This window comes from Tetrao urogallus (genome assembly GCF_951394365.1).
Source record: "Tetrao urogallus genome assembly, chromosome: 3".
Taxonomy (NCBI): Eukaryota; Metazoa; Chordata; class Aves; order Galliformes; family Phasianidae; genus Tetrao; species Tetrao urogallus.
This window is the reverse complement of record NC_136815.1, coordinates 40,284,387-40,409,832: the sequence shown is the minus strand read 5'-3', so window position 1 is coordinate 40,409,832 and position 125,446 is coordinate 40,284,387. Positions and strand designations below refer to the sequence as shown.

The 125,446-nt window shown below is 39.6% G+C and overlaps 2 protein-coding genes across 2 annotated transcripts; both read left to right on the top strand.

The window, feature by feature from the left end:
- Positions 1-4,134: 4,134 nt before the first annotated feature.
- UBE2V2 (ubiquitin conjugating enzyme E2 V2) lies at positions 4,135-31,580 on the top strand (the record flags this gene model as incomplete). The annotated part of the gene is made up of 4 exons (XM_079533587.1): positions 4,135-4,192; positions 21,365-21,510; positions 24,553-24,678; positions 31,434-31,580. 4 exons carry the CDS (start codon positions 4,135-4,137, stop codon positions 31,578-31,580), a joined length of 477 nt encoding a protein of 158 aa, XP_079389713.1.
- Positions 31,581-38,814: 7,234 nt separating this feature from the next.
- Positions 38,815-111,434, top strand: LOC306945165 (chloride channel protein D-like; the record flags this gene model as incomplete). The annotated part of the gene is made up of 16 exons (XM_079533870.1): positions 38,815-39,056; positions 39,912-40,041; positions 41,893-41,973; positions 43,082-43,257; positions 44,879-44,971; positions 47,916-48,159; positions 51,935-52,129; positions 56,223-56,320; positions 60,085-60,188; positions 60,713-60,884; positions 62,467-62,638; positions 79,158-79,324; positions 94,856-95,035; positions 108,038-108,134; positions 109,132-109,227; positions 111,204-111,434. The coding sequence occupies 16 exons, from the start codon at positions 38,815-38,817 to the stop codon at positions 111,432-111,434; spliced, it is 2,478 nt and encodes an 825-aa protein (XP_079389996.1).
- Positions 111,435-125,446: the final 14,012 nt, after the last annotated feature.

The window sequence follows — 125,446 nt, the reverse complement described above, 5'->3', positions numbered from 1 at the left end:
ATATAGGAAAACAGCTGAATAACAAAGGCTTGTGTTACAAAAGAGATGAATTATTCTGGCAGTATACATGCTGAATGACGTATCACATGATTCCAGCTGTGTGTTGCAGTTGGTTGTTCATAAGTAGAAGGAATGACTCAGCAAGAAACAATGAATTTATAATCAAAAGTGGTTATATTGCAGTTATCAGTAACTTTACAGTATGTAAGTCTAGTTCAGACTTTTTTTTTCAGGTGGGGAATTAGCTCAAATGGTAGAGCGCTCGCTTAGCATGCGAGAGGTAGCGGGATCGATGCCCGCATTCTCCAGTGTTTGTTTTCACTCTTTATTCATTGTGAAATAAAAAGCAGTGAAAATGTTTCCCATTTGTGCCATTATACGAAAAAGAATAAATGTGAAAAACTTGGGTGAACTGCAAACTGTTCATATTTTGCTTTCAGTATTTTGTTTTTTGCTATTCCTAATGGTGTGGCTTTCTTTTGTATATGAGGGGAAATATAATCCTTATATGAAATAACAAAACTGACATTTTATTACAGTGGTAAACAACATGAACAAATTACAGAGAAAAATAAATCAGTGATTTTTAATGTACCTTGATAACTTTGATTCATTATTTCATTATGTATTTGATGGCTGAATTATTACATTTATTTTTTATATTACAGTTTAGTGTATGAAACAAAGCTGGTGTTTGTGTTGTGAGGAATACTCTTTTTTGTTGCTGTTGTGTAAGCTTAAGCTATTCATTAGAAAGAATGAGCTACAGTCTTCCATATGTTGTTTCTCTTTGCAAGATTATGTTCTTTCCTTTTGAAGCTTCACATCTGTGCAATATCATGGAAATTTTCTCTGTAAAACTGTGCTGTACATCTTATGTCATTTTGAGATATTTATAATTCTGATGTGATTTTCTGACTCGCTGATTCAGCTATTTCACTGCTTGTACTCCAAGCTTGAGGCAGCGTGAGGAACCACAGCAAAACTTTCCTGTAAATATAGACAATTTGTGCAATCAGAATCTTGGAAAGACGCATACTGAAATGAATGAAAATAAGGAAACAAAATTATGAATTGGGTTTCAATCTAAGGAAGGGGCAAATACTGTGCTGCATGGATGTTCAGGAGACAAGAAAGAACATAACCTCTCGATGGATGGAATAGAAACAGAATTTGCTTATTTGTCTTATATTCTCTACATGGTGGAGTGAAAAGACACATTGTAACTTTAAAACTGCTAGATCATTGTGGTTCAAATGAAGTTCACTGGAGAGAAAAGAGTTATGATCTTCAGGAGTCCATTCTGAGGTCAGGTAATGATTTACATGTACATTTGCTTGGAATAAGATTCTGTAGTAGTTTTCTGTATGATTATTATTGGTTCCGAGTTTGCTGTGTTCCCATGATTGTGTAATGCCTGATGCTTCCTCTGCCTTTAAGGATGAATAATGTTGCTCTTCTCTGCTAATCAGACACAACTTGTGCAACAATGAAATGAGAAAACTCAGTGAGGCAGGTGCAGTCTGCAGTCACTTGTAGAATGGTGGCATCCAACTGTAAATTCTCCAGATTAATTACTGCTCATTGTATTTATGTACAGATCCCTATAATGGAGCATTAATGTTTGTTAGAGCTTTAAAAGCACTGCAATATGACTATAAGTAACAGCTTTTTCTTAGCCCATGTGGTGTTTTATGTCTTTACTTTTTAGATACATTGTCTTTAGAAGAGCAGGTTGGATAGAGAAGGTTAAGGGTCCTAGCTCCCCAAAACACTACTCGTGGGAGTATTTGCACTTTCTGCATCAGTAGTTTTATTTATATATTCTGTGTAAAGAAATGAGGGAAATGAGCTTTGTTTGATTTGTGTTTTTATTGCCATTCATACAGATTTATGTCCTCTATAATATGTCACTTAAAGTTATACAAGTTAATCATTCATTCAGTTAAAAATAATGTTTGCAGTAGACTTGCTCTAAGATACAGTTATCATATGTCTGTGATTGCTGCAGACTGAGAAAAGGGGAAATATTATTCTTTATTTGTCTTCTCCCCAGACCTTGTTCCAAATATTACTTAAGCAGTCATCCCTGGGGTGGGATGGAGCCTGGAGGACCATTACTCTGCAATTCTGGAGAATATTTTTAGAGCAAGAGAGCTGACTGCAGAAGCTACATGCAAAAATATACACGGTATAAATAAGTTCATTTTACAACATGATTGTAGTTAATTAATTATATTTATAATATATATATTTATATATATATATACTTATATTTATATATGTAATTAATTAATAGTAATTAATTTTCTGAGTTGAGCACCCATGTCTAAGTTTTCTTAAAAGATATGTTATGTGGTGTTTGACCATGAAGTTTATAAAAGGCTTTTGTTCTAATGGTTACTATTAGCCATCAATCAAGTTCTAAGCATAGAATCATAGAATCATTTGAGTTGGAAGGGACCTTTAAAGGCCATCTAGTACAACTCCCCTGCAATGAACAGAGATATCTGCAGGTAGATCAGGTTGCTAAGTTTAGTTCAGTCTGATCTTGAATGTCTCCAAGAATGGGGCATCCATTCTGCATAAGTTGAAGTTGTATTTCAAAAAGGAGCTGTTTTTTTTGAGGATAAGTGACTTCACTGCTATCTGTAAATGCTCGATAGCTTGGGGGAAAAAAAGGAACTTCTTATACATTTGAATTTGTTCGGTTCTTCTAGTTATCAGGCTTTTTTTTTTTTTTTTTTTTTTTTTAATTTAATGCTGCAAAAATAAAATAATACATTTTATCCCAATAAAACTTAGGTCAGTATTCAAAGAGTGAAATGAGTCACTCAGCATAAGGATGCATTATGGACAGTGGAGTCCTGTGTGTGCTTCCAGAGTTACAGAGAGCAAGTTGCTTGGGATTAGTAGGCTTGCTGTCCCATTGGTATCACGTACTGACTGTTAGCATAGGATCACCTGAAAAAGTAAATCCTTCAGAAAAACAAACAGGCTGAGTCTTGATCAGAAAAACAAGGAGAAGGGCAGTTCACATTGTATTTTCTCCCATTGCAGGCCATGGTATTTTCTAGTGATGCTATAATAAAGGAGTAAAATCTTTAACTACTGCGACTTTTTGTGTGTGTGTTCATACTGTTGGCTGTCTTTTGAAATCTCACTTCTAATTCTGTCACCGTAAGCACCGAAAACGCTGCACCCACCTCCTTCTCAGGGACCTCCTCCCTGCACCGCCACACCTCTCACCCCGCCCCCCCCTATATTTGCCCGCTCTCCCGCCCGCCCCTCGGAGCGGTCGGTCGCCGTGCAGGAAGTGACGTAGTGCGTCTGGCGGAAGTGACGCGTGTGGCGTGCAGGCCCGGCCCGGCGCGGGGGGGGTTTGGACAAGATGGCTGGCTCCACAGGTCTGTGAGGGGGCTCGGCGGGCCTGGGGCTGTTGCGGGGAGCTGGGTGTTGTGCCCGGGGGTGGGGACTCCCTATGAGGGCCGGACAGATCTCCTTTTTCGGGGACGGGGCGAGCTGTCAGTGACGGGAGAGAGTGGAGCGGGGTGGGGTGGAGGTCTCTTCCGATGGGGAGAAAGGGAAGCGGCAGCACCGCCGGGCTGGGCTCGGCCCCGGGGACGGTCACTCCCGTCTGTAGGGCTGCGACGCCGCTGTGAGAACCTGAGCTGGGGCGTCAGTGGGGAGAGAAAGTACCGCGATTCTGGGAATCGGTGTGGTGGGGTGGAGAAGACTGTGCTAAGAGGCAGGAAGGGGTGGATGTGTGTGCGTGTAGAGAATGGAGGGGATGTTGCCAGCCCTGGTAAAAAAAATAAATTAATTAATTAAAAAAATGCTGTAGAATAAGGGCTTGTAGCAAGGATCTGTACTGTTGCACCATCTGCTGTGTACAGCAATTGTGATATAGCATCTTTCCAAAGTGAAGGTGGTGTCTTTTTGCTCTTTTTGCAAGGGGACAGAGGTCCGGCCTGTGTTGTGCATTGGAGGAAAAGTACTGCAGTTGATTGGTGACTGCAGTGTGCTGGGGATAAGGAGTGAAGCATCTTGTTCTCTTCCAGTGAGCAGCTAGTTTATCATGTGGGCAAATGGAAAGGCAAAGAGCTGTGAGGTGTAACTTGGAAGCACGAGAGAATGAATCCTGTATCAGTAATCAGTATAGAATCTGTTGAGAGGAATGTCATGGTAGCAGGTGATAAATTAGTAGACAAGAATATTTCTTCAAGTCATGAATGGAAAAATTTAAGAAGCATAGGTGTACTATCTCAATTTTGTTTCATGTAAGCCTTGAAAAATAAAGCCTTTTTCTACTATAAAAAGCTGAGAGTTACAGGGCCTTTCACTCTTTTCTCACTCCTGAGAGCTTATAAGATGTAAATGGGATTGACAGAGCTCAGGACAGAGGAATAAATTGACCTTAGTGCTCACTCTTCCATATTGGTGCATATTGGCCAGGTTCATTCATTTCTGTTCCCAAACCACTGGCTCATCAAAGGATTGAGACTGTAATAAAGCAGGGATTAAAAAAAAAAAAAAAAAAAAAAAAAAAAAAAAAAAAAAAAAAAAGTCTTATTTTGGTACCTTACTGTTGATTCTGCAAGGAGAGTGTTTTTTATGGTCGGAGAACATTCTCTATACTTGGTAATGTGACTTTGGAGATGTGGGATGCACAGAGTCCAATTTGGAAAGATTACAACAAATTGGACGTAGAGCAGCTCTTGCAAGTCCAAAAAACAGTCCAAAAAAGAAATATTATTGCCTATGTTAGGCTGAGCTGGAATAGATATATTAGAGATCAGTATTTAGTCAGCTATGGATTACTGCATTTTATTTTTTTAATCTGAATTAGCATAATACCTGATGTCAAAGTTTACAAAAATTTATTAATCATTTTACTATGAAATAACTTCCAAAGACTTCTGCTTGTGTCTGGGCTCTGACATGGGATTTCCTGGTATGCACAGGAAATAAAACTGTTTTAGGGCTTGTGCTTTGAGTATTGGCATTTTGCATATCAGTATATTCAGTCTGGCTATTGTAGAGTATCTGCTACTAAAAATTTGTATATCAAAAAAAGCTGTTTTTTTCCTACAGTGTATTTGACTACATAAAAAGCAATAATTTTTACACAAAATTTCCATGGTTTTACGGTTATAAATGTCCCTTATAGTCTTACATGTGATATCTTAGAAGCTTCCATGTACTTTGTATAGTGCAACTGAATAGTGCAGTAGTTTTTGTCTCAGAAATACAGCCACACGTAAAGTTCCCAAAAAGTGGAAAATGTACAGAATTGTACATGCGTCTGTCCCAAACAACAAAGTCATTTCAGTACAACAAAGCAAACCCTCTTTAACAGAACTGCTAGGAATATTCAGTCATAGCTTCTGGAGGAAAATGCTGATTGCAGTGGGGAAAATGCTTTTGGCTTTGCATTTGCATATGCACAGATTGGAGATAGGATTTTTTTGTTGTTGTTGTGGTGCTTTCCATATAGTACGTAGAAATTTTAAGATTTCACACAGTCCAACTCTTAGCATGAAGCTACATTAAGCTCATTTACGGAACAAAGGAGGGAGTGATTTGGTATAAACATGAGATTTATCTCTACCTGTGTGAATTTCATCTGCTCTTGCTGTAATGTTCAGCTTCATCCTTATTTATTTCAGAAAAATGAGTGTTTTGGTTGCGTGAAATCCAGTAATGAAATTGTAACACCAAGGAAAACCAACAAAACTTACTAAGGTCAACCGTCTCAGTTTTATTCCAGAAATTCCTTTAATGAGATCGCTAATTCTTTGAACAATCATTTAAAAAATAATAATAAAAATGCCTTTTAAGAACAAACAATCTAATTTGAAAATAGCTTTTCTTTAGTGTGTGCTGAAGAAAATGTGTATGTTAGACATTTCGCAGCTATACAGTGCTTACTTCCTTTTAGAAATCATCTATGTTAACTAACTTTGCAAGTAAATATTTAATGTCTCAGTGGCTGACATTCCTCAGATAATTTTGATTAATCCCGCAGTATGACAGCTGCAGCTTGTAGCTGGACCTGAGTTGTTTGTATGGGTACTGCTGGGGAAAAGGGGAAGAACAAATCAATTTTTTTTTAAATTATTTTTCAAAAACAAGAACAACTGTTGTTGATATGATGTACCAATTCCAAGTGGTTTAGCTGAAGATTCATTTTGTGATGTTTTGGAAACGTAGAGCACAAGATGTGACTGAACATAGCTTCAGGTTAAAAAAAATAATTCAGCAAAGCATGCCATTCAAAATCTCATATGCAGCTCTAGAAGGAGGAACTGATCAGCAACATAATTTGAAGGAGTTAATTCAGGAGTTAATTTTTTGCACTTCAAGACAATATCAAGACTGCAGTGTCTAAAACTGGATTGCTGAAGTCTTCCATCTCCTTGCTATTAGACCGAGGATATAAAGTAGCTTGTATTAGAATAAGACTAAGTCAGTGAAAACTCCCTTTGGTTTCCTGAAATCTGTCTTAGGTTAAAAATATACATACATAGAATCAGCTGATCTATGGTCAGAAATTATAGGTGAGGTTCGCAATTTTTTTTCTTACATGTAGGCACAAACAACCTCTTTGCAAAGTGTGCTAAATGGCTTCAGAAAGGCACTGCTAGATCCTGAAGAAATGTTGTTTCTATAAAATCCACACTTCTCATTTCTACTCACTTAATAGTCTAATCTTTAAAGGTGAATTGGCTACTTTGTGTGACTGGTGTTACCTGTGTGAGGCTAATTTTTCTTTCTGAATGTATATGATTGATTCTGATTAGAAATGACACCGTGCTCAATGTCAGTGCCTTGTTTTCTTAAGTTTGGTGTTTACTTCTGTCTAAACTTTTGGATCTGGTTAAAGCAAGTCTACGTGTATGTGAGTGCAGCTGTAAGGAACCTGATGCTGAAAATGAAGGGCTGGAAATGGTCTGACTCTCCAGGCTGTAAGGCAAGGACTGGCGATAGATTTATTGGTGATTGGGTGGTTTGCGTGTGGTGTTTTTGTTCCGTTTGTAAAGCTGTTTTCCCTAAAAATCTTCCATTAAAATGATTCCATAATGTGGGGTAATTTCTCAGCGCTTTCCTTTATATTTTTTACAATTCTTCTCTGGTCAAGATCAAGCTAATGTCTGCCTGTTCTGTGCTTAGCAGAATCGACATCAGTGAACTATCATACCTTGTTTGGAGACTGCTAGATATTATGAACCCTTTAAAGGAATAATAAATTAATTTATTCATTAGTGGGACATTGAAGTAATGTTTTGAAGACTTCTTTTTTTTTTTTTTTTTCATATGAGAAATGGTACAATTTAAGCTATGTATCTAGAAAACTTGTGTATTAAACTTGACCTGGCTGGGTTTCTACTTTCCTTTGAACTATTTGGATACCCATTTCCTTCCTCTTCCTTATGGGAGAAATAGTTCTCCTAATGTGTTTCACCTTCAAGGCTTTATTACTCCTCTTTCCTTTCTGTATTATACCTCTGTGACATTATTAATCACTTACCCTGGATTTATTCAAGAAGCCACTTAATAGCAGTTCAGAATTTTACAGTCCTCATAAATGTTCTTGCATTTTCCATGTAGCTGTATAAAGCAGAGATCTCTTGAAGCTGTAAGTAATCAGAGAAAACAAAAGGAATAGAATGCTGTGTTCTGTGTGGCAGTGCTCTCTGTGTGGGGCGTTTTTCCATCCTGTCCGATGCACAAGGAAACTGGAATTGTTCTGCCTGCTTTAAAGCGACGTGGCAAGCCTCAAATTAATTTGCATGTGCTTCAGCTGGATTGAAAAGTATCTTGCTTACAAACAGCTTCTGAACTATATATAGACCATCAGTACTTTCTGACTGTGACGTACATAGGCAGGACATTCGGTATCTTCTCAGAACTTTGCCCTTACCATATTCCTCTCTTTGTTGCTGGTATTTTGCAGTTTGGTCTTTAAATGTAAGCTCCGACATATATCCACAGTGGCTATGTAAGAATACGCTCAGTGGGTAAGCACCTTCCTTAAAGCAGGCCACTTATTTAAGAATTTGTTTGAAATTTAAGGGTGTTACCAAGCTTAGTATGGAAGCCCATTACTTAAATTGTTACATACAATCCTAGATAATACTAGCCTGGGTGAAGAGGCAAACCACACCATTTCAGGAATGGAATAGCTGTCTTTCAGTATTTGGAGACAGATTGGTTATATTATAAATTTCAGGCTTCTCACATGAGAAAGCTTCTAATGTGTGGGAACAGAATTGCCAAACCTCATGAGTAATCAGTGGAGTTGAGGTACATATACATATCCATTACTTTGTGTGTTTTGCCTTTCTGAAGATTTTTCCTAAAGCAACAGAAGTACGTGCTGTGAAACTGTTCAACTGTTGACAGACTCTTCCTCCTGTTTTTCCAGCTACTCTTGCATGTGTTTTCCTAGACAATAGCTTTACTTCATCCTAACCAAAACTTGATCTCAAGTAGCAAATCAGCTTCAGCTCTCACGTCGCTTAGGTTTTGTTGCCTTGCTGTCTCAGCTAGCTGGTGGGAACCTCAGCATGGGTTGTGTAAAGACAAGATGCTGCTAGAGGAGGCATTCATAGCCGTTTTAAGCTGCACTCAGAAGGGTTTTGCTATATGCTGCTTTGCCCAAAAGAATGTTTTTCTTTGTTTGACATTTGGAAGGCACTAATGAGATGTAATGCGAACAATATTTTGAATAAAATCAGTACATCGCTACAAAAGCTTGAGATTGTCAAGCTGTCAGGCTGGTTCTGAATTAGATGAGCTTTCACTTTACAACCTTTTCAAGTAGGTCTGGTGCCTCAGGTACGTGACTGAAGATCGCTTGTAGTTAGCATTTGGAAACAAATGGAACCTTCAGTGGAAACCTGAGACCTCAGAGCTCTACATTAATCCTTTATTTCAGAAGAATCAGTAGCTTCAACTGAATTGGGGGGGGGGGGGGGGGGGGGGGGGGGGGGGTCAGGAAAATAGCTTCTAACACTTAGGCTCAGTAACTGCTTAAAAAAAAGTCACCTCCTTTCATTGCATCTGTTCATAACTGGATAGCTAAGTGAATTTGAAATGTGCTTGAGTAAATGATAAGCATTTTCTGCAGTTCATGTAAAAACAGTGTGCTTTATTGAGGCCATCACTATAGTCTTAGTGAAGTGTCCAGTGTTACTCATCTTACTTACAACCTTTTTTCAAGGTAAAAAGTGTATGTATTTTCTCCCTGAAATTGAACATATTGTCATGAAAATATAAACTAATTTGAACCTTTGAAACCTGGAGTGTAGAAAATAGCAGACTGAAACACGATTATCACAAAGTTAAAATAAGAATTTGGTGACAGTTCTCACTACTAAATAGTGGTGAATGGAACGTTTCCTGATTCTGTTCTAAGGTGTACAACTGACAAAAGAATCCCCGATCAAACTGTTTTCCATAGATAAAAGATCTTTATGTTGTGTGCTCTGAGTGCTGAGTCATGTTGCAAAGGACCTTTATGCAGGTCTTAGGAAAAGTGTTTGCTAATCAATGACTTATAACCCGTTTTAGCCAGCTTTACAGCTTTGCTAAACTAAATCCTTGCTGCTGCTCTTGTTATCTGGGTCACACATTGTATTCCTGCTATTAAAGCAGACCCTGTGAAAGTCATTTCATGGTAAGAGATTTTGGCCTCTGCTGGGTTCTTCTAGTCTGCAATGATATTTATGCCATCTTTCCTTGAAAAGATAGCTGTAAAAGTATGTATTTGAAATCCTTTTTCCCCTCTGCCGACGTAAGCTTAGCTTTAAGATGAAAGTTTGAAAAATTGAGCCTCTTTGCTGTTGTAATTCTAATTTAGTCTTTTGTACCTTTATATAGCTTAACATTTTGAATAGTGAGCTTACTTGTACTAAGCAGGGGTGTTTTTTAATTAACTTATTTATTATTTGAACTTCTGAAGAGAGAAATGGGGAACATTTCTTTGATAAAATCTTCATCCCGCAGACTAAATAATGAGGAATTAATATTGCTGGTGGGTTTTAAAATGATGGGTATTGTTTTAAATGCTCTTTTCTAGCCTCCTGTCATGGGTTGTTTGGTACAAAATTGGAATAGCAATAAAATCTTTAATTTGATCGGCATCACAGTGTCTCATTTTTCATAATCTTACCACGTCACACGCTAAAACATGTGGGACCCTGCACATAGCAGGGGGATTGAAACTAGATGATCATTATGGTCCTTTTCAACTCAGGCCATTCTATGATAATTGAATCATTGCATTTCACTCAGTAGTTGCCTCTCCAGAGTTAATTTTTAAATCCTAAGTGACCTATGGTTTTCCACCTTTGTCCAAAACACACCTGACTGTAGCAATAGGTGAGCTCCTGCAGTAACGTAACTGTTTCATTCTGGTGTGCTTTTGTTACAGTTAGGCACAAGTGGACATGCAGTGTTGGATGCAACAAAGCTCTGAGTTCACAGTGGTGTTTTTTAGCACAGAAAGTTGCGTTTAGGTATCTTCTAAATTGATAGGTTGATGCAAATTTGTAAAATAGATGACTGTTAAGCAGTTTACATCAGTTTCTATGTAGGACTGCAATCTAGTCAAGTGTATTCTAATTTTCTATTGTTGTAATAACTTTTTTTTTTTTGAGATATTTTAATCAGTTAAAACCTGTGGTGTGAGATCTTCTCGAGGTTTGGGGTTATTTATTTATGCACCAAAGAGCTTGTTTGTGCCCAGTTCTGTAGTCTGAAAGTAAATGTATGTGAAGTAGAACAATCCTCTTCATCAGTGCATTTTTGTGGACAGTATTAGCAATTGCATGCCAGCAACTGTATTCATGGTGGTCATAGCTGCATAAAAATGCAAAGATAGGCTGAAACAAGCTCTTAACGGTTGCTACAACCGTGCTAACAAAGTTGAGTTGTGTTAGAATTTCTCCCAAATCTGGACTATATTCTGAGTGTGAGTGTATCTAGCCTTACCTATTTGTGTGTTCCTGCTTGCTGATGTATGTGTGATCGCTCTTAGCCTTGCAGAGCTATAAGCTTCAAGAAATTCAGGGTATGGTTGCTTTGTAAAATGATCAGGACACTGAAGTTCATTCTGAAGTTAGACCCCAAGGAAATGGGGAATAGAGGTTTCATTGAGGAGTGAACCCTGATAAAGTGAAATGGTGCAGAATGGGAAAACTTACTGGGATTACTGAGAAATGACTTCTCACCAGATGCTGGTCAGAGGTGAAGCTTCTGTGATGAATCAGGCAGCTGATGGCTGCCTTGCCTCTCTCTTGCCTGCAGCTCTTCTGAGAAAGGTGAGTAAGGAGGAGGGGGTGGCTGGGAGGAGTAGAGAACTGTAGAAGTCAATAAAAACTAAACAGGTAATATTTTCCTGGTGGATGGTGATTGTCACAGTAAGAGTCCTGACCTTGAAGCTGCTTTGAGTAAGTTATCAGGTGAATTATTGAACAGAATCAGTGGAATTCAAAATTATCAGGAGTAGATAGCTCACTTCTGGTTACCTGAGAGGCAGGCTAAGAAAAGAGGAGAGGACACCGGAGGTGAAGATGCGTTGGTAATGGAGATGTGTGTTCTGCTAGTGATTTCTCACACTTCAAACCATAATCAATAAAACCTAAAATGTACAGACTTTTTGTTACATATTTACACATTTGCAATGCTCATTGTGCCGGAGAAGTCAGGTCCGAGGCCTCATCATTCTTACTGTGAAACCAGTAGCAACTGAAACATACTGAATAAATGATGCTGCTTCTGTAGTTCAATGTGCTGAGATTTCTTATTCCAGCATCAAGATTTGTGGTTAATCAGATATGTTTATGAAGTCCCAAAAACAAATGTAAAACTTATTTCCTTCCCTCTCAACTCCCATGTTAAATAAACTTCATTGTTGTTCATATATTGAAAGCTTTGTTACGATTTTTCTGATGTCTAAATACGCTTCCTACTGCTTTTTTAATGGAATATGAACTGGGTCCTGGTAAAGTGAACTCATGTTACCACCTCTCCTTTCTTGTGAGGCTGTCCATCACTGTTCTTGGTGTATACTATATTCTGGATTTTTGAGTGCAGCTGGGATAATGCATGTAAAAGGTAAATAAGAGGTTGGATTCTGACAGATGCGAGGTGGGCTCAGCCTTGGAAGTGGGAGCGAATAGCTGTACTTCTGAGTTACCTTCTCTCTCTAGTAGTCTGCTTGCCCCATAACAAGCAAGTATAAAGTAAGTTCTGTTTTACTTTGAAGACCTGTTTTGCTGCGTCTTGCAACTGATGCCAAAGCATGAGCTGGAGTTCAATGGTGTTCAATGCCAATTTTAACACAGTCCAACTAGAATCACTACCAAAACAAAAAAACAGAAATAAGTGAACATACCTACTTGGTTCTGTTTAGAATTTATCATTTTTTATCATTACTGTTAGCAGATAATTAATAATCCTAATGTTATGGAACTGAAAGGGGAAAATTCTGCTTTTATACATCTATCATCAGTGAAATGACTATTTCTAAACACCAGGGTCTCTGCATCACATGAAAGACATAAATAGGCCTGTGCCCTTCTAGACCCTTTTGCCCACTGCCCAGATATGAGTGCTTTGTTGCAATAAATGGCTGCGGCTTCTGTTGTACAAACATGATTTCTCATTACCTGCCTTCTTACTGTTAACTTCCCAGAGAATCACTATAGCTTTGTGCAAAAAAGAAATTCTTGTCAACTTTAGTTTGTGTCTGTTAAGACACCAACAATGTAAAATTTCATAGAATAGAATCATAGGATTCTTAGAGTTGGAAGGGACCTTTGAAGGCCATCTAGTCCAACTCCCCTGCAGTGGAGAGAGATATCCGCAGCTACCTCAGATTGCCCAGGGCCTGGTTCAGCCTTGCTTTGAAAGCCTCCAGGGATAGGGCATCCACCACAACTCTGGGCAACCTCTGCTGGTGCCTCACCACCCTCACTGTAAAAGGTTTTTCCTTGTATCTAACCCAAATCTTCCCTCTTTGAGCTTTGAAGCCATTTCCCCATGTTCTGCCACTACAGACCCTGCTAAAGAGTCTGTCCCCTTCTTTCCTGTTGTGCCTCTTTAGATACTGAAAGGCTGCTCTCAGGTCACCTCCAAGCTTTCTCTTCTCCATTGAAATAAATAAATAAAAAGCACTACCAATGTAATTCTTAAGGTAAATATTACTTTAGATAGCTTTATCCAAAGCATAGGTTTTGAGATGGTTTATAGCTTTCTCTCTGCTTTGTTTATTGGCTTCTTCTGGGAAATGTTTGCTAAGTGAAGTGTTTTCATAGGAGGAAAAACAAAGCAAAACAATTGATGAAATGAGTACTAGAGCTTGCTTCTCTGAGCAATTTCAGTGAGTTCCTTTTGTACCTCCTCCTTGAAATTTCCCAGCCTAAATGTTTTCAAGTTTTTACAGATTTTAATTATTATAAAAGGCAAAAGAAGTTAACCAGCTACAGAGTTCTTATGGAGTGGAATGCATCACTGTATTTTTGTATGTCTTTAATTTGTCTTGTTAAGAAAATGGATTGTTCATGTATCAGTTGTGCTGGGAATGGGCAATTTCTGTAGCTGATGCTTGTAAGATGGCCCTTTTCTATTGTTTAACATTGTAATGTGACTGGCTCTAACTTAGAAAAAGCATTCCTAAACAACATCAAATAGATGGCCATTTGCTCTATACATGTCAGTGTACATCTTTGTAGTACAAAAGCAGTACAAGTTTACCTGCTACATTTCTCTTCGTTTTGATTTCTAAAGTCAAACTTTCTTGTTTGTTTCTTTAAGTCTGTGTTTCTAAATGCTTTCCACAGGTAATCTTAGCTCTGTTAGTCTTGATGAGCTGGCAGATCGGAGTGCCTGTCATTTATAGCTTATCCCCTTGCAGACAATGCTGATGAGATGCTGATAAATTGGTCTGTTACAGTGCATCCTTGAGACTTCAGCAAGGTGGAGAAGAAGCAGTCAGGATTGCTGCTGTTTTGAGGGGTTGCCTGTGACTCATTTTGGAAGCACGGAGTGCTTAATAGCTCGCTATTTTCCGTTGATTTTTGTTGTTGCTGTTGTTTATGCTATGTGACTTCAATAATTCCTTTTGTCATGCCATTGTTATTGACACAAAGGCAGCTGTTTGCTTTTATTTGATAAAATCAGTGATGGCTGGATCCTCGTTGTGGAAAGTATACTTGCATTGTATGGATGTTTCATCCATACGTGCTAGAATGACTTAGTAGCTTATGTACCATCCTGATCAGTTTATATCGTCCATTGCTGAATGCTTTCATTTCACCATTTAAACTCAGAACTGTTAATGCAGAATGTTCTGTTGCATGAATGGTGTTGGAGATGTACAGGCTAAAGGAAAATAGAGAAAAATAGCATACAGTAAATGCCTCTTTATGTACAGTGTTAGTATATGGGATTTTTAGTTGGTTGTGTTGGTTCCCAGACAGAGTTCCAGAGCAGCAATTGGAGGCTTTCATAGCTACTGGAAAGCAAAACACTGCTTTTCATCGAGCTTGGATGTTTGCTTTGAGCAATAATCATGTTCATCACCTGGCTGTTGGAATCAGAGCTTCTGTTACGTGTGTAGTTGTATTCCTAATTAAAAAAAGAAAAAAGTTCATTATGGAATTGCTGTGTTCCACTGAGAGTGGTAGCAATGCCTTCCTTAATTAATATGCATCTTATACTTTTGGGTTTTGGAGCCAGATTACTGTGATTGACTTCTGATAATAATTACAATGTAATTAACTTACGCTTGGAAATACTTCTTGATATTAGATGCCAGTAGTAAGTCAACCTTTTTTTTTTTTATTCACTGAATATTTAACTTAGCACAAGAGTATGATGTGATAACAGGCAAACAAAAGTATAGGCCATGTTGGTTTTTTTAATGTGTGTGTGGTTTTTTTTTTTTTTCAGAGAAGCGTATGTCCTACAAAATTTATTTGCACAAGGCTGTGTTTTGCAGCCAGAGTAGAAGGTTAGCACTTTACATACACACAGGCTTCTTTCCTCTCTCTTCTTATTTGTACATCACCCATTTCAGGGCCTGCCTAGGGGTTTGGTTGTTGCAATTCTTTTTAGCTTAACTTTTTGTCAGTACGATATTTCAGCTTTCATCTGTGTTCCCTTCTGAGTAAGACTTCTTATGAATCACTCAGGTTGAAAGGTACATGAAAGGTGCCTGTTGTTTTCTCTGTGTTTCTCTTCATAGTTTTTTATTTTTTCTCTGTGCCTCAGGAGAAATTATAATACAGGTTAAGATTTGCAAAGCTGACATTTGTCCTGTCTCCTGGGATGTCAGATAGCTATTTTTTTGCCGGCCTGAAGCTGTTAAATGGAATTTGAGTGGGTTTTCTTGTTTTTATTTTTATTTTTTTTTATTATTATTATTACTAAGTTCTACATGTTCTGTAGTTTTTGTTAGCTGGAAGTCAGTGGGCTGCAGATATCCCATACATTCAAAACTGTTGATGCTGCAGTTTTCCTGATGTGGCTACATCAGTCCAATAGAGTAACATCCCGAACAGAATCCTGGCTGTGCTAATGTATAATTACTGATTTTCAATATAATAGACAGTCTCACACATAAGGCTCTGTGTCAGGCTATGAAAAATTAAGCTCATGGTTCCACTCTGTAGGGACCAAGGAGAAGAGAGGAGTGCACATTGTCACCTTCCTGTCTGTTGCGAGGCTGGTCCCAAGAGACGTGCAGGGGGTTTGGGCTCCCAGGTGCAATTGCATGTTCTGGGATTTATTTTTCAGTTTTGTGCATTCTGTTTTGTTAAGTTAGTTCCTTAATCTAGAGTGTGTTGTCTTCAGTTTTTAAAATCACTTCTCTTTGGTGTGAAACAGTAGAGATGCATAATTTACCTTCAGCTGCAGATAGAGACAAATAACAGACAGCTGCTCAGTGACATCCAGAACATACTTATTCTTGTAAGTATCCAAGAAATTAAGCAATATAATTGAAATTTCACAGGAAGCGCTGAAGGATTTCATATTTCACAGTTTTAAAACAAAATGTTCAATTAAAGCAGTTTAAATGCATTTTTAAAGCAATTAAAAATATGTTTCTATGGACACGGTTGTATCAACACAGCCCACTTACATTTAAACTGATTTATATGACCACGAAAGGAGTCTGTCAGCATGAGTTATTAAAAAATATGATTTAATGTAACCAGTCTGTGCTGTCAAACTTGACTGAAGTGCAGTTTTGTGTCTTTTTTAATGCTTATTAATCTATACCAGTAGGTGATCTGGCATTAGCAGCTGTGAAATTGTGTCTTGATACAGCAGCAGCAACATGTTTTTCCAGCCTTTCCTCTTTTATTGCAGCAGTAAATGTTACTGGTCCTGCTAAAGGGTGCTGAGGATTCCTTTTTTCTGACTTTTGTTTTTCCAGATTGTGTAGCTTTTGGTTAGAGCATAAATGCAAGGTGTTTTGTTTTTTTTTTTTTTAATTTGTTCTGTTCCCCCAATTACAAAAGTAACTCACGTATGGAAGTAGACTTTCCTTAATATTTATGCAAGTCTCTCCAGAAGTAATTTCTCCTATTTATTTCCATGGAAACTACAACACATGCAAAGTGCACAATAACACTGTTTGACAGAGCAAATTCTCAGCTACAAAACACTATTTTTCATCGTGGTCACCAGCATTAGCTGTGCATTTTCACTCTTGATAAACAGGAGCCTGCATGCCATGCTCATAAAAATCTTCATGACTGCCTGGAACATGGCTTGTCTTTCACATCGTTGTCACCACTGCTGAAGTGCACCACCCACCACATCACTGTGCCAACATCCACTGTTTGGTCTCCACAAACATTCAGCAAGTGTTGACGAGTGTCAGTGGGTGCCATTTTTTCCTCATGGAGGAATTCAGTTCCATACTTGTGCTCTGTACACATTTCCGTCAGACTGCACTCTGTCAGACTACTCCTCTGCTGCCATCTGTCAAACAGCAACAATATGTAATGGGATATTGGCAGGAAGGTTCAACCTCTACTTTTGTATTGCCAAAATCATAAAATAGGAGGCATTACTTTGTGGCAGTCTTTGTCTTCACTAGTTCTGCTACTTGGTCTTTTTTCATTGTTCAAAGGTATTCAACTTCATTGTTAGTTCCACAAATTTCCAATAGGCATCAGCTACTGTAGTCTAGTTTCATGATTAGACTATTGGTACGTATGACCATGAGTGTTATTGTGTGTGTGTGTGTTTTGCTTGTTTTTAAGTGAAGTGTTTCCTTCAGCTCTGTGAAAACTTGGTAAATGCAGCTTGACAGTTCATGTGTACAGTGTTGGAGGGTCAGGATGTACTTGTCAGTAAAATCTGCAGCGAGTTAAGCTTTGAAGATGAACTGAAAAGCAGGCAGGGGAGGTTGCTTTTGTTTTATTTGTAATCGTGATGAATCCAGCTGTATTTTCACATACAAATAGCTGTGCTGCCCCTAGCCATCAAACATTCATGATTGGGTTACTGCCCAGCTCTGCCACTCCAGTATCAATTGATGAATCAGAGCATTTCTTTGGAAATATGGGCAAGGGGTTGTTTTCCGATTCTTAAATACAGGATTGCATAAGAAAATGATTTTCTGCACTTCCTATGAACAAAATGAAATAGAGGAATAAAATTTGTCTGTGGATGTGAATCAGGTACCTTAAATATATGTGTTCTTACTAAAAACAAACCCAATATTTCATGTAAAAAATCATTTCTTGTATCTCCAACCCAGATGTTGTAGAACTGAATAACATTCTGAAAGGAAGCAAATTTTTGCTCTAGTTTCAATTAACTTGTAACATCTTTTTCTAGGAGGTTTTTAAATGAGTTGGAATCTCAGTAGGTGGTAATGGTTTTTTGTACGTTTTCCCAGTAGACATTTTGATGCTTATTTAACTGCAGAGCAGTGTTTGCTGCCTGCTTGTAGCACTGATGGTGCTAGGAGGTTGGTGCGGGGAGCCTGTCACTCCCTGTGGGTAGAAGGGAGAACCAGTGAGCACAGACGACCGAGTGAAAAAAGATGCAATAAACACGACAGTCCCAAGGCTTTATTTTCTAGAAACCTGTCATTTCCTGTGGTCTTGTACGTGAAGCTCAGTTTGCCAGTCTGCTTATCCCTGCACCCATGGCTTTGCAAAGGAAGGCACCTGTTATTTTCCTTCCTGAGTCAATTCAGTTGATTAACTGGGTGGATTTGGTTTTATTACAGGAAGAATAGCTTTTTGCTAAATGAGTGTGCCAGTGCAGCTAATTGAGGAGTCCAATCAGTGCAAGAGTGGGAGGGGGGACCTCTACTGGCAGTGAGCAGCTGAGCTCAGCTGCATGGGAAGGCAACAGCAGGTGAGCAGAAAAAATATTAAGGCCCATTTGGTTGATTATATGCTCTTCTTCCAGAGATAATCTGCAACTCAGGAGTTTTGTGATCAGGGCGGGGCTTCTGAGAAATGGATTTAAGGCACTGGATGGTGATAGGACAAGGGGGAATGGTTTTAAACTAAGACGGGGAGGTTTAGGTTAGATGTTAGGAGGAAGTTTTTCACTCAGAAGGTGGTGACACACTGGAACAGGTTGCCCAAGGAGGCTGTGGATGCCCCATCCCTGGAGGCATTCAAGGCCAGGCTGGATGTGGCTCTGGGCAGCCTGGTCTGGTGGTTGGTGACCTTGCACATAGCAGGGGGATTGAAACTAGGTGATCCTTTGTGGTCCTTTTCAACGCAGGCCATTCTATGATTCTATGATAAAGATTGGAGAAGTGTAAGATAAATCAAGTACACAATTTTATTTGGGAAAAGAACGTGTGAGGCACTGGGCTTTGCTTCGTGAGGCTCCATGTGCCCATCAAAAACTTTTCATGCAAATGAACAGCAACACCTGCGGATAGATCAGGTTGCTCAGAGACTCTTCCAGCCTGGCCGTGGAAGTCACATGCTGCAAAACATTGATCTACTGTAAGTTTGTCAGGTCAAGATGGGACCAGAAGAATGAACATATGAATTTCAGAGAAGCTTTTTGAAAGGATCTCTACTGAAGAACAGAGAAATTATCTGCTCCTTGATTTGTATAGTGCTAGTACTTTCAGGTAATTGTATGTGCAGTCTTACCTGGGAAAATAAGTTTCCAGAGTAGCTGAGCTCCATTGAAGTGTAGTTCTACATCTGAATGTTTGCTGCTGTTCCATGTCGGTATTAATTAAATAACATATTATACGTTTTGGCCTTGATTCTTTGGACAGACTATTGGCAATGCAGAGTAGGGTAGTGTCAAACCTGAAATCTCAGTGACTAACGTATGAAAACCAGTTTTCTTTCACCTTCATCTTTTTCAAGCTATATAGTATATACTTCTTGTTAAGAACTTTGTGTACACTCAGTTTTTATGTTAGTTCTATAATGGACCTTATTTTTTCCAGTGAAATCATAGAATGCCTTGAGTTCTTGATCCTTGGGATCCCTTCAAAGTCCCAACCCCCCTGTCACAGGCAGGCCCACCAACCTCCAGGTGTGGTACCAGGCTGCTCTGGGCCCCATCCATCTGGGCCCAACCTGGCCTTGAATACCTCCAGGGACGGGGCATCCAGAGCCTCTCTGGGCAGCCTGTTCCAGCACCTCACCACTCATAGTAAAGAACTTCCCCCTGACATGCAATCTAAACCTTCCTTTCTTCAACTTAAAACCATTTCCCCTTGTCCTGTGACTGTCTACCCTTGTAAAAAGTTGATTCTCCTCCTGTTTATAATCCCCTTTTAAATACTGGAAGGTTGCAATTAAGTCACCTCATGGCCTTCTCTTCTCCAAGTTGAAAAGCCCAGCTCCCTCAGCCTGTCTTTGTAGAGGAGGTGCTCCAGCTCTCTGATCATCTTTGTGACCCTCCTCTGGACCCTCTTCAACAGCTCCTCATCTTTCCTGTATTGGGGGCCTCAGACCTGGACACAGTACTCCAGATGGGGCCTCATGAGGGCAGAGTAGAGAGGGACAATCACCTCCTTGTCCCTGCTGGCCATCCCTCTTCTGATGGAGCCCAGGACGCCATTGGCCTTCTGAGCCGCAAGAGCACATTGCTGGCTCATGTTCAGTTTTTCATCTGTCAGGACCCTCAGGTCCTTCTCTGCAGGGCTGCTCTCAGAGATCTCTCCTTTCGGTCTGTATGGATGCCGGGGATTCCTCCAACCCAAGTGCAAAACCTTGCACTTTGCTGTGTTGAACCTCATCAGGTTCACATGGGCCGCCTTTTGAGTTGGTTGAGGTCCCTCTTGGTTGCAAAACAGGTTCCCTAGTGAAAAACAGGTACGAAACAGATGGGAAAACAAACAAACAAACAAAAAACATTGGAAACACTATAGCTAAAGTAGCTTTTAGGAAATCTATCAGCTGTAGGTAAAAATATAGTTAATAGTACTTACTGAAAGAAAACTGAAGTTGTAATAATTGCAATCTCATCACTGTGCATTTGAAAACGAAAGTATACTGTGAGGGCATGTGCAAGCATTAACATTCCTTGTTCCCTACTGTCATACTGAAATATAATTTTACTTTGAGATATAAAGCAATTCCACTTGTTTAATATCTATCAATATCTGTCTGTCCCCACATATCATCATAAATCCAGTAATTATAGTTCAGCTAAGTGAATATTACTTGGCTTTCTGTAGAGACAGTACATTTTTATTTTCTGTTGTGAATACATCATTAACTCTCTTCAGCAACTTAATCGGTGTTTTTATACTGCTTATTCTTTTTCCTCTGTTAGTTGGGAATAATAATCACTGGGTTAAATGGGACTTGATTTGTAGTTTTTTTAGTATCTGTTTAAGTATCTGTTTCATTGATTATTATTTTTTTAATCAAATCAAATAATTTGAAAATGTTTCAGTCTTTCTTTTACAGTTTACATATTTTAATGTCATTGTGTTAAGTGTTGCACTCTTTAATTATTTTTGCGAAGAATTTGCAATATTGATTTAATTAGAATTGCACTTGAGTAGAACCTGACTGACAATTAATTGATTTTGAAACGCTTTGGCTTTAAACAGTACTGTGCTAGAGAAATAGGAGAATCTGAATTAAGCCAAAGCAAACAGAGCAGAAATCTCTTATTTTTTCTTACATAGTTTGTCTTGCTAACATGGCTTCTGGAGAAGTGTTTACTTGCTTCAGAATAACTTGAGTGCTGACTAAATTCAGACAGGAAATGTTCCTTATGCTTTGAAAATACGTTCACTCATTGCCAGTGCATGCCATATAGAAGCAATGAAGTCGTTTATCTTTTTGTTGATGTGACCAGTATTAACTACATTCTTCCATTTTTTCTGTAGTTAAAGTACCTCGTAATTTTCGCTTGTTGGAAGAACTTGAAGAAGGGCAGAAGGGAGTAGGTGATGGTACAGTAAGCTGGGGCCTTGAAGATGATGAAGATATGACACTCACCAGGTGGACAGGCATGATTATTGGGCCACCGAGGGTAAGCGTGACAATAAAATGTTGCAAGCACTACAAAATGCCAACTGGAAAAGGTTACTCCCTACATTGTAAGGGAATTAGTTGAAAGGTGGTGTAAAATTCAATGAAGGTTGTAGTTGTAGTTGAAATACTGTATATTCACATTAGAAGTCATCATTTTCTGGCATGTTAGTGTTTTCAGTCCAGCCTCCAGTCTAGTACATGTTTCTGCAACTGTTTAAGCCAGTTGTGTTTTTACACTTTCTACTGAGTTAGAAATATACTTAGTCAGTATTTCCATCATTACTGCCCATAAATGTACAGTGACAATGCAGTAAACAGGGTAAATTTCTTTCCAAGGTTTAAGTATGTGCCTAGCAGTTTTAGTTATGTAGCAAAGATTTATCAGATAGTCTTTTAGTATTGCAATTTATGCAGTCTTCTTGAATCGGTGCTAAAGAACAAGCAGTTGTTAGTTACTTCTAATAGGATAAAGTTTATAAATAATAATAGGAAAGAAAATCAAATCCTTCTGACCTTTTAATTTCTATGAAATATCATCTGTTCTGAAAGCCTGCAAGAGATGTAATCATCCCTGCTGTGAGTATCAGCCTTACCTGGTATGAGTGGACACATCTTCACCTAACATGTAACTTTTGTGCAAGCTTGCTAATGAGTTAATATGATACAAAGGATCACCGTTTAGGACTTTAAATGAGTTTACTTCCAGTAGCTCTAAGTAAGCACATCTTTCACTGCTAACACGAGTATACTGTCTTGTGCCTCCTTTGGTGCTGGAGGGCTTATTGACTTATCCAAGAACTGAGATCAAAATTTGACCTCAGTGAAGATAATGAGTTCCAGAGTTACATTCAGTGTAATTCAAGCTCCTTTTGGAAGTCAATTAGCTGTAGCATGCAGCAGTCTGTTTAGAATATCTGCATAATTGTATGGAGCTCCTGAGACTTGGATATGTTTGAGACAGGACCAATTTAAAATACAAACGTAACACGGGTATGCCTGGATACTCAGTTCTGTGGAGTCACAGTATTCAAATCTGTTCAGAAGAAAATTTGTTATAGTTTCCAGAACTGTCTGGCTGATTTCTGGTTTCACCTAAAGCAGATTCTTAATGCACCTTTGAAGGAAGTGATTATTATGTAGGAGGCTGAAGGATTTTACTAAAAACAGAACAAACCTCTGAGATGCAGTTTACATTCTAGTCAAATTATATTGTTTATTTTTTTTTCTTTCTGACTTTCTATGTAAAAGAGTGCAAGCAAGTAATATTCTGGACCATGTTAGAGACTTGCAGTCTTGCTTAGAGTAGAAAGAATTTCAGTATGTGGAGACCGCGGATAGTAAAAGCCACCAGCTCTCAAACCAGGATGGTACCTCAATGAAAAGAGCTGCGCATCCAGTTTTGGTGTTTGTAGAAGATGGGTGTTTTTGGAATTGGTTGAGTTAGGTAGAGAGTGTGCAGCTTGGCTGAGCACAGGGAAAGTTGCTGATACTTCCCACAGCATGAAGTTCTTCATATACCAGTCTCTGGAGCCGTGCAAGGAATTGCTTATCAATGTTTTCTTACTTGATTTGCAAGGTGAACCAACAAGAAAAGGGGAGGAGAAATTTGTTTTGAATGAAAGGAAACATTTTTCTGACCATGGAAAAATGCTTTTGAGACTCTTGGGGGAGCTGGTCATGGACCTTTAACTTACAGTTAAGCATCAATTGGAAAAGCACAGCAAAATTGAAAAGCTGCCTGGATGGAATGAGGGAATGTGAATCAGTGCCATTCTCAGGAATTTTCAGAGTTGTGAGTAATGGATGTACATTTTGGCCTGTTTCCACAACTGACAGCATTCTTCTCTGAAACGTGGTAGCACATATATTATCTGTAGCAGGACAAGGTTAGTTTTTTGGGCTTCCTGCTTGTAGTGGCTAATAACAGTAGAAAATCTTTTTTAAAATTTATTTTTATTTTTTTTGTAGAAAGGTATCCTGCTTCCTTTTGTTTCTTTCTGACCCAGTTGTTGGGTTTATCTGTAGCTTCTTGAGATTACAGGACATGGTTAGGATCCTTCATGTGGCTGCCATTTACTTGGACACAAAGTGAACTTTTGACAATTTGACATTGAAGTTGATTCTTCTACTTGGAGTGAGTGACAGCTGGCTGATGCAGAACAGCTTGCAGATGGTACTTTTTGAAAGTTTGGCAGCATCTTTTTGCTGCAGGTTCATATTAGCAGTAGGCGTTGTGTAGGAGCTGGGTTTATATTCTTTTTGGAGTGCAGACACTTGTGCATCAGTGACCAGTGGAGATGCTCATGCTTTTTATCATGCATGTCCTACTTGACAAGAAAAAAAAATGTTAGAATTGTGTTTATTTTTGATTGGATTTTCTCAAGATATACTTAGAAACAAATAAGAATGAACTGTTAATGAACTCTTCCACAGTCGTTTTGGAGAGGTGTCTTCTGCAAAGGTGCTGTCACCTAATTGCACTGCCTGAAATTAATAAATGCTTTGGTAAACCAATCTTTAAAGGGCCATTTCTTGATTTCATTCCTCTCTGAAATATTTACTTGCTTAAAAATTCTCAGCAGTGGGAGTCTTGGAAATTTTCTGGAGTGCTACTTACTTCTAGAATATGTATTTTTATTTTTCATCTTCTTTTTTGTTTGGTTATTCTCACCTTTATCTTTCCCTGTTCCCTTTTTGTTTTCTCTAAAGATTATTTTCTTCCCTTAGCTCCCTGCTGTGCTAAAAGTGCTTTGGCAATGCAAATGGAGTAAATGTGAATTAAAAAAAAAAATATTCTGTTAAAATCTTTTGTATGGTACTGTCAATAAGTAGTATAATTTATAGAAACTCATCAGCTAACCAACGTAACCAAAACAGTGGGATATCAGTTACTAATCCAATACTATCAAGGAGTACATAATCATAATAAATTTAATTATTTTGTATTTCTTTGTCTTTATTCCTCTTGCCTTTGCTTTTTGTTATTTTCTGAATATTCAGCTTTCAGTGAGATGCATTAGTCTGTCTTTTTGCTTTCTAGACAAACTATGAAAACAGAATATACAGTCTGAAAGTAGAGTGTGGACCTAAATATCCAGAAGCACCTCCTACAGTTAGATTTGTAACTAAAATTAATATGAATGGAATAAATAATTCCAATGGAATGGTAAGTTGAAATGGTAAGACCAACAATATTGTTAATCTGTACTATAAACTATTTATATCCCAGATGAGGATTTTGCATGTTGGAAGGAGTTTTCCTATTTAAATTGTACAGTATGAAGTACTTGGTTTAAATGAAATTTTGGTTGCCTGTTGCACACATCTAAATCTTAAGGTGTTTACAGTATTTTAGTGGCTCTCAGTGGCTTGTTAGTGAGAGAGGCATTATTTATAATACTGAAACTCTTGTTTCTCTGAAATAAAATCAAAGGCTTTAATTTTGCGCAGGAAAAAAGATGTTTAAGCCATGTATTTTCCATGGATTGCTTTTACAAAAATGACATTAGATTCTATCCTAACAGGAATGCTGTACTAAAGACCATTTTTTGTTTAGTTAGTAAAGTTTGCTTTAGTATCCAAACTTTATCTGATATTTCCATTAATTACAAATGGAAATGTTTCTGCCTGAATCGTATTGTGGATGAACTGATGTGTTTAAATGCCTATTTTCTTTATAGTGGATTTATTCAGATCTGAGATTATTTTTAAGCTTCAGTCTTAAAGTCTTTTAATATAGGTAGTAACCACTTTCATATTAAAGATCCATTTGCAGTAAATTACATTCTTAGCAGTGTGTTTGAGCTGTTGTGAGTCTTAAAAGTATACTGATCATCCAAAGCCAGTGAACTAACACCTCAGCAATAGTTTAAAGGGGATTTGAAATTTCTTCCTGCATAGTCAACAACCCAACTCTTATCTGAAGATCTTACTAAAATTGCTGTCTACAAACCAGCTGTTGCTCTTTATTCCAGCTGTAGCTTATAATCTCAGTATTTGTATTTATTAAGAGGTTGTGACCAGCCAAAGCTGCCAATCTGGAATGCAGTAGAGCTTTTGGTATGTTTATAATATTATTTTAGTACGTCCCCCTTGTAACATGTATTGTTCTGAATCAGTGAAGAAGTATGTTGTCATTAATTCATCTGTGCATGCCTGAGAATATAGCTGCTGGTTTCCAGAAGCAAAATTTCAGGCCTGCAGAGCCTAAAAGCTTGTGTTTACTGAGCCCATCTGCTTGGAGCTTGTGTTTGGAGAAGTCTGGACTCCCTCAGCCTTATGAGAAAGGGGCTGAATATTGGGACCGGAAGTTTGACGGGTGGTTTTAAAAGCACTGATAAAATTCAGTCATTACTATAGGAAAATCTGATTCTAATTCATTTGTAAGCTTGCAGCAAAAGTTCATTCTTACCCCCAGTGGTTCTAGCAGATAGAATACATTATGAAGGACTTGCTGTGCAGATGCTTAACTGTACGTGTTTCGTGGATTTCAGTAGGAATAGGTTGTACTTTTAACATAAACCGTTTGCAGCCCTAATGAATTTAAAACTCACTAAGTGATTTTTTGTTGTACCCTTTGTCTTGCTTTCTTGTGTTTTTAACTTGTTTTGCCGTTGTTCTCACTAAAATTGTGCCAGACATATCAGATAAAGTGGAGGCACGTTTTACAGTTGAGAGCACAGAACTGGAATTCTGACGGAGAGCTGAGTTTGGCTTTGCTCCAACCTAGTTTTTCATTTCTGGTTAAGCCACTTATCTGTGGTGTATTCTGTGTGGATAGAAATGTCACGTTTCTGGAGAAGTGATACACAAAGAGTGTACAAGATATAGAGGCAGTTCACTTGTGCTGAACAGATTCTTTTCTAGTGGAAAGGGTAAGAATAAGAAGCCATTCTATCTAAACATGAGGGGATATTTCACTGTGTGAGTGATAGACTGGCACAGACATAAAGCCCAGAGGCTTTGTGGTCTCCTCCTTGGAGATTTTCATATGCCACCTGGGCACTTTGCTCTGGGCTGGGGTTGAGTCAGGTGGACCCAAAGGTCTCTTCCTAAGAGTAGGATAACTTTATATTTTGTTAGTTCCAAATTCAAAAAAACTAGACAAATCTTGGTTTTCATTTTCAATCTTCTAAGCATGCGTTTCAAAAATAGGGGTCTCAGTAAAAGCTTTTGTTTATAGTGTGAGTATGGATGATAGTATGTGCATACTCTAAAAGCTGTTTAGCTTTTCATTAAAGCTTCTTTTTAAACGTTAGTGAAAGTTTGTTGTTTTTTTTTTCAGAACCAGGTGTTATTTAGAAATTCTAAAGCAATTCTGATCATAACAGAGGTCTCTTTGCAGTAGTTCTGTGCATGTATGTTCCAGCTTGCTGCAAAATACTGGAAAGCAAAATAAATGTATGTATGTTTAATGGATGAAAGTATTATTCTGTTGCCTGAGCCATAAGCTCAGATTCCTTTCCTTCTAAAACGTGCTCCAGCTTCTTTGGAACAGTTCATGTTTCTGCTTCCTATTTTATTTCCTTGTCTCTCTGAAGCTGCTCTCTCACTGATTCTTTCATATAGTAGATCATAAGTGGTTTGCTGCATACTTTGAATGATTGAAGATGACAGTGTTTTGTCTTCAAAGAAGCTCTGCTGTCTATATTTCTGCAGCCTCTTTGTTCACTCATGGCCGTCTTTTGATCACGTTGCTTGTAGAAGTCATGAAAAATATTGATGACTTGCAGAATAGAAACCCAAGATAAACAGCACCAGAAGTGTTGCCATAGCAATATTATAGTAATACTCAAAACATTTTTGACAGTGTTAAAGTATACAAAATAATTATGCCAGTAATTGCTCGAGGTAGAGTCCCCAGCATGAGCTTCAAGGATAATAATTTCTTTTGAGTTAATGTGAAAGGTGGAGGGGAGTGATGGATGTGTACTGGAGTTAATGTTAGCGTAAGAAAGCTAGTTTTAAACTGCTTCTATGTTTTCCGTTAAAGTGCAGTTATGTGTGTTGAGTTTATTCTTACTGACAGTTGGAATATTTTGACTTACTGTTGGAGTGTTTTGGGAAGGAACTTTTGCTTGTGAGTGAATTTTCCATCAGCAGCATAACTTCAGAGACATTGTAGGAAAGGAGAGGGCTGCCTTAAGAGTATTTTGTATAAGAAGGCCTAACTTAGGTTCATTGAATCACCCTTGGAAATTCCATTTCTTATTTGCAAGCTTTAGCATGTGGTTTTCTGCTTTTCAGTTTGCCTGTGGAGCTACTGAGTTTGCACACAGGACTGGGGTCCTAATTTCAGAAAAGCTAGTCTGAGTACTTACATATGGCTGGACAAAATGCTTTTCTGTGCTAATGGTCATTGTTGTAGAACTGTATTTAAATTATTGTTCTTAATGCTGTGGAGTGTTTTTGTTTTGTTTTGGTTTTTTAGTCTTTTTTTTTTTTTTTTTTAATTCTGTATCCTGTATTGATGAAATGCAGGTTGTGTTCTGGCATGCTATTTATTTTCACACGGTCTTTTGGAGATGTCTAATTTTCGAGCCTCTGAGAGTTTTTTTTAGCAGCCTGTCTTGCAGGATTTGCATCACAAAAAGTTACAGCTGGAAATCCTTGTTACTTATAAATTCACTTGGGCCTCTGTCAACTATAATTCCGTCAAATGCTGTCCAGTTACTGCTTTGAGTGTGTTTATTGTAAACTAAGCAGTTTGCTTCTGCTTTAAGTTCTCCTAAAGTTACTGAGAAAATTATAAATACCCAATACTTGGCAGCATTTTGGAAAATTATTTGGTTTGATTCCAGTAATTTAGTGAAATAACGTACATAATTTCTCCTTTTTTTAAAGTTACATTTACAGTTGTGTACCCCAGGAAAAAAATAGTCCTCAGATTGCAGTTTTCAGCCCTATTAGCTTTTATGCCATCCAGAAACTTCTTCCTCTTATATATAACAGATGCATCCTTCAATATTACTTAGATGCTCTTGTGTGATTTGAATGTTTCATAGTTTGTGTCAGCCTTCCAAATATCTTAGCATTGTTCTTCATAAAGTGAATTTACTGCACACTGTCTAAATGGGAAATACATTCTGCAGTGCAATTCCTGAGCCAAAATCTTCACTGCTGTAAGATGTCATCAGTAAGTCGGTGACTTGCAAAAAGAGCCTTGAGATAAACAGCAACAAAATGTTATGTTGCAGCAGTCTTTACTCAGAAAGCATTCATAACTTTACGACAGAGTTTACAGTCTGTGAGCTACTATTACAAATTCCCAGCCAAAAAGAAAAGCTGAAGAAGCTTACTTCGGAGTGATCCCTTCTCGTATTCCAGCACAGCTAGTGTATATAGAGCTGCATTGCTTAAACATCAGTGATGACTGATCCCTAAATGCTGCAAATGAGGCTGAGTGCAAACTTGAGATAGACTAAAAAGGTGAAGTTGTGGAGAATCAAGAAAAAGGAAGATAGTTTGGGAGCAGAACTGCAAGGCTGAAGGCAGATGTTCACTGGAGGAGTCCCAGAAGAACTGCCTTTCCATCTGCTTTTTGCTAACTTGGTCCTTATCTGAACAGATACTAAGTTTTCTCTTTCAAACCTACTGAAAGCTAAACCTGCCTTTCTCTTCTTACTCACATTGGCTTACTGGTTGTCTTCTAAAGCCACCAGTTGTTGATTGCTGCATAATTACCACGAGCCTCCAATGTGTGCATTTTTCCTGCATTTCTGTTGCAGCTGTTGTCTGGTCCTTGGCCTCATTTACCTTTACTTCTTTTCCGTAATTTTTCTTGGGGAGATGACTGGTTTTCAGGGAGATTATTGATGTGATTTCTCCTCAGCTACTGAGGGTGTTGTATTTCAGGTCAATATGGAAGTTGTTTAAATTACAGGTCTGTCAAAGGGCACAGACCAGAGCAGTCGGGGAGTACTCATATTTTGTTGTATTTCTCTGAATAGAAGAGGACAGTAGGTAAGCTGCAGAGAAGTATTAGCAAGTGATAAGTGTGTATACATGTGTAGGGAAAAAGGACTTCTTAATCACCTGCAACAAAATGCAAAGTGAACATATGATCTGGCACTCATTTCATCTGTTACTGAGGTTTTGCTGCTTTTATCAACCACACTAAACCAAATGCTTGTGTCAGAAGAAGAGTGCAGGAATTACCATGATGGTCTGACTGGTGATTTAGTGGGTAGCAGCCCTGCTCGTGTCAGAGGTTAGGGTTAAAGATTGCCTAGTTTTAGGGTGATCTTAGGGTGATCTAGTTTTAATCCATGTTAGGGTTAAACTAGGTGATGTTTAAGGTCTCTTCCAACCCAAGCCGTCCTAGGATTCTAGGGCTGTAGTGTTACTTTGAAAACTTTTCTGTGTGAACTCATACACTTATTGGTTACTTCAAACTGCCATGACCTTGATGCATAAGATAACTTTCCTTTTGATCTCCTTTCTTAATTATTACAAACATTTATAAATTATGTATTAATCTTACTGCCTTTTATACTGTGGTTTGATGATGTGAGGTCTTTTGCAGCGGTGCTGGCTATATAAGGAGCTCTGACTCTAGGCAGAATGTTCTTTGTACAAAGAGAAGTGCTGAGCTGTGAATTGGATCAAGGATCCTGCCCTCTTCGCATCACAAAGAAGGCCTACAAACATTTCACGGCTCATCTGAAATGCTGATACACAGTAGCACTGCTACGGGGAAAAAGTGCCTAGTGAGAGGGAGAATTTTCTTGAGTTCTTATTGCTACCTACACCAGCATGCTGTTAAGCTTTGGCATCAGTTTCCTCTTACAAAAAGGTTTAGTCTCATCTTCTGGTGTTCTGAAAATAGCCTCAACAATCTAGAAAGAAAATGCTTCTGCTAGAATTCTTTCTAAGGACAGTGAAGTTTTTTTGTTTTTGCTTTTTGTTCTAATGAGAAGGAGAAAAGAAGCTTCATGATGCTCTATACAGCCTAAATTATAAATCGGTGACTTTTCAGCACTTTTATAGCCTCATGGCCTACCTGCATTACTGTGGCAATGGAACTCAGTATTGTGCAGTTGCCTATTCTTGCCCTTGGGTCTCCTTTGCCATCCACAGCTTTGGGCTCCTTAAGATCTTCTTAGGATGCTCTGTGCAGCCTGAGTGGACAGGACGTACCTGCTGCCAAAACAGGCTGATTTTCATTTGTTGACTTGTGCTTGCCTATTGAAACCTCTCTGTGTTGTGATTGTGTAAGTTATCTCACAGGTTTAATAAATGAATAGGGAAAGTCCACATGTAAGTAATCTTCACAGCTCCATTAAATGATTTACTGCAAGAACAATGTGAAGAACTAATAAATGGCTCAACATCATGAATCAAGTAATTCAGGCCATTTCTTAGCATATGTACTGATACTTGGTATGTCAGAAGCACCACATAATATCAGTATGGAATAATCACAAACTGATACTTGAAACAAGTATTCCTTAGGAGAGGTATTTGCAAACACTTGTGTGTCAGTGTTTTCCTCAGCTCTTTAAAAACCCAAGTGTATATATTTAATACATACTTAATGAAGGTGATTTTTTTGAGTCATTTGAAACAAATTGGTAGAATTGAATTTTGTGAGGTATGGTTCCAGTTTAGCAGTGAACTATTTGCTGACTTCTCCACTCACCCCATCCTTTTTGTTCTCACTGATGTTAATATCAGCACAGGTGGAGGGATCCACCTGCATGGGTTTTATTGCAGAATCTGTGTCTGTGCAAATGTATGTTTATTTTCCTAAAAACTGTGTTATGAACACAGTTCATAAAGTGGGGACTTTATGCCACAGAGAAATTGTCAGAGAATGTTTTGACTCTTTCTTAGAAGCATTAGGTCAATAGCAGTAATTCATACATAGGTTTTTTTAATTATTATTTCATTATAACTTACAACTTTCTCTTCTCTTTGCAGGTGGATGCACGGAGCATACCAGTGTTAGCAAAATGGCAAAATTCTTATAGCATTAAAGTTGTACTTCAAGAGCTAAGACGTCTAATGATGTCCAAAGAAAATATGAAGCTTCCACAACCTCCAGAAGGACAAACTTACAACAATTAATTTTAGCTGATTCTCAAACTTCTGTCTTAAAACAACAACCTTCTACTCATGTTAATGTCTTGATTAAATCTCACAATGCAAACACCCACACATTAAAAGAATTTCAGCTGGTATACATGACCTGGACATTTGTAAGAATATATATAATATATGTATGCCCAATATGTTTTCAGGCACTATGGGAGAAAAAGGCAGCACAATTATTTTTTTCTCTTACCAAGGCACTGTCATTTAAGCATAAGCCTGGAATAGCCTAAAATTGGAATTCAGGTTTTACAAGATGAAAGCATGACAGGAAGTGTCAGATTGCTGTGGAATAATATATGTTTCTGAAAATAATCTCTTGAGAAGGCAAAATATAAATGGCATGCTTTATCCATCTTGCTTAGTAAAAGAGCTGCAGTTAAAATTTGTTTTAAAGTAGCAGGTACAGTGAATACCGTTGCTCATCTTGTTTAATTTTGCAAGGGTGTGGGTACCGACTACTAGTAGTGTCACAAAGTATGTTCAGGATTGTTTTGATACCTGTATTTATAAAATGGGGGGATTAATTTCTGTTAAGCAGCTCCTGTGTGTTACATGTATTGGACATGGCAAATATTTGTTTACAGTCTTTGTTCTAATAAACCATGCATTTAAGTTTTAGTGAAACAAAGGAAATGTATGGATATGTGATTGAGATTAAAGTTAGTCTTAAAATGTAAATAAAATGTGGAAAGTGTCTGAGGCTGTGCCATTTCTATAACAGTGATGTATTATATGTACAGTAACTTGCAGAAGTAGTGGAAAGCCAAACATAATATTGCTGCTGGTTTTACATGCACCTTCTATTCTTACATTTTGTATGCTTAGTTTACTTTAGAGGTCAAGGTATTTCTTTTGCTGCAGAGTAACATCTGTCATCTCTGCTACCACTTCTTTATACAAACTTGCACTGTGCATGTAAAGAAAAACAAAAAACCAAACAGCCTCCCCTCCTCAAACCAAAAGCAAATATCTCATCTATCAGATCCCCCTACGCCTCCCCTCCAGAATCTTTTGAGAAATGAGCACAACTTTCAAGTGACTTACTTGACCTCTGAGCAGTTTTCAGACCGCACTTCTGAAGTCTCTCAGGTCTCTGTCGTGCTTTGGCAGTTGTTACCTCGATTCATGCATTCTTGCATCTTTCTTTCTTTTATGTTTCTTTCCTTTTTTTCTTGTCCCACCTTTGCCACTCCTCAAACACACACAAAAAGAATCTTCTGGAAGCTTTAATAAAAAACCCACACGTACCACAGATCATCATATCTCCATCTGCTTTTCATGTGTTGTGTTTCTCACTGTCCTTCTACTTAGAATGCCTGTTGCTTCTTAAAAATGTTGGTCTGTGTTTTCAATATATATATTTTTTTCTGCTGAGATCGTTGGTTTGGGTTCTGTTACTGATTTCTCATAAGAAAGTAAGCTAGCAGTGTCCTGTTGGAAATGAGATCCCTCTTGGAAAATGTAAGTGTTTGTTTATTGTGGTGAGAACATATAACAGTGGGAATAAGCTGACTATTTGCATTCAAGGTTTTATTCTTTCAAAAAAGTGAATTTAATCAAAAGCCATCAACAGCCAGGTAACTTTGTTTGATATGCCTTTGCCAGTCTCACATGTAAAGAACCTCTAAAAGCAATAAACTAGACGTTCTTTGCTTTCAATTGAGAAATTTAATTTTTTAAATACTTTTTATTTTTTACAAATTTGGCACTTCTAGAATTAGTGGAACTATAGCTGCCAGCTACCTCTTGTCTGTATTTATATGACGTGTCATTTGTGACAGTTTGGTGGTTTGGTTGAAGTGCACTGCAATGTTTTCCTACTTGATTTTCATTTGAATGACTTTGATGCCATTAAATCCTCTTTTCTTACACTGACATTGGTATCTATAATCAGTTACAATAATGGATTCATGCAGTTCTGAGATGTGAATTTTGGGGAAAATTGCAGCATAAACTCAAGAGAGTGAGAAATGCTCAGACTATTTACGTGGTTTAAGAGACTGTCTTATTGGCAGCATGAAAAATGGTCTGGTTGATCACTTGGTCATATCTGATACAAGATCATCCTGCATCATCAAGTTTTCACCCTTGTCTGTACTTGATCTGTTTGTATCTGTACTAATCTGCATATCCAACTCTAAGCAGACACACTTTGCATAGGAAAAAACAGTGGTGGCGAGAGCTGACCTGAACTCTGACACCAGGGTGTGAGGTGACTGAAACATACTCCTGGAGTGGTCTTATGTGTCTTGGATTTCCCTTTTGCTCACAGTGGTACAAGACTGTATGCAACTCCTTATGGAATGTTACAGTGTTTTTGACTACTGCAAGAAGTTGAAAGCCTTCCCTAAGCTGTTCTATTACTTGTGGAAGATTTTAGTGCACAGCTGCTTACTCTCCTCTGGAAGGGTTGCATTGTTTTGCAAATATCTGTGTCTGATCAGCATTTGCCCTGCAATTTGTTTTATCATGTTGTGTTTCTTTTTGATAACTTAATTTCCGTGCCAGCATTTCAAATTTCCTCTCCTTAATTTGTGTGATGTTCATTGGGCAGGATCTGTACGTGCTGTTGTTAGCAAATGTCTGACTTTTTTTTCCCCTCGAAACTGCATTTGCATGTCTTGTGAAGTAGAGCACCATTTTCAGCCAGTTGCGTGAGAAACAACAAAGCTCAGAATCTACAGCAACTGTTCTTCAAAGTGCATGTGAAAATTCTTAATTTGCTAGTGGTCCTGAACCAGCGTTTAAAACATTGTGCTCTGAAACTGCTGAAGTTCTTGTGTGCTGCTTTTTCAAGGGAGGGGCGAGTTCGCTGTGACATAGAGGAGTAAAACAAAAGGTGGTTTCATGCTTTTAAACCTTAAGATATAACGAGCAATCCTATGGAAACATCCACATTAGTAATAACGTGCCTTACCCATCTGTAGTGAAGTACATGAAGGTGGCAAGGTGTGCTCCTTGATGGCACGGATCTTTCCAAAAGCATCTTGAGAATACTTGATAGCTGGCAAGGCAGAGCTGCTGTGGAATAAATGCGTCATCCACGCTCCTCCAAAATGCTATTGTGCAGTGGATACCTAAAGGAAATTGCCAGCATGTCTTCTGATTTGATCAACCATAATAATAAACATTTAGGCAATTGTTTGTATTACATGGTTACTTTTAAATATATGGTGAGTTTGTGGGGACGTATTTCCTACGTAGTAGTTTTTGGGGCCATAATTCAGGGTTTAACACCTATTACAGTTCTCTTCCCCTATGTTTTGATGCAGGAGGATGGTGGAGCAGCTTGCCTGGTAGGGGTCCTGCGGCACAGGCAGGGTGTCTGACTACTGCTTGCTTTTATTCTGGCCTCTGCTTTCTGGAAATGCAGCCGTTGTGCCCCTGGAGTGGTTGTTTCTTGCTGGGAAAGGAGATGTTGAGCTAATTCTGTATGGTTTCCTGTAACATTTTTTTTTTCTTCAGAAGACCCGTTTTGGCACTGGAGTTATTCCCTGAAACAGTGTATTGTGCTCTTACAGTGGCCTTAAACATAACTTTAAAAGTACAGAAGAACAGGTTTCACTATCTGACATCAGCTTCCATAGGACTGAGTGCTCCATTCAGTGTTTAAAACAGCAGTTTTCTACGTTATCTGGGTGTTAATGCTGTCTGCAATGCTTTGTTGCTGTTGTTTTTCCACTAAATTGATCCGTACCTTCTGCTCAATTGATGAACAGCTATAAGGATGTACAGTAAATTCCATTCCATGTGTGTTGTATACCAGCACTCAAGTAGCATTCCCACATTCAAGTAGCTTGATGTTTTTCTGTTTACCATTTTGAAATAGTGATAAATATTAAAAGCCTTCTATTATTCATACTAGTGCCAAATGACATGAACGGGTAACATCGTGGGTGATGTTGAGATAGTGCACAGTTAACCAGATGATTCTGTCCCTTTTAGGTTTTGGTATGCAAAATTTGCCATAGTAGAGAACTGTAAACCAAGAGCATGGAAGTCGTGATACTGAGATTCTAGGTTAATCAGAGTGATTGGTGATCAGTGGTCCTAAGGTGAAATGTATATGTGTGATTAATTCAGTCAGTACTATTAAAGAGGAAAGTCTGTGTTAACTCCTTGTTGCATTTGCCAAAATATTGGATGAATTTCTGGTAACCCTGATTCCCACCTATTCTGGCCTACTGTTTCTTCATGTTTGTTGTTTGCTGGATGGAAGCTTCAAGAAAATACGTGATTCCAGATCATCTGGGTGCTGTGGGGCACTTGGAGCTATGGGACCTTCCATTGCTGATAAATCTTGAAAATACCGCCTTGCCGCAGCATTGCCATTTCAGGATTCATGGAGGTGATCACAGTCATCTCATTTTGTATCTTCTCAGAACTTCTGTCTCATGCAATTTTTTTTCTGTATGAAGATTCACAAATAAAATGTATGATTTCTTACGGTAGAATTAACCTGTAACGATGGATTTGTTGCAGTCTTATCTGACAGTATTTCAAAGTGTGTCCTTACAATCGGCATCAAGTGTACAAGTCATTGCATTTAGAGCAAAGTTCTGCTGAGTGCGATGTTTTTGCTCCTTAAGTGCTGTAACTTGAAGTACTAAAATAATGTGAATTAAAAATATATAGTCATCATGTTTCTGGTTAGCGATGGTTTTAATATTGCCATTCAATGACTACGATAAGTGTTTGCTTCCTTGAGTTGTCATTCAAATTAAGCATTGAGTGTTTAAAGCCTTTGTCACCTTGGTTAGCAGTGTAATGGTTATGATTTTTAGAGTGGGATGCTTAAAACACAGCACTGCTTTGGAAACTTCTCATTTCTGTTTTCAATCTGCTAAAATAACAATAATAATAAAATCGAAACTGCTTGTGTTCCTTGAAGCAGCAACTATTTCTTCCTGGCATTTCAAAAACACATTTTATCTGTTAGGAATTTTTGTGCTATTCAGCCTAACAATGTTAATTATTTATCTCTAATGTTTTACTGTATTTATGATTTGATGATTCTGTAATATTTGTGTAATAATCAGTATTAAATCAGATGCCTACAAACACATGCACCCCTTTGCTTGACAGATGCACAGATCACATCCCCTGCTCGAATGAGCCTGTAGCTGAAGACAAAGAAACAGGACAGTGAAGGAATTCTTGTAATTGAAGTATGCCATTCAGAAATGCTTGATTCTATGCTGCCGAAAACTGAGGGCTGATGAAATGTTTGCTCAGTTTTCATACGCTTGCTTCTATTCAGTGGAAATTACACTGTGTGGTTACCTAGATACACAGATAAGGGGTTGCTTCTTCCTAAGCCAGAGTGTTTTCACGTGGTTTTTGCTGTGAGTTGTAGTGTAGCTTTTTGTGTAATAGCTGGGATTTGTTTGATGTCTGTGCTATTTAAAGACAAGTGGTAGAATTCTGGGAGGTATTAAATTCATGCTGTATTGCTAATGCTGTTTAGAGAGCAGTGGCAGTGAGTGGAAAACCTGAGCACTGGGCATAGCCTGGGTTTTCTGCTCTCGTGTTTTGGAATTTTGTCTTCCAGCACTGAGAAATGTACTTCATCATTGCCTGCAGCCAGGCTAAAATCTGAGCCATTGAAGCTCTTGGTTAAGCAGGGATATCCTTGGGTGATGTTTGGAGATGAGCGCTGGTGGTAGAAAGCAGTGCAATCTTTATGCGTGTTTGACAGGGCTGATAATAAGCCCTCCAATGTGCCTCGCACAGGAAAGATGAAGGCTCACGTTCAGCGTTGATGTGTTAACTGTGCTCCCCTGTGCACACAACGACAGCCGAAACACATAGGCTTGGGGTCCAATTCTGATCTGGGATCTTTAAGCAGTAAGTATTTCTAGCACAGGAATTTCTGGTACAGAATGCTTTTACAGCCCCACTGATAATCTATAGTTGCTGCCTTCCTCTAAGTGTTCTGAAAACAACTATTTTTCTGTATCCAGGAGGAATATGTCTTCAAGTTTCTTTGTGGAAACAATAAATGAATGTCCAATGAATGTGTGTGTGCATTTTGCAAGGCCACGGCTGTCTTCTATGGAGGTGTCACTGGGACACAGACATGCTTTGCTTTCCTGCAGGCTCACATCTGTGCTGGTTTTTGGACACTGTTCATTTGTGCACTGCTTCTCTGGAGTTCATGAAATGTCCTTTGAAGAAGCAAGTGTACTGGTGGATTTAAGTGAACTAGAGAGCGGGGAAAAAACTCGGGGCTGATATTTGAAAACCCATTCTTAAGTCTGTTTTGTTTTTAAAAATTTGAATGCACGAGAGGATGCCTGTGAAATCTGTCAGCACAACTGAGGAACTGCTGCAGAGATCAGGATTGATCACCTGATTTGTATAATACACATATACCTGCTTGATCCAACAGAAAGTGACTAGAAAGTGACGTCATATAAGTGCCCGTATCTCAGAAGTAAATGGCTTGATGAAGAGCTCTCACCACTTCCTAGTCACTAACTGACAACCAGGAGCTATTTATGTTTCATCACTACTTCAGATGAGACCTTTCCAAACTGACCCATGTGCCAGCAACTGGGGAGCAGCAGCAGCCGTCTGCTCTCCTCTCCCTGTAACCAAAAACACACTGTGGAGGTAGCAAACATTGCAGCATGTAACAGGTTTCTATTTACAGTAAATATGTGACCTGCAACAAGTTTTCTGCTTTCAACTGCCAACCTGCAAACTTCCTGATGTACAAGACCCAAATTGTAGCAAGTCAGGTAAGGCAATTTTTTAATTTGTTTTCATCCTATTTTTTTAGTGTGAATGATACAGCAATATAGGGCTTTTAAATTTTTTTTTATTGTGCGATTATGTATTGGGTCAAGATCTCCAGACAGCTCGAAGCACTGCATGTGATCATATCTTTAAAACAATTAAAGCCCTGCCACTGTCATGGGAACATTCCATGAGGAGCAGGTGCACTAGTCTTGTTACTGCGGACTGCTTTAAGGTCTCTCTGCTGTGAGTGACTCCTTCACCAGTGAGCTCCAGCTCAGACAGGTTCTCGTTGTGTTGAAGGTGTGGGGCTGTGCATAGCCACAGCAAACCAACCCCAAACACAAACAAGTCCATCTCTGTGTCACAGCCACCCCATCCTCATGGGGTTTTTCTTTTGGTCTCAAGGTGGCTGATAGTTGGCTCACATCGTTCTCGACATCTCAAAGGTTTTGGAAGACACGTCATGTCACTTTTTTCCTATACAAGACACATGGATGATGGCGAAGAGGGAATGTTGATGGCAGAAGATCATGGCCCTGATCTGATTCATCCTCAGGATTTTAGGGGGCAATGTGGCATCAACAGAAGTAATTTAGCCTATTATGACTGTGAAGAGAGAGAACAGCCAGTGCCCCATGAAAGTTTGGATTATTTGCCCTCACACAGTGGAGTTTATAAGAAGTGGCTACAAGAGAAAACATACGGGTAAATTTATTTTATATATATTATTTTATAGCCTCTAAACTTTAGGAAATTTGGCCAACTCAGGGAGGTGCCTCCTAGCAGAAGGAAAACTTATGTGGAAAACATTTTGATAGAAAGGAGGGGGGCAAGTGGCAAGCAACCTTTGTTTAAAATTGTTTTTTGAGTGTTTATCCCTTTTCTCTTGACAAATTATTGAATATAAGGAAAAGAAGTTATAACTCACTGTATACAATTTTAAGAGACTTTGCAGAGGTTTGTGGAATGTTCTCTTACTGAGACTTCTTGAAATTTGCTGTCTCTTACTGTAGTATGCAAAAAATATGGCATTTGAATCTAAATTGGGTGGCTTTAGTTCTAAATGACTAAACTAACAGAAGTTATTGTCAGTACATAATTATTATTAGAGATATATGATACAAAAGATGCAAACTAGAAATAAAAATTCATGTATATTTGCATAATAAAAGCTGTGTCATTGCATTAATTGCAGAAGAAGACAACAGTAATTTATTTTAAGCAAACTCTGCACTACTGAATGTTTAATTATTGATATTCATAAAAGAGTTTTGAGATGGCATCAGACAATCAGCATCTGGAAGGCAGATTGCATTGCAGCTTATACACAAAAGCAAGCAAAGAAAAATCAATGATGCTTGTTATCCAAATTGTCTTTCACCTGAAGTTAGTGTACTGTGAGCATGGGCTTTTGTGATACACGGTGGGAGAAACAGCCTCTTGCTCATGCACTCATAATTAATAATCAGAAGATCCTGAAAGTGGAACTTGTGTATTTATGAGAAGTGCAGCAAATGGTCTTTTGTGGAAGGCTGAGAAATAACTGTGTTCTGCTTCTAGAAAAGAGTGGGATCGATGGCTGCTGATGGGGCTAATTGGAACAGCAGTTGGGATGCTGGGGTTTTTGACTCATCAGATAGTTGATTCTCTCTTCAAATTGAAATGGGACCTGGTGGAAAGTTACCTGAAGGTAAGCAAAAGAAAGATTGACCTCCTCTGTACTCATTTGTTGGAAAAACCACATGAAGATTTAACTGACTAGAGGTTCTGCCTGTCTAAATGGGTGTAGATGTCAGATATCCTGTGGTTCTTTGTGTGGACATGTTCCTTTTCTCCAACTGACCTTCAATTGCAGTTTAATATCTGGTGGCTTTCTTAGAAGATTGATGAAGGTAGTTTTTGTGGTCTTGTGGTCTTCCTTGTGACAAGGAAGGAGCATGTGCTATGTCATGTATTGTCGATGCCAAAGAGAAAGGATTAGGTTTTGCTTAAGACACTTTGTAAGTATGCCATTCAGCTATCAGCTTCCTCGGTCAGGTGCATTAAGAGTATTACCAGCAAATTGAAGGAGGAAAATGAAATACAGGGAATTTGAACATAAGCAAAAGCTTTTTTCATTATTTTGTGATCAAGCCCTGGGAAAAGGTTGTTGAGAGAAACCGTGGATTCTCCATCCTTGGAGACTTGAAATCTGACTGCACATAGCCCTGACTAACTGGATTTAGGGCTGAACCTACTTTGAATCTCTGTCTGGACTAGCTGATCTCCAGAGGTGCCTTCTAATCCATTCTGTGAAATTAGGATAATGGACAATCGAGATCATGCCGCCAGTTGCTGAAAGACAAGTCTCAATTTCTTGTCAGAAATGCAAGTGAAAACGTTTCCTGTGGATGAGATGGAGGCTGAATATATCTAAGGGAATATCCAATAAATGGGCAGGTTTAAGTTTTAAATGAGGAAAGCATATGCAATGCTCTTGAAATCCTACTTCCCCATGTATTTCATATACTAATTATATGTTTATAAAATATATTGAACAATGGATGAATACACATATATACATGCATATGAGTATGTGTACTTATATACATACTTGTGTGTGTGTATATGTGCGCTGAGGTATAACTAAATTTATAGCACAGTCTGACTCCGGGGCACAACCACAACACACAGTGCTGGCCGGTTATATTATAACATCTGTCGTATTGTATCAAACTAACATAGAGGACAGCAGGTAAGTTCTCCCAGGCTTTGAAAGCAGCACAAATGTTTAACTTTCCCACTCACCTCCTTCAGCTGCAGATGAGCAAGGCTCATCATTGTGCTTTACTGTTTTGGCTGTGCTGCATTATAGGCTATCAAAAGCATTGGTATGAGATGTTGACAGAAAGTCTGCGGCTACCTGCTGTAATATCACAAACTCTGAAATGCAAGGTTGTGTTTCAGCTGCACACACAGTGAATCTCAACCCAGTGCTGTGGAAAGAGACAAAGCATGTGGGAGCTGCGGAGCAGTGGAAACAGTATGGCTGCAGTCAGCCCAAGCACAAATAAACCAAAAACCCACAGAGACTGACAGGCAATTTTAAATGTGAGAAGGCATGGTATAAGAGATGTTTCTTTTGTTAAAATGGAACAAGAAGAGTTTCCTTAGAAGTACTTTGTTTATTCATAAGAGCTGCAAATTCATGAAGGTAATGACCTTGGAGCCTCAGTTCAAGAGCACATCTCCTGAGGGCTCCATTTAGTGATTTCTTGTGTGTATTCTTAAAGTCCCTTTCCTCTTGTTTCCAAAAGGGCCTTGCTGAGTAACAATGCATCCCTTACAGCGTTTGCAGAGATGGACAAAATGGCCCAGAAAAAAATCACGACTTGGCACGTTGGCCTTTAGCTTACTGTTGTGTCAGTCCTTATAAAGAAACTGCACTACTTTTACTTTGTTGTTTTTTTCCCCTGCACGTTCTATCTGCAGATGATTACAAAACAGGGTGTATAGCCAGTACACAGGTGCTGAAGTAACCATCTCTTTGTAAACTGGGCAGGATGGCAACTTCCACCTGGTGTGGGTGTGTGTGCTGGGTCCCGGGCTGGCCATGGTCCTCATGTCCTCAAGCTTGGTGCTGGTGAGTGCTGTCTTTTGTGCAAAGAGCCCGCAGTGTTGCAGTAACCCAAATCTCATGTTCTTCCAAATATTGTTTAATTAAATATTTTGTATATATTTATGTAAAATCTCTCTTACAACCCAACTGGGGAGGCTGTTTTTGGCCTTCAGCCTGAGGCTAAATTCTGCTGCCCGTAAGTTGTGTAGAACTGTCTGGGGTGAGATCCGTGGTGGCAGCCATGCAATTTTCACTTGGTGTGTGGTGTCTGTAAAACAAATATGAGTGGCAACTCTTGGAATATGTGAGAATCTGGTGTTTGGAAGGGGCCTGAGCCAAAGGCCATCGGGCCGTATGAAAACTACTGTTGGTTTTAGTCTGATCTTTTAGCTGCGCTGTGTGGGTATCGCTTGCAGTCCAGATCAGTGCTTTTACAAGACTGTAAGGGTAGAGCATTGAGCCTTGCTGCCATTTACTGCTCTGCTGTGCTCAGTTTAATTACAGAGAAGCTATTAACAGCGCAGGTGACAGAAAAAATGAATGTTTTACCGAACTTCCCAGAAGTCTGGCTGCATGAGGAAAGGGGATTTTGCTGTGGCACAGGTGGTAACTGACCAATTTAGTTAAGTACAGCCGTGCTGACTGAGCAAACACTGCAGGTTCACAACCACCTGTCCCTGTGGTAACCCAAGGAAGGTTTCCCTCTAGTATGCCCAAGGAGGCTGCAGATGCCCCATCCCTGGGGGCATTCAAGTCCAGGCTGGATGTGGCTCTGAGCAGCATGGTCTAGTGGTTGGCAACCCTGCACATAGTAGGGGGGTTAAAACGAGGTGATAATTGTGGACTATTTTAACCCTGGCCATTCTATGAACCTGTGTGCCAGATACAGGGCCTTGACTGTAGGGCTCAGAGCAGAGGGGGCCCTCTGCAGTCATCTTCTCTCCCTTCTCCATGCATGGCAACTGCTGAGAACACACATTTCTGTGTTGCCAGAGATTATATTTGCATGCACTGTTAACTCTGGCAAATCTTGTTCATGAGCAAGATGAGACCTGGACTTACAGACTGCATTCATAGATGTGTATGGAAGGATACGAGCACAAACTCTACGAATTATTTTTTCCCTTTGCAGTTCTTTTGCCCATCTGGTTCACCATCTGGCTTGCCTGAAATCATTGGATATTTGAATGGCACTTCTATTCAACATCTATTTAACATCAAAACCTTCCTAGGGACCTTTGTCTCCTGTGTGCTGGCTGTAGCCTCTGGGCTCTTCTGTGGTCTGGAAGGTCCCATGGTCCATTTGGGGTAAGAAATGCCGAAGTTAAAGCTATCAGACTGTGAGATGGCTTTGCAATGTCTTGCTTGGTGGCAACATTGGCTTCAAAACTCCCTCACTGCATTAGTACCAGTACCAGTGGTGTTGTGTTGTCCCCTCCTTTTCGCAAGCACATCTGTTCAAACCATGCGGTGTGTTTTAAACATTGGCTGGATTTCTCTGTATGACTCTGAGCGGGGTTCAGTAAGTAGCTATCTGGACAACTGATGAGGTAGCTTACAATGTGCTGAGAAAGCAGGGGAGACTGAATTGGCAAAACTGCTATTGGCCTGGAGCAGTGTTGGCTGCTTTGCATCTACTGTAATTGCTTTTAGCTGTGCAAGGTCAGTGAAAAAATACAGGTAGGTTCAGGTGGCTGCACGCAAAATGGGCCATGTTTTTGCATCCACTTGCACAAGAGCTGAGATTGTGCAAGGCCGTCTATTTGAAGTGACTCCTGCTACACTTCATTACTATTATTAAACCATACCTTGAATAGAGTTGGTGAAATTGGTCTCTACTAACATGTTGTAGATCACTTGTTGGCTAGTTCACTGTTTTACTTCTGATCCTTTTTGGCTTGGAAAGCATTCATCCTTGAGGTTTGTTCTCTTTGCTGACCTGACCTGCTACTCTGTGGGCTTTTATTTATTTATTATTTATCTGAATGGAGGTGTAGCACCCTTGGGGATGACTCAGATTTTCAAAAATAGGAGAGCATGCTTGGTCAGAGGAGCCGCAAACCTTTCAGGCAGCGATTACCTTCAGATTTCTTTTGTTTTCTTTGCCTTCAGACCTCTGTCTCTAGGAGCTCAGAGACTGCAGCTGTGATGTTTTTCCTCTGTGCTAGGTTGGTAACAGTGATGCCTGAGCCAAAGAATGGAATCATATTTCCATGAAGAAATTCAGTGTGGTATTAATGTGATGCCTTTTCAAAACACAGGAACTAAGAGCTAATTTAACTTAATTTAATTGGAACCCTCTACCATTTTTATTAAACATAAACACACAAGTTGCTAAAAGCCTCTGAGAGACTCCTTAAGACCACTAGTTTAAATCGTGTAGAGAAGTCTTCCAAGATTATACAGTGAATGGATTTTTCATTTTGCTAAGGGATTTTTGTTGGTTTTTTTTCCCCCCCATTTAAATGTAGTTTGACGTGCTGCCTGGGAACATATTGTAATAATTTAAATCATTATGCATCTTCTGTCAGAAGCAGAGCTGTTTTGCCTGCTGTGGTCATTAACCTGGGGGCAGATGATTGAAACAACGGGGCTATAGTCTGATGGGTCACCACACTTGGGCAGACACTAACATGCAGTTCTTCAAAAGGCATTTCACGATCAATCATCACAATACTCCTTGCAAAAAAAGCCATTTAAGTCTCTCATTTAAGAATTTGAAAACCTTTAAGAGCCTCCTGCTTTTTGTCAACAGGATTTTGCATATTTAAAAGATGTGTTCAAGTTTTTTCTTGTTTAAATCTGTTGAAGCCAATCTAGCTTTGCTGCTGTACACTGACTGAGGCTCTGTCCTCCCCTACCTTGAGCTGAAGCTGATTTATGAACAGTTTAATGAAGAGTGCTCTCAATTATACATCACTGCTTTTAGGGCTATCCTGGGTTGTGGCCTGAGCCAGCTGCAGTCGGACACACTTGGCATCCACCTTCCCTTCTTCACCAGGTTTCGGAATTCAGCTGACAAGTAAGTGATCAGTAAGTAAGTTTCAGCTATGAGCTTTGTCCCCAAACTAAGAGTCTCAGCTCAGTGGAGAGGAAATGATGGGGATTCCACAGTGTGCACAGAGGGCCCTTAGCTTCCTTTCTTCATTTAAAAAAAGTAAATGGTTGTGTCACTTACTTTTTTTTATCTGCCTCTTCTCTGCCTGTATATATCTGCAAGGTAACTCTGGTAAGCTCTCTCTTGTGAACAGCTCTACTGAAATTACTGAGATTAGTTCCCAGAAAAAGAAATTACAAACTTGCTTACGTCTTCTAGTCAGTATTTATTGTGTATTTATATAAAATACACAAGTATAAAGACTCAAGCAATGCTGGCTTTTCTAGAGCAAGAAAAAAAAGAAAGACTCATGTCTTAATTTCCTGAGGGAAATGAAGTAACGATAGGAAAAAATCAAATGAATGGCAACTGTGAACTGTATGCTGCTTGCAAATAAATAAAAAAATGTAGGAGGGAAGAATGGGATTCCCTTTGCCTTTATCATCTAGGAGGAAGTTTTTCACACAGAGGATGGTAATGCACTGAACAGGTTGCCCGAGAAGGTTGTGGATGCCCCATCTCTGGAGGCATTCAAGGCCAGGCTGGATGAGGCCCTGGGCAGCCTGGTCTGGTGGCTGGCAACCCTGGACATAGCAGGGGGGTTGAAACTAGATGATCATTGTGGTCCTTTTCAACCCAAGCCATTCTTTGATCACTTAATTGGATGGGGCCCTGGGCAGCCTGGTCTAGTATTAAATGGGGAGACTGGTGGTCCTGCATGTGGCACTGGGTTTAGAGATTCATGATCCTTGAGGTCCCTTCCAACCCTGGCCATTCTGTGATTCAAGGTCAATCATTTAAATAAATCGGAACAGCCTGATGTAGTTGTAGGTGTTCTTGTTCATTGCAGGGGAGTTGGGCTAGATGGCCTTTAAAGGTCCCTTCCAACTCAGTTTATATGATTCTGTGATTTTAAGTTTTAGTTCCTGCTTTAGTTCCTTGCAGACAGGAACTATACTCAGAAAGACATGGTGTGTTGTAGTCTTCTTTACAAAATGATTATTTCTTAAAAACAGAAAGAGATTTTGGTCTGAGCAAGACCTCACTCCGTTTACAAAGATCAGGATGAAAAACTCCAGCTCCCTGTTGTCTTTTGGAGTTATTACATAGGCTTGGTGCCTCTCCCAGTGCCGCCACAGGCAAAGCAGTAATTCAACCAGCAGGAGTTGTGGAAGAATCCTAAGGCTTCCATCCAGCAGGCAGCTGTAAGAGATCTGTACAAGGGGTCTGATTTCATTATTAATTGTCACTGCTGGGGTGATGCACAGCATGTGTAAATAACTGGAACAGAAAGTGGGAGATGTCCAAGCAAATTTCCCCTAGCATTTACTGCAGTACATTTTGAGTTCTTCACTGCTGAAAATAATATTCCTGTGCAGATAAAACATGCAAGTGAAAAATCTGTGTACTAACGGTGTACAACCCTGTTAGTTGTAAAATACCAGATGTGAAGTTGCCGATGTAGCTTTGCTGGTGGACTCCTCCTCAGTCCTTGGAGGACAGGGTCCTTGTAAGGACTTCAACACGTGAACTTTCTAATCTTTTCCTTTTATATTTTTTTTTCCCTTTTTTTTTTTCTCTCTTTTCTGTCCATTACCCTTATTGCCTCCCATCTTTGTGCTTACAAAGTTTGTGGATACGCTGGAAAAGTCAAAAGGGCCACCTAATGTAGGGTTCGTATTTTCAGAAGACTGGTTGGAAATGTGCGTAACATACATTTATACCTGAGGAATTATGATTTTTTAATACTCAAAATACTGAAGTATTTTTGTGTAATTGTTAATCCTAGCTAGTACTGAGTACACGTTTCTGCAAATCATCCCTGAGAGTCTCAGGGAGCACATTCAGAAGATGCAAGTTTTATAAGCTGGTGAGCACTGTTATGTGCGTCAGTATCAGCACAGTGTCCATTACAAAGGCTGCACTTAAATACATTTTTCCAAGGTAAAATTCTTTCATGCTCTTATTTCCTCTTTCTGTATCCTTCCCACTGTTCTGCATGCTACTGCTGACCCCCACCTCACTACAACCTCCTTTCAGGGAGGTTGTAAAGAGCAATAACATCTCCACTGAGCCTCCTCTTCTTCAGACTGAACAATCCCAGCTTCCTCAGCCGCCCCCCCTCAGACTTGTGCTCCAGACCCCTCACAGCATCATAGCCCTTTTCTGGACACATGCCAGGGCCTCTATGTCTTGTAGTGACGGACCCAAAACTGAACACAGTGCTTGGTGTGCAGCCTCACCAGAGCTGAGTACAGAGGGACGGTCACCTCCCTGCTCCTGCTGGCTGCACTGTGTGAAATGTTATATCTGCCTTGCATTAATTACACTGTTCAGCAACAATCCATGATGGCAAGATGCTGAAGTGCGTTTCTCGTGTGATATTCTAGGATTTAGGATTTTTTCAAGGCTGAAGATCAGGAAAGAGAAAAATTGTTATGGTATGAAGGAAATCTGTGAATGAAGTGTCATTTCTCCTTTCCTGCTGACTAAAAGCCCTAAGAGTTCAGAGTATGATTATGTAATACTTTAATACAGTATGGGTCCTTTGGTCACTGTTGCTACTGGATTCTCATGTGTTCTCCACAAGCCCCAGTATTGAAATCAGTGTACTGCTAATCTGCCAAGTAGCCCCAGGAACTTGACTCATGAGAATCAGATCTGAGACTAGATCTGAATTCAGAACCTAGTGATGAAAGGTGTAAATAACCCCAAAATTAACCATCAGGTCTTTAAATTCAGTTCTATAAAACTCATATTTGAATTGAAACTGTGATTTTGGAGGGTTGTTGGTTTTTTTTTTCTTGTTTGTTTTGGTTGTTTGTTTTTTTTCCAGTTATCCAGGTGTTGCCTCTACTACTTGTTGCAGGCGCAGCTTCATTACAGCTGGTGCGGGAGCAGGGATAGCTTCAGTATTTCGTGCCCCCATCGGTGGGCTCTTGTTCACTCTGGAGGAGGTATCTTCCTTCTGGGACATCAGGCTGGCCTGGCAAACCTTCTTTTGCTGCTTGACAGCTACCTTCACCACAGATTTGCTGTCCTCATCACTCTATGGGTTTGTTTTCAGAGGTCACTTTGGATTTTTTGAAGCAGAAAAAAGAATTCTGTTTTGGGTACGTACTGCGTGGATGTGGAAGGAATGAGATGCTGGGTTTTAGGTTTGTTTCTCTCAACATTATTCTTGGGGGAGTAGCAGGAAATTGGGACTGAAAAGAAAGAAGAATAGTGTATGTATAATTATCAGATCAGTGGACACAGGACCCTTCGTGCTTTATGTCTGGGAATCACTTGGATACAAGACAGCTGTTTTGCAGTCCCTACTTAAATAGAAAACTGCATTTTACGTTGTAGTACAAAGATGTTCAATGACTTCTTCTGTGTCTGGCTTGAGCTCTCCTTTGTTGCTGCAGACATTGCCCTACTGTGGCCCTGTTCTTTTGTGCTTACAGATTAAACATTTAAAAACATAATCTCTGTTTATTCCTGTTTGCACAACAGAGGTGACCTTCAGCCTTTATTCCTTCCAGCATGACACAACCTTATGCTTTCAATTTTACCTTGTGTCCACTTAAAAACAGTTGCTTTTATTATGTCTTTCACTCACCTTCATTGAAGTTGATTCAGTGGTGGCGTGTGAGAATCAAGATCTTCACTCCTTGTCTGAATACTCTTTGTATTATGATGTGACTTGAAAGTCAATTAGAGGGATAAAAATAAAACCCTGGTCTCATGAACCCCAGTCCACTTTCTGCTACTAAGTAACTTTTCTCCTAAGGTAATTCCCTGAACATTTTAATTGGTCTCTGTATTTCTTCTGATTTGTATTTCTCTATCAATGAAAAAAAAAAAAAAAAAAAAAAAAAAAGATTTTCCACTTTGTAGGCATATCATGATTTGGAAAACAGGCAACTTTTTTTTATATGTGCATGCTATGCAAAAGTATTTGAGGTCTATTTGCTTTACCACAACTTCAGCTGGGGTAATGGGAGAAGACAGTGGTTTTCAACTCAAATCCTTTTTGTGGACCAACTCACAGGGCAGTCCCATGAACAGCTGCAGTGACACAACCAAGATGACATAAATTTGTGGCAGAAAGGTGAGACTAAATGAATAGGGAAGAGCTCAGCCCTGCTGAAGACAGTTTTATTGCTGAAGCCAAAGGATTGTGTAATGGACAGCTGCACATACAGAGGAGAGTAGATTTACTTTGGTGGCTATTTTACAATAAACATGGCTCTTTCAACACTCCTTTCAAGACATTTTCAAAAAAGTGTGCTGGATTCTGTCTCCAATCTTCTTTTAGTGTCATTAACAGGAAAAGCTAACTTACTATCAGTGTGGCTTTTGTCAGGGTTGAATAGTTTTTGGCTCGCAAGTTGGTAGAGATAACTAGAAATATTTTCATTTCACTGAACCCTGGGCTCAGGGGAAATTTTGCTTCTTTTATGTTTCGTGGCATTAACTAACAGAGTTTACAGTGGATAAACTCTAAGTTGAAAGCCTGGGGGTTTTGTTTCTCAGAAAACTGTTTGTTTTCTTTAGTTTCCTTCAACTTAAGATAAGGTTACAAGAATTTATTGTACTCCAGAGCTTGAGATTTTCAGGAAGCTTCACTTCATTTTTATGTAGGCCACTGGATGTTTTGTAAAGGTGAAGTCTGTTCTGTAGCTAACAGATTTTTCCTGATGAATGGCCAAAGCCTGTGACTGACACTATGATAAGAACATTATACCCTGCCACTACTTCCAATTCAGCTATTCCTTTCTGAATTTCAATCCTTAAACATTAGATCTCTTTAAATCCCTTGGAAAAGGATGGATTTTGATGCAGCTGATGGTAAAAATAATATCACTGAAGGTTTGGTTTGTATGTACAATATGTTCATATACAATTGTTGTAGTCGCAGTGAAAAGGCAAAATAAACCTACAGCCACTCCTGACTTCCTCTGAGTGCATCTCCAGGTGTTGAGCTCCTAGTGTCTGGGAGTGAAAGCTGGGATTCTGCCTTGCTTAGACCAGACCAGGTCTCTCAGTCTGCAGCACCCATAGATCAGCTCTTCAGGCCTGACTGGATTTCAACTCTGGTGCTCTTCTTCTCAGATGATACCATCAGCGCTTAGCTCAGCCTTCTGGTAGACTTGTTAAAATTTTCGCTATTTCCTGGAAGAGGTCTGAGAATAAGATTAAGGAAAAAGAATAAAAAGAGGAAGAAACAATAATTTGAGTAGGAGGTCCAATGGGCTTCTTCAAGCAATTCAAGGAAAGATGCCAGTTTCTCTTATCAACTATGCCAAGTATTATCCTAGTCCAATTTTGAAGCCATTCCTTCATGTGTGCCCTATTTCACTCTGCCAGTTAGCTTCTTGAATATTTCATGATCTCTTACTCTGTGCAGATTCTAATCTTGAAAAAAAATAAATAATCACCATGTATCTCTAAGCCTGGGCTAAGGAAATAATATCCTCACAGCTTTTAATAGATATCCATCAATCTATTGACCTCTTTTTGTTGACTGGACAATAACATTAAAGCATGATACTGCTGTAATTCTTGTTGCCTGTTGTGGAATCGAGCAGAAAATTCAATTCCTATTCCAGCTGCCAGATTATATCCTACATTTGTGATCTGTTTTTCTGTGAGTTGTTGCAGATCAGCATCAATTTTCAATTGTACTTAGCGTTTAAAAATGCACTCAATTCAGATGGTTGAATTGAGGTTGACAATGAATCACAGAATGGTTTTGGTTGGAAGGGACCTTTAAGATCATTGAATTCCAACCCCTGCTATAGGCAGGAGCAACTCCCTCCAGTCCATCCAGCCTGAAGTAAATAATTTCTTCCTGATATCTAGTCTAAATCAACCCTCTTCCAGTTTAAAACCATTTCCTCTTATCCTGTTGCTATGTGCCCTTATAAAAAGTCTCTCCACAGCCTTCCTGTAGGCCCCTCCCAGGCACTGGAAGGCTGCTACAAGATCTCCTTGGAGTCTTCTCCTCTACAAGCAGAAGAGCCTCTTGCAACCTGCCCTCATAGGGGAGGTGCTCCAGCCCTCTTATCATCTTTGTGGCCTTCCTCTGGACCTGCACCAACAGCTCCATGTCCTTCTGGTTTGGGGGACTTCAGAACTGGATGCAGTATTCCAAGTGTGGTCTCATGAGAGCAGAGTAGAGGGGCAGAATCACCTCCCTCCATATGCTGGTCATGCTTCTCTTGATCCAACGCAGAATACAGTTGGCTTTCTGGGCTGTAAATGCACATTGCCAGCTCGTGCTGAATCTTTCATCAACTGACACTCTGAAATCCTTCTCCTCGGGGCTGCTCTAGCCCAACCTGTATCTGTGCTTGGGATTGCCCTGACCCAGGTCATCTTTTCAAAATTATGAGGTAGATATAGATACTGTGAACAAAGCTCTGGTCCAGCAAAATTTTTCAAACTGCACCACTCAGATCAGGGCGTCATTATTTGGGGCAACCTGAGGTGCTGAGTGTTTCTGGTAACTGCAGCACATCACAGAATTTTCTGCTAGATTCATTACTATTCCCCAGGGAAAGATGGGCCCAAGAGAATACTTCTTTCCTTAACTTACTTCATTACATGCTCAACTCCTTTACAGTCATTCAGGAATGAAAATAACTGGTTAATGGATCTATCTGTGACAATGATAGTGTCTACTTGCTGCCTCCACTGCTGTGAAGTGCGTAAGAGCAGTACACTGCCTCATGTGGAGACTGGCCTTAAATTAACTAGCTGCATCCCTAAAACATAAGGAAAGATTTATTTTTTGTGTGTAGAAATTATTTTGTGGTGTCAAGTTTTGTGGGAGAGGGTGCAGTATTTCATGTCACTGGCAGGATGCTCAGAACACGTTTTCTCTTTCCTTCAACTCAGGTTAAGAATTTGCTGGACGTGCATGTCTTGGCCTTCATTCCAGTCATCCTACTTGGAATGCTTGGAGGTCTTCTGGGAGCTCTCTTTGTTTCCCTTAATATAAAAATTAATAAGTTACGTATGCAGTTCTTTAATTCAATTCCAAAATCATCCCTTAGCAAAACAAGCAAGCTGCTGGAAACTCTGCTTATTCTGGTAAGTAAATAATATGTTTCTCTTGATCATATAATGTTTACAGTGGCTAATTAGGGCAGGTCATAAGTTGACTGAATGGAAAAGTGAATCTGACCTGCTGGTGCTTGACCTAATGTTCAATGGTGTAGAGGAAACAGATGAGTTTCCAGAGGATGTATAGGTAGTGAAGAAAGAAGAAACATTTTCTTCCCCCCTTAATACTTGAAGTATGTTGCCCTCATGCTCTCCTGCTGGGTTTGAAAGTTGTGGATAGATAGAGACAGCTTTCTGGACCTAGTTGTGTACCTGGGGTCAGTTATCCCTAGATGTTACTGATGGAGGTTGGCTTGGAGTCTCGGATACTGCAATAAGACATGATGGTGTCATTTTACCTCTAGACTTTGTTTGACTTTATCCTGTGGGGTGTCATAAGAACAAAAAGCGTATAGATAAAAGGTTTCCATATTTTGGATATTTTCATCATTTTCAACTTTATGATTTGATTACAATGTAAGTATATTATTAAACATGAAGGGGAGAATCCTTCAGAGCTTTTCTACTACACATCCAGTGAATTACTCAGTTGGGTTACTCCGTAAGTTTCTCTAGTGAATACCTCTTTGTCATAATTTTCCCTTCTTCATTTTTTACGTAAGTTTTTTGAAGAGTTTCCAACCTTTTAAAGTGTTGAGATGGCCTTTCTTTGGGAATATTGGTGCACACTGAATATCCTTTCTTCTACCCTCTCTTAGGAAACGTACCAATAAGTTTTATGTGCACTTGTTTTTTTATAAGCAGACTTCTATTTCCCACTCTCCTGGTGAGATGGGTATTCAGTTGTAGATCAGTGGGAGGGCCATATTGATGCTCTCTCCCGTCAGCCCAGACATGACTTAAGCAGTCTCTACTCTGAGTCTGTGGTAAGACATAAGCTTCAGGCAATGCAGTCAGCTTGCATTAACCACCTGAATGACACTGGTAGAAAACAGTATTTTAAATACTAGGAGGGAAGCTTTTTTAGAGCTTGAAGTGAGAATAACCAAAGGTTGAGGCATGTGGTCAAGTCTCTCTCTGCAAGTTACAGCAATTCATTTTCTCCACAGATTGGTACACAGGTGTGTAAATTTCCTACAGGTTGCACTATTTTTTCCTCTCTGTCAGGTCAAAAAGTGTGCATTTCATTTAGTCCTTGAAAACTTTGTGTGCTGTGCAGTCTGATTCCTTCTTTTCTGCTGGCACAAGAGAGAGGAAACCTGGACTTCTTTAGGAGGAAAAACAGAGGAGGAGGGATCTGCTGTCAGTTCCCAGCACTGGAGCATGGCCATATCATCGATGATAACTGGATTTTAGCTCCTCTTAGTGGCAGGATGCAGCTTTTCAGCTTGGAGCTGTGTTTGTACAGTATGTTGCCGAGGTGAAGAAGATCAGGTGAAGTTTTTTGCTACCATGTTTGAAGGAATGGATAAAGTGGGTAGGGAAAATGACTTTTATTGCTTCAGTGAGCACCCTTCCTCTGCCCAGCCTCCATCTGTTCTAATTTGCTTCCATGTCTTTCAGTGGAGTCAGGACTTTCTGCTGTTGAGCACTGCAGTGATAAACACTGATAAAAATCCCTGAGCAGTGAGATTTCAGTCAGCAGAATGAGGAGTAGAGTCCCTTGTGAGAATCCTGTTAGTCCTGTGTAAATGAAGCTGTGAAAGGTGAGATTTACAGTAATTAATATTTTAACAATTTGGAGATAGAACTCTGTTGGACAGCCACTTTCCCTACTATTGGGAAAGGTTTGGCTTTCTCATAACATGTTACAAAAGCCTTGCATAAGCTACTTACATGCAAAAAATCATACAGTTCCTTATTACTTGTTGGAACAACGATGAAAAACAAGGCAAGAAAAAAAAACAACTAAGAAACTTGCAACAATGGAAGCCAGCAAGATTCTGTTTGTTAGAAGATACTGCAGGATTAAACTTAACATCAGTTAGCAAAGATTTAGTGCCAGACAGAAAAAAAACGCCTGTTTCACACTGCTTAGGAGTGGCTCCTGACTGACTCCAAAAGCTAATGGAGTGGTGAGTGACCACCTTGCCAGATCACAGATGAAACTGCAAGAACAGTATATGTTTTGTGGGCTACCTTGCTTACAAAAGCTTTGCCGTTTATATATTTTGTCTTTCTTTTCATTAACAAACAAAAACAAAACACAAACATGCTACTTTTCTTGCACTGATTTTATGACATGAACTCTTATTCACACTGTTTTCCTTCTTACTGGCTCTAGGAGATCCCGCTCAGGTCACAGTCCTTATTTTGTTATAACTTGGCAAAAAAATCAGCAAGAAAGAAATTGTCTGATCTGAGAAAGAACACTACAGTTCCTATTTTTATTTTTTTAATTTTATTTTTATTTTTCTTTTCATAAACTCACATAACTGGGCAACTGAAAGGAACTGTGTCACAGTGACTTTAACCAAAAATAATCTTGTATAAACCAGTCTGCATTTAAACTTGGCGAGGACCCACCATGGTATCTTCCACACCCACAACATAACCCGGAGTACCATTCCTTTGACTGGAATTGAATATCTAATCTTCAGCCCATAGATTAGGCAGAGCTGTCTTCCTAAGTGCCCTTCTGTGCCTTGGCCTGCGTTTTCTTCTCTTCAATTCATCACCTTACTCTCTGTGAGGAAATTGCAGTGTAGATAAAGCTTTGCCAAGAATCTGGCAGAGTTATCTTTCTTTTTCCTTTTTTTTTTTTTTTTTTTTTTTTTTTTTTTTTTTTAATATCTCATTGACTAATGCTTCTGTTCCAAAAAGCTTAGTGCTTCCATGGGCAAGGTGAACAATTTCGGGATATATACATATGTATTAAGCTGTCAAAACTTTTAAAGATTATTTCAGAGGATACTTTTTTTTTCTGTTTAGCTGTGAAGATAGGCTACTGCTTTAAATCTCCAGCCTCTGGCTCTGCTCTAGCTGTCCTACCTGCCGTTTGAGTTTGGGGCTTGGGCAAAAATTTGAGCTGGGTTTAAACTGTCCCAGTGTTACATTCTTGGATATAAAGCCTGGCCTAAGCTTCATGAAGACTGAACTGCTTCCAGTTTCACTTATCTGCCCACCAACACTGCCCAAAAGTTGATAATCTTGGAGATACAATTCTCTGACAAATGGTCGCAATTGCATGTGGTTGAATCTCAGTTTAAGGCCTTCTCTAAACATGCTACATGAGCTGTTTTATAGCAGTCCACAGAGTGTGTGAAACCTTGTGCTTGGAAAAGTTATTCATATGACCATGCATTCCAGTAATTTCTCTCTACATGCCTACTTAATTTTTTCTCAGTCTTGGTGGGGAGTGTATCTTCATCTGCTTCGAAAGGTAAATTAATCTGAACTAAGAACCTAACATTATTTTTGAATTGGAAATTAAAAATAAATATAACCAAAACAGAGTCCTGTCATGTACACTCTTTATTCATACTTACCAAGGACTATAATTTTGCAAAAATCAGGAAGTAATTTAAATGGAGGTGATGGATTGTTTTAAACACTCAGCATAATTTTAAGTACCAACCCAAATATGAGGCCCTTAATGAGAGACACTTAGATCCCAACACCTTGCATGGACACATCTCCATCAGCAGTTGTGGTGTGTGGCAGGGAGGCTGGGCACAGGCCTAACATCCAGCTCTGGAGTTGGCTGTGGCTTTTGGATGGTTACAGAGGTGGAAACTAATTCACAGTTTGCAATGGAACAGGCTGCCCAGGTGCAGTCACCGTCCCTGGAGGTGTTCACAAACCATGTAGATGTAGCACTGAGGGATGTGGTTAGTGGGCACAGTGGGGATGGGCTGATGGTTGGACAAGGTGATCTTAGAGGTCTTTTCAAGTCTTAATGATTCTGTGCTTTAATGGAGTTTGTGTCTGAAGCTAGATGGGTGAACCTGGGCCTTGCTAGTTGTTTATGGGTAAATGCTGATATTCAGGGTTATGTGGGTAAGATCTAAAGGATAACTTTGGTAACTGTGGGCATTAGTGATTTTTAGACAATTTTCTTTCTGTTTTTCTCTGTTCCTACACCTCATGATAATTTGTTTACTTTTTATAATACCTGCAGGTATGTACTACGACTGTAACAGTATATTTGCCGTATTTCTTTCCCTGCACTCCTGTCATGAATGCTGGAAACTATCAGCTGAGAAACAGCTCAGAAATGTAAGTGGAGAGAGTCACCAGGAACTCTTACAATGAATTGCAATTAATATATAAATGAATATGTAATTGAATTTTCAATTAATGTGTAAATAATCACAATTTCTCTCGGTTTTTACGAAGATTTGGGATGGAGAAATTCAGAGATGCATCAAAACTTATTGTTTATAAGGAATTCATCCAGAGATAAGAATCATGCTTAATCTATTAATCACTGAAATTTAATCACACAGACCTTTCTAGCAAGAAACATTTTCTGTCATGTCAAATTAAAGAAATAAGAGAAATTTAAAACCAATAAAAAGATAAAACATGGAAAAGGCCTGAAATGTGACAATATGCATCACCCAAGCAAATTTCCAATTTAGAATATGACTTTTGCTTTAAAAGATGTGTGAGTCTTACCTCAAAGTACATACGCCTATAGTGTGCTTTGACTGGAAAGCTGGAACTGAGAAAAACAGTGATTATTCTCATCTTCAGCCATCTGCTGTTGCCTGTGGGACATGACTTGATCCTTGATCAGTCATCTGTATAAGAGCATGGAAGGTGACAAATGCATCAGAGATGCATGCCAGTACAGCACAAACTATAAGAAGGGTATTTAAAATTACAAACTGTATTTTAATAAATGGAGAATAAGTGAATAGTTGAAGAGATCCTTAAGCTTGATAAAGGATTTGCAGGGCAGGTATCTTTCTTAAGAAATACGTATTAAATGAAGTTTGATTTCACAGTTATTGCAAATGGTCACTGGCAGCACGGAGCTTTACATGTCCTCCTTCCAAGCAGGCAGTATGCTACATGTTGCATAATATGAATGGTGAGTGTTAAATAACTCACCACTGGTGACTGGTCTCCAAACAGCTTAGTTAAGTACACAAAAAGCAGCCATACCTCTCCATCTCTGCTACAATTCTTGATTATCTCTTGATAATCCTAATAAATACCTTGTTTAGCATTGTCAGCTGTAGTATATATTTACAAGTTATTTATAAAGAAATCTTTGTTACCTACTTGTACATAACTTAGTGACTATGGGTTTTTTTGGATTGCTGCAGGAAAAGACTTTTCCTCACCCTGACATCCTTTTTTATTTTAAGAACTAAATACTTCCAAAATGTTATTTTTAAAAACAAAACTATTTTTGCTCTAACAGAAAAGCTTTTGAAACCACAAACATTTCATGGCTTTTTTTTTTTTTTTTTTTTTTTTTTTTTTGTGTCTGCCTCTGGATCAAAAATAGTCAGATTAATCCAACCTAGAGGCTAAACTGTCTCAGTGTCAATTTTTCATTTGGTGTGGCTGTGAGTTTTAAAGAGTAGAAAATGAATAGATCTGAAGGGTACAAAGCACCAAATTGTAGTCGACTTTGCAAAGTCATGCATATGCTGAAGGTAGTGGTAACACTTGCAGTGAGTCTGTAATAAGGTACAAGACCAAGCATGGAAAAGAATCCTGTTTGTTTTCTCCAAGTCTTAGAAATTTAAAATGAGAATTATCATTGCAATCCTGAGATTTTAGTCAGGATCAATTAGATTTGTCTTAAATTAAAATGGGATATTTAATCATTTACCTTTGAATATCCAACAGGTAAGTAATAGGCACGCTGGCCATCTTAAAAGATCCAATAAGAACCATGTAGCAATAATTTAAAAAAAAGTAAGAGGCTTGTTTTCGTGTTTTGTACTGATCTGTCTCTTCAAGTGAAGTATATAGTAGTTTGGTTTTTTTTGATTGCTTGTTGGTTTTAAACCATAACAGTGCAACAGCTGAAAGTCCAGATGGGACTGAAGTGTTTGTGCCAGTATTGATCGTGTTTCCTTCTATCATAGCTTATCCTCATGAATTTGTGTTTAACTGTGCTTTCAAAAGAGTTTCATAGCACTTCCTGCAGCCCTTGATATTGCTAGATGAAAACAGGTGAAACAGGAGGTCGTAAGGAGGCAGGAGGAGGTAAAGGAGCAATGGGCTTCTTCCAGTAGCAGGTCTTGGCAGAGCCCACACAGTGCGCCAACGCTGTCTTCCCATCTGCACCAGGGATAAACCTGTCTCTGCTAAATATACTGATTTCAAACAGAGTCAGTGGGACAGAAGCCTGTGCATAAACAAGTTCTGCATCTCTGTTCTCTGTGCCTTATTCTTCCTGCTCAGCCATGTGCTTTAATTGTAAAAAGCCTTCTTCTGTCATTTCTCTCTTTGCTATTTTGGCATTGCTGCAAGTATCAAATTAGCTCTGAGATTGCTTGTTTTAATTTGCACTCTTTTACTGGTAGAAAAGGCATAATTTGCATAGAACTTGACGTTTGCTATAAGTGGGTTACACAATCATCTGATTTCTCAAGCAGGATGGAGTAAATAAGTTTTTTGTTTTTGTTTTTTTTTTTATTGACCATCACAAATTTGGAATGTATTCTTTGAAGGTTGGATTAACGTAAAAAGCAAACACAGGACTGGAGAAGTATCTTGTGTTGCTTTGGTTGCCAATCCAGGGTCTGGAAAAAATTTCCTTTTGCTAGATGTTGGCTACATTTTAAGTTTGCCTTCTAGTTCTGAGCAGGGATCAGGTGGGTTAAATACCATGCTTCTCCGGCTCTTTGTTCCAGGAACAGAGTTCATGTTGTTACTGTTTGGGTTGTGGTGATGTCTAAAACATGCTGGATACTTCCCAGACTAGGAGAAGGAAGTCTGTATCTGTTTGGGAGGGGACAATTGCTCAAGATGACAGAGATTGAGAAAGTGTCGAGTAACAGCAGGGCTGTATGAAAGGCTGGTCATGGGCATGTGATAACCAGTGATCCGAGCTGCAAGTTTTCCAGTGTTGAAATAAGTAGTGCCAGGACTTGGAAAGGAAAGGGTTGAGAATGTCTTTGGGCAAATATCTTTTAAGTTGTGGGAACCTTGTATTCCTCCTGATCTCTCTGTCTCTGTTGTCCAACTGTAGATGTGATTGTGAGCTTGGGGTGCTGTGCTTGCCCATGGAAATAACTGTTCATCAGGAGTGCCAGATTTCTGATCTACCAATCCAGTTTGGCAGAGTCACAATGGCATGAGAAGATTAAGGCCAGGGTGGGCATTTTAATCAGTCTTTTTTTGTTTGTTTGTTTTCCCAATTTTACTCAGTGAAATGTAATTCCTGGTTTTGTAATTTTATTTTAGTTTTACAACAGAAGGTTTGTGCAGAGGAATATGATCAAAAATTAACCAAGTTATTTAGTTCAATGCAATGAATCATGAACAGATCCAGTAAACAAAATGTATTATTTAATAAACTTAATTGGGGACATTGGCATTCTAATATTTGACTGGGGCATAAAAACAGGAAGGGGAACAGCTGTTTACAAGAGTGGATAGTGATAGGACAAAGGGGAATGGTTTTAAACTCAGACAGTTTAAACTGAGACAGGTTTAGGTTAGATATTAGGAGGAAGTTTTTCACCCAGAGGATGGTAACATCTGCATACAGGTTGCCCAAGGAGGCTGTGGATGCCCCATCCCTGGAGGCATTCAAGGCCAGGCTGGATGTGGCTCTGGGCAGCCTGGTCTGGTGGTTGGCAATCCTGCATATAGCAGAGGAGTTGAAACTAGGTGATCATTGTGGTCCTTTTCAATCCAGGCCATTCTAGGATTCTATGCTATGATTCTATGATATAGGGTAAAGTAGGCTGTCTGTGTAGAATTTATACCTAAAAGATGCATTCTATGCAGGTACTGAGATAATTTATATTTACTCATTTAATAATTTTTGTTTGTTTTTACCATTTAAGCATATACCAATTCAAGAGGGAGATTTCGGAATACGGATGTTCACTGAACACATCATGGATTGGTCCAGATGGAGTCAGATATTCTAATCAAACCTTCAATCAAGGTAAGGAGACAAGTGAGTGACACCTAGGAACAAAAAAATTATGTAACCAGAAGTAACATCCAAATATATTTACTCATAATATAGGATATATTTTTTTGGGGGGGGGGGGGGGTTGTTTTTTTTTTTCAAAATGCAGTGCTCTCATTTAATGTATTGGAACCTAAATCCATACTTGAGCTAAATGTCCTGGTAAGTTTCTGAATTATTACCTCTGAAAGGGATGAGGAAAGAGTGCTACTGAAGTAGTATATCTCCCTTTCTTTGGCTTCACTGGCTGCTGTTTCTCCTCATTTAAATCAAGATTAACATCACATGGAGCAGACTGGAAAGAACAAATAACGTTCCTTGTTTTCCTGCAAGTGCTTTATATGCTGAACTTCTCATTTGATCACAAATTAGTTGATCCTATGTATTTTGCTGAGTTGTTAATGGGTTTAGGCAAAAGAGAACTGATACAAATGCAGTTTTGTAAAGAATCCTTTTATTGTATTGCATCTCTTGACATCTCTTCCTCTGTGTTGCAGCTGCTGCTCTTCTGGTTGAGAATGGTAAGCGAGGGATCACATATCTTTTTAAACGTGGGACTCATGAGGAATTTGGATACACATCTCTCTGCACTGCTTTGGCATTTTATTTCATCCTCAGCTGCTGGACTGCAGGTTCTGCTGTTGCCAGTGGCGTGGTTATCCCGATGCTGTAAGCTTCATTCATCTTGGTTTGCGCTGTCTATGCAGAAAGCCTGTGTTGAGTAGCAATAACCTGAATTGTAAGCTGAAATCTTGGCAGTAGCAAAGCTGTAAATGCTTGGAGGAGGTTGTATAGGTGGAACAGGATGGTTTGCTTGGAAAGAGAGACTAAAATTGTGGAAAAGAATGAAAAAAAGTCATCCGAGAATAGCTGTAGAAGGATGATAGCCAAAACTGTATACTTTCCAAGTACAGATCACTTGAATCCTTTAGGGCCCCAGGGAGAGTCTAGGCTGCTGGCTTCATCTCTGTAACTGTAGAAATATGGGTTCAGATCCAGACTTTTCATCTGTTTCCTATGCACATAATAGCACGAATCTTAATCTTGGACATCAACACCCTAGACTTTGGAGAAAACTGCATATAGGCCTTTTGTTGTTGTTTTTAGAAAGCTGTGATAGACTATAGCATAGTTCTCACAGTCATGCCGAGAGGTTTGATGTACACACCGAAGTGTTCAGAAAGCAAGCAGCCACGGATGGAGAGCGGATATCAGGCATAATGCAATTCTAATACTGAAAAAATTCTAAAATGAAATTTGTGTGTGCAACTGCCTGCCTTTCCCATATCCCTCTCTTTTTCTCCTACACTTCACAGGCTGTTGTCTAATTATTTTTATTACATAATAATAACTGAAACATGGCATATTTTGTTTGATAGATACTGACAGTCAAGTCTTTCATCCAGCAACCTAATTTTTTACTCATTTTTTATTTACTGTAACTGCATCCATCAATAAAATCAATCAATTGTATGAATAAATGGGAAAAAATTAGTCATGGTGTACGATGATGTTCTTCAAGTCATATAATATATAACATATATGTGATATGATATATATATATATAATAGTTCACAACTTCTGGAAGGTGAATGTCTGTACAAATCCAGTTCACAGGCTGATACTAGGATGTGTATATTAAATTGCAAATGGATAAAATGCTGTGTCTCACCCCAGCAATTACATGTTCAGCTGTGCTAAGTTTTGTTTTTGTTCTTTAGTGTAGCATATGGTTAGTTTGAGGAGTCCTGCATTCTCTTCACAGCTTCATTACTGGTTAGCTTCACAGAGGTCTACCTATGACTGCATTTTGTCCATTCAGTATGTGGCTGTAGAATTTTACTTGCCAGGTTTATGGAGCACAGGTAGATTTAGTTGTAAGAAATTGTATAAGGCTGGACCTCTAAAAGTGTGGTCTTTGACAGAAATAGCTGAGTGTGTACATCTGTAGCCTGTACTTTTGAATGTATTCCTGTAAAGTCCATTCTCGTTTGTCTTTGAGCAATATTAAGCAAGGCATGCTGATAGTTCTTTATCTACAAAATACAGCAGATTTAGCAATTTTGTGCTAGTGATTAGGACTAAGTAATCATTCATAGTAACTAAGGATGACAGAGCTATTTTGGGGAGAGGAGTTATTACAGAACTCATCAATTAAATCTGGGACAAACAGATCTCTAGAAGCACTTCTGGAAGTCAGTATCACTGGCAAAAGATGTGCTTTGTTTTGTTTTTTTCTTCTTGCATGCAGGTACACAGGAGCTTTGTATGGCAGGATAATTGGTTTGATCCTTGTTTCCATTTTTGGTGTTCAAAATAATAAATATGGAGCATGGATTGATCCAGGTCTCTTCGCTGCCATTGGAGCTGCCTCCTTTTTCAGTGGTGTGTCAAGACTAACCATTTCCCTCACTGTTATCATGGTGAGTATGTTAAATTTTCAGGTATTTGTGTGGCTATGGTTGAGTTGAGCTCTTGCTGCTGCAGCTAAATGAACCACAGATGGTGTCCCACACACATTGGACCACAGTGAAATATATATTCTTGGCCTACTTATTTCTAGCTTGTCTGAAGAGCTTTTTTTATTATTATTTCTTTTTTATTTTTCCTTTTTTCTTTTTCTTTTATTTTCTTGGGACGTTGTATTTGTGAAAGCATAGATTTGGAATTAACACTTAGAGAAGTCTCAGTATCTGATCCTATTTTTTAAACATTTCTTGGTCACAGAAATGATATTGGCTTCAGTGGTTTACATACAAAGAAGGAGAATATGCTATCTCTGTTCCTTCTGGATTACAGAAAACGGCAGCTCAGTTGCAACACCTGGGGACAGTCTGTTGTAAGGTGCAGACAAAATTCAGCTCAGTCAACACAGAAATGATTTTGAGGTCACAAGGGGGAAGTCTTCATAGTGTGGAAATTTGATCTATGACTTAAGCAAGTCTTGGATGCTATTGCCCAAACAAATCTCATTAAAATCTTTGAAGATGTCAGAATTCACCTGAAGTGACCAAGTGGGGATTTTTCTCTCCTAGAACGCTGCTGTGCAGCATTTGATAAGGGTCTGTTTATTGGCATGCACTCAGAACTAGGTTCTTTTCAGTGATAAGCTGTGGAAATTGTGTAAGAAGCATTTTTTGATGTTTTCGTTTGAAAGGCGATACATGTGCATAGCAACTTATCTGTTACGAAGGAATAATTTGATTGTGAAAACACTCCTACTTCAGTGTCCTTGTGATGTTTTAGCACTCATTTTCCCATTAAGCACAAATGCATTCTGTTATTTTTACTTATATCATTGCTACTGGACATCTGCTGGAAGATCTGTATGTTCTGTTGGCCAGCTATGGTGTTGAAGCAAGGAAAACTGGTGCCTGAACCATAAGTTTTCTGAGAGCTCCTATTGCTACTGACTGTAATGGCTCTTCCAAAGCAGAGAATTTTTAGCCTGAATTTTCTTGCAGTGGCCCAATAACTTTTAATTGAAGTATTTTGTAAAACATCACTTTAAGGTCTTGCTGGAGATACAAATCATGAGGGGCAAACACAGTTGATTGACATCTTCCTTAGCTTTGTGCCCATGAGGCTGGGCTTCATTGTAGGGAACTGAGAAGTGAAGGTGTGCCAGAACACTTGCTAGTCTTGGATGACAGAACTGCATTTCATTCAGCAATAACAGAGAGGGAAAAAAAAAAACCAACTGTATTTTATTTGCTGCAATTTCTCCCTGCCTTCCCAATTACCTGCACTTGTTTTTTTGTCCAAAAGCCTCCCAGAGCGTGTATGTACAGCACGTGCAGAAGAATAGCTGGGAACTGCTTAGAGAGCTGTACAAAAATCAGTTGAAAAGGCACTAGAAGAATGATTAGGATCGCATTGCAATGTATTCTGAATTCCCCTAGGTGTCATGTTATAACTCTTCTGCGCCTCTTTCTGCACAGGGAGATTGTGTTTCAATTCATGTTCATCCAAGATAAATAGCTGCACTGCTTGAGGAAATATTAATTTTTGAGGAGAAAAAAGGTCTTGGACATGACAATGCAAAAACATAATTAAAAGGTTGTGCCCTCAAACCATAAAATGCACATATTTTTCCTATATTGTCTGATGGGTTCAAAAAGAATTGAGTGTGTTTGCTTTGGCTTTTCACATAGCCTCCCATTTGGAAACAGTTATGAATGTGGGACTTGCAGTGAACAGGTTTGTAAAATGCTTTCTTTTTTTTCTCACGGCAGACCCCACAGGCTTCTACCCACCTCTTCTTTTTGGGTTGCTTCCTTCTATCCCCCATGCTGACACTTTGCCCTTATCCTCCTCAGCTATTTGTGGCAAATGGTAGACGTGGTGACGTTTTCCTTGGCAGGCAGAGGGACCAGCCTTGTGTTGTGTCTTCCCACAGCCTTCTGTCTCTTACGTCTTTGTGCTGAGTGTCCTGAGCTTGCTGGTCCCAGTGGGCTTTAGGTGTAGGAAGAGGAATAGCATCTTCCTACTCAGTGTGGTTTGTCCCCAGGACATTCTGTATTTTTATCATTCCTTTTGTATTTTTACCTCTCAATTACATTGCCTTGCAAAGGTTGAAGAAGTAGGATGGTACTAGGCTAGCCTAGGATTAGTGTTCTTGTCCAGTACTGGTGATGCTCCCATGGGCAAGCTAAGCTGTTCAGAAGCCAGCTGCAGAGAAGGGCTTTTTTTTTCACACTGATTCGGATCCTTCATTCTCTGAATTGTCCTCCTTTCTGTTCACACATAATGCAAAATACCCCTAACTCTCTCCACTTTCCTGTCTGTTCTGTTCAAACACAATTAAAGCAATATATCACTTTATTGGCCTAATTTATTTCTCAAAGAGATCTTTACTGGTGGATATGGGGAATGTGATTAATTGTGAAAAGGTTAAGACTCAAAAGCCTCCTCTGAGTGTGAAACACTGAAATATCAAGCTTTTGACAGATGTAGAATAGAGGAGAAAATAGAATGTTCCTTAAGATATGGATGGGGAAATGCAATGTCATTGTAGAAACCAGAAGAAATTCTCCATGGGGGGATTAAATTGCCTTGGGTCTTCCATTCTCTAGCTGATGGTGGGTGTGGCTGCTGTGAGTGAGTGGCTTGTGCTAATGAGCAGTGTCTTGCTTCTGAAATAAAATGACCATCTGGTGGTTGGTTGGAGCATTATGAGAAGTTACTTATTGATGTCTGCCTGTTTTTGTTTTTTTTTTTTTAATATGGCAGAAAGAACAAACTGGTTTTAAAGTTAGCTGGTTCATAAAAGACAGTACTGAAGGCTCAGAGATGAGAGTTCGTGCTTTCTGCTCTCTGGTATTTGTATCAGGACAGGTATTCTGGCAGAGCATGTTTTATAGTTAACTATATTGCTGTAAGTGACTGCTGTTCTACAGAATCATTAAGGTTGGAAAAGACCTCTAAGATCCCCCAGTCCAACCATCAGCCATCCCCACCATGCCCGCTAATCACATCCCTCAGTGCCACATCCACACAGTTTGTGAACTCCTCCAGGGATGGTGACTGCACCACCTCCCCGGGCAGCCTGTGCTACTGCCTCACCGCTCTTTTGGAGAAAAAATTTTTCTTAATATCCAACCGAAGTGTAGTAAGGAAACTTCATACTTCTTATACATTTTTAAGAAATTAAAACGAACATTTATTTTATGATATTCTTATATCCTTCACAGCATTATTACAGATCTTCTTGGATAAACACAATAAAATAACTGTATCAGCAGGTAGTAGTGATTGAATTCTAACCCCAACCTTTTCTCTGCATTCCATCAGTATTTCAAAATCAGACAGAATGTGCTTACCTCAAATTATAGACAGGATGTATTACTGCAAATTCTGTGGCTACTCTTCTCACTTCCTCTGAGCTCCTTAAAGCTTAAATCCTTTCACAAGGAACTGAAGCAGAGCATCAGCTGTAGGCATTATGGTAGTAGATATTAAAGGCATGTCTTATTTTACATCCAAGATGTGAGCATATAGCACAGACAGTCATGTGATTTAATTAATTAGTGTGAAGTTATAGGATGAGCAAGATGCTAGAGAAGAAAGCACAAGACTTAAAACACATGGAAAATCTGCCTGGTATCCCATGTTGCCCAGTGGTTAGAAGATGCTGCATTTTGAACCGTTTGCAGTAGGAATGATGCAAGAATGTAGGATGGCTTTGAAAACACTAAAATGAGTATAAATTATGGATCTGTTCTTGCTGAGTGGGGTTGTCAGGCTATATCTCACAGCTGGTGCCTAACAGGTAGTGCCAGTGAAAACAATCCTGACTGCCCATGGCATTGCTTGTTAGTACTGTTGCTAAAAAGACCATTGGGGGCTGGGAAAATTAAAAAAAAAATTCTCCTAAGTGAGACCTGGGCTAACCGGTGAGAAGAATAACGTCTACCTTAGGCAGGCAAAAAAGTTGTGATATGTACTACATGTGGATTAAACGTAACTGCTTATACGAGAAAAAAATCCATTTAATAAACTGTGAACAGCTGCATTGTAGTATTTTCCACCTCTGTGGTGCTGAAGAGTCATGGCTTGGATTGTGAGCTGCTATATTTGAGTCTGGGTTGGTACCTGGTTATACCTTGTAGCATGTTGGTGAACTCCCCCTGCTCACTTCTGCAAGTCATTAATACTGTGCTCTTTGGAGTGATCTTTTGTGGCTGTGTAATCAGCTTACATCCGTTAACACACCACTTCTTTCTAGCAACTTCTTTTGAAGAGAAGGCTCCAAGGAGATCTGATAGGTGCCTTGCATTATAAGGGGAACTATAAGAAAGAAGGGGAGGTTCTTTAGCAAGGTCTGTTGTCATAGGTCAAGGGGAAACGGTTTCAAACTAAAGGAGGGGGAGGTTTGGATTGAATGTAAGAAAAAGGTGGTTTTTTTTAATGATGAATGCAGTGAGGCACTGGAGCAGGTTGCCCAGAGAGGTGGTGTAATAACCCACCTCTGGAGGTGTTCAAGCTCAGACTGGACAAGGCTTTGAGCTGTAGGTGTCCCTGTTCATTTCAGGGAAGTTAGACCCTTCCAACTCAAATGATTCTATTCTATAAGAGGGAGCATTTTAATAGAAATTTTGTGTTGACTGGTATATTTTGTGATGTTTTTGTTCTGTCAGAACATGAGTGACTTTTCCAATTTTCAGTGGCAACTTGCCTACTGTCTGCTTTATTTGCTGCTGTTTTGATCCTGGTAGCAGAGCAAAGACTCCCTGAGAAGGAGGATACCCAGAGAAGCTGTGGATGCTCCATCCCTGGAAGTGTTCAAGATGGTCAATCTGATATAGTGGAAGGTAGCCATAGCAGGGCTAGGAATAGATGATGGTTAAGTCTCTTTCAATCCAAACCATTCCATGATTTGATAGCTCTGACTGCTCCACAGGCCCGCTCCATGCTCCTCCTTGTGCCAAACACCAGCACTCATCTGTGTTCTGCAGCTTCCTCCGTTCAGAGGGGGGCTACTCCTGTCACCTGGAACACCTGTATTCCCTTCTTCACTTCTGCTCATTCAATTTGTTCTTCATGTGTGATATCTTATGGCCAAATATAGCAAAAGTTTCTTAACTGCCTAATTTTGTAGTGGGAGTAGCTATGAAGATTTAAGTCTGCAATAGGCTGCTTTTCTAGCATCACCCTGGCTAGAATCACTTAAAATAAATCCGCTCTATTTTTGTATGAAAATTAGGGTTTCAGAATTGTTTTCGTGAATACCTTGGGTTTTTCATCAAAAAGTTAAACAACTGAGGAAGAAAAAAATAAAGCAAAAACTATGTAAAATATCTTGCCATGATCTTTGTTGTTTCATGTTATCATTTTTCTATGAGAGATGAAATATTTCCCATGAAACACTAAGGATACTTTCTTGGCCTGTTCCAGGAAGGAGGGGGCAATCCATGGTGCATCATGGGAGACATAGTTTAATCTGAGATGCCTACTTATGTCCAATTTTAAAATTCTCATGAGACACCGCAATAGTATTCCAAATCAAAGCTTTCTGGGTTTTAACCTAAGAAATAGTGCCCTATGGGGATGATAAACAATTTGTCAAGTCATTGGAACATCCCATAAAAAGTGCATGCTTGTAGGGAAAAACAAAGTAACCCTCTTTTTTTACTGGATAGTGGCTTTGTGAACTCAGCCCAGGAACATCAGAACAAGTCCCTTCTGATTCATTCATTCATCATCCATAAAGAAGAACTGCAACCATAGGACAGCGGTTAGTTTGTATTTAGCCTTGTTCTAATTCACGAATTAGAAGAGGATCTAGCTATATCTCTTAAAGTGCTGTTTCAGCTTTGGCACCAGGTTTTATCAGTAAAACAAACAGATATGCCTGAATTATACATGGATTCAAATGGCATTGAACTTTTAGAAAGTTCAGTTCTGCATCTGAAACATTGAAATGGAGACCGCGTTTCTTCTTTAAATACATTGGAAATGAGGTTGTAATGCGAGAAGATAATATTTTTATATCGTCATTTTTCTGGCTCTAACTTACAGTAGCTTTAAAGGTATTTTATAAATAAAGTGATCTAGTGTATTACAACACTGAATTGTACATTTGGGACAAGTAATACAAATCTTAATGAAAGTTCATGAGAATTTAATGTGCAGAAGTTATTTTTACTTCACAGTATCTTATCTGTTTTTAATTTTTTTCAAATTACAGAGTGCAATTGGGCTGTTTTATGTAGTAATTCTTTGCCAAATTTAATTTGTTTCCAAATTAAAGGCATTTTTCATTTACATTGTTACAAAAAGCATCTGAAACCATTAAGTTCTGTTATATTTTTAACATAAAAACCTTCAGAATGCTGCCAGTAGTATTTTTTCCAAACTTTGTGAAAATGATTTATCTATGGGACAAAAGCTACTACAATAAGCCTACCTCATTTTTTTTTTCTTTTCCAGCCAGAGGGGGGTTTATTATCATTTATTATTATTATTATCATTAAATTAAAAGCTCCATGTAACCAGCTGCTCTAATGAATGGGGGCTTGGGGCCAGAAATCCTTGTTTTGATTCCTGGACCCAGTTGAAACGAGAGTGAGCGATCACACAGCCCAGCTGCTGCTCTGTCAAGCAAGGTCTGTTGGTGGGAAGGAGGCTCCTCCTGTGTGTCCTGAGAGAGGCAGATCCCCAAGGAGGACTATGGCTTTTCCTCTGCCCAGATGGGAAGGACATGTTCTGTTGTGCAGTCTAAAAATGTTGCTCTCCTCTCCTCATCTGGGTCAGGGACACATATGGTCATGGCAGTGAGCCCTGGTGAAGGTGTGCAGCTGCTGTAAGCAAAGAGGCAGGCCCCAAGAGGAAGCTGTGAAAGTGCATGGAAAAGGAGAAATGTTGCACAGAACAGGATCACAAATGGTAGCCAAAGGGACCTGTCCTAGAGATGGCTCTTCTCTCGCTTTGAAATATGAAGGAGTGATGGTGAAAGAACTCTTGAGCACATGTGGATGCGTCTCAGGCCAGCTTATTGACCCAGACCTGAACTGCTTTCTGTATCTCTAAAAGGAAAAAACAAAACAAAACAAAACCTACCCAAACTGACAGTGGTCACTTCAGCAGTCACTGCTGCAACCTGCAAACCAGCAAAGCCCCATTTCAGAAAGGTAGAAGTTGCGTGGTGTTAGCTGCCTGGTTCTTCAGGTCATATATCATGAAGGCTGACTTCAGACTATTCCAGTTGTACCACTCCCACCTCATGCTCTTCCTTAGCTTGATCCTTGTTCAAAGAAAAGAGAATTTCTTTGGAAGGCTTGAGTCGTATTTTTCCCTTTCTTCTCCTTGTTTAGCAGGGTGAATGCAATACTTAAGAGAGAACAGACAAAGAGAAGGGAAAGAATGGACTGTAAAAAATTAATACATCCTTTGGCAGCACAGATGTTGGGAAACCTCTGGTTATGCCTCCCTCTGACTTGCTCAAGACACAGGGGTGTGAAAGGGACATTGGGCTCCTGAGGCAATTAGAGTCTGGTGCTCTGGAAGGAAAATGGAGCACATGGCTGCCAGTGGGGAGGGCCATGCCTATGTAAGAGTAACGGAGGCTCCAGGAAGCAGGTCATGTCAGCCTCTGTTGGCTGATATTGGTGTTAGATGAAACAAGATTGTGACCCTAGCTTTAGGAAGAGTACATACTTGTGCTCTGAACAAGAAAGCATTTTTTTTGCCCTGCTGATTAATGTGCCCAAAAGGGCAAGAAGGTGTATGTGCTCATTCTACAGTGAGATTCAAATTTTCCTCTCCTCTAAATGCTTTAAAATAGATCAGTACATTCCAGCAGGCTTACTTAATACCAAATTTAGTAAGTAAAGTCTTTTGGAAAAGTGGGGACAAATGTAATATTCAAGATTTTTTAAATCATTTTTCCTTCAAAGCAGGCAGAGGAAATGCCTAATTGTCTGGAAACTCATTTGGCAGGTTCTTCCCAGTGCTAGAATATTCAGTGCATCACTCTGTCTCACTTAAATACTTTAGAGCTCACTTAACATTTTTTATTACACCTGAGATGGTTCACAGAAGCTGTTTTGACAAGATCTAATTTTCTGTTACTAAACTGTCTGATTTTTTATTTTTTTTTTAATGAAGAGTTGAAAGCGCAGTCAGAATCTCCAAATCTGTAGTTATTTGTAGCAGGGTAAGTGTTGGCTCCGATTAAGCTATCTGTCAAAAGCCCAGTGTGTCTGAACGGTGTGCTTAAAGATATTTCCTAATGTGATTGTAAGTGATGTCACCTTTTTACAAAGAAGGGGAGATGTACAGTAGCTTTGTACTGGTCCTGGTTTTATTCAAATTGACATGAAAATAAAATTGCAACTGTTTGATTACGTAGTTACTCTAATATACAACAAAGTGTTGCATACATTAAGTCCTACTACTTTCTGTTGAGTTTGCTCCAACTAGAGGAAGAGCACTGTGTATTTTTTGGCAGTTGTCTGTCTAGAAAGCGAAATTAGTGAAACTTCTCTCACAGAGGAAGGGATGGGGAATAGTTTCAGGCCATCAGGTTTTGTAATGCACTTCTCTAAGAAACTGGAGGCTCAGCGAATGACCTCCTATGCTGGCTTTGACAATAGGCTTTTTTAAGTGTTCCGCTCTGATATTTAAAGTCTAATCTCCTAGTGCAGTGAAAGCTGAAATGAAGTTCACAGCCTGTGGCATGCAGTGTTTGTCAAATGGTGAGGAAGATGCACAGAGCCATGATAAATCCGCCGTCAGGTTTGCAGCTGCTTGTAGTCCTGGAACTCCTTCTCCTGCGTCTCCTGGACCTTGGGAGCTGGGGCTGTGGCAGTGGTTGTTGATTTTAGTATCACTTAAATATGTCAGAGATTCATTACAGCTCTCTTTCTTATTTTACAAAAATGCTCATGAATAATAAAGAATTCTGCTATGTTTTTGTAAAAAACATTACACAGTTTCTGTGTAATTTTTTTTTGAATAGATTTTATATGTAAGCTTGCTGAATGTTTAGGCATGTTCAACAGGAAACATACAGAACGTTGCTGTATTTATAAATAAGGAGTTTGTTTGACACAACAGGCCTTCCTGGGACACAGATTTAGAGACCTGAAAGCTCCTTTCAGGATTTGTGTGTACTATGCACACAGAATAATGAGACAGATTACAAAGAAATCACAAGTAGATATCTTGCTAGGGGATCTTGGCAAAAGTTGCTGTAATCACCCATATATTTCCTATATGAGTGCATCCGTTGCCACAGCCTGTCAAAACAGGTGTATTTATAGGCCTTGAGGGACTGAAACAAGAAATCAAACATTTCTGCTTTGCATAGCATCTTCTGTCCTAGTTCCCAAGGACTGAGACTCAGAGGACTTTGATACGTTTCCAGGGACTACTTAGCTGTTCTGGGTATTTCTAAGTTCTCTCTAGCAGTCTCCCACTGTTATGCTTGGTCTTGGAATTAGGGAAAGTTGTTCTCTCCATAAACAAGGAAGTCATCAACAGAACGCTGGTCGGCTTCAGAGGAACTCATGCAGTTATTTAAATCCACATCAGAGGAAGATGATACTTGATCTCACTGAACATTAGGAATTAAAGTGGATTAAGAGACCACGCACAAGTGTGATTAATGGGAACCATTTTGCTTAAAAGTACACGCTCTTGCTAAGATATTTTTTTGTGCTCTGCCTTGGCAGTAATTAAGCTCTGGGGTGTTAGAGGCTGCCTTCTCATTTTAATGGTCTGGAGTAGTTAATAGAGTTACGAATGCGAGGAAGAATCCCGCTAATTGTGCAATCCTCCTGGCACTGGGGATTTGGCAGGAAGTTCCTTCCAGTGAACCTACCCTGGGTGTGTCACCCTTTGTAGAGCATGATGCACAGCTTTGTTTGCCTGAGGCTGCAAGAAATAATCATTTTCAGCAGTGTGAAGAACTTGAATACATAACTTCTTGGGGTTAGCAGGACTTTTAAAGAGATTTATGTTTACTCTATTGCAGCATCCCACTTCTTCAAAAATTTCCAGCAGTGATGGTGGTGAGTGATAAGGCGATGCACTGAAGTGAATTGAGTTAATGGATGTAGTCCTAGGAATATAAAAAATTTCTTTAAAGGTGAAGTGCACAGGAAAGGAAGATTCTTCACTTTTAAAAGGAGAGGTTAATGGAGGGAGTATTCAGCTGGATCAATATTGAGGAAGGGTGCCTCTTTTTGGCATAATCCCAGGTGAAAATACTGAACAATAATGGCACTGCAGTTATTTGTGTTGTTAGGAATGTTATTAAGTGGGAAGTGAACTGACTCAAGTGTTCAACACACAGGTTACTAAGTGTGAGCAGATCATTATCCAGACATTGAAGAAACCGAAATGCCACACTGCACTGTTTATGAAATGGCTGTGAGAGTATAAATAACTGCAGTCCAAGGAGATGCTATTTCCACAAATCTCTATTCTGAAGAAAGCTGCTTGAACATCTGCTGCAGTGAACAGGGAATTGTTCTGCTCCCCTTCTTCATGTCAGTCCATGTTTACAACCTTGTTGGCACTTGCTCCTGAGCAAGAAACAAATGATTAGACTACAAATTCTCTACCCTTTGGGAACGTTCTGTTGACCATGGGTGATTTTTTTCTTGGTGTATTGAATCAATTGGAGAAGTTATGGCTGCATCTGAGGAAAATGAAAGCGTCTTCCTGGGGAAGTGTCTAATCTTCCACAAAATCTGATCATTTGTAGCCCTGGGAACTGTGCCTGGAGCTGTCGTTTAGTGCCAGCTACAACTTTAACTCCAGAACTACTGGGTTTGGTTGGCAGCATTGAGAATTTGTGTCTCTTTCCATTCTCCCACCTCTCGTGTGTTTTTTTTTTTTAAGTCACTCTTAGACACATTGCCTTATGCCTTTTCTTTCCCGAATATTTTCCAAATTCTAGGCCTTTCAGCTATGTGTGTGTAAGCTTGTGAAAAATGACAAAATATTTCTTTTGGAGTTAGCCTCTTCCCAAGATGGTGATCATTATATCATGAGAAGGAGGGTTTGTCTTTCATTTGTTCAGTTTGCCAGGCAGCTCTTCCATTTTAACATATTTTAAATCATTTTGAGGATGTGTTTTCTTTTTAAAAAATTTGATACGTCTTCTCTTCTGCATTTGTCACTGCAAGCTGCAAATAGTGAGAGAGCTCTTTTACTAAGTGATTTTCTGATAAAGAAAATTGGGTTGCGCCGTGTTGCTGGCTAGCAATCTTTTCTTCTGTGTTATTGGAAATACCAAGGGTTCATGGAATATTCACTTTATCAGCAGCCTTGCCTCTAACGAGGTTGTTTGGCCCCTGTTTTCTGAGCTGGAATAAAACATTTGAAGTATGTTAACTATCATTTGATTGAAAAGTGGGGGGCAGCATTTTTTAACAGTGAGCTTTAAGTAAACTGCATCTTTTTGAATTTCCTGGGCAGCTGCCGTTCTCCCTTTGATGTGCTGTGCCTGGTGATGCTGTTAATGAAATGCATAATTATGTGTTATACAATAAAACTGAGCTAACATGAAGGTGGCTAACGGATTATAATGATGTGGAGGCCTGAGAAACTGGGGACCGTGGGGGTTGTTGAAAAGTGCCTCCAGTGACAAAGAGGACATTTAAAGAGCTTTGAATAACTGTGCTAATAAATTAATTGTGGTCTGCATGCATGTGTGTGCAAATGACATATTTCAATATTTTGTATATAGAGAGAATATTGAAAAAAATAGGTGCAATTTACTGGGCTGCTGATGTATGAAGTGTCAGCGCCGACTGTTTCCAGCATCTATTAATGCTGCTGGCTCTGTAGAGATGGGTGCCCTAGGCTAAGAAATTTTTGGCACAGCCTTCTGGACCCGTAAGATCAAAAGGAAAAAAAAAAAAAAATCTGGCAATATGCACTGAGTGTAAATTGCATCCTAAAGAGCAGCCCCTAAAACGCAGGCTTGGAACGAATATCAATAAATGAAACAGCACGTTTCTTTGCTGAAGAGTTGAAGGCGTTTAGTGGCTGCCCCAATTTTCCCCCTCCCTCTGCATTTGTCACCTTTATTTTCTCTCTCCCCCTAGTGCTCTGTGTAAGTTGTTCCTTCTGTAGGTTCTTTAGGAAGTTGTGTGAGCAGACAGGAGTGTTAAAGGAGTGGCCACATTGTCTTCCAGCCCTGGGCCAGATGAGCTCCTAGCGGTGCTGGGCTGTGGCTGGGCTTGCTTGGTGAGAGCTCACCAGGACCTGTCTGCAGGCAGAATGGGCTTACAGAGAGCACCAGTGTGAATTTACAGCCTGCTGGCTACTTGGCACCAATTCACTAAGTGGATACTTCTAGAACCTACTGAGAGTGCTTTTGTGTGAGCTAGGCTTGCTCCTTTTTGATGGCGAAGGATGTTTTTCTCTTCATGTGTGCCAAGAGTACCCAAATGGGCAGTTAGTGCAGGGTAGTTAATGTGCCGTAAATTCACACCCGGGCTCACCATGTGCTGACTTCCCCATGCAGAGGAGCCCCAAGGCTCTGCACTTTGTCTCTCATGGCAGGGAACAGATGGCCCTTCTCTGCACAGGGACTGCTCACACAGTGTTACAGAGTGCACATATGTGCATGTAGGTTTGTGGGTGTCTGTGTGTTTGTATAAGATGACTTGAATCCATCACAGTTGTTGGATTAATCTCCACTTCCTTGATTTTCATCAAGATACCCTAAGGAGAACTTTACTGCTTCATTGTCATCATCTTTGTCACTAATGGGCTTAGCTTTTAGCTACTTTTGACAAGTATTGTTGAATTCCTCCTTCTCCTTCACCGCTGAGATGCATAATTTCTCGATGTGAGTGACTGCACTTTTGTAAGTGAATCTTTCTTTGTTGCAGTTCCCTTCCCCAGCATTTCTGATTTGATCTCTAGCATCTATTTTCATATTTGATATGTTTCTGTAGTTAATGAACATTATTCTATAGCTTGAAACCTCCAAAAGGTAGGACATAAGGTTTTCTCTAGCTCTCTTGTTGTGGAATCAGGTTGATCTTTAATAAAGCTTTTGCTCTAGGCTAGTGTCACAGATAACTTGATCTATAATTAGTGTACACAACTTCATCTTATCTTAAGTTTCACAGTGGATTGCATTTTCATGCAAAGTTTTCTTGACATTCTAAAATAATTGTATATATTCTTTATGCTATGCTCCAAATATATGTCATTTATATAATTTCTAAGTCATCTGCTTTAAGATTTTGCTCTACCATTATCATATTCCCAAGACAATTCAGTATCACAAAAATTGTCTCTGGGTTTTCAACCCATAGTGAGAGTTCAGGACAACTGTAGTTGTTCTAGTTGTTCTGTTTTGGCTAAAGTTTCAATTTACTTACATATAGAAGATATTGCTCAAAATGCTTTTAACATGTCTTTCTTTAATGACCTCAGCCATGCCGGGCTGCCAAAGATAAACAGCGTTTCTGCTTGGCAAGCATTAACTCTTGGAGGAAGCAAAGCCTGATGCTGAACCTAGAAGCACTTGCTCTGAGTGTTTGCATTGCAAATACTCAGTGCTGTAGAGAAGAGCCATCCCCATGCAGGAAAGCTGCAATGCTGGGGAAAATCAGCACCAGCCACAGCGTTTCTCAATAGCAGATGTAAAATTCTGCTGAATATTTGAGAGAATAAAAGAAGAAAGCACAGGCCAGGCCAGCTTGGCTGTTCCCACTAGAGGATGGGACGGTAGGAAGAAGGGATAAAATGGGATAAAGAGCAAGGATGGGAGCCTGGAAAGCCAGCTTTATAGTTCTTACTGTTCTGGAGATGGTCACAATTGCAGCTTCTGGGATGAGCAAACAGCGCTTCTCCTCATCTCAGCACCCCGAGGCTCTCATGGCATCAGACATACTCTGGTGCTCTGGACAAAGCAAGCAGTAATGTCTGCTTGCTACAACCCATAATCAGCCTTTTTGGGCCTTTTGCTTGGGCTGAACTTCATGGTGGCAGCTTCTTTTGTCCTTTCTGGCAGATGTCTCAGTTGCTGGATGCCTAGCTTCCTGTGCCTGGAAGAACGGAGGAACACATGGCTTCAGTTCTCTAGTCTGCATTCAGGTTTTGTTCAGTTCTTGTTCAGAACCCCAGAGGGTTTCTACTGATTTTTTGAATGGTAGTAATGTGTCCACACAACTTAATGAATACTATTTCACCATATTCTGGAGGAATTTTTTTTTAGTATAGGTTAAAATAATCACTTGAGAGAGTTTTCGGAGTATGAGTTTAGAGAGTATTTGAAGTTAGAGTTTTAGAGTTCTTTTATAGCTTTTTGGAGTGTTTTTAATATTAATTTTTAATGCTTACTTTATTCTAGAAGAGTTCCCCATAGCAAGATTCTTTAAAAATAACCTAAAAAGGAATCCACAATAAAGAGTCTCCATCTGTGTGAATGAATTGTGGCAGATATGATGAAGCAATTCTTAAAATCCCACAGTTGCTGTTTTCCTTTCAACTGACATGTTCCTGGTGTTTTAAAATAAAACAGCCAAATGCTAGGTTTAAAGAGACATTCAAAGAATGCTGTGGTGTTATTAAAAATCCTCAGCTATGTCCAAGCAGAAAGGACAGTTACATGACCCTGTCGTGCATGACTGAACGTGCCATATGAGCCCTTCATGGCATATACTCTAAATCATCCCTGATGTTATCATTCTGAACCCAGAATGAAGACACAAGGGTGAAAATATAAAGCCTGGATAAATGTACTACAGCTTATCAGGCAGAAATATGTTTACTGGCATTCTTTGAATGTGGATGCTTGGAGTACTTAACAGTTTTTACCTAATGAGGACTAGTAAATGACAACATACTGCAATTCACTTTGTCTGACTTGGAGAAAAGTTTAATGTTAGGAGGAAAGTTTGCATATTTAATTCTGGGATAACTGCCAATGAATAATCTTCTTATTTTAAAATAGAAAAGGGGAAATAATGGGAAGGAGAGAGAAATTTTTAATAAAACCCTTAATAAAGTAGCATAAAGAGAATATTTCTGCGCAGTAATTTTGACCAAGAAAAATGTTTGACTTGGTTGTGAATCCATAGAATCATAGAATGGCCCAGGTTGAAAAGGACCACAATGATCACCTCGTTTCAACCCCTTGCTATGTGCAGGGTCACCAACCACCAGACCAGGCTGCCCAGAGCCACATCCAGCCTGGCCTTGAATGCCTCCAGGGATGGGGCATCCACAACCTCCTTGGGCAGCCTGTTCCAGTGCATCACCACCCTCTGAGTGAAAAACTTCCTCCTAATATCTAACCTAAACCTCCCCTATCTCAGTTTAAAACCATTCCCTCTTGTCCTGTCACCATCTACTCTTTTAAACAGCCGTTCCCCCTCCTGTTTATAAGCTCCCTTCAGGTACTGGAAGGCAACAACGAGGTCTTCCTGGAGCCTTCTCTTCTCCAAGCTAAACAAGCTGTAAACAGACTGAAGTCCATTCACGTTACTGTGTACTTTGTATACAATGATTCATTCTGAATCCTTTGTTCAAAGGCAGTTGTATTGGTGTGCTTCATGAAGTCTGCAGGATGAGAAAACCTAGTCAATCTTTGCATTGCAGTGAGTTAACAATATGGTGTTGTGTCCAGCAGTGGAAGCAAAACCAAATGGCTGAATGGGGGGGATAAGATATTAAAACATGCTGAACATGTTGCCACCCATCTGACCGTACCCTAACTATGCAGAGAGAAAGTGCAAATATTCTTAGGTAAGACATATTATCTTAGATACTTTACCCCATAATCTGCACATGCACTCTGTTTCCCTAAAATGGGTGTTGCAGTGCCATATTGATCGACTCATGATTGCAGGGAAAAGGATGTCTGCACCAGCCTTGTACTGCCAGATGCTGCTGAGCATGGTAACTGTGCAGTGCTCCTGCTTGATCTCCTGAGCTGGACTTCTGCCAAGAGCTCCTTGTTCTCTTTTCTGGCATTCTTCAAGATGATGTTAGTACAAAGAGCTTGTTCTGTCAGGAAGCAGCAGTATGGGAAAATGATTTTATATCTCCTGAGCTCAGCAAGAAAGAAAAATACTTGGGTTTATTTGCATTTTTTAATATTAGTCACACTGCCAAACTATTTAAAACAATCTCACTACTCCATCTCTACTTACCCTTCTCTGATAACTGCAGAATTGTCACAAGCCACCTGAAATATGGGACTCAGACATGAATTTCAATGTCAGCACAGTGCTTCAAGATGATGGGAATGGGAGGGGGGAGCTGTCACTGTATCAGCCAAGGCCTTTTGGTGGAAGTGTTGATAGATTTCCCATCTCTGGAAAGGAGGGAAAGTGCCCTTCGACTTATAGCAGCTGCAGGGTATCTGAATTACTTCCTACTCCCCTGTGGAAAAAGTAGGCAGTCCTCTGCAATCATTGCTGATGTCACCAGTTGTATGAAAAAAATGTTTTTTTTTCTCCTTAGGTAGAGATCACAAATGATGTCCAGTCCTTGCTGCTGATAATGCTGGCTGTCATGACGGCCAAGATGGTTGGTGACATTTTTAACACATCCCTGTACAGCTCCCTCCTGAGGCTGAAATGCATTCCTTACTTGGATGTGGAACCTTTTGTTCATCACAGGAAAGAACGGTGAGGTCTTTTTTGTTGCTGAATTTTTTCTGTTGTGTTCTGCATGTGTCCTACAAGTGGTGGAGCTTGGAGGGACAAAGCAGCAAAAGGAGGTTCTGGTCCTGAAAAAGGAGCTCATGGAGTGCTGTGCTGTGTGAACAGAACAGTAGAGAATCCTTTTCTCTTAGAGTTTTTGATAGGATCTAAATTACCACTTTCACAAGAGTCTTGAGGGTACTAAGTGCTCTATAATGCATGAACTGTCCAGTTAGATTCTATTTATTAGTGTGATTGGTCCAGTGGGGAATCTAGTTGAGGTTTACACAGACAGCTGTGACTGTTTCTTCTGGAGCAGAAGCCACAGAGTGGAGGAACTACCACAGACCTTTATGGTAAATTTTGCCTTATCTAACATCTGGATGACTGGACAAGGCTTCCTGTGTGTTTGGCACATTTTCAGGCAGAGAATTCTGCCATCTGAGGATAGCAGTTTAAGACAGGTCAGGGGAACTGTCTTCTGGTAGCACCTCCACTGACTGAGGACTGAAGGAATAGCCTGGAAAAAAGGTGTTTCATAGGTTAGGTGGGAGAAACCCACCAATTCCTGTGTGTTTTTCAGTGTGTGAGCCAGTATCTGAAACTTCAGTCTGTTGGTGAGCATTTACAGCCAGTAATTAATTGAACCATTTATAATCAGTAATAAGAATCATTTTCTCTCTTAAACGTAGATGCTGGGTCTACATTTGTCTGTAAGTAATGAGAACTATATTATTATATTCTATAAAAGAATGCAGAAAAGCCAATTCTGTAAGATATCCTCTATGAATGAAATAAGTATCATGGTGGAAAATGGAAGGAAAAATGATTTTATTTATTTATCACATAAAGAGTTTTTGTTTTACTTAAGGGTATTTTGGTAGTATACATCCATGACCAAACCTATTTGTAGGGCACTTCAGCTGTCATTTTTTCTCAGTATTAAACTCTACTGGAAAATCTCACGTATTCAAATGACTCTTTAGAAGATAAAAAATATTAGTGACTTGTTCTATCCACACTTTATAACTTTTTTCTAAATGTAGCCAAATCTGAATGTTTTTAGCAGGCACATTGAATGCTGGGTACAATCCAGCTGTATTTGACAGGAGGTAAAGAAAGCCAGCAATGTGATAGGAGGAAATAAAAACAATCTGTGATATAATAGATGACTTCTGTATGTAACATGGCAGATAAAACAGAGGGGAAGAAGTCATAAAGTTTCCTGTGGTGCTTCGGTTGGATGATAGGTCCATGGAAAGAATTGTAGCCTTTTTCCTGGTTCAGAATAAGGTCCTATTCACTTGAAGGACAAATCTATCTAGCTGTCTACATATTCATCCATATAAAAATAATCAAATATTCCTTCCACTCCTCTCCCTTCTTCCTGAGGAATATTAAAGAAAATTTCTGGTCACAGAATACACTAATACTCTAAAGCAAAATACACAGTATTACGGCTTGGTAAAATTTTATAGAACCTTTTAGGCTGCCAAGTTTTGCTCTAAATCTTCTCAGTTTGAATAAGCTATGGCACTGGCACATTGCTTGCTGTCTCCACTGCATTTCTTGAATGCTTTGTCACCTTATTATTTCCCCAAGGAGATGAAACTTCACCATTCAGTCACCTTAGACCTCCAAGATGTGGTTTAATTCCTTGATTTTTTTTATAGTTAGACATCCCAAAATCCTGAACATTGACTTGAGGCAGCTCTGGACTGATGATCCACCTCTTAAAGTTATGTGATAATTTAAACATTTGATGCCTCACATATAGTCTTTGTAAGCATTCTAAATCCTGTTACTTTACCTAGCCATAAAAAAGAAAAACAAAAACAAGATTCATATCAGAAACAACAACAACAACAAAACACAAAAAAACCTGTGTTCACGTTCCCACATCTCTGCTTCTTGTTCACTTATGAGCATCTCTGAAACTTTACTCAAAATTCTACAGAAAGGTGCCAGGCTGGGACTTTCCTTTTCAAGCATTTTCCATGCAGACTAAGTTATCTCATTTGCTTTCTATCTTACTGGTCTGCAGCTAACAAGATGCTGTGGGAGCCTGCCTATCTGCTTCTCCAGTCTTTTATCAAAGAGGGACTGTTCCGACTATCTGATTCTTTGCTGTTTTTAAGTTCCACTCTGGGAGTATTCAGACGTCTGTGTGGGAGTATTCCACTCTGGGACTCTTCACGTGTCTGTACCCAGCTGTCATTTTGCACAGGCTGTTTCCTTATTTTTGATGGGGCAGCTTAGCTGACATTTGCAACAAACTTATCCTGTCTCTGGCAAAGCACAGGTGCATATGGGGCAGGTTCAGCATCTTCTTTCTTCAATGATACTATTGTCTGAAATCACAAAATATGCAAATCATGCACTTCTGGATTTCCCCAAAAATGACAAGGAATAAGATCAGCTGTGTAGCTACTGACAGCATGTATTTATCAACAGGTGATAAATTGTATTTCCGTATGCAGCCGGAATGGTTTGGATAACTATCAGCTTGCTTTAGAGCCACGAAAATGGGGATCCTTCTTCAAGTGAAACTGAAAAGCCTTTGGAAAAACAGTGACCAGGTGGTAGCAAGGAGGAAAAATGAGCAACTCTAGAGAACAAGACATATTTATATGTACTTAGCACTCATACTGTAAGAGAGAAATGCAGATCTTCTCATTCCTATTTCTTCAGAGGTGTTACGGATGAAAAGACCTTCTGTTTTAGATAATTAGTTGATTCCTCTTCCAGTGAACAACGCCCCCAGGCAGAAGATTTGTTGGATGCTGAAATGAAAAGGGAAAGTAGCCTTTAAATGATCGAGACAAGTAAAATCCAGACCCACAAAATAATTTAACTCCTAACTCCTGTAAAAATAAGGGGGAACATTAAGAAGCTAAATTACGTAATTGCTTGCTTTGAAGACATCTCCGTGTTGCATATGAAACCAGAGGAATTGAGAACCAAGTCCTCCGTGGTTTTCCACTACCTAACTCCTCTGCAGGCACTGGAATCTCTCGATATCTTTCTTCTTACAGAGCAGAAAGCCTTGTCATTTGTTTTCTTAATACTCATTTATATCTGAATTTGCTTGACCATCCTGCAAGTCGTATCCTGTGCCCTGACTGATAAGGCCCCAAAGACAGCTATTTAGTACACGGCTGCTACGGTGCACCATGATTTCCAGCTTACGTCTTACACCACCGTAAACACCCCTCTTATAAAATCTGGTTCACTGGAATGCTCCGAGCTGCTGGCTGCCAGGGAATGTTCTTTAATGAGGGTAAGGAGTACTTGAACACATCTACATCTTGGCAACTCTTCCTGCTTTTTATAAGCTACTATACACTTCAGAGAGAAAATATCTTAGAGGCTACTTTTTAATGGGACAAGTTTACTTAAGAGCTGAGTGGAGCTGGTGCCAGTAGTTCTGTTTTGTTCTAGCTTAATATTAGCCTTGTCAAAGTTCTTATAGTGTCTCCTGGGTGTTTCTATATTGCATACCATATAAAGCTGATTTTGGGAGCCAAGAATTTTGGCTGGAATATATATTATAGTGGTCTCATTATATATTTTTTTAAAGTGTATCAGAGGTGGCCCTGTATTAGAGATCCATGGAGCAAGGGTGATTTTTTCCCTTTATCCCTTCTGGTTTTCTCTTCTCCCACACCGCAGACATTGGATCCAGAATCTGAGCCAACCCAAGTTGGAGGGTTATTTGGAATCCAATGTCCTGGTTTGGCCTGTTACAGAAATCAGTGTAATTAGCAAACTCTTCAGATGAGGCTTTGGATTTTGAAAATCACCAGACTTCAGGGGTGTGCTTTTGGTTTGAGCCTAGTCTAGTAACTGGTATATTAAAATTTCCTCACTCATCTTGCTGACACAAGTGTTCATTCAGAGACTTTTCACTAGGTTGCATGTGGTGCACCCCATCTCACCTCCTTGAAAAGCCAGCGTGTCCCACAGCCACTTGGCACTTTCATCCTCAAAGTGATCATTAAGGATGGACTTGGCAATGTTTTCTGATCAGAAGGCATCCAGTCTCCCTTTTGTAGAGTGTTTGTGGTAGGAGCTGGATCTTGTTCTGGCTGCACAAAGGAAAAAGGGAGCTGCTGTAACAATGCCATGCTTTGTTTGGGGAGAAGTCTGGCTGCTGGAGAAATGATAGAGGGAAGATGTTGAGATGTGGATGAAATTTATTAAAATTACATGTGGACTTTAAGTTGGTTCTCTGTCAGGCATAAGCAAGCATAGCAAAGGACCGTTTTTCATCCTCTTTTTTTTTTTTTTTTGGCCTATTCTTTTCTTATGAGCGTTGAGTTTAGCATGATTCCATTACCTGGAAAGCAGCTGTACAAAACCATGAAATCCTGTGGCAGGGCCAGATGTAACTTGATACTTTATAAAGAGTAGCTGCACTACCTTGCCTTGTTTTTAGCATGGGCTTGGTGGTGCTTATGTGAGATGGCTGAAAGGACTTAGTGTGCCCTCCTGCCCTGCACCAGATCTCTGTTGGAATATCCAGCCTTTCTACCTTCACAGTCTTGGTATTCTGGAAAGAAGCTGGTATTTCTTTGCTTCCTTGTACACCGGTCTTCAGACTGTTTTTGGCTCTAAATTACCCAGAACTGTTCCTAAAAAAAAGTGCACATGGATTTGATGTGCATGGACCTATTTGAAGAAGGTTGTCTTAATGTGAATGAGAGGTGAACTGTCAGCTGGGCAGAGTTGCAGGTGTATGTTAACCTGGATACTTACATTACTGATGTACTTCTTGCTCTCTGACAGGTGGTGATGAATGATGCTCTTTAGCTTGTAGATTTCAGATTATTCCCTTCACAGAATTTTGGGGAAAAACACTTAATGACAGTGAATGATCTACAAAAATGATGTAAAGGGCCTTTCAGTTTCAAGCTTCAAAGACAAGAGGCACTGTTTTCTCAAATTTTTTTAATATCAAATTTCATCCCAAATTTAAAATTTAACATGAAGTGATCTCAGTGTCCAAATCTGCATAATGTCTCTTAGAAAAACGTCACATGCAAACAGGATAATAGTATCAATACAAATATTCAGATGAGGCAGAAAGGAAGGCTATATGGTCAGAAGCAGGAGACCAAGTGGAACTTGCAGTTCTGTTGTCAGATCTGACCGATTTCATTGTATTGCTTTGGTCGAAACAATTTTTTTCCCCAATTTTCTCAGTTAGAGAAAATGCTTACATACCTCATGTGGCTTTCAGAATCTGTTGTGTTAGTAAAGTATTGTTAGTTCTTAAAGGAAAAGCCTTGTGAACTCTGGAAGATGATTTTCAACCTCCTCTAATGTTGATTGTTTAATGAATCCGCTATCTAAAGGTACCACATGAATCAAAGTGACTTTATTTACATTGGTAAAACTATACAAAGATGCCCAAGATTTTGATTGCCTTACTGTTTATTTTTAGAGTGGAATCTGAACAAACAAAACAAATCACTCTTCCCATATTACAATAAATACCAGCAGATACAACTCTTCTTCCAAACTAAAATAAAACTTTCCGACCCTTAGCCATTCCTTTTCCCAAAACGTCCAGATGAGAGCTGCAGCTAATGCTGTGCCACCAATGTCACATGGAGCAGACGAGGAATAAGCATGGAGCTGGCTGAGAGCAAGGCTTGTGATGGCCTGGCCAGTGGCACCCTCCTTTGACACAAAGGGCTATGGGCTGGCTAATAGCTCCCTGCTGGCCTCCTGTACTTTGAAGAGTGTTGGTCGTCACTGCAGTCCTCAGAACCCAGTGTACACAATGCAAGCATGAATACAGGAAAATAATGGCAAGTATGGTGAAGATGAGCCAACAAATTGTCTGACTGAAATCCTTGGAGGAACTTGTAAATAACTTAGTGTTTACACAGGGTCTGTGTATTTGCATGATTACCTTTTCACAAGCCCAAAGTGTTTTACACTGGGATGTTTTCAGGCTCTGAGAAACTATATTTTTTGATATGTCTAAAACGTGCAGGCTCAGCTTCTCCTGCATTTTTTTTTAATGAACAATTTATGCTGGATTTCCACCCCTCCTGCAGTATTCAATATGTAAATGGTATGTTATACTCAGATTGCATACTGATCACAATCACTGTGTGCTAGGAAGAAAATGTTTTGAATTTGCAAGTGAATATTGTACTCTGTTGTGAGATTTTTAAGGGAAACAAACTTCTAAGTTTTTTGAAAGAGTGATATTGGTGCAGTTGGGCAAAGTGCTGGGAGAAGATATAGAAGCACAAAGAGACAGATCACAAATGGTGAATCTTTAAGCAATTGTTCTCCTGTGGTTTCTGACTCAAGGTACTTCTTTCACCTATCAAAAGCAGGGTCAAAAGTGAATGAGACCACCATGGGGTTGGCAAGCCTGCTGCAAGCATTGGGCGTGCTGTCTCAATGGGCAGCTTAATAACGAGGTTATGGTTCTTGCTGTAAGGCCCACTGGGAGGCAGGCCTCATATGTCAAAGCACCATTAGCAAATGTGACACAGGTCCCTTTGGATTGTGAAGAAGTCTTTCCACAGATGTCTCAGTTGGCACTACAGACTGCTTGATGTTGAGGGAGGGATGACAAATCCACATGGACTTTTGATGTGTTTTCCATTTCTGGGGAGTCCTGTGAAACCAAAAGAAGTTACTACTGCACACTTTCCACTGGAGGAAGTGCACTGAAGCAGCATCTGGAACTAATAACCAGTGTTTCAGAGCTAGCTGTCTGGCAGTGAGTGAGCTATTCCTGCTTCTATAGGACTGTATGCAAAAAATGCATGTAGCGACTTTCGGCTGTGGGAAACAACATGGCTTCTGCTGACATGGCTAGAAGGAGGCTCCCCAATGACTCACCTGGGAGGACAAGCTGCTGCTGACTGTATAGATACCACCACAGCTTTCAGATGTGGTTACACACAGGTGGAGCATGCACACGTACACACATCATCCCCAGCCACTGGATGGGTATTCCACTAATTGCTTGAGTCTGTGCTGGTGTCTGGCCACTGTTGGCAGACGCTGACAGTTTCCACTTAAAGCTAGCCAACCTTACCGAAAATCCAGCTGTGCTGGCAGAGCAGCCAATCTCATGAAGATGTCATTGAACAACTCTTTGAATTCATTCAAGAAGTGATGGTTCTGACTGAAAGCTCACTGAAGTCCCTGGGGAATCCTTGCTGGTTATTGAAATACAGATGTTCATCTATACTGGAGTTGTATTTGGTGTTCTTGAGTTACATGTAAACACATTACCTTTATTATAGTGCTGGAGACTGCTTCTGAGTTCACTTTAAGCTGAAATGAATTCTCTTCGCTGTTGATGTCTATGCCACCTTTTCTGTTCTTGTGAGTGTTGCTACATCCTCATAAAAATGTGTTAGGAATTTCTCATAGTGGTTGTCATGACAGAAAGAACTATGTATTTACAACAAGGAAAAAGCACAAAATAGAATCATGGAAGCTTTAAGGTTGGAAAAGATGTCTAAGATCATCTAGTCCAACTTCCCATGTACCGCCAGAATTTCCCCACTAAACCATGTCACTAATTATCACATCCCCACGTTTCTTGAATGCCTCCAGAAATGGTGACTCTACCACCTCCCTGGGCAGCCTGTTCCAGTGTCCAACCACTCTTCTGGAGAAGGTTTTCCTAATATGCAACCTGAACGTCCCCTGCTGCAACTCAAGGCCATTTCCTTCCATATGGCCTTCTCTGACTGCTTCTTTTAACAGAGATCCTATGGAGTGCTTCTCCCATTAGCTGTATCACGAAACAGACACTAGTTTGCATCTTGAAAAGTGACTCTGATCACTGAGCTTCTCTGCTTCTTTAGTTAATCCTGGAAGAAAGCTGACTGTGATGCTCACCACCTTCCTGGATGTTCTAGGGTGGACACAAATGGTGTCATACGCATCTAGTGTACCTAGATCCCTCTGCAAGGCCTCTCATCTTTCCGATAGCACCTTCCAGTTTAGTATTGTCAACAAACTTGGTAAGGATGCATTCGACTCCTGCATTCAGATCATTGATAAAATGTTAAACATGAACTGACACAAGAACTGAATGCTGGAGAAAGTCGGTAGTGACTAGCAGTGTTTTATTATGGTTCCTGATATGCTTGTGGTATAAGAAATGGGCTGGTATTTTAAAAATGGGAATGCTGCAGTTTGAGGGTTTGAATGCATTTCCCAATGCAAGTACACATGGAAGGAGGAGTGCCTTTGCTCAGAATCCTGGTTGTAAGCATCACAAGCTTATATTTACTGGACCGAGAATAGGGTATAATCTGTATCTCCAGATACCAATGTTATTTTTTAATAACTACTTTTATCCATTAGAAAGTGACTGATTCTCAGAGGTACTGAGCAATCAGAAATCTCTTTTTTCATATACTTTTCCATCTGTATCGCTTTAGTTTACTCAGTTTGTAGTCTGTTAGACCTAAATCTCTATGCATAATTTTGACAAAAGGTCATCTGATAATCTATCTGGTTATTAAAACATACACTGCTGTCACTGTCCATTCCCAAGCATTTTTGAGCCAACATTTCTAACATACTAGTCAGTGTTTTCTTGGAACAGGCAGAGTGGAAAGGCTAAGGTGGCTGGTACAGTACATGAGGGTGGAGGCCCTGAATGAAGCTTTTATGTAAATGGTCTCACAGGAGATTTCCTCTCTTCTTTCCAGTTTGTATTAGTTTTTTTGGCATACGTCTGCAAGAAACTCATCATGTCATTGCATTTGAAGTGCAAGAGCCAACTTAGTATTTTGCGAATTTCCCTTGGAAGTTGCTTTGCAGTGATCTATCCAGAGATCATCAATTTTCCTGTTTGTTCAGTTATAGGCAAGATCATGAGACGTTTATTTTAGCACACAGTGTAATTGTTTTTCTCACTTTATTCCTATGGAAGTTTGTTCAAAACATTTACTTGAATTTAAATTGCTTGTATTTGTGTCATTTTGAGAAATGACTTTGCTTCTGATTGGATATAACGCCAGGGCAGGCAGAGTCCACACAATCTTAAGATTTCTTTCTTACAAAAAAAAAGATTCTTACAGGCTAAGATAATAACTTGGAAAATGCAAAGATAACTGAGTCATTCCATTCTGAATACACTAGTAATAAGTAGTATGTCCACCAGCATTAACGCATAAGACATCAAGACAGCCTACCCTAACACTGTTTAGGTTTTTCTCTTTGTGTTCACCAATACACATCTGTATGTGCACAAGGACTACGGATACAAGGGATAATGTGTAAATGTGGATGTCTGTGGGGTACGTATTTTGTATACAGGTATTTAATTTATTACTCATTCAGTTTTTTAGGAAAATTTTGGCTTTTTTCTCTGGTAGGTGTTTACCTACTAGAAGAGAAAATACTGCATAGCTAGATGTAGAGGCATCTTACAGGTCTCTTTGGAAAGGGGAAGGCTCTTAGGTGCGTTGCTGTGCCTGACGTTTTGTGCTGATGAAGTTTATGCAGTATCCCAGAGTTGCTCCTTGCCGTACAGCATAGATGCTTGGAATGCAGTGCCACGATCCTGAGGAGGACTGAGGAGAGAATTCCAAGGATACAGGGAATATGAATTCTGGAAAAAATGTACACTTGTAAATGACTATATGTTGTTTGCTTCTCCCACTTGGTGAAGAACCTGCTGCAGCAATCAGGATGGCTACACACAAAAGAAGGAGGGGGGTTGTACTAACAGAATTTTTAAGAAACATTTATATATGATGACCAGTGGTGACTTGTAGTTCACAATGCAACCATTCAGAGATATATAGTCTTTTTAGAGCCATCTACACATTTCCTGTATGAGGCCTGCTTTACTGATAGCGCTGCCAAATGTCCTTGGTTTAAGGGCATTTACTCTCACTTCCCTGAGAGCCTGGTTACTGTAGCATGCACCCATCTTTGAGATCTTGAGGTGAGGGTTCAGATCCCCAGGGATGAGCTGATTTTGGATCTCCCACATTTCTAGCAAAGGTTCTTTTATAGGAAGAAAATAACAGCTCATGCCCATTGGATGTTGCCCTTCAATAGCCTTGGTGCAGTGACCCATGTCAGACATGGCTCTTTACTAAATCAGGCAGCTAGTTACAATCTCAATTTGTTTTTGGACCTGCACTGTGAAACCTGAGCCAAGAGCTATGTCTTTTGTGTTTTTACCTACAACTCAGAACATGGTGTGCTTGGGGCATTAATTTTTAAGATGCTCTTTGAGTAGCTCCAGCAAGTGACCACACTTACACACAGCTTTATCTGCTTATCCCAAGGTCTGGTGCACAACAGAATGCATTTTTTTAAAACTAAATGCTCTCCTATAAACAACTCTAGTAGGAGCTATTTTTCTAACATGGTGGCATTTTATACTGACAGTGCTGGTAGGTAAAACTTCATAAGGGAAAAAAACAGAAACAAGGTCTTAGCAGAAAACCTACAAACATCCTGTGATACCCCCTCCATTTCTTTTACGAAACACAAAATCTTCCTTATCTGTTTCTTTTCTTTTTTTTTTTTGTTCTGCAATTTTTCAAGTAGTAGAGACATTTTCCCAGCAGATTATGAGAAATCCATTTGTCTTTAGCATACAGTAGTTGCTAAACATATATAACTTTCCAATCCTCTCTGGGAAATAAGTGACAGAGACGTTCAGTTAACCCAAACAACACATTTCACAGTAAGTGCTATGCTATCAAAAGGCCATTGGACTGAATAGCTGAATGTCCCCTCATTTAAGAATATGGAGGGAGCCAGGACCAGGAGATGCTGGGAAGCTTGTCATCTTACAGTCAGTATAAATATTTGTAGATACACTGAACAGAGACTGAACTCTGCCAAACTTCTGGCTCCTGGTTTAACAGAAGAATTCCTCCCTCCATTTAGTGTTCAACTAAAATAAGACAGCAAGAAGCTGTAGGCCTTGTCTGCTGAGCAAAGTTGCACTGAAAACTGATTTTAAATAGATCTAATTAGATGATAGCACCCTGCTAGCATGAATGCACTTGCATCATTTTACACCATGCTTTACTTCATTTAATTTCCTTTTATAGCAGTTTAAATATTTCAGGGGTTAGCACTGAATAGAGCAAATCAACTTAAAAATTCTGTGACATCTTTTTCCAGTGTAATTGGGTTTCATAGAGCTTTTTTGTTTCCATCTATTGATCTCAGTGACTATTCTGGAGCATACTGAAAGAATAATTTTTTCACAAAATTCACTAATTCACTTGCAAATCTACTCAATTCAGTCATCTGCATATGATAAGCATTGTGTGTGTATATATACAATTCTACTGTATAGTGAGATCAATATTGACATACAAATTTAGGTAAGATTGTGGGGTTTTTTGGTTTTGTTTTTTAAGCAAAATGGCTTATTGAAAAGAACATTGGTGGGTCTATTACTTGCATGTCTTTTTATTACTTAAAACAAAATAAAAACCCCAAAAATAAAATAAATTAAATGTAAGCAACTTTCAGCCATGTTTTGAGTTTATTCATAATAGGGTTTTTAAAAAGATGTTAGAGAAAAAGAATGCTAACCCTAATAATCCCTATTCATAATTCAGCAGCAGGTCTTCATAACCATGGGATATGTTTGGTACTAAAATGAAAATCATGAAAAAAATCTGCTTATTTTTTTTCTGGCCAAGTGAAGCACATTTTAAAAAAAGAAAGCCATAATCACAAAAAATGCATGCTAGTAGAAACTGGAACTGAATCTAATCCTAATTCTAATACTTGGTAATGCATTTATAACAAGGTAAGTCACTGTAATGATCTCCAGCCTGATAATGTTCCTTTTAGCTAACCAGCCTGTCTGCTCAATTGTTCATGGTTCTCACTCAGCCTAACTGATCTCAAAAAGCACCGTAAACATTAAGCAAACCCCAAAACAAGATCCTGAGAACTATTTATTCAAGTTACTGTGGCCAGTCAGGGCAATAAAACAATGGTTTACAAGAAGCCCAAATAAAATTTTGGGCTGCTCTGAGCATGATGGCCTGTGGCAAGTCAGGGGGTAAATACTCTCAGTGCAGAAATGGAGAGATGGTTAAAAAAGATGAGGGCAAGTACATGAATAAATCCAAGTGAGCACACTGCCTGTGTTCTCATGCACCTTGGTCCCTAAAGTATGTTTGAGTTAGGATTATGCTTCTTTCCCTCCCACCACCCTTTAAGTCCTTTTAATCACTTGAAACTTGCATTAAATACAGAGTAAACTCTTTATGAGGAAAGGTTCCCTTGTGTTGCGTGTTGTCTAAGGAAACCTCCATGTTATGATTAGATCTGTTATGGTTAGATCCTTAACAATTTATTTCAGTGGGAAAACTTCCACTGGATTTAATAGCAACAGGGACTAAACTACATTTCCATGAATCACTTTAAGACAGTTTACCACTCAGGGATATTGGCTTCTTACCAAATGACCGTCCTATTTATGTTGTAAAGCACATTTTCTTTGTTCCATGTTATATCCCCAGTCATGGATGTGCTCTTAAAAGGAACCTGAAACTCAGATATCATAACCTCAGTGAAATAGTCTTAATACTATAACATATTACACTATTGTAGTGAATTACATTTTTGGAGAAAAAGTTCTCACGTGTCCTATAAAAGGAAAATTTACACTGGATCTATTTTAGTAGAGTGACTGCAGCATTGTGTCTCTCCTTGAGGTAAGTCTAAACATGTGAGAAAGATCTACATGATAAAATCCAAATGTAAGTACCTCTTGCTACTCCACATATGAAGGAATTTTCAAAATGATAAATGAAACGTCCTTGCTCGAAATTACATTCTGAAACCAAGGGCTTTGTTACACATGTAGAGGTGTGCAACAGCACTGACATTCGTCAGCTAAGCAAAGTGTCCTTGGGAAGCATTTGGGCATATATATAGGTTTTGCAATATGACCTACCTGCGGGGAGCACTACTGCCCAAAGGGCTGTGAGCAGTTAGCATGGCTGTTGGTGGGGCTATGCGCCTGTAGGTGCCTGAAATGGTTTTCAGCCTTCTCACTGTTAGTGTTCTCCTTCTGGCTCGTCTGCAAGCTTCCTCTGCTGGCTTTGGATTCCAGCTGTTGTTGTAAAGGCTGTTCCTGGCAGAAGTGTGTTGAGTACACATTTAGCATCAGCTTGAACCCTAGCTGCACAGAAGGAGGAACCTCAGAGCCTATAGTAGGTTGAATGGCGAATGGAGACTCCCATGGTGGGGATGGCTGGAGATCTGTAACTCTTGGCATGAGAAGAATGACTACTTAGCCACGTTCAGATCTGCCAGTGAAGAACAGGTTTGGTTTTCTGACAGTAAATGAACAGGGACTTCTGAGTAGTGACAGCAGCCAGTAGTAAGACACCCAGTGCCTTCTTTTCTTCAAAGATGCTTTGGCCTCATATCTTCCATAAGATAACTGTTTTGCTTGCTTTCCTCTCAAAGCAAGATTATTCTTTACAGTAATAAATGGAAGAGTAATTGAAAGAAATGTCACTGCCAATGAGCACTAAATCAGTACCAATCCTTAGTGTGTTGTCTTACTCTGAAAAAGCTGCCCTATGATAATGGTGTAGATGATACAGAACTTCATAATACCAGAAAAAGCCAAGATGACAAAACTGTGTAAAAAGTTATGCCTTACTTTTGTACAAATGGCTGATTTGAGAAAACCTATGGATGTTTCATAGGCTTCTGCAGTAATTTGGAACATTTGCTTTCCATGCAATAGAGCAAAAATGTAAAGTTGTGAAATTGGAAAATTTTCTCACACTCCAGAAACTGTTGTAATGTAGCAGTATTCACTTTGTTCTTATTTAGAAATCATTCAGGGTTTGCACACCACATAATTCAGTAAACAGTTACAATTAATCATTTTTTTACACTGTATCCACTGTGCTAGGTACAGTATTTTTAGCAGCAATACAGTTGCTAGTTGTATGTCATTTACAGACAGAGCTTAGGACAAGCAAATACAGATTTGTATTTGGCCTCTAGAGATGGAAAAGAGGAAGAGGACAAACAGTAGTTACTCATTTATGAAAATGTAGTTTTCCAACCAACAGCCACAGCTGCAGACTTCTGACAATAGCTCATCTTGAGCAACATCTTTGGTTCCCACTTAGTTCCATTACTTGTAGCGCATCAACGGGTAGTACTCTGAAATCAAGAATTAAAAACAAAAATCATTTGGATTTTTCAGTGTTGTTTTGACCGACTCGTACTAAATACTGATAAACCGCTACTCATTTTATCTCAGAAAGAAAATGTTGTTCAAAGAGGTTCATTTTTCCATGAGATGTGTTCTGGGTCTTTGACTGTAATAAGATGATGCTCCAAATCTTCACTGCCTGTAGTCTGTTTCATATAATAGTGCAGGTTTGATGTGGTTCAATCCACACAAGACTGTTCTTTTTCAGATTCATTTAAATCCATCTCAGTTTAGAAGAAGAAACTTGTTTAACAGCTGTGCATGTTGATGCCATGTATGAATTGTACTGTCTTCTCAGGTCAGTTGCTCTTAGGCAGGTGGTCACATCACAAAACATCAGAGTAACTGCCTTGAAAAAATCACCCTGTGTCTCTCAGGGGGAAGGACAATAATTAACAACATATGGAAATAGTTGCTCTTACCACAGGGATGAAAGGTACATTGGTAAAACAGGATGTGGGCAAATTTATGTTCCAGTTGTCTCTGTCTGTGGTTTGTGTCAGCCTGTGTCTGAACAGGAGATTCTGGCTTATGATGTGTCAAGATAATCAGAATAATTAATGTATTTTTGAAAAACAGAAAGTATGAAACAAGTTTAAAACTAGAGAACTGCACTGACTTCAGTTGTCAGAATCTGGTTTACTGTAATTCTGCAGAAATTATGGCTGAATTTTGCAGAAAGCGTGTTTGTTTTTCACCTAATCCTGGTGTCAGAAGCAGGGGTATACAAGTTTTTCAATTAATGTATGTTCACATTTCCTGAAACTTTGCCTAGAATCTGAAAAGTGTTACAAAATATTGGAAAAAAATGAATACAACATGTAAGAAAATTTTGAAGGGGTTGTCTTCCTAAATGCTACTGATGCAACAACAAATATTACAATAATGAGCGCAAGGCTGAATTTCTCCAAAATGATGAATATGAAACTATTTGGAATCAACCAGAATTCCAGAAGATTTCAGTTCAGATTAAAGATATATATATATATGTATTTAACAAGAGAAGCCATGCAAATTCATAAGTAACTCTTATGGTATTCTAAGATGACCATGTCGTGCATATGGTTGAATTTATCACATTTCTCACACAAAGAAAGGCAATGCTTAATAAGGGATTTTGATTGAGTAATTATATTTTTTAACTTGAAAATAAAGCAAATTCACTTCCATCTTGAAGTAATTTACTAACAGTTTATAAACTCATCAAATGCTAACATGGTACAGCATGCTTCATTTCCTGTTTACTTACTACATGATCCTTTGTCTGTCTGCTTTGTGCCTTTCAGGCTGAACCTAGAATTGTTCTCTGCCAGGGATGTCATGGAGCCTCACGTGAGAGTCCTTCACCTGAAGGAAAACATTGCCTCCTTGGCTTGGCTTCTTGCAAGCACAAGCCATGGTGGATTCCCTGTGGTTGGCAGGTCCAAGTCTGATCAGGCACAGGTGTTTCAAGGAACCATTAAGAGGTAAAAATGCTATCAAATTGATGTTATGCGATGTTTATGTCTATTTTTATTTCTTTTTTCTTAAACATCTGCTTGTGAAGAGCACATGGGATGAATATGAAACTTGTTTCTACTTTCTTTAGCATGAACAGCAGGTGTCTTTTATAAGAAAGGACTTTGAAAAGCTTGAGGTGCATGGCTATCTATTTCATGAAGGATTTATTGAAAAGTATCAATAACATGATCTTATAAGAATTGTAGAAAAAGGGAAAATTGTACTTCAGAACATTGAAGTTTCAAAGAAACAGTAATTTTAAGGGATTTGAATCTAGTGACTCATGAAATGTCCTATGTCAGTTCAAAGTTGGCCTGTTCTTCTGTTGACCTTTTTTTTTTTCATTTTTTTTATTGTATGCTTTTAAAGGAGATAGATTAATGTAAATCATATCACAGACGAGATAAGCAACAAAGTCACTAAAAATTTCATGCTGCGTAAACAAGAATTAGACTAAAGGAATTCTTCTTACACTGGGGACTCTCAAAAGGCATATAAAATATCTTGATAAATGAAGTATTGCTGATACTGTACATTATATGCAAGAATGATTCTATTCTTTCACGTAGGAGTCTTAAGACTGTTCTTTGAGCGGTCGGTCAGGAGTGGGAGAGGCAGTGACTAAATTCCCACCTTGAGTATCCTAGAGGAAAGGAGAGGATGCATGTACAACTGCTTCCTAATAGGAGTTCACATAGCAAAGCCCTGCGAATGGTACTTCCAATAACCTTAATATGAATACATGGTGTCTTCTGTGCTAAATATTCATAGTATTCTAACATGTTCCCTTGTAGAGAACGTTTTTCACCCTTAATTGGGAAGAAGTTGGTAACTACCTAGATAAATGTATTTTCTTCTATTGATCTGGACGGGGAAAAATGTTATCCACGTATCATGAGTGGAAATTTGATTGGGACTTGCCTCCTTGCCTGTTTTATAGCAACTTTTCAAGGATGAACTATTGACAGCTGGACCATACGAACCTATCTCACACATAGCTCCATGGTCAGCAGAAATTTTGGAGCATAAAGATAGAAAGTGGGTGAATATTTAATGAAGCCTGGGAACTTTGCATGAATCTCTCAGAGAAATACTGGCTTGAAAAGAGAAAGTTGTACAGTGCAGACTGTTTGGGTTGTAGTGGCCTGAAGAAGTAACATCAATATTGCAGTACCATATACTTGTATGTGGTATATACTCTTGTTCCTTCACGGTGATGCTGTCATAAATGCTAACAAAAAATGTGCTAAAGTGCTAAAACTTCAATTTAGGATTGATAGTCCGCAGTGTGCAGCAATCTGAAAATATTATATGCCATCTAGTAGCACACTTGTTTAGTTCTCAGCTGGACTCACCAATAAAACACATTAACAACAGACCAAGCCAAAGTCTCTTCTAAATTGAACTGATGATCTTATAATAATTTCCTCATTAATTCAGCAAATTACCCGGTAGTGAGAGTCTCAGGCTGCTGGGGGTTACACTGAGTTTACACAAATGCTGTTGTGCTTCTTAATGCAGAGCAAAGTTGTTGAAGCAAACAAAAAAGAGGGGTCAAAAGGATGATCATGAGCACATGCCAAAAAGAGGCACTTTTAGAGGCAATCTGATGCTACCTGACAATTCTGGTAAGCTTGTAGTTTGCTTCATCCCCAGAACTGCATTCTAACATAATGGATTCAGAGAGAGGGGGTGAACAAAATAGTTTTTCCCCTGGCACTCTCAGCATGAACAAGCTGTTGTTAGACTGTTTTGAAGAGAATCAAGATAGCATTTTAAATAGTTGACAAAGTAGCAGCAAATGTGAGGGTTTCTTTTTTTTGTCCAGTCCAATGTTTATTACCTGCACCAGTGAAACCCATAGTGAATGGCTGTCTGAGAGCAAGCACTGCAATCTGGCACGCTCTGTCAGCACCCTTCTCACCCACCATGTGTCCAGAAGCCTGAGAACTGCTGTGATGAGGTCTGGGTGCCTTGTTCCCAGCAGGGAACATGCGTAGCTTTGCTGTTCTGCCACGGTTCCTCACCAACTCCAGGAAAGGAATTTCTCTGCAGCCAGCCTCTGAAACAAGCCTCCAAAAATGTGATTTGTCATGGAATTAGTGTATTCATAACCATAAGTAGCTAGGATTTGGTTTTCCATCTTACTCATAAAATTACAGCTCCTGTGGCACGTAACTGCTAAGATCAACATGAGAAATGCTGTGAACTCCTTAAAGGAGAATGGTGTTGTTTATTCTCTTACTGCATGGGATCCACTGCAATCCCATGTGAAGGTGACAAAGCCACAGACAGAAAATTTGTTTTTCCATCTTATACATCAACAACGTTCAAATGGAGAAAATGTAGCTTGCTTGGCATGTTTTAAAAATTGCAGATGGGGGAAGATCCAATAGTATTTGCCATTATGCTTTTCTTGAGAGTTTCCATGGACGTTATTATTGATTCTTAAATGTTTGGGTTTTTTTTCTTCTGGCACAAAAACATTGGTATTACTTTTAAAAAAAGTAGGGGCAAGGAGCTAAAGAAGGAAAAGAAGCGACCTACCTAGAAAGGCTGCAGGAAGGCAACAACAGCTTGTATTTTTTTCATACTGTTTCACACTTCTGTGTATCTCTGTACCATTTCTTGTCATAAAATACACATGGATGAAGCACTGAAAATTTTACTGAATGCAAAGTTCATTTAGTACCTGCCTACACCTCGAAACTGCAGTGATGTGAGTTGCTGTACAGGGACAGAGTGTTGTTATGTTAGTGTAATGCATATGAATGATTTTGACTCTTTTTTCAAAGGGTCAGTGTCAGTTCTTACAAAAGCAAGGACTGAGGCCAAGGAGTGTTGGCTGGGACCTGTGTGAGCCTACAACTGCATCTCAGTGCTGGATTGAGCAAACACCCAGATATTCCAATTTTGTTTGAGATTATAAACGAACAAAAATCTTCAAGCCCCGCATTAACGGGGCCAGACTTTTCTCCTAGACTTTGTGATCTGGACGGTTATCCACTGGGGATTAAGGTGAGATCACCAAAGGTGAGATCATTTTACATGGATAACCTAAATCTGAAGCTGTTATATTCCTCAACTGAGTAAGCAGTAGAAAATCAAAACAACTACTAACAAAAACTCCTTGGCTTTAAAATTGTTAAAGAGGAAGCAAACTGTATCTGAGAAGCAAGTTTCCAAAACAATGATCTCCTCAGAGTAACTCTTTTGACACTATGCCATGGACCGTGCTGTGTGCATGCCTGGGAAACCATCACAGAATTTGGTTTGAGGAACATGTGGCTGGTGAGCTAGATGCACAGCATTATTAGGGATGCTTGGCCTGCTCTGTGCAATGCAGCCTACTGTGTGCAATGTGGGGAAATGCACCCTCCTCCTCCCCCCCTTCATTTCTCCCACAGCAGTGATGGTTCTTCAAAATGAAACGGGCAATTCCTTCTCTCTGCTGCTGAAATGCATCCCCTATCTATTCCCAGCAATTGCAGAAAGGGAGCTGGGCTGTTAAGAAGGTGCTAGCCTGGAGTCTATTGAGCACTGTGTCATGGCTTATGTTGCTTGCTCTCCTGGCTATGGTGGCAATTCGACTCACAGTGGAACTCATTCTTTAGAGAGACCTGAGGACAGGAGCACTGCCTGACTGCCCTGAACATTTCTGCCTGGGACACTGTGTGAGGCTGTCAATACATACTGAGGAATTGCCTAGGAGGTCCCCTGTCTCATTTGTCTTGGCTGCTCTCGTATGTGGCTGCACATCCTGCTGCAGCAGGAGAAGATATTTCTGCCTAACTTCTGGGAGAACTTAGTTTTTCTAGGGGAAAAAAAAGAACTTCTACATATGTTACAATGTAATGATGTAGAGCCGTTGTGGGGCAATGAAATGATTCTGTTGTGTGGTGAACAGATTAGACACATCATCACTTGTGTTTTGTTGCTCCATTTTCCTTTGCCAGAGGTTACTTTATAATGTAAACTACCATAAAAACTGAAGACATGGAGGATTTGTGGAGGAAAGCTATAGGTAATTCACTGATTTTCCCGGGCTGTGGACACAACTGGGAAATAACATGGGGGGTGATGGTACCTTGTAGTCACTGATGACATTTTTGCCACCATGCTGCACAACCTCCCATGTATGATTGCCTCTCTCCACATGCCCTTGTGTCACTCCTGTCCTCTATGACTTCTTACACCAAAATGGATAATAATTTGCTGTCTAGATGTTTGTTTCTAAGGAACCCTTCTCTTAAAGTATTTAGTTTCCCCCAGTAAATGATAGATGCCCCGTTGTTCCCAGAGACCATTTCAGTATCAAGTGGTTTAATTGGCTTTAACTCACTTTTTTCAAGGAAAAGGAAGAATTGAGATTTTCTGTGCTGCAGTTTAATCCTCCCAGCATTCACTGAAGAAAAACAGGTGGATGTTGGTGGCTTGTTAGGCCAGTGTCAGTCCCTTCTTTTTCTTTTAAGGAAAAGCAGTGCAGAGAGGCAGAATCTGAGTGCTGCCTGGCTATGCTAATTTCTGCCTAGAACACTGCTCTGATACAGTTTGCCTGGAAAGACTGTTGGGTTGATGAACACAACCAAGTAGCCCATCAGGGAATGTTACCATAGCAAATAAGCCATTTTGTTCATGCTTGAACCTCTCAGATCTCCACTCACAGCTCCCCTGTCGTAGTGCTCAAGCCTGGGTTCCTTGTTTTTGCCCTTGCACTACACAGCTGTTAGCCATTACTCTGCATTTTGTTTGTCTATCTTTTAGATGAAGGAATATTTTTTTTTTGCTTGATTTAGTTTGATTGGGAGAAAGTAATTATGCAGAAACCACAATATCTCTGACCATAAGCAGACTGTACAGAATAAATATATCTAAGCAGAAATGGGTAAAACGTGGTTTTCTGCTACTTCTGTACAGGATGTGACATTTCTGGCATTAGGCCTACATTTCTGTGTGTATTTTTTCACCTAGGAAACCCTATTTCTTCCCACCCATCAAGTTTACTGAAACTTCAGCATTTGTGGCTGATGAACATTTTCATTTTTACGCCAAAAAGAAATTTCAACAGAAATATTTTCAGTAAAGATGTCAGAAAACCTTGTAGTTTACCATGTTCATTTTACCTGTACTGTTATATTACAAATTTTTATATGCTAAATGGGAGTGTATTTACTGTGTAACTGCTTTCCCCAAAGTAAGTTTGTCTGTTACAAGTGAGTTGTGCGAAGTGCCCAATTCCTGCTTTCAGAAGAAAGCTGGGTATCTAAAGAAGTAGAATGTAGTGCTCTAAATCAGAGAAGAAATGTACTCAAAAGCTGTGGACTTCTTGTAGTTGAAAAGCTAAAAAAATGTGCATTTTCAGAAATGCACTGTTATCACCCTTCAGTGCCTGAAAGCATGGTTTCCCTTTTGAGGACGTTTTAAAAAGGCCTACCATGCTGTAAAACAGATTTTATTTGAAAATCCATCTTATCATAATATCCTAGAATGGTTTAGGGTGGAAGGGACGTTAAAGATCATCCACTTCCACCCCCTACCATTTTCAGCTAAGGCCCAATGGCCTCTGGAGGTCTTTCTCGGAGCGGTGAGCTGGAGGCCAGTCCCCGTGTGACCAGTCACAGGAAATGTGCTTGTGGAACTCAGGAGCATTGCTGTGATGGTGGGCATGGGGACAGTGGGCCCAGTGGAACAGTATTGCTCCCAGAGAGTTGAGTATGAAAATTCACTCTAGCAATCCTAAGAGTACTAGCAGGAGCATGTAGAATTACGTCTTCTCTCTTCAGAAACTTGGGGGAGTTGTTAAATCTTCTCCTGATCAACAGCACGCTCCCTGCTCTTGTTCCTTCTGGCTGAAAGCATGACACCTTTGGCAGAGCCGAGCTGCACCTGAGAGGAGGGTTTCTGGCTCCCGTTGGTCCCTGGACCAGAGGCAGAGGAGCTACCAGTGGAGGGAGCCAAACTACATTGCTCTGTGCAACGTAGATTTGCTGCTGTTCTTGCACTTTCTGTTTCCTTTGTGGCAGGAGGAAGCCAGGTACAGAACACATCATCCTCATAAACCTCCTGCCTGATGGTCTCACTTTAGTTTCCCAGCTTGTAAACTGGTCTGAGAAGGGAGACGCTTTGCTTTCCATGATCGAAAGACATGGTGGAGCAGCTGTTCCCAGTAACAATAATGACACTATTGCTGAGACAAACATTTTCATGATGATGCATGGGAACACTAAATCCAAACCACATTGTTTAGCTAATGCATGCTTTCACTCCACTAAAGGGGAATGTCACATAACTGAAAGTAAATTGAAGAGATCAGAGTTTAGAAAATATGACAAAGTTGAAAACTTAAAGCTGTATTACACAGTAACATCCTTGAACAGAGAAATCATTGATCCAAAGTAGTGTGTGTATGCGTATCTTATGGCAGCTTATTAGGTATGCCATGCCTCCGGTCAGTGCAGTGAACAGAAACCCTTGTGAGTCAGGAATGCGTTCTGCCAAGCATTGCAGTAAAACCGAGTACAGCATATTGATATGGGTGTGGGAAAGGAGATACAGCATTGCAAACTATTACAGACATGTCAGGCTATAGGTGCTGGTTCTGGAAGTTTTCTTTAGTCTGCATTCTCAATTGGGACTAATGAAACGCTATTCTCAAGGTGTGTGCATGCACATGTGTGCAAAGTCCATGCACACTTGTTTAATAAGGCAATACATTTATTACTCTTAGCAGGTGAGTAAGTATAGAATCATAGAATCATTAGGGTTGGAAAAGTCCATTAAGATCACTTAGTCCAACCGTAAGCCCATCCCCACTACCCACACTAACAACATCCTTCAGTGCCACGTCTGTATGTTTCTTCAACACCTCCAGGACAATGACTCCAGTACTTCCCTAGGAAGCCTGTGCCACTGCCTCACCACTCTTTCTGAGAAGAAATTTTTCCTAATATCCAACCTGAATTACTTGCTTCCAGTAAACAATGCAGTGCAGCAGCTTAGGGATAAATGGAACATTAAATACAAACTGGGACCTGAAACATTCAATACAAAAATTTATTACTGAGGTTAGCGATATCTGCTTTAGTATGATGACCGAACTGTTGCTTGAACTTGTGAAATAACTGCTATAGAACTGAAAGCCTCTTGGAGAGCCGTTTCCTTCTGGCTCTGTTATGGAGAGGTTGCTAAGTTTAGATCTCAGGAATCCTAAGTTACCCAATCAAACACAGAAGTCTGCAAAGTTCGTGCAATATAAGAAGATAAAAATGAAGTTTTGTTTCGTACTGCGAGATCACGGGCAGCTGTCCCCCTGCCTCCTCCCTGTGCTCTTGCTCTAAATACTGCAGAATGGTGATTCTACTCTGATTAAAGCTAGAAACACTACCATCAGTGGTTCGAACACAGCAAAGAAATAAAAAAAGGGGAGGGTAAAGCATTAGCAACCTGAATGCTCTTTTTAGGTTCAGGCTAGGGAGCTGACTGCAGTATCAAAGTGCTGGTGCAGTGGTTTTCATAGGAGAGGGTAGGGTCTGTCAGCATGTTTGTTTTTACTGCTTTTGAAAAGCTGATCCAATTCATTTCAATGAAGTAATGTACAGTGATCTTGTCTATTAAAATAAATAGAATCCAGCACTTTCAACAAAAGCCTTTGACGTTATGATCCTCCCATGTATTGTCAGGGTTCCTGGACGCGAGTAGCACAGATGGAGGAAGGTTTATAGAGTCTGTGGCAGTGATTTTGTTTTGTATCTCAAGTGCAAAACCTTTCTTCCAAAGAGTGGCATTATACGATACTTTTAAAATTAGCAGGCCTGTTTTGCCCTGCCAGTAATTGTGCAGGTGCTGTAGGACTTTGTGACGGAGCCTCTTGGTGAGAAAGCTGGAGTGCTGCAGAGGCTGTGTGCTCACTCAGAGAGCCAAATTAAAAACGTATGCAGCCTCGCTGCAGCATGTGGGTGGCTTTTAGGCAAGTGCAGAGCGTTGTTGAATGTCAAAATCAAATATAGGCATGGGGAAAACTGTTGTGTGAATGGAAAGTCTGATCACATACTTGTCCTGTCATTTAAATGCGTGGTGGGTTCCTCTGGAACTGAAAATCTGCCTGGTAACAAGCCAACTTGTACAGAAATACAACTCTGAGCCTGTTTTCATAACTTTTTAGAATCTACTCTTTTTGAAGGTTTGAAAATAAGTTTATATTTGCAGTTTATTTACAGCAGCCTTTGCATTTTCATATAGAGGGCTGGGACTTACTGTCTGCTCAACTCACCAGGATGATGGTATCCATAAAACCAGACAGAAGGCAACTTAAGTGATAAGCATTAACCACAAAGCACAGCTCTGAGGTAGAAGAAATGCCTCTTATGTAGATCTGAAGACTGAGGCACAGAGATTAAATATTTATTCAGCATCATTTGAAAGGCAGTGGGGCATAGACAGGATTTGATTTTAGCTCCAGACAACCTCAATCTAGTGCTTGATAATGACCTTTTTATCAGCTCATAGGTTAAATGCCAAGAACTCATGCAAAGCTCTTTCTTGTTTTGAAGAACCAAACGCATGAATAAACAGTAATGTTTTAGGCTCCATAGCCCGAAACAACCCTGAGGTGTTTTTAGCATGTGAAAAATGAAGTCGTGGATTTTAAATCAGTTTCCTGTATAGATGATCTAGTTCTTATCTACTGTCTTTCTTGTCACATGCAAGATACTTTTAAAAACTCTTTAGTAAAGGTACAGTGATAGTTGACGTTAGGAAAAATGTATTTAGCATACTAACATCTGTATTACCAAAAACATAAGAACAACAATTATTCTTAAGTAGAATGTATATTTTACAGTTCACATGAGAGTTTTCTCATGTGTGCTGTTGCAAGTGTTGCTCATTTATGTGAGAACTTCTCTGGGAGCAGAGCAGCAATCAAGCCCTGCAAGACCTTCTGAGCACTCACTGCTGTGAAAGTTGGAGTTGCAAGATGCTACCAGTCAGGTATGAGGACGAGGAAAGAATATGAAAAGTTTTAGGGTGTCATACTCTGCCACATCAGTATGCAATTTATTGCTATTTGTTACTGTTCTATTGTCATATTTTAATTTTAATCAATCAAAACTTCACAGTAATGTAATTAGGCTTTTAAATATGTCTGGGAGAAGCTCTGAGAGAGACGTGCATTTTTTTATATATAGAAGAGAAATTTGTTTCATTCTGGTCAGAACACATTAATTGTTGGTCCCCACTAAGCTGGATATTCGCCAAAGAATAAAAGCTCAGGAATAAAAGCAAAGCAGTTACCTTTAGTGGATTAATGTGGGAGAAATAAGATATTTCAGGTTCTTTAATACCCCCTCCTCCCTCTGTCCCAACTGTGTAGCTGTTTTATCCATTCAATATGGGAGAGTCCTGCCTTGGATGCTTTTGGCAGTGACATCACCATTTAATCTTTCTTCTGTTCATTTGCAGCTACTTAGGAGCCGCAGTTCCTTTTTATGTCACTCCTCCAATATTTAGAATTTGTAGTTTCCTCAGATAACTGGCCATCTTGACAAGAAAAGAGTGACACAATCAGCTGTCAGATACTTTTCATTCCTGATTTCCATGCCAAATCTGACATGTGGATATTGGGATAATAATGTGTTATCTTAATTAGGTGTATTCCATAACGTGTGGTTTATAACAGACAGAGCAAATGAAACTACTGCAGTGCCTTGCCAGGGTATCTTTGAAATGAGATTCCCTACTTAAGGGTTTTCTTCCTTTTTAAATAAATAAAGAGTAAACGAACAATTGCAGACTCCAAATCTGAATCCTAGCACTTCCTGTTAAACCTCACAAAATAGTGCAAGAAACATGTTTGGTCTGCTTTCCAAGGCTTGATGATGTGATAGGAAGGATGTTGTATGTAACATCAAAGAACGGTGTTGTTATACCTCTGAAGCATGACTTCTGGAAGTCCAAGTGAAATAATGTATGTTCTTTTTTTTTTTTTTTTTTTTTCTTTTGGACATGGCAGTTTTTAATAGGCTTGGATTCTTATCAGAAATGTTCCAACAATTTCCTTCATTGTGTTTGCATGTACTTTCTTTTTGACTAGCAAAATTTCTCTCACACTTCCCAAAGCCCTGTTCAGTGACTCCCTTCTGGGTTTAGTTAAGAGCACTGCTGAGCAAATTGTGAGCTGCCAAAACCAGCCAACAAACCACTGGTGATGAGCGAACATTTCTGCTCTTTAAGCCTGTGCTGAACATTGCTATTTTTTTAATTCCAGCCCATGATGTTCAAGTGGAAAATGGTGAAGTTTGGATTGTGGGCAGCTTGAGCAGTGTTTTGGACCTGAGTATACAGAATCCTGGCAAAAGATTGGTGTGGGTCATAACTTTTGCATTTGAAGCCTATATACATATGTTAGGATGAAAGTGTTCCTGGCCCAGTGATCATTATAGAAATTGACTTTGTGGATCTGTACAGGATGATCTAGGACTGGCATGTAGATTTCAGGTTGGATATTAGAAAATATTTCTTCTCAGAAAAAATGGTGAGGTATTGGAACAGGCTGCTCAGGCTGGTGATTGAGTCACTGTCCCTGGAGCTGTTCAAAAGCTTTGTGGATGTGGCACTGAAGGACATGGTTAGTGGGTGGCTTGGTGGTGGTGGGTTGATGATTGGACTAGGTGATATTAGAGGTCTTTTCCAAACTTCATGATTTCATGATTCTATGATCTGTGTGTTTATTTCTTACTGGAATTGATTAGAGACATACTTGTGAAAGATTATAAAATGTGAAGCTGTAGAGAGCCCTGAAGAAAAAAAGAGTGAAGCACCAATGGTATTTCATAGGGCATGACTGGGATAATTTCTTCTCTGTTGTGTATATTGTATTTTCCTCCCTTTCTTCCTCCAAACGTAGTCTAAAAGGAATGGATCTTATCTGTTGCAGCATGTCTGCACTGTTCTTTGTAAGGTGTTCTCATCATTGTCCTCAAACCCGTCCATTAATTGTCTATACAACAAACTGATTTTCTTCTGCAAGTTCTTTGTACACTCAGGTCTTCTACTGTAAAAGGATCATAGAACTACATAATTGTTTGAGTTGGAAAGGACCTTTAAAGGTCATCTAGTCCAACTCCCCTGCAATGAACAGGGACACCTACAGCAAGAGGATATCTATATCCCAGACACAGTTATTCATAAATCCCATTGAGATCCTTGGATGAGATACCAAGGCCATGTCTACATTAAGAAAATACAGATTGCAAGAGTGGATCTTCAGGGTGGAACAGCCAATGGTTTCAAGAGGAAGGAGACTACTCTGTAATGCTAACCAAAACACGGCAGGTAGAAGCAATGGGGTGGTTTGCTTCAAAAGTGTCTTCCGAATATGAATACAAATGCAGAGATAGCCATACGCAAAGTATCTTGGATTTAATTTGGAGAAGAGATGGGCTATACTGAAGACCAGAAACATGTAATATGCTGTAATATGCTGGAAATCAGTTTAATCTTACATCTTCATGTGTGAGTGCTCATGGTAAGTTTTTGAACTCTAGAGCTTTGAGCCAGCTTCACCAGATGAAGGACAAAGAAGTACAGAGTAGTAAAGGGGAGACTGTTTGGAAAGAAAATAATAAAATGGTAAAGAGTCTGCTGGTCAGGGATTGTGGGGGACCTGCTTCTACAGATTCCTGTTTACTCAGTGTGGAACCTCTCCAGCTGGAAACATGAAGACATGCCAGACATAGCCACAGATGTGCTTGTTATGAAGGAGAGCATGGAGAAGGGCTTGAACCTAGTTCTTCCATATCCTATCCCTAGGGAGGGCCACTAACCACCAGCTTTTGGAGCTGGAAGGCAGGTCTACTTGGTGTAAGTCCTCTGCTGTTGAGTGCTAATCCCACCTTGAAGCAGACTAAATCTTTCCCAGGAGACATTATATTAAAAGCAGTAAATTCCTATAATAAGTTGGGGTTTCAGAAAATCAGTATTTTTTAATACAGAAATATTTATTTGAAAAATTCCCAGGTTATTTTTGGCGTTTCAGTCACAGAAGCCACTTTATAGCTCCCCTGCAATGCCCCAGTGAAGGTTGTGTGCTTGGTTTCCTCTGGGTCCCTCAAGCACAGCATTTAGCAGTGTATTGCATGTCTGCATTTCTGTAGTAGCTGCTAGCTGTAACTATGGAGGAGGGCTAACATGATGTTAAGCATGTTGCAAACTAAAAGGCTTTGTGGTGGTCTCCAAGATGTTTGTTATCTAAATATATTCAAAAAGCTGGAAATGGGAAGTGCAGATGGAGCGCGTGTGTACACACAGTGGTGAAGCAAAGAAGCACTAGATATAAATGACATTTTAAATATATTGCATGTCAAATCTTCTTACATGTAGTATGGAATGGGAGAATTCTAAAAAAAAGTTTTGAAATGATGTAGTGATTGATAAAGATATCCTAAACTAAGGGACTTAGTCAGCAAGAATATTAAATGCCTTAATGAATTCTAGAGAGCAGTACTGTGAGAAAAGGTTTCACTGATGATTTAAAATGGGTCGTGAATTTCTTGCAGATCTCATTTTAATGTGGATGTTACTTAAGAAGGATGTGGGAAGGCACAACAGGCTATCTCCTTAAATGCAAATAGCTGTATTTGCATACTATTTATGTTGCTTTGTTGGTTGCAAACTACTGACTGCATAAGCTCCTCCTGCCAAGCAGGCTGATCCAGGTCATGTGTAGGTAGGTGATGTCTTATAATTCAATTAGCCAAACATAAACCAGAAAACACCTGTGTGATGCTGTAATTGATGATGGAGGTTTAGGAAGGTGAAATAAGTGATCAGCCCACTAATACTCTGTCCATTATATATCTGATGGATAGCAAAGCGTTGTGTGCTTGCTTTATAAAATTTGTCTCTCATAACGAATGCAGTCCCTTTGTTTCTTTTATGCTTTTTTTCTTAAAAAAAAAATAAATCTTTAGGTTAGAGCTGTACATGTTGCTGGAGAACGAGCACATCTTTGAACCAGAGACAAACAACGAATCTTTCTCCTTCTCACATCCTCTACCCTATGAGAAGGTAACATCTTTTCTGTCAGTTCTATCCTCGTTTAATCAGCGAATATATTGGGTGATTTAGAATGAGCTCAACATGAAAGAACATTAATTCATTTAACGTGGCTGAGAAGAAAGAAAGAAGTGGTCAGGTACAATTTAAATTAAAAGATGACTAGAGAACTTCTAGGCAAAGCTGTCATAAACCATAATGCCACTCAGAAGCTGAGAGTTGCACAAGAGTGCTGGCAAAGCACGTCCTTCCTCAAATAGGTTGTTCCAGTCCTTTCTTTCCCGACTTCTCTACAAACAGCAGATTATAATATTTAATTCTGTGTGGGGATAGAAGCTCTGTGAGTGATTACTATTTGTAAAAGTTTTCAAACTTGAAAAGCATATAGCATTTTTGCTATGATAGGTGACTAAAGGATTTTTAGGAATAGTAAACATTAAGTGTGGTAAAAGAAAATCGTGTTTTATCAAAACAAGACTGATAATGGAGTTCAAGCAGTTTATACAGGCACAACTGGGAAGTCATCATATATCACTGAGGATTGGTCTGCAAGTGGAAATTTTGCTGGCAAAACAACACTGAGAGTGAACAGGGCAATTATGCATGGGATGAGGTGTCAAAGAACAAATAGGAATTCCTATGGAAAAGGATGGAAGGTCAGTTGATGGCTGATGCCAGTTTTATTGCATTTTTTCTGCACTATTTCATAATGCAATTACCACTTAGTAACAGTGTGGAAAATCTCACCCTTAGGCCGGTGCAACTGACATTGTCTTAATAGAGACACAGTTAGTTACACTAAGAAAAAAAATCCTTTTTCTGAAGTACAGAGCATTTTATTTTGAGTGCTAGTTTAAGTTTGATTGGCAGAAGAATTTAAAAAGGACAAGCTCTGCCAGAGTAGCTCTGTTAGAAAACTTTTTCCTAGAGACAAACTGGAAGGCTTTTGAACTGTGGGTTCTAATGTGCAGTGCAGAAAGAAAGAGAAATGGATTCTTGCCTGTTCCAGATAACAGTGGAGAAGCTGCCCAAGCCGTCGCGCCTGGCCATGCTGCTGAATCGCTACACTACAGATCCCCGGTATCAGCAACTCTTCATCAATCTGGTAAGGCTGAAGCCAACTCTAAAAACAAACATTTCCTCCATGAACAATGTGTTTGTTATATTTTCTCATTTGTTTATGATGGCTGTGTCAGCCGCACTGATTTACATAAACACTGCCAATCCTGGGACGTTACACTCTCAACAAAAGTAGCTGAGTACAAACAGCATTCCGAAGTTTTAATTCATATTGTATAAACATAACAGATGTTGATAAAATGAGCCAAAAAGAAAATACAACAAAGGAGACCATTTCAAGGGGGCTTTTGATTAAAATACATTCCAGATTGACAAAATGATACAATGTTAATGGAATAGATCATTTAAATGTCACTGTTTGGCTCTTATAGACCTATAAAGCAAATATAAAGCAATGCTTTCGAGTTTTTAGTCTCCATTATGCCGCAGTGCCTATACATCAACTTATAAATAAAGCTGTATTTCTTCCCCCTTTCCTTTTTTTTTTTAATCCCTGCTATGACATTACCACATTTGTTTCCTAAATACTGTACTAAAATACTGGGTCCAAAAGCAATAATGTGTTTGGTATACTGAGCAAGCCCTAAAATAAATACGTTATAAACAAAATAAATGTAGTTTCTGCCTCAGTGAATTTCAGCACTGAAACTGAAATGGCAGGCACAGTGAGAAATCTAGGTGAGAGAGAGCTTAGGCTCAGACAGGTTTTATTTAAAAAGATAATATCAGCTCATGTTCAATGAAGATTAAGATCCATCTAGTCTAGATTCCTCATTTTTGAGATAGCTATCAAGAAAGAAATGCTCCTAAAACACATTATCTAGTTTTTGTAATAGACGGGGAAACTGAGGTGGAGAGAGAACACATGGCTTTCCAAAGTTCAAAAACACGTCATACACAGGAGTAGAAGCTGGCTCTCTTGGGACTGAATCCAGTGCTCAAGTTATTGGGCCAGACAACATTTTTTGCCATGGGTAACCCATTCAGTTCAATGAAGTTGCTCATTGCTACCTAACTTTTTGTACCTTATGTGATCCCTGAAGCAGAAAGGTTAGCATCTCTTCCAAAAACTTGTTATTCCTCATGAAAGGTCTTTTTATGGAATCCACAGAAATATTCATTCTGAAATTTTTGGTCTTAATGATTTCCTGTGGCAGTGAATTCCACAGCAAAAATGTATGTGGCATAGAAGAAATGAAGCATTTCTACTTTATTTTTTTTTTTCTCCTTATGTCTTTGAATATTTTCCGAATAAATGAAAGGGTAAGAATGGACATGTCACCCTATACTATGCATTTACTTGTATTATTTTATCATCTTTTTGTTTCATTTTTCCACTGGGAAAGAATACACTGGGAGGCATAATATATCTTCCCTGACAGAAAGTGTCCAAGTCACAAGTAGGGTGCTGTGTAATTACATGAAAAGTAAAAACTTAGTGAACAACTATATATAAGCTCAGTTAACAATAAAATTAGTTTAGCTGCGTTCCTATCAAGTTATAGACCTTATTGCTTTCTGTGACCAGAATTCAGTATTTGCAGTCTTCTTCCCAGAGCCGTGTGATTGTTTTCTTTGTCCTCTTCTTCACAGTCTGTGTTTCTTCGTGAATTGACTTTTATAAGCATTTACTGAAAAATATTACAGGATATAAGAAATGGTAGTGTAATGAAATAGCAACTATAAAACATCTAAGACATCTAAGAAATATTGGGGTCATTGGCTATTTCAAAGTAAAAACTCAGACCACGTCAGTTTGGAAAGTTCTAGTCATAAAAGCTCATGTACAGTAAACCTGATGGTTTAGCAAAAAAAGAAAGTGTTTTTTACTGTGGTATCTCCTGACATTCTGACTATAATTGGGGATGGGAAACATGAGAGAAAAGCAAACATCCCTCAGGTTTAGGACCTCTCCCACCCTGGCCTCTGCTTGCAGTCCCCATAGCAGGGATGTGCTCACATTTTTGTGTTCTCCCCGTGTCTCCCCTCTTTGTCTTACAGGAGCCATACATAAACAAATCGGCCATGTCAGTCCAAGCCCATTTCTCACTGCAACGCACGTATATCATCTTTCGCACCCTGGGGCTGCGCCACCTCACTGTGGTCGACTTGCAGAATCGAGTGGTTGGTGTGATCACCAGGAAGGACCTGATGCCTCTCCCCTTGGAGGAGAGGCTCAGACTCCAGCTGTCTGCACACAGCCCTGATGGGGGGAGTAGCCTCTGGATTTAAGGCAGTGGATAGTGGATTTAAAGCTATGGATGCATTCTTGGGATTTGTCGCTTCTTTCTGAGCTCATGCTTCTTCAAGAAAAAATAATCAGAGCTTTTCCACTTGATCCCTTCTGGAAAAGAGATGCTTAAAAGCTGTTGTAACTAGACATGTGGGGCTGTAGCCTAGAGCTACGTCTCTACAGCTGTTTGGTGATTGCAAAATTCATTGACTTAAATGCTTGCGAGGCAGAATAGGAATTCATGTATTTATGAAAGATGCATATAAAATCAGATCTGTAGGATGGATATTAAGGAGTCTTTCTTCACACTGTGTCTGTGCCTCCCAATGAAAAAATGTCATGACCCCTAGCAGCAAAGTTATGCTGGCAAAACCTTTGAGCTAGGACTAAATTTCCAACCACTGAACATCTGCTTCCAAACCAGCGTTTTTATGTTGAACCATGTAAGTTTAATTGAAAGGAAATACTGCCTTGAGAGAAGCAGCCCATTGAAAGGAACAGGGGATTGGGCTTTCATATTGGCCTATGTGTTACTGCAATCCAAAGGGCGAATTGAAAGTGAATGAGAAATCTGACATGCCTTTCTATTGCTTACAGTTCTTCAATTTCTTGACTGCTAGAATAGGCTCTCTTTCTCTCTTTTATCCTGATAAAAGAACATTTTTAGTTCAGGTCATGTGTAGGGAGGTATGTAACAAATTCTCATAATGGGGATGTAGCATGATAAATTGTCAGAGCAGTTTTTGATAGCAGCATATTTAGAAACTAGAAAAAAAAAGTAAATAATTCGTCATGATTTTGTAGTCATGCAATGTTTGAAAGTTTGGAAAGGGTTGGTTGTTAATAAATTAATGTGAACAATTTTTTGGACGAAGACACTGTTAGATCTCCTTCTATGACTTCATAATTGATGTTTAATTTTATTCTGTTAAATACCATAGGGATTCACACAGCTTTGAATATCAAAACCTAATATGCACAAAGGAATTCACCACTATTAATGCTGTTATAATGAATATCAAGAAAAACCAGTAATAATTTACTGTTTCTAAAAAGTTGCCAAATTCCTGAAAATGAATTTCTGGTATTTGAATCACGCAGCTTTAAGTCTCTTATGAATCAAAAATTTGTTGAATTTTCTCCTATTTTCCCTGCTGGATCTTGTCTTAATTAACAATAATGTTGCTTTTGTAGCACCACAGAGAATGCACAGCTCTTTAAAACTGAAATGTCCAAGTCAATGCAAACAGCTGGCAGACCAGAAATGTGTGTAGGTACATGAGAAAAGCTCTTTAAATGGTCAGTTAAAATATGGTCATGTACAAGACGAGAAATGCCTTCTCGGTCATCCATCAAAGAGGCACAGAGCTGGATGTGTATTCAGATCATGTTACAGTTCGTAATGTTTTGTTCATTAGCATTTTAGTAAGGTTGCTGTCACTGTCAGCCTATGCCTCACCTACCCAAAGAATGCAAAAAAAATTCTTGAAGGAATTAGGCCTGATGTGTCCAGAGTTTTACTGGCTGATGGTGCTAGCAGAATAGGAGATCTAATCTAAAGAGATTAAGGGATTTCCCTTGAACACAGCAAGAATCAACTTTTCTTGTGATAATCAAATCTGAATAACCTCGTTGTGAATTTGTGGTTTTGTTTAAAAACTGTTGATTTCCTTTCATTATCTCCTGCATATACAAAGCACACAGAGGCATGGGTAATGTAATTGCTTTTTGCTGACAGTATCTGTGGCTAAATGTCTCAGTGCAATCTGTAGTCAGAGTGTACTGTGCTGGAGACAGCTGGGAAATCAGTAACTCATTACCTGACTTTGAACAGGTCACTTAAATGCCTGGCAAATCATTTTCTGTGCCTTTAAAATTGGAATGATAGCATGGACCCACCACAGCTCTTGTGAAAAGCATGTGTGCAAAATATTATAAGAATATAAACTATTTATAATAATACTTTGTGCAAGCCAATTATAAAAGACGTTGTGAGAATCCCTCTGTCCTGTGTCAACAAGTATGATTTCTAATGAAAAGTTCACACAATTTACATGGAACATCTTGTAACTATGTGTGAAGTGGGGGGAAGAAGACACACTACATTCTGCCATTATCTAGTTATACAGCTAGATAACTTTTTATTTTCTTTTATTTAATATATGTGTATATATTAATATATAATTAGTATATGTGTGTTCATGAAGACAGGTGAAACAGAATTCCTCCCCCAGGACTTCCTGAAACAAGAGGCTCCTTCAATATTCTTGACTACAGAGACAAATCCATCTCATCATGAACCATGATATCCTGTAAAGTGCACATCTTTATCTAATGTATGTACCATTCCTGGTATTTTTTTTTTTAGTTGTGTGATAATTACATACATTGGAATTAACTGCTGTGCATTTTTAAACTGCACAGTTTATCATGCTGTAGAACCCTCTAATGTTTCTTGATTTGCCACTTATTCTTGCTTACATTTTTAAATTTGATTTTTGTCCTTCCTTAATTGCATTTATTTGCCAACCATGGATGAAGGAGTATAAAGGAGGGAAAACAGATGAAATTCTTAGTACGTACTTTATATAAAAATATGACTGTAAGGACTCAGAAACCAACATTGCTAAAGGTACCTGTAATAGGATATGGACTCTTACCTCAAGGCTGAGATAGCCTTGTGCCAAAAAAACTAACAGGAATGGAAATGTAACCAACTGTACTCTGAGCAGTGCCTGGAAAATCACAGATGAGGAAATGCTGCAGAATGTTCCTGTAGTCTCCGCTGGCTCTTTTCACATAGCTTCAGTTAACAGGGCTGTCAGTATACCTCTGGTGATCATGAAATCATTTAATGAAATGAAATGTAACCAGCTCTCAATGTAGTGGTTAATTAAGTGTGACCATCAAGTCATGGGAATCATAGCAGTATACAAGGGAATGCTTGTTCATTCCTGAAAGGCCTAGGCAAGAGGAAATACATGATCGGCACAGTTATCTAGATGTCTAACACAGTGTGGCATGGGAACGCTGGCATCAAGGTTCAAACACTTGGAGGAGTTACTGCTGCTTACCTGAGGTTTTGAAAGAACCAGAATATTTGTGATTGTTAACAGATAGCTACTATCCTTGTGAGAGGCTGAAGCACTGGAATGGCTGAGTGACTTGCAGTAACTCATGAATCTGGCTAATCTTGCTTATCTGGGATCACAGATTCTGTGCAAAGCCTCCACATTCAGTCACTCAGACATTCCTTACTCCTGAGAAACTGTGGGAAATTACCAGGTTCTGCTATTTTATTTTGAAGGAGATAGACAAGAGTTCATATTTTTTTTGTGCAGCTTATATTTGCAAAGGGCTCTGCAGATAACAAGTCCCACAGTTTCTGCTGTGGTCATGTTATAACCACCCCTCTTGGGTATGGTGGAGATGAGATGTGGATATGAAGTACACTACTGAGGACAGTAAAGTCAATCAGTAGCAAATCTGAAAGGTGAACTTTGAACTCCTGATGTCTTTTCGTCTCAATCCAAATCTCTTACTTGTGAAGCAGATCAAGGGAAGGCATGACAGCTCCACCCAAGTTGTATGCTGTGCGGCTAGACCTTTCCCATTTTGCCTGCCTTGACACACAAGAGAGAAGTGTGTCTGCTTGTGTGATGGCTGTCCTTGGTTTATAGAACACATTACGTAGGGATGGCTATAGGGCACCTATTTGGGAGGCACTGTATAGACCTGTAAGCACTCTCAGAGAGCAGCCAGGAAGCTTCCCTGAGCTACAGCAGGTCAGCACAGGGACCACTGCTGAGTCTGCACTGCAAGTCTGCACTGCAAGTGCATGAGGTATGGGTTTTCTGTGAAAACATGAGATGGAAAGCAATAATGCGCAAGACTCAAGAGGTCTGGTATTTACATGATGTATTCATGTATGCAGTTAAGGAATCTAATCATTCTTTGACTAACACTTGTAATTTAGAAGGTAGATGCTATCTTTAGAAGAAGATAGCATAAGCACTGGATGAGGATATATTTCCATTTAGGAAAATAGAAAGGGAAACAAACTATTTGTATCGGGAACTTCATTGCCTTACAACCACATGCCTGCCATCTGAATACACTTTTTCAATCCTTGTGGGGATAAGCAATCCCTTGTGGGGATGGTACTGGTTTTGATGAAAGCTATGGATTGAGAATAGGGAACAGAGATAAAACAAACAGAAAAGATGTAAAATACAAGTACCTTGCTGAATCAAGCACCTAAGCTAGCTGTATCTTAGAGGACATACAATTATGAAGCAGTAATATATTGTCTAAAAAGCCAACATCACTATAAACCATAAACAAAAATATGATGACATTTCTTTAAGCCAACAGGACTGATTGGATCTCTGTCAAAGATCTTTCTTGCTTCTTGTCTTTAAAGTGAAGAATATCTAAAACCAGTAGATTTTTGAATTGAGAAAGCTGTTTTTTATAGAATCAAAGAATAATTTATATTGGAAGACATCAGACCTGAGGAGGTTGTCTTGTCCAACTCCACACTCAAAAGAGTTCTGACTGAATCAGGTCATACCCTCTCAAGCTCTAGATATTTCCTAAGATAGAGATCTCACACCTTCTACTTCAGTATTTGACCCTTCCATGTTATTTTTTTTCCTTGTTATGTAATTTGAGTTTCCCATGTTTCTGCTCATGTCTGTTGATTGTCACTGTGCATCTACAAGAACATTCTGCCTCCATCTTTGTACCCTGAGGTCAGGTAGCTGCTGCAGACAGGTGTCCTCTGAACCTTCTATTCTTCAAACTGAGCAGACTCAGCTCTCTCAGCTTAACTCACAACTGTGCTCCAGCCCTCAGTCAGTTTGCAGCCTGCTGCTGAACTTGCTCTGCATGTCTATTTTTTCTGTACTGTAGAATCTTCCTATCACCCCCAAATCGATTTGTACAGGTGCCATATTAATCTTCTCTGTCTCATTTCAATTTTAGTATATATGCTGTCAAAGAGTGCATGAACTTCTTTATGACATAAAGTAGAACAATGATTTTTTTATAGAGAAGAATCATAAAATCATAGTATCATAGAATGATTTGTGTTGGAAGGACATCTAAGATCATCTAATTCTAACCTCCTGCTATAGGCAGGATCACCTCCCGCTAGATCAGGTTGCTCAAAGCCCCATCCAGCCTGGCCTTGAATGCTTCCAGGGAGGGGGAATTCACAACCTCTTTGAGCAACCTGTTCCAGTGTCTCACCATTTTCACAGTAAAAAATTTCTTCTAATATCTATTCTAAATCTACCCTCTTCTGGTTTATAACCATTTCCCCTTGAAACGTTGAGACAACAGAAAATAAGGTTTTTAAACGCTCTTCTGCCTTATTCTCTGTTACACAATGTTTCCTTATATTCTGGTCCTTCAGCCCACAAATTTCAGTGTCTCCCTGCACTGTGTATCCTCTAGCATCCCGGGAAAAATGCTCATACTGCTGTGGGCATTTGGTTCTGAATGTGCTCCCTGCCTCCCAGAGCTTTCCTCTCTCTACTTGTGCCGCAGGCCCCTTGTGCCTTTCTCCACTCTCTGACCTGCTTTGCACTCCAGAAGCCTTTTCCCCGAAAAGTTGCTCAATTGCTGTTGGAAAAGCACAATTTCCTCCTCCTTCCAGAAGATGTCCCTGATTGGGTACAGCAGCATTGTTCTCTGCTGTCTCTTGAAAGGAACATAATGGTTATTAGCACAGAGTAACTACAAATGAAGAAATTGAAATTGTACGCTCAACATGCTAAAAGACACATCCACAATATTGTTTTCAAGAGTTATTCATTAGGGCTTGGCCATGATTTTGGAAACTGCTTAGGGTGGTTTTATAACAGTCAAAAGATGTAAGGTGCTATGTGTGGGACTCTAGGGTTTGGACATCTTTTGCCACAGCTCTTTACATTTATCAGTGAGAGCATTCAGTTCTTTTGACAGTTGGGACTTGGGTGGGCTCATGGTAGCTGGATTCTGTAACAAGAGGTTGGCAGGACACAGAATGATAAACTCACTTGTCAACAGCCTCTCTGGCTTTCTCAGGAGGACAGAGTGAGGTGTTTTTTTTGTTTGTTTGTTTTTTTTTTTACCTCTGCATCCTTTTTCTCATGTAGTCCTTGGTAATTTCTCTGGTGTGGATTAATTGATTTTGTATTTGTTTTATAATTGATAATGCCTGCCCAACATGGAACCCTTCTCAGCCACGGATGCTCATTTTGTATCTATTACTCCCTGTTTCCCTCAGCCAGAAGGGAAATTGTTTGCATGTTGGTGGCAATGGAGATGGAAGACCAAAGAAAATAAAGAAGATATTCACAGTAAAGGATGAAAATTGAGTTTGTGCAGCAACTGAGATGGAAAATAAAGCTGTAAGCACCTCTAGGGAGATCTCCAGGGGAGGCCTGAGCAATGGTAGCTGGAATAAGAACTTAGGGAGCATCTCCAGAGGAAGCAGACTTGTAGCTGCATCTACATCTGGTAAGGCAGTTTCCCTGAGAAACAAATCACCGGCAGAAATGGTTCAAAGTGTCTCAGTGATGCAGGCTTGTATTTGTGACCTTGAAGATGAAGACAGTCACTTGTGTTGTCTTTCATGTAGCACTGTCCTAAAGCACTGCTGACTACTTTGACTGACTTGAGCTGTATTAAGTCTACTGTGTGCCTGCCTTGGAGCGCTCTCATGATGAGCTCTGCGTTCCTGGGTCCTCACGTATCCATACAAGGGCTTGGTCAAAAGGCTCAATAGGGCTATTTTGGCTTCTGTACCTCTGTTTCCTTCTTATGAAACCAAATTATGGTGTTGGGTTGGTATTCACTAAATTTTCCCATTGCGTGGAGTCGGGATTATATTAACATGTGCATGAACCAGGGAGCTAAAACCACTCCTGGATGCTGCAGCCAGGTGTCTACCAGTCCATAGATCATTTGTGGCTGCTTTCTCTTTGACAACATCAGCATTTGCTATTTATCTCTCATACAATATCTACTGATCTCTTATGATTATATATTATATTATATATCTTGTTCTTGCCTTGCTTATCCTGTCACAAAGTTGCTTTCCAGACTTGTGCCATGCTTTAAGTGCTTCTGCTTTTACTTTGAAGACAGGGGGCTCAATTGCTACTGCCTTGAATTGCGGATGAGTTCAGAACACTGCCTCTTGTGCCCATTTGCTGGCTAATTGCTGTTTCAATGCAAATGTGCACAGGCCCAGGCCACGCAGGCTCAGAATAAACCTCCTTAAGGCTACCCAAGGCAATTTGGTAAAATTTCACCTAAGTGAACTTAAACAATTTCATTAGTTTTGTACAGTTCAGTGATCTTCAATAGAGCTGTGTGAAAGGTCTCTGCAGAAATAAACATAGCAGATCAGGGGCTATGTGCAGCTTTCCCTCGTGATTTATATATTTTAAGATTAGATCCAGCATTTTGAGAAATGGCGTTTGAAGTCGTTAATTAGGTTTGCCTCAGCAAACTGAAACAGACAGAGCTAATTGCTGAAGATTGCAGCTAAAAGATTTGACCTCTCACTGTGAAATGTCTTGTTTAGGTCTGCTCTTCTGGTTTTGGTGTGGGTTTTTTTTTTTTTTTTTTTTTCTTCTTTTTTTTTTTTTTTGGAGGAGACAGATAAAGCATGCATAGTATCACTAAGTTAGTGAGGAATCATTTTTATTTTAAACCTCTTGGGAGTAACTTCCGTATCTCAAATCCACTGTTGTTAATGGGAGGTGTTTTATTTAATATTTGTGCATATATTCTACTTGCATTTTTTATAGAAACAGCGCTGTCAGGTAAGTTTTTAACTTTTGAAGAACAAGACCTAATAGGAAGCCTTTTCATGGAATCACAGCATCTATAAGTACAAAATAACTTAATCAACTCTCACAATACATGTAATTCCTGGCAAATCTGATTCATTTTATGAATAATTTAACTTGGGACCTTAGTGAGAAAAATATTCGTATGAACAGTATGAGCAACACATTTCCAGACAAAAGCAGGGAGGAGGAGGCAGAGTCTGGGGGGGCTGTGACTTCATCACACTTCACCCGATAAGAGGGTTCATTCTGGGAGCTGGTAACTGGATGAAGACTTGAAAGATCAGGCTACAGGAAGCGGTGCTGGTGAGTCAAGACATGGCAGCCTTCCCTCCGAGTCATCCTTGAACCACTGCCCTGATGTGCTCATAGTGGGAATTGGATTAGGAGAGATGCTCTTCCTTCAGATGAGATTTCAAACTTGGGTCGTGACCACTTGATGTCATTAAGAGTTACGTGCCATTTCTTCTTGAGAACACGGATTTAAAAGCTGCATATGGTCTGGCTTCCAGTTTGGGAGGCTGTATTTTGCAATCACACCTTTCTGCAGCTCTGAGTGGCAACACTCCTCCTGACCCTGCGCCCCATCCCAGTGTTGCAGGCCATGACACACGTCCACCCTGCTTCCATGTGGGAGCCACTGCACAGCAGTCAGTCCTGACAGCTCTTCCACGGCTGTTAAATAACTGTAATTTCCTGTTAGAAGTATTGCCTTACTCCCACTGTTCTCTATAACACTGATCAGTTTAGCAGAGAAGAAAAGAGAAATCTGTGTCGGCTGGATAGCCTTACTTGCTGCTGGTAGGGACACTTGTGTGGCACCAAGGGACACGGTTAGTGGGCATGGCGGTGATGGGCTGCTGGTTGGACTAGATGATCTCAGTGGTCTCTCCCCGGCCGGGCGAAGGGTGCGGGCCACGCGCGCTCCCTCGGACTCGCCGCCTGCCCGGCTGCCTCCCGCGGAGCCGCCCCAGTCTTCCGGCCCGGCAGCGCCGGCCGCCTCCCGGCGCCTCTGCCCCGTCCCCCGCCGCGGCGCCAGGCGGTCCCCGCCCGCGGGCGGCGGTGCCGGCAGCGGCCGCTAGATGCCGCCCTGCCCAACGCCTTGGCTGCCTGGCGGCTGCCGGCGGCGGGTGGCGGCGGCTCGGCGGGCCCGTGGCGGACCCCCTCGGCCGCCAGAGCGCCGGTGGCGTCTGCGAGACCCGGCGTCGCGAGTGGCGGCTGAAGGGGTTGGCGTTCCTCGCGGTGTTTTTTGGAATAAAGTTTATTCAGTATCTAAAGAGGTGCTATAAGAAAAAAGGGAACAGGCTCTTCAGCAGGGTGTCAGGAAGGGGAAATGGTTTCAAACTAGAAGAGGGGAGATTTAGATGGGATATAAGGAAGAAGTTTTTATAGTCAGAGCGGTGAGGCAGTGGGACAGCTTGCCCAGAGAGGTGGTGGATGCCCCGTCCCTGACGTAGCTGTAGGTGTTCGTGTTCACTGCGGAGGAGTTGGACTAGAGGGCCTTTGAAGGTGAGGATCAGGTCTGGGCAGCGGACTGGCTGTGGTGGAGCTGGAGGCTGGCTGCTGTACAGCACTGCTGGAGGGGTGGATGGCCCCAGGCTGAGCTGAAATAGAGCCATAGGTAGGGCTGTGAGGTGGCCCCAGGTGAGGCTGGACAAGGCCAGTGAGGAGTGTTAAAGCGCTTGAGGTTCTGACATTGGAAGTAATTCTTCAGGAAGAAGGAGCTAAAACTTAAGGATAAATTTACGTTAGTAAAATCTTTCCTCAGAGGGTGGTTCTTGAATGAGCAGTCTTCAAGGGAAACAGACAGCAACAACCCTCAAATGGATTAGAGCAAATAGTTTGGATGTTGCATTTCAGTAGCAATTGATTTGTTGCCCTTTTGAACCCTGCATGTTTCCTTTTTCCTTTGTACATTATTATCTTTACCAGAACAGACACATGGTTTTTGAGAGCAAAATCATCTGAAGAACACAGCCCCATGCTGTAGCTGTTTGGCTGCATATACTCATTGGAGAAGAAGTCAATAGCAGTCAGCCCACGCTTCCAGACTGGCTCTCAAGGAGCCCAGGGTCACTGAGATTAGGGATTATTTGCATTTGAAAGCTACTTCTCAAGGTACAGTTCAGTGGATAATGAATATAAGCAAATGTCACCTGTATTTTTTTTTTTTTTAATTATTGTTATTTGAGAGATGTTTTTATTACATAAAAGATGCCTACAGTTGCTGATTTAGTGTCTGTGTGAAAAGCTGTGCTGTCTGGACTCCTGTATTTGCAAACAGAGCAGATAGCAGAAGTGTAAGCACTTTCTGCATGGCACTGTAGCTGCAACCTGGATTGACCCCAGGAATGGTGAGTGGGGTGAGCAGTATCGAACTTGGAAGCTCTCTCCTGTTATCACTGGTGTATAACCCAGCAAAACTGCTTAACTTCACTGCCATGTAGTTCCATCTGTAATGTAAACATCTGTCTACTGACTAACTGCACTGGAAGCACTGTTTCATTTTGTGTAGGCTACTGAACATCTGTCAGATGGGAATAACTTTGGTTATCACAGGTTTTAGCCAGTGTCCTAGATGCAAGAGGTTCTGAATGACTTTGTCCTTGACTGACTTTCCTGCTTTTGGTCTAGATCCTTCTCTGCTGTACATTTCCAGTCTTTAATAGGCTTTTAAATAACCCCTGAGAGGATGCTGGGTGTTATTCCCCTTCAGAGCTCACATAGGTTAGATGGAAGTGTTGAATTCATTGGATCACTATGGATCTGTTCCTTTTTTCTGTGTGTCACCTATCCATTAGTGTATCTTCTCTAAGAAACTTTCTTATATTAGTTTTGACAGGATGAGTTATGTTGTACAAGGCTGTGTCTTGAAATCATACAGCTATAAAAAGAAGATTCCCATCACAGCATTTCAACTGAGCCAGACCTCTGAGAATAGTTTTCTGTCAGCATGGCTGTGCGGTAGACTAAGAGTGAGCATACCTGAGTAACAAAATGTTACATTGAACATTCTTGGTTTGGAAAAGGAATGCTCTTCATGTATATTAGTCTGCATTTAGCAAGCAAAAACTGTGTTGAGCACTCACCAGACTTACTGAAGTCAAATGGGAATCCTGCAAAAGCAGGCTGTGGCATACATGTGGAGGATCCTTGTAATGTCCATTCTGAGGTTAAGGAAACAGCCTCTCTGGAGTGAAGCTCATTAAGATGGTTAGGTTTCAAGACATTTGAAATTTGGGATTTATTTGGCTGAATACCCCAGCAGTCGTCTTTATGTTTTCTGTGACTCATGCAGTCTGTCTGACCTTCTTAGGCTGTGGAGAGGAAGCAATGAGCAGGTTCACTTATGACAGAGCTTCCTGTTTTGCCTTGAACAGAAGGTATTTAGAAAAGTCTTTTTTTATGATGTTCTGCTGATCCTAGCTGATTTCAGTGACTAGGCTGAAACAGGTTGTGGTATGGTGGTCTTGCCAAACCTTTTCAGCCTCCAAGTAAGGTTTATTTTGGCAGTGTTAAGCTTTTTGGGTTGCTTTTCATTTGGAGAGGGTGATAGGAAAGATGCTCCACCTCAGACACCGAAATACAAATATTTGACTTTTACACAACCGAAATGGCTCTGGGTAGGCATGGAATAAGTGACAAAAAATGAGCTTTTACCAAACCTGTGGAATTCATTTGAACTTTGCCAGGTGTTTGGCTGTAAGAATGTGAGGTCCCATATTTAACAGCTCATATACTTTGCCAGTAATATGTGAAGTGTTTCATTATCTTGTACACTGTAGTTGGCACACGTCAGTTTGCAGACAAAGAGTAATGGCTTATGATATTTGTGGATTCCATGTGTTGTTGTAGCCATGAAATGATGTGGGTGTATGATAAGACAAATATATATGAAAAAATACTCAGGTATTAAATATCAGAAACTTTCAAGTATTTGATAAGTAAAACCATAAATTGTTAAGTAACATAGGTATTTTGATTTTTGTTTCTTCTTATAAATGCTAGGAGTAAAAAACAAACATGAGGCCAGTCTTCAGCACACCCACGATGTACAAGTAGCATTTAGGACTGATGAAAGGCTAATTTTCTTGAAGCTGCAAAATAACAGCTTCTTTAGGGTATTTAAGCTAAAGACCAGTTTTTTTCATACCTTACCTAGTTTAGGTAGACAAGTTTCTAGTTCCTGATGTTCACCAAAGGCAGGTTGCAGATCAGTATTGAAATGTCTTGTGCATGATTCTGCACTACTCACGTCTTTTTGTCTACTTTTATGAGTTTCTATCCCTGTGGTGTTTTCTGTGTTTTCTCTTTTTAATCTTTTCAGAAAATATTAAAATGCCTGAAATTTCCCCGTACTTTTCTTTTAAGTGAATCTCCAGTTGAACAAATTTTTATCGTGTTGCTTTGCAGCATAGCAATGTGTGTAAGCACACGCTTCTTCACGAGTAAATATTTCCCTGAGGTAGGATCTCAGGATGCAGTGACTGTTTACACCAGCAGCTCCCCAGGCATAGGATCTGGCGTGTTGCAAGAGTGGCTATGCTGCTGCGGCAGTGCTTGCAGCAGCAAGCTGTGTGGTCTGCTCTCCTGGCCCCAACAGCCCGTCTGCAGCACTGGCAGAAGTGAGCCCAGGAGATCTCAAATCCCAGGTGAGCTCTCCATGGACCTGCAAGGAGTCCTGAGGCTGCTTCTCAGCTCAGTGAGCAGGCCTGCTCAGCGAGATCTGCTGTGCATCACTGAACTCAGTCCAGATAAAAGCCAGCTCCAGGTATCAAGGGGAGGAGAAAGCTAGGCTATAGAAATGGGCGCATCTCTCTTCTGCAGAGATGTAGGCAGGGTTCTGCTGGTGCTTGGGATCTCTTTCAGGTGCTTTTTCTTTGGAAAGCTAGGGAACCTTTGCATGTGAGCAAGAAAGCATGCCATTTGGTGCTGAGTTTCAGTATTTTAGTAGCTTTCCCTTGAGACAGTTTAGGAGGATTGAAGGTGATTTTAATGATTTTTTAAAATTGTTATTTTGTGTTCATTTTCTGTGCCATATGTGCTGGCTGAATGAAAAGCTCAAAGACAACCCATTCCCTATGGGACTGGAGTCTGGTCCTGGGCATCTGAGGAAGAAATGCTTGACAGTAGTCAGTGGAGAAGTTAAGGTTTTAGGAGATGGTAAGTAACATCATGTGTATTTGTCTAAACCAGTAGAACTGTTTAGATGCAGGTGACTGCCATTTACTCCTGCATGTTGGGCAGAAATAATTCAGTATTGTCTATCTTTTAGTTACAACATATCTTGATTAGAAAGTTTATACAGGAGAAGGGTAGCATAAAAATTCTAAGATTTGACGGTACATTTCTGAGTGGTCTCACCCCATGTCTCACTCCATGTACATCTGGATTAAATACTAATGCCCTCTGAACAAGGTGATAAAAACAAACATATCAGTTTGAGCCATGTGAATTGTCCTCTAAGTAGGCTCTTAAAACATGAGGATAAGGTACATTTTGGTTATTAAGAGCAGCTATTTGATGTTGAACTACTGCTTGAGTGAGAGAAATGACACATTATTAGTTTCAGTCCATAATCACCTAGGTGAAATCTCATTGAAATACTTGGAGGACAGAATAATTGAAATCAAATCACTGACATTTTATGAAAGCTTTTATCTCTATCCTTTGTCTTAAAGGACAAACAAACAAACAAAAAGGACTATAAGATAAACCTTGTGAAAAACTATAGTTTGAATGAATTGAAGCTGCCTAAAACATAAGGTTGTACAATGCAGAGAAAGAAGTTACAGTTTAGAAGGATAGAAGGAGTTTGATATATAACTGTAATGTTCTTTCATCTTCATTCTAAAACATCAGTGCATGCATTAGAAGCAATAAGGCACATCTGTATTTCAGTGCACATCGTCTCTGTGCGCTGAAGGTCTAGGAGTGCAGAATGTAAAAATAAAGTTTTCTCATGTTGCATTTTAATCAGAATAAAATGACAGTTTTAGAGTCACACGGTGCTCGTAACCAGTGCTGCTTCAGCAGAACTTGGAGGCCTTGTCAGAAGGAAGCAGACATTGACATCTCCAAACTTATGGTGACACTATAAAGTATTGGCATATAGTGGCTATCTTTTATATCATTCTTGCAATCTTGGCACACTTTTTTTATTC